Below are 139,128 nucleotides of genomic sequence, written 5' to 3'. Positions count from 1 at the left end.
AATACCGAAGAAGGCATCAACGAATATCACCATTGTCCGAAGAGCTGGAGGAGGTGCAGTGGCCTCATCGCCTCAACCCTGCAATATTGCCACAGTTCGATGGGGAGTCAGATCCCGAAGAGTTCCTCCTCAAATACGAAGCCACCATAGAAGCATCAGGAGGAGGTACTGCGTGTAAAGCGAAGGCGCTCGTCCTCGCATTGAAGGGCTTGGCGCAGCGATGGTATACAAACATTCCACCAGGAACCATTCTGTCTTGGAAGCAGCTTCGCTTTAACTATGTGCAAGTTTACACGCCGTGAGGCCCGACGAAGTCACATCATGTGATTTTCACGATCTCAGGCAAGGAAGCATGACCTTGCAGGAATATCTTCAGAGTGTCATGAAGCTTCGCGCAAGAGCACCAAATGTCGCCGACCAGAGCATCATCGATTCGGTGGTAAAGGGGATCAACCTAGGACCATGCGGAGAATACATATCCCGGCGTAAGCCGAAGAGAGTAACGAAGCTGTTCGAGATAATGCAAGAGTATTGCATATCCAACCGTGCGAAGAGAAGAAGGCTCGAGGAGAAGAACGAGCAGAAGAAGTGACGAAGCAGTGAGAGGTCCCATTCAAAATCGTGGCACGCAGATGAGTTGAAGCAGAAAAGAACAGTGAACAATGTATCTGAAGAAGAACCCCGAGAGTCCAGACACCATGGGGAAAGGCGACAGAGACCGCCACGAAGAAAGGTCCAACCGCGATGATCGTCACCATCGCGAAGAACGACACAACAAAGGCCGAAGAGACAGCGGCGGTCGAAGAGAGAAAATTACATTCTGTTTTTCCACGGCAAGGACAAATGCCATTGGACAAATGAATGCCCTTTCACCATTGAAAGAAAAGAAGAGTTTGATCGGCAGAATTCCCAGCCAGCGAAGCCAGTTAATCATACCTCGCAGTTGCCACCACAGTCTTCGACGCCGGCAAACACTTGGGCTCCTACGCCAAATTGGTCGGTCTCATACCCGGTCTTCAACTACAATCCGCTACCGTATGCATCACATCCGCAACAATCAGTACTAATGCTACCACCTCCGCAGTACAGCCAGACATGGCCGAGGAGCTCCACGCCACAGTCTTACGACCCGACAAGTTTACCCCCACCTCCGAACTCGAGCTAGGGCAGATACCAGAGCGAGCAAGCGACGCGCCCTTCGGCAGCAGGGTTAACATCGTCAATGCCATCTCCGGAGGGTCAAACGGACCAGTGTTGGAGACGAAGAGGCAACGCAAAGAATACTTCAGAACTGTCTCTCATGTGAGTGAAGGCAGATGCTTCCGAACAATTTGGTCGCATGTCTCAATATCTTTCACGCAGGCAGACCTTCGGCTGCAGCATTACCCACATAATGACCCCCTCGTCATAAGGGCAAACATCGGCATGAATTCAATGCACTTCACAGGGAACGATGTAGGGAGAATCTTGGTGGACAATGGCAGCTCTGCAGATATCCTCGTGTGGCAGTGCTTCGCCAAAATGGGTTTCACAGAAAAAGCATTGCAGAAGTCACAGTATCCGCTCATTGGCTTCGGAGGCAAGAGAATCGAAGCTCTTGAAAAGATAGAGCTCAACGTCACGTTCGGCGAAGGTGCAGCACAGAGAACCGAAGCAATAACCTTCGATGTCATCGACAATAACTACCCCTACAACGTCATCTTCGGCCGCAACACCTTGGTCAAATTCGCAGCAGTAATCCATCAGTCGTATCTATGCATGAAGCTGCCTTCGGCCGGAGGAATTGTCACAGTCTTCGGCAACCAGGAAGAAGCAAGAAGATGCGAAGACAATGCATCAACCGCAAACAAGAATGTCCATATCATTGAAACACCAGATGAGGACAATGAGGCTGCAAGCAGCGAAGAGCCAGAAAAGTCAGGGGGAGTATCCCCGGCGGAACACGCGAAGAAGGTGCCATTGTGCGAAGATGTGCCCGACCGAATGGTGATCATCGAAAAAGGGCTTGAAGAGGCCGAGGAGGCCAGGCTTATACAGTTTCTCCGCAACAATAAAGATGTGTTTGCTTGGTCCTCTTCGGATCTGTGAGGGGTCAGTCGAGAGGTCATCGAGCATGAGCTCAGGGTGAACCCGAAGGCAAAAGCAGGGCCAAAAGACAATGTCCGAAGAAAGGCAGAAAGCGGCTCAGGCCGAATTACAAAAATTGCTGGACGCGAGCGTTATCCGCGAAGTCCAGTACCCGGAGTGGCTAGTAAATGTTGTCATGGTGCTGAAGAAGAACAGGAAGTGGCGAATATGCATTGACTTCACAATCTTGAACAAGGCGTGCCCGAAGGATGAATACCCACTACCACGAATTGACACCCTGGTCGATGCAGCAGCTTGCTCGGAGATGCTCAGCATGTTGGACTGTTTCTCAGGTTATCACCAGATATTCATGAACAAGGCAGTCGAAGAAAAGACCTGTTTCACCACCCCCTTCGGGACATATTGCTATGTAAGAATGCCAGAAGGCCTCCGTAATGCCGGATGCACTTTTAACAGAATGATCAAGAAAGTACTGGGAGATCAACTGGAGAGAAACATCTCCGCATATGTCGACGATGTGGTTGTCCGAAGCAAGAAGAAGGAGGATCATATCTAAGACCTTCGCGAAACATTCGCGAACCTTTGCCATCATGGCTTGAAACTGAACATGGAGAAATGCGTCTTCGGAGTCCGAAGAGACAAATTATTGGGATGCATGATCACCGAAAGGGGAATTGAGGCAAATTCGGAGAAGATAGAAGCCATCAGGCGGATGAAGCCGCCAACTACAAGAAAGGGTGTGCAAAAGTTAACAGGCAGGTTGGCTTCGCTTAACCGATTCATATCAAAGTCTGCGGAGAAGTGCCTTCCATTTTTCAAGGCGCTGAAAGGCTCAGGCAACATGGAATGGGGCGAAGAGCAGGCGAAGGTTTTCGAAGACCTAAAGCAATATATTGAAAAATTGGCAGTCATGTCCAGTCCATCAGAGAAAGCGGAGTTGATGTTGTACATCTCCACATCAGGCGCAGCCGTAAGTGCTGCTCTCGTCGAAGAGCGCACGATCGAAGGGGCATTGACACATGTGCCTATATACTTCATTTCCGAAGTCCTAAACGGGTCAAAATTGCTGTATTCAGAAATGGAGAAGATGGCATATGCGGTGGTCATGGCAGCACGGAAGCTTCGCTACTACTTCCAGAGCCACAAGATCAAGGTCCCAACCTCCTTTTCACTGCGGGACATGTTTGAAAACAGAGAAGCCTCCGACAAAATAGGCAAATGGGCTACGCAGTTAGCCGAGTACACCATTGACTTTGTCTCCAGGTCAGCAATCAAATCGCAGGTCTTGGCAGATTTCATCGCCGACTGGACCCCAGCTACATCTTCGCAAGAACAGCCGAAGATAGAAACAATATGGCAGCTCGAGTGCGATGGGGCTTACCAGAGAGATGGAGCAGGAGCTTCGAAGATATTGACAGCATCTTCGGGCACACAGCTGAAGTACACAGTCAGACTTGACTTCAAGGGATGCACCAACAATGTCGCAGAGTACGAAGGCCTTCTCTTGGGTCTTCGTAAAGCAAGAGCGCTGGGCGCGCAAAGATTGTCGATCAGGTCAGATTCAGAGTTGATCACAGGCCAAATCAACAAGTCCAACAGAGCTCTCAAGCCAGAGTTGGTGAAGTACTTGGCAGCAGTGCGAAGCATGGAGAAATACTTCCTCGGGTTCAGTATCCGCAGTTTCTCTAGAATGAAGAACAAGCAAGCTGATCAGCTGGCGAAGGCAGCAGCACAGTTCGATCCTTTACCACCAGATGTGTTCTTCGAAATCTTAAAGCAGGCCTCCGTCAATTGTGCCGAAGAACCCGCCAAATTTATTAATGCCATAACTAGCGAAGACTGGAGGGCTGCAATCATGGCCTACCTTCACGGACACTTCGTCCCGGAGGATGAAAAGGAAGAAAAGAGAATGGCACTTCGGGCCAGGAACTACAAAATCATAGGCGAAGAGTTATACCGAGGGGGAGTCTGTGCACCACTCCTAAAGTGCATCTCACGCGAAGAGGACAAACAGCTGCTTGAAGAGATACATGCAGGGATGTGTTCTTCACACATTGCAACGAGGGCCCTGATAGGCAAAGCTTTCCGCGAAGGATTTTACTGGCCCTCGGCTGTGGCGGACGCTCACGATGTGGTTCGCACATGTCCAAATTGCCAAAAGAATGCTCCATACAACAAGTTTCCACCCGACGAGGTGCAGCTACTACCTCCAGTATGGCCTCTCGCACGATGGGGTATTGACATTGTTGGACCATTGCCTACAGCTCCAGAAAACTACAAGTACGCCGCTGTGGCGGTAGAGTACTTTTCCAAATGGGTCGAAGCCAAAGCACTCAAGGACATCACGGCCGGAGCCCTACAGAAATTCTTTTGGCAGAACATCGTCTGCCGCTTAGGGGTCCCGAAGGAGGTTACAGTGGACAATGGCAAACAGTTTGACTGTGCAACTTTCAGAGAGTTCACCACTCAACTTGGCACCAACTTATGCTTCGCATCGGTCTACCACGAGCAGTCCAACAGCGCGGTGGAAAGGGCCAACAACATTATCTTCGCAGGCATCAAGAAAAACATCACCGAGCTGCCGAAGGAGAAATGGACGAATGAACTACCGAGGGTCATATGGTCTCATAACACAACAGAGTCCAGGACCACAAAGTTCACCCCTTTCAAGCTTCTGTATGGAGAAGAAGCCGTAACACCCGAGGAAGTCAAGCTCAAATCTTGGAGAACAGCCGAAGGGGCAGACAACATCGAAGAAGATATCAAGCCTTCAATCGACACAATCGAAGCTGGCAAGATACAAGCAGCAATCAACTTAGGAAGATATCAAGAAGAAACACGAAGGTGGAAGAACAAGAAGGTGAAGCCCAGAGACATCAAAGAAGAAGACTTGGTGCTTCGAAGAATACCGAAGGCCAAGCAAAAAGGCAAGATGCATAGCAAGTGGGAAGGCCCATTTATCGTCGCATCCATGGCAAGGCCGGAGGCCTGCAGGCTCCGCACGCTAGAAGGCACCGAAGACCCTTATTCGTGGAACAAGAACATGCTACAGAAGTACTATGTGTAGGAATTGTGTAAAAGCCACTAGAGGGAAATAACCGAAGGGGCTTGTAGAGCAAATTTTTCTTTTTTGCACTTTTCTTTTTCTCATTTTTGTAAATCTGCACAATGTACCGAAGGGCCCGTACTCTTTTCCTCACGGGAGAAGCTATCGCGCGTCCACTCGGGCGCCGAAGGTGTGAGGTTTTTAACGAGACGGAACCCTATGTAACCCCTTGTGAAATATAAACAAGGCCCCCACAAAAAGAGTCTCGAAGGAATAGGCACGCTGCAAAGGTGCCGAAGCGTCTATCTCTCTTCGTCAAAGCGAAGAGGGGAGTCATCGGCGCGAAGTGCAAGCCATAACGTTTGAAAGAAGTAAGCACAAGGTGCAATCCCGATTAGGGGCTTCGCTCCTCTCAGCTTCACTTCCAAAGAAATTGACAAAAATCCCTTCGCATGAAAGCGAAGGGTGGAAAGTCCTGTCATGCGAAAGCCGAAGGCACGGCGCGAACCTCTCCGGCCAAAGAGCCGAAGGTCCCCTAACAAAGTCCTTACGTGCAAAAGCCTAAGGCGGAAAGTCCTGTCGCACGAAAGCCGAAGGCTAGGCGCGACCTCTCCGGCTAAAGAGCCGAAGGTCCCCTAACAAAATCCTTACGTGCGAAAGCCTAAGGCGGAAAGTCCTGTCGCGCGAAAGCCGAAGGCTAGGCGCGACCCCTCCGGCTAAAGAGCCGAAGGTCCCCTAACTCTTGTTGCGTGGAAGGTGAAGGATAACCGCGACCTTCTCCAGTTAAAGAGCCGAAGGGGCTAAAACAAAGTTCCGAAGGGGCTAAAACCCGCTGCGCGAGTTCATCATCCCTGCCAGTCGAGCGAAGGGGGGTGGCGCTTCGCAAAACAAATTTGCGCACGACGCCGGTGTCGATGAACGAACCAAGATACGTTTGTCCCCTCGCCCGCGCAAAGGGGGGGTGGCGCTTCGCAATAATACATCTATTCACAGCCGAAGGACAAACGGGAAGTCAGCATACATCCATTTTACAAATAAGAAACTTCAATTACATCTGTTTTTGTTACAATAAGACACCTCGCAAAAAAGCGAGAAGACCAATAAGTTACATTGTTACATCCGAGGTTTCTTCCTCGAAGACCATGCGGTCCACCTCAGATATAACTTCGCGGACCGCAACGTCTATTATTTCTTCGGCTGTCCGTCGAAGAAACGCTTCGAAGTCATAGCCTGAAATCGAGGGCAACGCAAATTAACTAGAGCTCTCGTTGAAGATGCCTTTGCGACGATACATAAATTCATGCGGTGACAGGGGCTCTTCGTCCACCGGCTCCGGTTTCGGTTCACAGAGGCCGGCGGTAGCACTATACGGCCTATCAGTATCGAGAATCCATTTTATTTCACGACGAAGCGCGCGGTCAGCAAGGATCTTCGCATGTTCCTCTGGATCACGATGAAACTCGGCAAAAAAACGCTTCGTATCGGAATTCTGAAGCTCGTAAACACGCACCCTACCCGCCCAAAATTCTTCAAATGAAACTTAAGGGTAACGAGCATGGAACTTCGCCCAAGACGCACCAGAGACATAGAAATTCCCTCGTTTCATAATGCGAGGAAGCACGCCTTCAGTCACCTGCGCAGGGGCCAACGCAGGGTCCTGCACAGACACCGAAGGTGTTAGTTTCCAAAAAATGTTAATTACGACACAAAAGTGGAGTCACATGACCACGACCCTCACACCTCGCCAACTGCAGGGTGAGAAGAGCCCCCCATGGTTTGGTACTCGGGCGCCGGGGCTTGGTCAGTGGCTCCACGACCGCTGTCAACATTTCCTCCCTCGTTGCCAGCCCCCTAGCCACCAGGTCCCTCTTCGGTAGTCGCAACTTCCTTGAGGATGGGCTCCGCAATGGCATCGGCCTTGGCCTGGAGCTGAAAGACACCAACAACCAGAAGTCGTCAGTAGGTTTCCGTAGCGAAGAAGGTTGGCAATAAAGAGGAAAGACAATCACCTGGGGGTTTCATGCGCTCGTCCTCGCACCGCACAATAGCACGGCCTTCACCTTTAAAGAAGTGATCCATGAAGTTCTTCGCGACATTTTTCGCCAAGGCGGGCAGCGTCTCCGGACGGACCACCTCTTCACTTGGCCAGCGGAAGCTTGCGTCACGGAGGGAGCGAAGCTGGGCCTTCGTCACTCCGCCCGGGGCACCGGCCTCGGCAGGAAAGAGCCCATATACTACGGCGCTCAAGGTGCGGACGGTGACAATTGCGCTGATGTCCTCGTGGAAGTGCGCCCCTGCTTCAACCATGGCGACACAGGCGTGAAGCCACTGGAAAAATGATTCCAGGCCAACAGTATCGGTGCCCTCCGGGAAGATGTCCGGAGCCACAAGCCCATACTTAGCAAGGAGGTCCGGAAGCTCCTCTTGAAGCTTCTCCGACCCGGTCTTGATCGCTTCCTTGAAAGTGCGAAGCCGAGTACGCATCACCTCACGGGAGGATTCTGCGTCCTCGGCTAGCTTCTTCGCAGCCTTCGCCTCGTCTTCGGCCTTAACCACTCGCTCGGCCGTCGCCAGGAGCTCCGAGGCGAGAGTGTCCCTCTCCGTGGCGGATTTTTCAAGGCGTTGGTGCAGGGCAGCTTCCTCCTGCTCGAGGACTGCCACCTTCGCCTCGAGGTCAGCGACAGTAGATTTCGAGCTGCTCTTGGCCTCCAGCTGCCGGGCCGCCCATCGCGCGGCCACGAAGGCCTTGAGTGACAGGTCTTGGGCGTTCTCCAGAATGTTCTTCAGGCCGGTGTCCATCAGGTCCTTCTCCATCAGCGGAAAGCAGAATGATTCCCCAGCCTCGGCCAGCAAAGTGCGCTCGTGGTCCCGGCTTTCGAAGCGGAGAGACTTCACGACGTTGCCGCCGAGACGCACGGCCGTAGGTTTCGCACCTAGCTCGGCAGCCACGGCCTCCGGATCAGCGTTACGGACGAAGTAACTGCTGCTGTCGTCGCCGTTGTTGCCTTCGTTCCGAGAACCGGAGGAAGATGTGTCGTGTTGGGATGGCGCTTTGGTATCATGACCAAGCGCATCAGCTTCGCGAGCGGTACGAGAGCGGCGCGGGGAGACGACCTCAACTTGATCTTCGTCGCCGCCCCCATCATCATCACTTTCCTAGGCGGTGCTGAACTCAAGGTCCAGGCTTGGGGGGACCACCTTCAGCGGTGGCACCTTCTCCGCAGCGAACGGAGGGGCTTCGGCGGAGGGACGGTTACTGTCTCCGCTCAGACCATCTTCGGAGTCACCCTTGCTCCGCAGTGGAGACTGTTGTAAGATGTCATCCAAAATCCGACTTTTTTCTTTGGTGCCGCCGTCGAAGACACCCGTTTCCTCTTCGATTTCTCCAAGACACTCGTGGGGGCGGCACCCTGACCTTCGGCGAGCTTCGCCTCGGCCGCCTGCTGAGGAGCGGAGAGGCTCAAAGAGTGGAACACCCGGTTCCGTCGAACTCCACTGAGGTGACTCAGCAAAGATTTGTACTCGCCCCTCGAGACCGGTCCGACCATTTCGTCGGCACGGCTTTCAATCACAACAGGGTCAACTCCTGCAAGGTCGAAGAAGCACAAGACGTAAGCAACAAAGCGGGCGTTAGCTTCTGCGTGAAAGGAAACGAGGAACAAAAACTCACGATCAGCCCGAAGGTTGAAAATGAACACAAAATCAGGTATAGGGATACCCTCTATCCATCGATCTTCGGTCAACCAGCTGGAGATCGTCCAGCCGGCCCTGACAGGGAAGCAGCCGCACACGACGAACTCCTCGATGAGATCCCAGGTGCCGAAGGTCTTCGACAGCTTCTGGAGCAGTGCGAACAGCGCCTCGTCTTCGGCTCGGGCGTGGGAAGAGACCTTTGGCACATCGCCAAGAGTGGGGATGTGGTCGATGACAAGGGGATGGGTCTTCGTCTCTGGATCCAACGCCACTTTGTGATAGAACCAGTGGGACGACCAATCATTGGCCCACTTGTTCTTGCTTGCAGTGACTAGACTTGGCAGGTTCTTGTGGAAGGCGAAGGTATAGCAACCATACTGAGGAATGGCCGATATCTCTGCACCTCCCGTTGATTGAACGAAAATTTTCTTCGGTTGGTAATGCACCCTGAAGGCATGAGCAAAGCCTTCGGCGCTTGGAGAAAGGTGGCAGGTCTTCGCCAGCCACATGTACAAGTTGAGCCGCACGATCGAAGTGGGAGTCATCTGATGCAAATATACCTTGAACAGCCGAAAGATGTCCACCACCACGGGTCGAGGGGCATCTGAAGGCCGGCGGTGAAAAGATCGCGGAAGACGACCACTTCATCGCCGCGGGGATGGGCAATAGTCTTGCCCATCGGAGGCGGACGAACGTCGTCTGCAGAGACGAAGCCACGACGAGCCAGGTCGTCGAGCAGGGATGGCATCATCTTCGACAGGCCGAGTATAGTGGTCGTCGACCCCTTTGACTGATCCTTCTTCGGAGCCATCGCCGAAGATGCAGATTGCTCCGAGGTCGCCACTCTTGAAGTGTTGCGCAAAGGAAGTTCGAAGAAGAGCGAGCTCAGAAAGAACCTTCGCGAAAGAAGAAACGAGGAGGCTAGAAAGCAGAGCGCGACGAGAGGTAATGCACAACGCACGGCGCCGCTATTTAAAGGGGGCGACTGTGAGAAACCCAACGCCGGCGGCGCCGCGGGGTGGAAAAGACACCCGCGCCCCGCATTGCACGTCTAAGATTAAGAGACCGAGGGGTAACCCTGTCCCTTCAAGTCTACAATCCGACGCAAGAACTCCCGCCAAAAGTTGAATTTGATAATTTGGGCGCGAACTACCGGTTTAAACATGAAAATTTTGCTTCCCCAACGGGAGTACAACTTTTTGCAGGTGAACACAGACTGTGCTTCGAGGGCTACCTTCGCGGCGCCCAGCCCGAAGGGTGGCGCTTCGGGACGCTGACGGCGCCCACGGAGTCGAAGCCGCGCCCCTATCAAAGATCGGACCGAGGCTCCGAGGGGCTACTGTTGGGGACACCACCTTCGGCCTGGGCGTCGAAGGTCCGCGAAGACAAGACGTCAATGAACACCGAAGCCAACGCCAGGAGCAAACGAAGAAGATGTCTGTCTTCGCTTATCCTCAGTCCGGAAGATGAGGACACGCAAAGACATGGCGACGCAAGTATCGTGGCGAGGATTAAGCAGTGGACCCCGTGGTCTTCGTCAGTCAGGACGAAGAGGACTCCCTGGGGTTGTGGGCCCACTGCTGAGCTGTAGCGCACTCATATTGTAAGAGGTAAATTACGTGTGTGTCTAGGAATATTCCGAGAATATGACCGTCGTAAGGGTGTAAAAGAGTAATTGTACAGGGAGGCATAACGCCACCTATAAATACCTCATGTAATGTTTATTGATGGGACACATTGAATAGAGAGAGAACATTTACTGCCCGAATTATGTGCTTGTCCATTATTGTTGTGGTGTTCGTCTGTTTCGGAGACACTCTCCACCAACACTCCGGGAACGGAGGCAGCTCGTATTCTGGCACTGGCAGCTGCCTCCGGCACGGGCAGGTGCGGCGGGAACTGAACTCCTCTGCGCCGCGCTGTTCATGGCGGTGCACGAGAGCAGCAGCGCGCCGAGGAGGGGCAAGGGAGGACACGCTGGATCTTGATGCCATACTTGTGAGCTGTAGCCTGGATATGTGAAAACTGAAAACACAGCAGCCAGGCACGCGTCCAACTTGGGTGCAAACAGCACACCCGTGCAAGGGTGCAAGCAGCGCCCCCTGGGCCGCCCGATGGTCATCCTACAGTACCTTGTATTTTCACACAGAAGCCCCCGACGGTCCTCTCTCCAGTGCAAAGGGAAATCACCAAAACCTCCCTTCCTTTGCATTCATTTGCGTTTGAGTACTTCCTCTGTTCGCTCGGCCTGGGACGACCTGCGCCGTCGCCGTCGGGCGTCCCTGCGCCGTCGCCGCCGGGCACGCCCAGGTCCTGCGCCGCCTCTAGAGCCACTGGGTCCACGGGCTTGCACCTGTCTCGTGGCCTCCTGGCCGTCAATGGAGGTCTGCTCCTTCCTCCGATATGCACGGCAGTGCCCTGCCCCTGGTCCGCCGCCGCGCTGCCGCCAGGCGGCCAGGGCAGCTGCGCGGCCACGCCGCCGCCAGGCGTCCAGGGCAGCCGCTCCCTCACGCCAATGCGGATCCACTTGCGCTGCCGCTCCTCCAAGCGGGCGTGCAGTACCTCCATCCGAGCTGTGTAATTGTTGCTCTCGGCTGTGAGATGATTGTAATCGATTTTCTGTTATGTGGTGTGAAAAAAAAATAGCATGTACTGACAAAATAAAGACTGATTGAAATATGAGCTTCTTGTGAGATAATTGCGATGAAGGTTGCTGCCATGTGTTGTGTGAAATTGAGAATGACTTGAAATCTAGTGCCCTCTGCAAGTGTAAAGAACTGAGGGTCAGTGTGACTTGCCTCAAATCTGTAATGAGTTCAATGTTCAGCTTGTATTTATAATCAATGCCATATGTTTCAATCTGTCACCGCTTGTAATTGAGTTTAATGTTCAGTTTATAACTCAGTTCAATGTTCAGCGTGTACAAAGTGATGTTTTATTTTCCCGTCCTTTCAAACATAAAAGAAACAGTCTGAAGCATTAACAGTCTGTATAAACTGATGTGTCAGTATTTTAATGAACTCTATATATAATATTCCACTATATAAATTCAAATAGATTTTAACCAGCACGAAACATTAATTATAGGCTGTTTGAAAGTTCTGAAACACAAAAGCAAGATGTTTGAAAACCAATAAAAATTTATAGGCTGTTTCAGCCCTCCTTAATTGGACAATTGCGGCTATCATATCCAGGCCCTTTGCATCTCGAGCATTTGCGTGACCCTGGTTCTTTCTCTCTTTTTTTTTTGTTCTTGTCTTTGTCTGCATGTCCCAATATTCTCTTGCACTTCCTTTTTGAAAGAACATCCGTAGGTGGGTGAACTTGTACATCATTTGGAATGCTGCAGCCAATAAAAAGTTCATGTTCTTCTTGTCTGGTGCGAGAGCAAGGCTAAAACAACAATGATAGAGATTCTAAATTTTGTAACAGAATATCCATGCCCCCGTCTGCTGTCTTTGCCATTTGAAACGTATCTTCAAACTTATTGTGCGCGCTTGACATCTTCCTTCTCAAAGCTAGCAGCGGATCATACTTGGCCACATATTTGGAGCAGAAATTTGCTTGCATTTGTGCAATCATTGCCCTAGTTCCTCACCTGACAAGCTGAACAATGTGAAGACAACCAACTGCAACATGCGCCGCAATAGCGTGCTGGGATGATCACAACATGAGGCTGCGCTCCATGCGCAGGCCTTGTCAGGAGCGCGGCTGCAGTTTTGGTGGCGCCGTCGTCCAGTTGATAACGACGACGCGGCAGCCAAGATCGAGGTCGCGCACTCGCGCGGCGGCAGTTCCGATGGCGCCGTCCAGTTGACGACGGCGGTGCGGTAGTCACGATCGAGGTCGTGCACTCCCTTCCTTTACAGTTCCGGTGGCGCCGTCCATTTGACGGCGGCGGCGCGGCGGCCACGATCGAGGGCGCGGCAATCACGATCGACGTGATCTTCTGGGTTTGGTCGTGGGCTAATCACATTAGCAATTGAGTAATTGAAGGGGTTATTGGCAACTTGCGCGTGAGACTGAGGGGAGAACTGGAGGGGTTTATGAGCAAAACCTGCATGCACCATTGGATGAGGATCGTGAGGACGGTTTGCATGCTAGTCGCCGCCGCCAGGCACAGATGCCAGGCGTACGCGGATCTGCATGGGCCGCTGAACTTGTTGAGCGTCCTCCTGTCTGCGCCAGTGGCGCTGCTAGCCTGGCCTGTGAAAACTTGCACGCTCGATTTGCGCGTTATGGGCCTCAACGTGCGACCGCGACGCGGATTAGCCCACTTGCGGGTAGGGGTGGTAATGGGCCATGGCCCTAATGATCTCTTCACAGCCCAATAAAGTCCTTAAAATTTTTAGTTCAAAAATACATATGTTTAAAGCCCGGCCCTTTTAGGGCCCGATCCTTAAATTTTCTAGTTCAAAATGTTGGGCTCTTTACCACCCCTACTTGCGGGCCTTTTGGGCCTTAGGCAGTAGGAGGAACTGGATGTTGCGTTGACGGGCCCAGATGGCAGTTTTTTTTTTGCCGTTTTGTCCTTGTTCTGTCCGGGCCGGAAAAGCATGGGCCCGGCGGTCGTGGCTCGACCGGGCTGCACCATACTTGTCTATGATGGAGCAGAAAGAAAGAGTGTCTCAGTGTCTGTAGTGTAGTGGTAATCCTTTTCTATCTTCTACAAGACGTGACCTGATCTGAAAAAAAAGGATAATCAGTCAGTACCGAAGGATCAAATTTGGCCCTTGCACTTGCACCCAACATATTTACTGCCTCCGGCGCTCCGGTACAACACATACACGACCTATCACCCTTCACTCCATCACCAGAGTAGGTTTTCAGCGACCTCGAACTTGCTGGTCGGCGCGTACCTTGGTCACTGCATCCGTGCGAAAGACCTACGCATGTTGCTGACTCGAAACCCCGGCCGGAGCACGCAGATAATTGAGCAGCCGATCGATGGGTTGGACGGACTCCGTCGTCTAGCTCCATGATCGACCTACCGACTACTGGACACAGTCCCAAAAGAACAGTTGTTCTGGAGTGAGGCGCATGGTCGTCCCTGCGCGCGACTATTTGAGGCATTGGCGCCGTTCCTACGCTGCTGACCGCGGAACCCGGCCGTGGCTATTAGTAGTAGGTAATGCCTTGACTTGTGGCTTCTTCCTCTTCTATCTGAGCAGCAGGGGCCTGGCCTCACTGTCGAGGACTTAGCTTGTTGGGGGGTTGACATGCAAGCACGGTCAATTCTCCGCAGAGAGAGCATCCCAGATATAGATGAACTCCGATCCGATCCAATCCGCCGGAGTCCATTTATTTGGTCGTCAGCTGGAACGGAAAGATCGATCGACGAGCGTAGGGTACAAGTCTCCACGCATGCGTCTCGAGCGACAAGTCTCCGACGCCATCGTCGTCGATCTACTATCTCTGCAGCTCTCTCGCTCTTATCCGATTGCCCATCGCCATCTTCAGACGGCAATGCATCAACGCACTGAAAAGGACCCCAGCCAAATCGTCCTTACGCGTGCCAATGCACGGGCCTGCTGCTGCCGACAACAAGTATGTCTGGCGGCCGGCCTAGCTATGGCTTCCCCGTGAGAGGAGAGCTCGCATGCGCAGGGCTCTACTTGCCGGGTGGGAAAAGTCCGCTTACACACTTGAATTGTCACAAAAATTCGATTTTCAACCTTATAAAATCAGATAATAAAGATCATCTAACTGTTGAAACCGGACAAGTTTGGCTCCTTAGATAGTTTTCTAATTTATGAGAATTAAAAATATTCAATTTTAAACTAAAAAATTGATAAGTAATTCATTTTAAATCAGAAAAATGTGAAATCGGCATCCAAAATTTTCTAAAAATTTAGCTTATCTATTCGCATGGAAAAAATTGTGTCCAATGTTTGCAGTCCTATTTTTACAAATTTCTCATTTGCATGATACTTTTTATTAGTTATTCATATCCAATTTTTTTTATTTTCATAATATTTGGTTGCTTGTAGTTATGTCTATTATTTTTGAATAACCAAGATTCAAATAGAACAATAATAGATATGTTACATTTTTAGAAAAAAAATGATACTAGTTTCAAATTTTTCTAATTTAAAATGAATTAATTTTGATTTTTAAGATCTAATTAGAATTTTACAAAAACACCTTGGAAACCACCTCAAGGGTCAAATTTGTCCGATTTCAACCGTTAGATGGCCTATGTTATCTAGTTTTGTAGTTAAAAGTTGGAAATCGGACTTCTACGATAGTGCGAAAGTGTAATTCGAACTTTTCTCCTTTTTTGGAAAAGAATCTACCTGCCGGTGTGGTGGGTAGTGACGGATCCAGAATAATTCTTTGGAGGGGCTTATTTTCATTTGTAGACAATTTTAGCCTCTTATCGCAGTGGTCCATGGCAAAAAAATTATAGGAGGAGCTCTATGAATCCAACGGCGGTAGGAGGGGCTGGAGTAGCTGGAGCCCCTCCAGACCCACCATTGACTCTGCCCCTGGTGTTGAGAGTGTGTGACGGACAGAGAGAAAACGTACATTACCAATTTTCCGTTCAACCGAAAAGGGATTTCTGATTGAATCCTGGAACAACTGAAGAAGATGATAAAGATAGATGACCACTTGTATTATCAATATCGTCCTGCCTGAGATGCTGTCGTCGACGAGGCCTTCACGAGCCGTTGTTGCCGTGTGACATTGACACATGCATTATTGCACCAGACCGGCCTGTACGAAGTCTAGATAGATTCTCTTGTGAAGTTGTGATGCGCCATGCCGCTGCGCCGAGAGCAGTGCCACAGCACAAGCTAGCAGCATGTAGTCCATACAACAATACGACATACATATATATATATATTAGATGCAAACCAACCTCTTCATGTAAATTATGAAAACTTAAATCTAAGCCATCAAATCAACATCAAGGGGAGGGGCGCAGAAAGGTGGGAGAGGGAATTTGCAAAAGTGTGATTACCCAATCCAAGGCCGGGTCCAGATTGTAAAATTACTCAATCCCTCATACTCTTAGATGTTGATCTAATGACTCAGATTGAAATTTCTATAATTTGCACGAAGAGGGTGGTTTGCACCTGATACGTTTCCAGACATATATAACGACCAGCAAGTTGTATATACTTGCAAGCAGCATTTGCGTGCATGCAACAACAACAACAATGTATTGGATTCGCTGCTGCAAGTTTTTGCAAGTGCGGCTGATAAATGATTGGTGCCGCATGCTAGCTGCATGCACACGCACGCGCCTGATGACTGGCAGTGTCACACGGGAGCAGCATCACGAGCTGACCGTGCAAGCTAGCCAAAGAAGTGGGCCGGGGCCCGGGGGCAACTAGTCAAAAGACGCCATGCGAAACGACACTCCGGGCGGCGGGCGTGCCTAATCTTTGTGAGAAGGGAGCACTAGCCAGTGGCGGCGGCAGCACGCCTGTAGTTTATTCGATCGCCCAACGTTTTGCTCCCGCAAGCACACAGGATGAAAAAAGGAGCGGCTGAGTGATGGCGGCCTGGTTACCGGACTCCCCAGCACAAACCGCCGTTCACACTAGGGAGAGTGAATGGACATTATAAAGCTAGTAAACTAATCTGAGGTGATAAACTTATTTGTTACTTGTATGCTATACTATATGCTCATGAAAACGTTGGAATGTGGGTAGGGATGTAAACGGATCGGACACAAACGGATATTACTGATATCGTATTTGTTTTCATATTTGTGTTCGAATACAGAGTCGAATACGGATCGTGTTAGTTTTTTTGCCGGATAAGATTGTAATGGATATCAATATCATAAAACTGTAACTTTTGAGCATTCGGGTACGGATCGGTTATGGATATTCGATACTCGAAATCGAATACGGACGGATAAAAACTCTTTCAGACCAGATTGAATTCAAATAAAGTTAGTAAATATCCGTACCATTTACATCCCTAAATGTGGATGTCGTTAGAGGGTCCCTTCATTTGATGGTGAAGCCAGGAAAGGTCATTGACAGCTTCAGTACTAGTGATTTTGTTGGTCTGATAGGATTTGGAGAACCTACGCGGGACGCCACCTAATAATGGATAGGATCATATGTAAGCGAGTATCTCTGTTCAACGTTGTGTGGGTGGACGAGACCAGGTCCTGCAGACCTGCAGTGTAGTAGCCTTGGTTGACCTGACCTGCAAAATGTCTCCGGCGACACAAACGCTGTGACTGTACATGTATGATCTTAATAATCATGTAAAAATCCCAAGGCCATCGAGTCTTTATTTCCTTGCGAGCTTCTGGTTTCATGACTTCATATAGAAACCCTGGAAAACCGTGCATGCCTCTTATTCTCTAGAATGACCTTGACTCTTTGCCACAAAAGATGGTGTTCTAGAACACTAGGTTGTCTCTTTGAAAAATGTCAAGGCTAGCCAATATCTTGTCAAAATTTAGTAGATGTATGGATTTTTCATGAACTTCCCCTCTTCAACAATTGTCAACGTACGTCGTTCTTCAATGTTTACTTGGTCTTCAAGATCACGCCATCCATTTTTTTTATCTGATGCTTGCAAGATTTAGATCTTCACAAAATCACCTCCATACAGAGCACTGAAGAGCTACTCTTAGTTATAAAAAGAACTGGATAAATGCTGCGGAGCCATGAATGTTTCAATCACGAGTCCACGTAGAGGCTCATTGAAAAGAGAGTTTTTTTATATACTCCCTCCGTTCGGAAATGATCTACATATTTTGACTAGAGAAAGTCAAACTTTATAAACTTTGACTAATAATTAGTTAAATTATATGTATAATTAGTTTATAAAATTTATGTCAATACATATGTATTCAAAGAGGTTTTGAGATGACATTGAGTTATTCGTAATTGACATTATATTCTAAGAGTGATTAATAAGTCAAACTTTACTTTGAATGACTTTCTCTAGTCAAAATATGTAGATCATTTCCGAACGGAGGGAGTATATAGGAATTGAAGTGGGAAGATTGGATGAGCCTCAAATAGTAGGATGCCGAACCAAAGTGGTGGGAACAGAGTTGGAAGGCGGCGCAGAGGATCCGCGGCACAGCCGCCGGTCGTCCTGACCGAGCCCCACCACCGTATGACATATAGGACTTCGCCGCCACTCCCTAGCCCCCCAAGGCCCCAACTAACCAGCCCACCCATTCCTTTCCTCCCCTTCTCCGGCTGCAGCTGCTCCCCATTTCCCGTGCCGCACCTCCGCGTCGTCGCCTCCCTCCGTTTCCCACCTCGCCGGCCGGTCTCCGATCCTGCTCATGCCGCCGCCCCATTGATTCGCCCCTGTACTTGCTGGAATCATCTCCCTGGCCGTGAGTACCTCTTGCTTCCTTGCTTGCAAGATTGACTCTTTTGTTTGCTGCTTGCCTGCTTCTATTTTGTTTTGTTTTTTTTCCTTTCGTCCTTGCTGCTTATGGATTTCAAGGACGTTTTTCGTGTGATCCAAGTTGCTAACTTGAAGCATGTAAGCTTCTTGGTGCCTCTCTAAAAGGACATGTTTGAATCATGCCTGTTCATGTTGTAACGTTGTTAAGAGGGTGTGTAAAATTAGTTGGGCAATAAGAAGTCCGCCTGTAGAGAATACCAGGGTGATGTTGCCAGGGGAAACAGATGTCCGTTTTGGTGTGATTGGTTCTAATCTGCTTGATGTGTTTTAGCTAAAATTTGAGTACTTCTCTGTTGGAGGTCTGATCAAAGTTTGAGCAGATTTTTTCTTCTTTTTTTTTTCTTTTTTTTGCTCCAAGAGAACGGCGTGCTGTTGACTCTTTTATCTAAAAGTTGACCATTTTCATAATTGTGGCGCATATGAGCTGTATTGTGTTTATCTTGGTCTTGGCATTTCTGATGTGTAGTCTTTTATATGGTGATATTTGACTCTGCTAATCAGTGCCATCCACCGTGTTTAATTTAAGTATGCTTATTATTCTCTCCTAGTTTACCATTTTTCCCTCAATACCTGGTAATCAGCTGGTCTTTTATTTTCCTTGTGTGGAACATTGTAATCAGTCAATATTGCCAATCTTTTGGAGAGGACAGCATTCAGTCAAATATCACATTTGGAGAGGACAGCATTCAGTCAAATATCACATACTAGGGCCCTGTTTAGATCTTTACAGGTTTTTGCAAAAAAGCTGTAAACGCATTAAAGTGAAACGGAATCTTGCTAATTTGAAGTACTAAATGAAGTCTATTTACAAAACTTTTTGCATGGATGGGCTGTAAATCGCGAGACGATTCTAATGAGCCTACCTAATCCATGATTTGCAACAGTGATGCTACAGTAACCATCCGCTAATTATTGATTAAACATAGATTAATTAGCATCATTAGATTCGTCTCGCGATTTACAACCCATCTATGCAAAAAGTTTTGCAAATAGACTTCATTTAGTACTTCAAATGCCCTCTTTACATCTTTACACAATTTTGCAAAATGAACTAAACACCCCCTAGGTATGCGTAGTTGCTTAATGCTTACCATGTTCTAGAAGTTGCATGTTAGTCGCCAACCTTTTACCAAAAGCTCCAGAGAATTCTAATTCCACCTTGCTTGGAATACGTATGGCTGCTTGAGTTCTTTACGTATATCAACAGTGAAATTCAAGCGGTGAAACTGGAGGTTCAGCAGAGGGATCGAGTGAGACTGAGCGTTAGCTCGGGTGGTTGGCTCCCCAGGTGCGGAAGCCAACCTGCCCGCGTTCGAGCGCCTGCTCGAACGTGCGGTGCTCACGGGGGATTTTCCCCAGAGAGGGTACCGGGTGCGTGGGTGTGTGTGGGGTGGGGTGTGTGTGTGCGCGTGTGTGCATTCCGGTAGGCGCGTCCTCGGATTTCCCGGCAGCCCATCTGCGTTGAGCGCGTGGTCAGCATAGATGTCCGACTGAGTTCTTACATGATTCCCCAGTGCTCCTGGTGCTTTCAAAAAAAAAAAGCAGAGGGATCGAGTGATATTCTAGTACTGAGAAAAAGAACTGTGTTCCAGGTGTTCAAATGTTTAATCTAGTGATGCCTACTATCAGTGCTGTGGTTTCCCTAAAGAACGTCCCATTAACTTTTTATCTATGGAGTAATCAAAAGAATAATGATGCATTGTGTTTACCGACAACTGAAAGTGTGCTGACCAGTCAAAAGTAGCTTTGCATATTTCCAACACTGTTATTGTGTTTCATGTGGTTAGCTGACACACCTTTTTCTCATTTCAGGGATCATACGGTTTTCTCAATCAGTTCAACCAGAGAAAGCTGCAAATTGATTTGGACTTACCTGAGATTTTGAGCCAGTTCAGCGTAAAAGGTCTAGAAGTGTTTGAGGAAAGTTATGTCTTTCGTTAGGCGAGCAGACCCGTCAACAGCTTACACAGATAATTTTTACATCCATAAATTTGCTGCACCAAGTTCAAACTTCGCTGTACGAAGATTTTCCTCTGATACACAGTTGTTCCGTTATGGCCCTGAACCATACAATGGTGAGTATGGGCACATGGGTTTCACTGGATCACCATCGGCTGCATTTCAAAACTCTTTTTACAGTCAACAGGCTTCACTAACACCATACCCTTTAAATGCTGATGGACGATCTCTGAGTGTTGCAGATACACAGTCCAACTCATGCTCTGATGCAGCAAAAGAATCACCAGCGGCCTCCAATGTCTCTCAGCAGAACTCCCAGTCTGTATCAGATACTCAAAGCTCTGAAATTGAAGTAGAGTTTGATGAAGACGAGATTAGATTGAAACTTCAGGAGCTAGAGCATGCTTTACTTGAGGATGGTGATGACATCTTGTTCGAGATTTCACAGGCAAGTAGCATAAATGATGAATGGGTTGATCCAATGAGGAATGTATTGCTTCCAAATTCACCAAAAGAATCAGAATCAAGCATCAGTTGTGCTGTTAGCAATAGTAGAGCCACACGGACTCCAAAGCAGTTGTTATTTGATTGTGCCACAGCATTATCCGAATACAACATAGATGAAGCACAGGCGATCATATCAGACCTCCGTCAGATGGTCTCAATTCAAGGGGACCCTTCTCAGAGGATTGCAGCTTACCTGGTGGAGGGCCTTGCTGCAAGAATAGTAGCTTCAGGGAATGGCATCTACAAGGCCTTGACTTGCAAGGATCCTCCAACTCTTTATCAGCTCTCAGCAATGCAAATCCTCTTTGAAATATGTCCATGCTTCCGTTTGGGTTTCATGGCTGCTAGTTATGCTATACTTGAAGCCTGCAAAGGTGAAGAAAGATTGCACATTATCGACTTTGATATCAATCAGGGCAGCCAATACATTACATTGATACAATTTCTGAAAAACAATGCAAACAAACCACAGCATTTGAGGATAACTGGTGTTGATGACCCTGAGACGGTGCAGAGGCCAATTGGAGGTCTGAAGGTCATTGGGAAACGCCTAGAGCAGCTTGCACAGGACTGTGGACTATCTTTTGAGTTCAGGGCAGTGGGTGCTAATCTCGGGGATGTTACACCTGCAATGCTAGATTGCCGTCCTGGGGAAGCACTTGCAGTCAATTTTGCATTCCAGCTGCACCACCTTCCTGATGAGAGTGTTTCGATTGTGAATGAGAGAGACCAGCTCCTTCGCATGGTAAAGGGTCTCCAACCAAAGTTAGTGACCCTTGTTGAACAGGATGCCAATACTAATACTGCACCCTTTCTCACAAGGTTAGTGACCTTAGAAGATATTTTCTTGCAATCAGCTCTAGATTATTATATACTCAGGGTTATGCTGTTGCCTTTAACTATTATTTTGTTTCAGTTGTTCAATCCTTACCAATAGTACTAACATTAACATCTGGCTTTCACAGGTTCCGTGAAGTCTATGATTACTACGCTGCACTTTTCGATTCACTGGATGCTACACTTCCAAGGGAAAGTCCGGATAGGATGAATGTGGAGAGGCAGTGCCTTGCACGGGAAATTGTTAACATCTTAGCTTGTGAAGGTCCTGATCGTGTGGAGAGGTACACCCTGGCGCTTCTCTCTAGTCATACATCCTGCAATTCTTACCTTTTTTTTCCTGAAAAAACATGTAAAACCTGCAATACAGTATAACTGATAGTGAAATTGTTTATGCTGCAGATACGAAGTTGCTGGGAAATGGAGAGCGAGAATGACAATGGCTGGCTTCACACCGTGCCCATTTAACAGCAATGTCATCAGTGGAATAAAATCAATACTGAAATCGTACTGCGACAGGTATAAGTTCGAAGAGGACCATGGGGGACTTCACTTCGGCTGGGGGAAGAAAACTCTCATCGTCTCCTCCGCATGGCAATAGAGCATTAGAGCTGATGAGTTGCATTAGTATTGCTGTATGTTAGGAGCTTCTGGTGCATACTGCAAAAAGATGTGAACCACTGGGCTGTTAACTGAACCTTACCTAATCTTAGATGTCTGCTTGTCGGAAATAATTGAGTTTGGCTGATTACCCCTGTGCTATGTTGTATGGTAGTACACTATCATCTTCTCACATGATTGATTTGTATTTTAGGACCGAATCATAACATGTCAAATCTGCTTCATGTACAAAATTAAGTATTGCTGGAATACCCATTGGGGAACTATTTGGAAACCTGAGTCAAAGAACTCTGAATGCTCTAGCAAAATCCTTGTCAGATTATAACAAACTTTTGACTCGGTAACAGATTTGAAACCACTCAATGCCTAGCCAAGGATGGTAGAAGAACAAATCACTCAAGTAATCCAGTAGAATTGTCATGTGATTACAACAATACTCTGTATTGTAAAACAACATCTTGGAAATTGTACAGAGCTCTCGTACAGGTATCCTCTTCAGAAATAAGCTGGGTACATACTCACGAGAATCTTAAATATTTTTGCCATATACAGGTATGAGCACAATCATGTGGTCAGGGTAAGCTGTGCCGTGAATTCAACAAACTATAATTAGTACTTGGTTGCATTTTGACCCGCTTAGAGGAATCCAAAAGTCTGACGAGTGACGGAGAGGTTGTGGAACAGGGATATTCCTTGACCTGTAAAGCCTCTTCAAACTTGGATTCAAGCGTTCGGATGATCCAATAATGCACAAGGGTTCCTTTTGACAAGTAGTTGCTTCTCCACTTCTGACTATGGAAAGGCTCGAGTCTTCAGAAGAACTTAATGATTTTGACTCTACTGCAGCTTCAAACTTTCCATACTGATCATCAAGCACTAAAATATTACTTTGAACTGTGGGCAATGACTCGGCCTGAAATGCTTCTAGTTGCCTTGAGTATGCTTCATGCTGACAAAAACCCACCTCATTTCCAGCTTCCTGGTGATCATGATGGGAGGTCGGTGCCTCCTTCATAATGCAACCTGTTGCAGAATTAGTCTCAACATCTTCACTATTACCACGAACCAAATCCGCCGGTGCACATGCCCTAGCTTCTTCAAGTTCAAAGGCATTGTACTGGTTGCATAGTTCTTCTTTCATTATGTCAATTGCCTGAGATCCGAACCTGGCTCTTCCAAACAATGTAATGTCTGGTTCCTCAGGTGGAGGGGACGGCACAAAATTCAGTTCAAGGGTCCTGACGTTTAGATATGTACATTCTTCACTGGAGGATGATGAATGATCATCCTCGTCAACAAAATCTGAGCGATATTTGTCTTTATGTGTTTCAGAAGCAAGCACTGAACAAGGGGAGGACACCGACTTTTGAAGGGGATCTCTGAATATTTTCCACAGCGGATCATCAGCTTTTAAACGGGTCTTAAAACAATGTTTCTTTACATAGCTGAGCTCAATAGCGAAGCACGGGGGAGTTGTTGAAATGACCCACTGAGGCTGCAGAAGTTGCAGCGCCTGCTCCAACTCATCACGAGAGGAGTGAATGGAGAAACAAATATGCCATACTCCAAACTCATCCTGCTCAGCTTCTGTTAGGCTGGGTTTCTAGCTTTGAGCACAGATTGCATGCCACTGTGTTGATGGACGAATAAACAAGGGTTCCCGGCTGGAGACTTGCCCTTGCTTCTTCAAGCTTCCTACTTGCTGTATCATATAATTGGTGGAATCCGACAATCTGCAGAGTTAAGAATTGCAACCAATAAGAAATAAGGTAAGGAATCACTTGATGCAATATACATCAGCAGGTGAATGATTACAAAAATTTAGGTGGTGGTGGACTCAATATCCCAAAAAAACAATTTCTGTGTTTATTGATTTCCAGATGAAAAGAACCATGATGTTACGACTGGCATCATGTTCAGAAATTGTTCTTCTTTGAAATGGAAACAGAACAGTTTTTCTTCCATGTGTATTATAAAGACATAATGACTGCTGACTGTAAATACTGTGAGAGAGTGAGATAATTATTTCTACAGATGGACGGCTTAGTAAAGCAAATTCTTGAATGTGTTCCATGAATTATCAGACCTGAAAGCGAGAAGATGGATCATCAGTGATGATTTCAGGGGCTGTGAGCGACAGCGCTTTAAAACAATCCAATTTCCGGTCAATATAAATCTTCAATCCAAATGTCCTTGACACCTCAACTAGGATATCTTCATGCCCAAGAAGGTCACAAGCAAGGTAAACGTAAGGTGCATGTGGATGCTTCCATATGCACGCTATAACCTGCAATCACTGAATCATTTCTCGATTGTAATTATCCCTGTTGTCAGAACAACCAGAACATATTAGTCTCAGAAGAAAGGGCAACCTGCTGGATTGCTGATTCCTTGCTTGGTAGCTTGAGGAAGCATTTGGAGAAGGTGCAATCCAGAAACACAAAGTCAAGTCGGCAAATGTTTTCTTCTCGTTTCTTCACTATGTATTTCATTGGCAGATTCTGTACACAATCCGATGTAAGCCGACAGTCCCCTGTGTGAAGTATGGCACCAAATTGACCCTCAAACAAGAACATGACCGCCCCTGAAATCACCAAAAAGGCCAAGCATAAGCCTTATGCTCTCCTTAACTTCTCAAATCCCAAAATGAGCATAGCGAGCTCAAATCAAACAGAAGAACGGGCATATGATCTCTACACAAAGCAATAGCATAGCATTACGTTTACATTTTATTAACTCTCATATAAAAAATCAATCGCATCTCGTTGTTGACACTGTAAACTAAAGCGCACATGTTCATTACATTTGCTCGGCAAATAATTGAGTTTTCTCGCCTAATTACCAAGTCGGCAAGTTTTATGCACCGACTGAAATGAACCGCACTGTTATGACACGGGCAAGAGTGGAATATTTTGAAACGAACTAATTACCAGGGCAGTGATTTGCGTCGTACGCGGTGACGGAGAAGGCGCCGGCGGGATCATCCACCGCCACCGTCCTCCCCAGTCCCCACCTCCATCTCCACGAACCCCCAGCTCTCCAGCTGTGCCACCACGGCCCCAAGAGCGTTTAGCAAACACGCCCCCACGCCACCCACAGAAACAATTTGCCGGGGAGGCAAAACAGAACATACAGGGAGCGAGCGAGGGGAGTTATTACCTGGGGGAAGTGGCGAAGCGCGAGGGCCAAGGTGAGGCGGGTGGCGTAGACGGTCCCGCCGGACCCATCCGCGGCGGCACCGGCGCCGACGAGGTGGTCCCGGTGCGCATGGGTGAGGAAGCGGTGGCGCCGGTGGCGGGAGGAGGGGCCCCACGTGTCGACGGCGAAGGGGAGCCCCCGCGGCATGTCTATCGGCATCCTCCCCTCCCGAAACTTCCTAAAAATTACGGATAGGTCCTCCGCCCCTCTGGATCGCGCCCGCCTGCTAGTGGGGCCAGCCGGGTCGGTGTGCTTCTTGAGGGAAATTGGGTGGAGTTCGCTGCGGCGGTTTATATATGCGCGCGGAAAGGGAGCGGTTGGCCCGGCTCCTTCCTCCGGAAGGAAGAGGTGCGGGTTAGCGGGTTTCGGAGTTTTAGTTTGTGGCCCAGCACCAGCATCCGAAACCCGGTGACTTGCCGCTTTTGCATTTGCAGCTTGGGCCCCCCTGCTGGTCCTAGTGGGCCTCCTCCAGCTACGTTGATTCCGGCGTTTTTTTCATTTTTATATTTAAAAAAAGCAAACTTCAAAAATATATGTCGAATAGTGAAATTTTCAAAAATGGGTGCCTGTCGCCCCCAAATGGGCGACAGGGTGCCTATCGCTCATCCAGTGGGCGACAGGACCTAAATGTAAAAAATATTTACATTTAGGTCCTAGCGTACAGGGCGCATTAAACAGTGAACTTGTAAAATCGATATAAAATCTTAGAAAAATCGAAAAAATACAAACTCAACTGTTCTGGATTCTATGAAATAATATCTACAACTTCTGTTACATAAAGTTTTTCATTTGATCAATGTATCTAAATCAATAAAATAGTTCTTGTACCTAGAAAAATCTAAAATAATTCATTTGGTCTAGTTGTGCTTATCTAAAATTTACCAAACTTTTTTTATAGCTCTTAGGAAATAAAATAATGGTACTATAAAAGTTATGACTTCTAATACTCAGTATAGCAGCATGGATAAATAACCCATTTAAACTAGACATATTGCAAGATCTAATTTAAAAACTTATTCTAGAAATGTTTTCTAGGCCTACCAATTTTGTACAAGTCTATTCTCACCATATGCAACACTCTGGTCAAAGATGACATGCATCCAAAGGATGGATCTTGAGATTTAAATAAAAGTGCATTAAACTGGTATTTAAAATAGAGCAAGATACATTGATCAAATTAAAAACTTTATGTAACAAAAGTTGTAGATCTTGTTTCATAGAATCCAGAACAGTTGAGTTTGTATTTTTTTATTTTTTTACGATTTTATATCGATTTTACAAGTTCACTGTTTAATGCGCCCTGGGCGCCAGGACCTAAATATAAATTTTTTTTACATTTAGGTCCTGTCGCCCATCCAGTGTGCGACAGGCACCTGGGCGACAGGCACCCATTTTTGAAAAATTCACTATTCGACATATGTTTTTGAAATTTTGTTTTTTTTATATAAAAATGAAAAAAACGCTTGATTCCGCTCGCCTGTTCTGCACGCCCTGCTCCTCCGCACGTCGCCAACGCGCTAATGGGCTGCTGCACTTTGGTGGAACTTTTCGTTGGCCCAATTTACTCGAGCCCCGAAGCATCTGCCTTCTTCTCTTCCCCCTCGTGTGCGGGTGCGGCGGCGCCACCGTACTCATCGCTTCTCCCGTACCCGCGGCTCCGCTCCATCCATCGATCCGCATCCACTCCCGTCCATGGCAACCGCTGCCGCCGCCGCCGCCGCCTTCTGTGGCTTGGAGGAGGTCCTGGTCGACGGATACGGCTGCATCGGCGACGAACGCAACCACACCACCGTCGGTGGCTGGACGAGGAACATGGACGTAATCGTGGCGTCCTTCTGGAGCGAGCGCCCGCCGCTCCTCTCCCGCCTCTACGTATATGCCCCCGATCTGGATCCCAGCGCCTTCTCGGAGCTTCCCCGCATCCTATGCGTGGTGGAAGGGCTGATCCTCTTCCGCGTCGCCATCCGCTGCCGCCAGCCCGGCTGCGTCCTCATGGAGGAGTGCGACTACTTCGTCTACCGTGTCGATAGCGCGTCGCTCGAACTGATCCGCAACCCCAGCCCCGTCGCCTTCCGTGACGAGGATGTCGGCCTCCTACCTTGGGGTAACGGCGGCTACACCGTCGCCGCGCTGGTGCCCACGCTCAACTCGGCGCCCACAACCGACCCCAATGTGTTCATGCTTCACTTGTTTCACTCAGCGACCCGGAGATGGACAAACCGATAGGTGTCTCTGGAGGCGCCTCAGACCGAATTTCCAGTGGAGATCACAAGGGATGGGGATGCTTGTCGGTTCTTGCATCATTCAACATGCACCGTGATCACACTTGGGGGTGAAAAGGGGGCCATGGGCTGGGTCGATCTCTGGAGGGGTATCCTTCTCTGCGATGTTCTCATTCCAGAGCCTGAGCTCCGAGGCGTGCCTTTGCCGTTGCCGAGGGCAATGTATCTACCCAATGGTGAGACTACGATTGATTTTCGATGTCCAAAGCTGTACCGGGGCATTGCTTTCATCAAGGAAAAGCGCTGCCTCAGGTTTGTTGATTTAGATATCATTTACGAACGCCTTCCGGATAAGGACAAGAAAAGTTGGTATCCCAGTTTCAGATTTGATGGATGGACAGTCACCGCATGGAACAACTGCAACCTAACCAATTCCTTTGAGGACTGGAAGATGGATTGCCTGCCAGTCCACGGAGACATCATCAGCTTTGATCAACAGATGCGAAGGCGACTGCTGAAGTACCAACTGCTGCGGCCGAAGTCACACCAGGACAAGGATAACAGTGTGGCTGCCGACCCAAGGCGAAACTTGGAGAACCTCTTGGTTTTTCTACCCACTCCCAGCAATTCAGATGCTGTCTTCTTGTTTGCCAAGGCTGAATTCCGACATCCTGAGACGTACGTTTTTGCTATTGACATGAGAAGTAAACATCTGCTAGATGTGACTGAGTTCGGAGTTGAAATGAAAATTTGTGATAATTTTATCTGTCACCATGGTAGTGTCTCCAAGGACAAGACGTGTCCAGCAGCTTCTTCAAGGTAATTTATTTACAGCTGTTATATCCCAATTTCATTAGCATTAAGATAGCAGGGCCTCATATAGATATTAAGCGCAGGGCCACGGATTTCAGAGGTGATGATGCTGGGAGGTCTGCCAGTGGCTTTGGTCAGACTGGTTACAACTCCCAACAGGGAATCAAAGGTACAATTTCTGTTCACGATAGACTTGGTGGTGAAAGTTTCGAAGGTAGGAGCGACGAGCAGAAAGACAGAGAAGCATGGTCTTCGAGAGCCAGGATTTTTGGCACATGTAGGTGGTGTGGTCAAGATGGTCATCATCAGGCAACCTGCACTAATGATCCCCTCTGCTTCAGTTGCAAAAAATCTGGCCATATTGCTGCTCAGTGTCCACAACTCCTGGGTTGCAAGATGAGGATGTTTGGTTTTGGCTTTCCAGGACAGGGATTTCATAGCTTACAGTTACCTGGGCCGCAAACCTCTCAAACTGATGAGAATCTGGGGAGTATTCAGATTGTCAGTGGAAAAGCATCTGCTGCTTGGGTTGAGGAGGAATTAAAACACTTGATTGATAGCTCCTGGGACTGGAAGGTTCGACAGATCTCTGATCTTGAGTATTTGGTGGTCTTCCCCAACAAAGCCATGCTGGATACTTTATCCAAATTCAATGGTGTGAAATTGGCTATCCACAACATATTTGCTATGGTATCTAAATCCAATCTTGATGCCTCTGCTTCTTCTATCCTTTAGACTGGTTGGATCCAAATTCATGGAATACCAAGTCTGGCCAGAAACGAAGACGCAGTTAGGCAGATTGCTGAACTAGCTGGTGAAGTCGAAGTAATTGATGAGCTGTCGTTAATCAGAGAAGGTCCTGTTAGGGTTAAGATCAATGCTAGGGAGGTACACAAATTGAATGGTTTTCTGGAGGTTTTCTTTGGCAAGGTTGGCAGGGAACTCAAATTTGTGTCTGAAGGTGGCAAGGGGAAAGCTACTGAACCACCACCAACTCCTCCTCCAAAAAAAACCTGATGAAGACTCTGATGAGGATGCTGATGGATCTGGCAAAGAGAATGAACTTGAGTGGGAGAGGATGAGGAGATTGTATGAAAAAGAAAAGTCTGACAAGACTCAAGAAAAAAAAACAAATCTCCGCCCCTGTCAAACAAAAGGTGCTGGGAGACCAAGTTGAGCTGCCTCAATTAAGGAGGAAATGAGGGAAAGTACAGCGCTCGCCAATTACAGAGGAAGCGGTTCAAGTCAGTCAAGACCCTTTTTGGGATACTCTCCCCTCTCAGGAGCAGGACAAAAACTCTTCTATACAGCTTGATGATATGCAAGGCGTGGAATTGGGTGCTGACAACGTCACTACTCCTCAGTTGAAGGTAGTGCAAGGGGCAGAGCTGGATGCTACTCCTGCTGCGGCCGAGGTCAGCGCAGGACAAGGATAGCAGTGTAGGGCGAAACTTGGAGAACCTCTTGGTTTTTCTACCCCCTCCCAGCATGGATAATTCAGATATTGTCTTCTTGATTGCCAAGGCTGAATTCCTGCATCCTGAGACATATGTTTTTGCTATTGACACGAGAAACAAACATCTGCAAGATCTGACTATGGAATTGAAAGGGAACTTTGTGATTTTATCTGTCACCATGGTAGTGTCTCCAAGGACAAGCCGTGTCCAGCAACTTCTTCAAGGTAATTTATTTACAGCTGTTATATCCCAATTTCATTATCATTAAGATAGCAGGGCCTCATATAGTTCGATAGATGTCAGGTGCAAGCAGATGTAAGCTAGCAGGAATCACCCATGAACTATTGGGAGCTGATTACTCTGCTGTTTCTTCATGGTGTAATGTCTGGTGTCTCAAACTGAGTTAACTTCATGCAAATAAAACACTATGTAATTCTTTTGATTGTGCAATTTGCATTGCCCTAAAGAAAAGTTCACTTGAATTATCTTGCACAAATCAGGAAGTTTACCGTTAGTTTAGTGATATTTACATTGGACACTGAAAATATTATGTGGTGGTATGTTCTGATCCGCATCCTAAGAAGAATCATGACAAAGCCAATTACAGGTAACACATGGATATCATAAAATTGAGGAAGCAATGATAGGGAGCAAATGTGGCATGGGTTTGTGTTAATAGTTCAATATAAGACAAGATCCACTTAATAGCACCTATCATTTCTTTGTTGAACAAAATAACCTTGCCTTTGTTACCTGGATATCCAAATTAACTTTTTAAACTGTGTTTATAAAGGAATCAGATGCAGTGTTGATTTCAGTTTAATAGACAGTAGCTCAAAATCCATTATTCATGGATGAAATAATAGCAATCAGTAAATTGATGCGAAAAAAACGTAAGTCCAACCCATGATCCAGTAAATAAGCATGGTTGGTTATGTTTCTGATCTACTATGCCTAGTAATGGGATGATATGTTTGCTTCTGAGTAAGAGGCAATTTTGATACCACCAAAATGTCAATACAGAAATATGAAGTTTTAAGTTCTTAACGTCTCTCTCCTCCTCGAGCATGTAAAACTCATAATTAGATTAATATAGTCTGGGGCGTGCTGGTAACAGCATGTCATTCGTAACCCAAAATAGTATGAACATTCAGAATTCAGATAGGAGATGTCAAAGATACAGAGCAAGGGCACTTCTTGGCAAGCAGATCCATTCCCATCTGATGCCAGAGATCTTCTCCAGCCCGTTATGTCCGTGACGGCAATGCAGTCTAGATTCAGCCCTTGGGCAGCTCAGTTTCTCATAAAATGATCAGTACATTTTCTTTCAGAGAAACAGTGAGAGAGAGAAAATCAGAAAACCATTGGGAAACAAAAGGAAAACTTCACACTTGCAGAGACACGACTTTGATAACCCTGTGTCATAGCTCTCCCAGAAGGTACATTTTTAGGGAGAGATCGAGATCAGAATGACAGCGCAAGGCAAAGAAAGCAACAACAATCTTCTTCATCATCAGCAAACTAATTCGTCCATTAGGCGGCCTAGCTTTTCAGGCTGCCTGACACCACCACCACCACCACCTCCTCCCAACCTGCAGGCACCAGCAAGCCTTGGGTACAGAGCCCGCAGTCTACACCTGGCTGGCGACCTTGTTGGTCGTGGCGTCGGCCAGCTCCACTGTGGCGGCCACCTTCTTCGCGTCCTCCACCTCCGCGGCGGCCTCCCCCTTGCCGGCCGGCGCGGCGGCGCCCTTGTTGTTCCGGTAGATGGCGTACAGGATCAGCTGCGCCAGGCCCAGGAAGCTCCCGCACCCGTTGGGGATCTGCACGAACGAACGCGTTCAGGATGTTAGTCTCGCCGATCAGGGCACCTAGACTACACTGATCAGTGATCACTGATGCGCTGCGGTTCGCTGTCTCGACAAGAAAGGGCGCGGCGCTGCTGCTCTGTTCGGTCGAACCCTGTCGGTGCACAGCCGAGGGCGGCGCACGGCCGGTCCCCATCGGCGGGGGAGAGCATCGCGTTGCTGCGACTTGCGCTCACTGTGCCTGTGCACGCCTGCTTGTGGGTGTGGTGTGGTGGCCACTGGCCACACTGCTGGAGGCTGGAGCCCGCGCCCGTGACCGTGCATCGCTCGGCAGCGGCAGGCATGTGCGCCTGGCTCTGGCTGGTTGTGGGGGACACCGAAAAGGGCATGGACACTGGACGGTACTGTGCCGGCCAGCGGCGTTCAGCTTCAACGGCAACAGCTAGCTAGCCGTGGCAGGGAGTGGGTTCCATCCAAGTACCCATCGGCGGCACGCAAGCACGTACGGCCGGCAGCGGATAGGATCGTCTCGTCATCTGAGTGCTAATTTGCCTGCCGGTGTGTTGAAAAGATAATGGACATCTCGATAGGTCAGTCAGAGAGAGGAGAGCGAGAAGGCGTACGATGATGAAGGGGTCGCGGCCGAGGAGGCCGTAGATGAACCAGGAGGTGCCGCAGAGGAACACGGACAGGGAGAGCAGGAACGGCATGAACTCCACGCTCTTGGTCTTGATCACCAGCCTCTGCACAAGCACACATCTCACGACTCCGCACATCGATGGAGATAAGAGACTAGCTAGCATGAGTGTACGGCGAGATCGCTCCGCCGCTTCATTACACTTACCATGATGGAGAGCGGCGAGGCGTACATGCAGATGGAGAAGACGGTGGCGGCGAGGCCGCAGAAGATCTTGCGGCCGTTGCCGTGGAGGGCCAGCAGCGAGATGAGCACCACCGCGGCGAAGATGGAGGTGACGACGCCCAGCAGGCCCAGCATCCGCAGCCGGATCCGCCGCTCCGCGAAGATGAGGAAGATCACCACGTAGATGGCCTCGATCAGCGACCCCGTCCCGTTGATCGTCGTCACCAGGATGTTGTTCGGGGACACGAACGGCAGCCCGTACCTATATGATTTCATTCAGACAAAAACTTCAGCAAAAATTCAGACGACGACGGCCGAACACACATGAACACATGCAAAACGCTTTGCTTGGCCCTGCAAGGGTTTGTGAAAATCAAACGGCGGCACCTTTTCTTTCCTACCGGAGAAAACAAGTACTACACCAAAATCATCATCATAACTAAAAGATCCGTAACCAAAAAGCATGAGAACTTTTTGGACCTACACAAACACTTGAACGTGAAGCGGCATGTGCTAGCACAAGGCCCGTGTGGCCCACATGTCATCTCCATCCTGGCAGTGCCGACAGGCTCCACGGACTGTGGCACATAAAAGCTTTCTTGTTCACAGCAGTCGTTGTCACAGTGCTGGCGGGTGGGTCCACGAGTACCGTTCTATCTACAGGACGAATTGGACAGAGGCAGTAAACGCTACGCGCCAATCCTTGCTTCATCCAGCAAATCATGCAGTATTTCCGAAGTGTAAAAACAGGCGCCTACTGCACGGCAGTTTTACTGGTTTTATTTACAGCCACCGCCATGTTGCAAGAATATTAGAGGTATACATACTAACATAGTAACATGAGCCTGCTTAAGAATATCCAGACCAGCTAATCTGCATGGGTCTATAGACTCTGAATTGTGAACTCGAATAAACATGAGTGAGAGGTAAAAAAGTGATCTGTTCTGAAGAAACACGAATGATGTGAAGTGTGCTCATGCACAGGTTGTGTTCGAGAATAGTTGGTTACCAAGCCGATAGGAGGCAGTTGAGCAGCGTCATGTTGTAGGGCACGCCGGAGAAGTCCTCCGTCGAGCGCTTCTTGATGATCCTCCAGAAGGTGACGCTGCAAGAAATTTCACCAGATTTCTAACCGGTCAGAAGAAACATGCGGCGTACGTGCCCGTCAGTCCGTCATGGCTGAGGCGGAGGAAGCAGGAAAAGGTGCGGCATGGTTGTGCAGAAAGAAGCATTCCAGATGATAAAGGTACTTGCTTTTCAGGAAATTCAGACATTCATATTTTTAATGTTCTGTTTCCCCTATTTCACTTAAAAGGACTGAACCTAGAAGATGAGAAAACCTTCTCTCTCTCTCTCTCTCTCTCTCTCTCTCTCTCTCTCTGTGTGTGTGTGTGTGTGTGTGTGTTCTAGTCTTTGTTAAATAGTACGTATCTTGCTTCTCTGTTTTTTAAGCACGATTTCAGACAGTAAGAACCAGAAGAAGCCGGGTTACATGGAATCAAAACTTACACAGGCGACAGGAAGAGGAAGAGCGCAATGACATTCCCTGAAAAAACACAGCCAAGAGAGAAGCTTAGACTCTGTTTGTTTTCGCTTAGCTTACAAGCACGGACGGAACATCAGAGAGGGAAAGAGAGGCAGCCATGGAACTCACCGGAAACTCCGAAGAAGAGCCTCGCGATGTGCTCCATCTCGGCGCAGTCCCCTTGAATTCAGCTCCCTTTGGCTATGAACTTAGCCTCTCTTTGGCCTGAAACCCAAATGGAGGCGAACAGAGGTGGAAGAGAAAGGGTGGTGTCCTTCCCGGTCCAGGGGAGCACGCCCAGGTCCCAACAGCTAGCTAGCTAGCCTGAACCACTCGGCTGCACGGGAGACAACGCAAATCTGATGTCTCTCTGTGTGTCACTCGGTGAAGCAGGAGATGAGCGGTGAGGCTGTATATAAGAGGCGTGGAAGGTGTCAAGGTGTGATCTTGGGAGGTAGGAGAAGGGGCCATGCCAACCGGCCAAGCGCTTTCTCGGCTCGGCTACGGTGGCTGTGAGCCGTGAGCGTGAGCGACACGTCTGCCTGGGCTCCAACCCACAGCTACTGGAGTTCCCTCTCTCTTTTTTCCTCCACCATTTCTGAAAGTTGACAGCTACTGGAGTTTGGAGGAAGCCCATACGATCTTATCTTGCTCAGTCCTGTCCGAACAAACAAAATCTTGGAATGTGATAGGTGCTGGTATAGTACTCCGTAGCCACACTAGAAAACAAGGCTTGCCGTCTGATCTCTCGTTCCAAAGTACGTTCAGGTTTGCGTGCTGTCGATCCAAACGAGTGAAATTGCGAAATAATGCCTGAAAACTATCGGTGACTCCGGTAAAAAAAATGTTAGACGAAACTTTTCCTTACGTTCATGTACTGGGGAGAGACTACTACAGACGGAGATCGGAGGCATTTGCGTTTTCTGCGTATGTTCGTTCTATCTTGCTGGCTTTCCACGCAACGGAAGCAGAGGCCTTGAACTATTAACAGGAGCAGGCGTGCACTGCTGCAGCACTAGCACCCCACGGCCGGAATCCTCGGAGTGGGGAGCAGCAAGCAAAGTTCGTGTGACAGCGCGCGTAATCCTGTGATCCTCCCGTGCCCGCGCCGGGTAGGTCATCTGCTCTGCTCCTGGGGCCTGTGGGACTCTGGGTGCGGCCCCAGCCATGCCATGCGCCTGCGGCCAGCAGAGCTGATGGGCGGCGCCTAGCCGGACGGGGGCGTCACGAGACAAATAGTTGCAGGGAAATGAGGTCCCCATGGCGGTAGTCACCACTGAAAAATCTGAAATGGTTGGTTCCTTTTCAAAAAAAAAACTGAAATGGTTGAAAAACTGATCATCTGGAGCGCGTACTGTGTTCACGGAGGATCCTCCCCATCACGCCGTCATATGATCTCTGGTGTTTACGTGCTAGCGTTCGGCGGCGGAGGATCCGGGCGGCGTCCCCTGCAGGTAGGCGCGGCAGCCACGGAGGCGTGGAGGCAACAGAAGAGAGCGATCCGCGCGCGCGAGGCGAGAAGCCGACGAGGAGAAGAGTCACCGCGGGCGCAATTCACGGCTGTCCCGTCTTCTTCCGAGGTCCGAGCCTTTTCCCCCCCTGCCCGCGGCGGACTCGCGGCACGTACGCGCACGCCGGGGGGGTGCGCCGAGCTGCGGGCGGCGGCGGTTGCCTCGCCTCCTCCTGATCCCCGTCACAGCAAGATCGATGTGCACCGCACGCTACCGGTATCCAGACCTGGCGTGGCCGCCCGGCCGGGGCCTCGACAGCAACGCAGCTCCCATCCTCTCCCCTCCATATCTGCCTTGGGCAAAAGTGGCCGGACATTGTGGCGCATTGCCCGTCTCCGTGCATGCCCGTTGCCCACAGAACATAGTATGCGCGAGCAAAGTGGTCCGCGGCTGCTCCGTGCCTCGTGCGCCTGCCTGCTCCTACACGCGCATGCCTCCGCCTGACCGCCCAGACCCTGAAGACAGTGTGTGTTCATTCATTCGGCCATTCATCACAAAAACAGCTCAGACCGTTAACGCGCATGCACCCTGTATGCTTGAAACGATCGCAATCGTGCTTTTCATGACACAAAAAGTATTAGTATTGTAGTAGGATGTACCATTATTAACCAGTAGCCACCCATATCAGTTTGTTGATTTGTTCTCTTTTTCCCTTTTTTTTGGCGCTATGCGCTCAGGCGGTACGAGCAGTTATCATCACGTACAGAACTCGTCATCCGGAGCTGCAACTGTAGGACCGGATTGATTCAAGCCATGCCATTCAGCATTCTTTATACATCATCATTCGTGACGATTACGGATGGTAGGCAAAAGTCGCAAGTCGTTTAAAAAACGAGCCCTGCACTGACAGATCAAATTCATCGATGATCCGGTTCCTTGCCCACGGACAGGATTATTAGCCACCACTACTAAGTGACAGGTTAGGTTTTTATGCACGACGAAATTTTTCATGGGACAATTCACTTATACTTCAGCACACTTGTCATCGCTCGGAGCGAGTCTCGGACATAATTAAAATAGTACCTGCAGCTCTCGTAGTGGGGGTGCATGAGCCAGTAAACTGACAGAGCAGGATGGGTCGATCATTTTTGGTTCCGGGAGTGCGTATGGCTGGCTCGTCAATCATCAAGGATATGTGAAGGACCGAAGCCGGCGATCAGAGGGGATGAATAAGAGCCGATCAAAAATTTCTTTCGAAATCGATCCGTCGGCCTATATCCCGAAAATCACCACAAACCCTCAAATCTAGAATATAAGAGAATAGCTATGGACTACCTATCTCTTTACAAAATGCCCTAGGAAGCTGCGCGGAAGCAAAAAGACGCAATTTGCAGAACTGAACTACAGGGACCGGTCAGACCGGTTCAGGATACCGGTCAGACCGGTAGGAGACACCGGTCAGACCGGTACGACACACCGGTCAGACCGGTCCTTTCCAGACAGCACGAAAATCAACCTCCAAACGATGAATCTTGTGCAAACGACCTTCAAATCCAACGAAACTTGGAGGATACCTTCACAACTATTCCGTGAACATACCCCCAAGAGATCTTTCCCAGAAGATTAACGGATCGTGGGAAATCAAGGAAAGATCAAAGTGGATTGGGGTTTTCTCAAGAACTCAAGAACAGCAATTCGGGTGCACTCGCGATTCCAGGGGATTTAGTACTTGGCTAGAGAGATCAGATTCGCCACAAAGAGTCCAGCAAATCACGAATCAATGAACTTGTCTACTCCAAACACTAAACACATCAAAAGAGGAGAGTTCAAGTCCAAAGCGCGAAAGAGGAGGGGGAGGACGAGAACTCAGCACACAAGAGTGAACTCATCAGATTCAAAAGCCCTGAGGGCACGAGGAGGATAGGGCCTCCTTTCCCAAACAAATCCAACACAAGATCTCAACAATCCATGGACTAAATCTACTCTAAAGAGAAGAACAGGGGGAGAGGAACACAGGGGCGGCGGCCTGGGAGATAGAACAATTCACGGACGAAATACAAAAGCCACACTCAACCTAACACAAGTGAAGGGGTATTTATACCCGCGGGACCGGTCAGACCGGTACGCTGGACCGGTCAGACCGGTTGGTTAGACCGGTCAGACCGGTGCCAGGGACCGGTCAGACCGGTTGGCCTGCAGCACCCCCTGTACACGATCTCATCCGACGGCCGAGGTTCTTTCTTCGGAACAAAGTCTTCTCCACGAAGCCGCCGTCTTGATGAAGATCCAGTCCGCGGTTTTGGAGGGTCCGCGAAACCCGGGTAGGTGGCCGGTTTTGAGAAAACCGCCAAAACCTCACGCGCGGGAAGATTCCCGCCTCCACACCGTGGCCCTAGACGCCGTTCCCACCTCGGCCTTCTGACGGCCCTAGACGCCGTCCGACGCCCGTCATCTTCTCGCCCGCAGCGAGGCCCTAGATGCCGTCGACGCCCGTCACCTCCGTCAGTCCCGAGACCGACGCCCGTGCCTCCACGACTTGGCGTCTTCAACCGCCGTCCGCCTCCTTGGTTTTGTGGCGCAAACCAAGAAACCCGCCTTCCGTCGCCGCTTGCGCCCTCGATCCAGGAGTGGACGCCACAGCTGCCACCCGGTCCGAGCTCCGGTCCCGGCTGCCCTTCACCGCCGTCCACCGCACGGTCCATCGGCCACAGCACCTCCACGGCAGCTCCCCGTCGACACTCGACGCCCGTGTACCTACAATCCAAAGACCAAGCGCACGGCGCAATCTCAACAGAGTCGCGACTACACCACGGTTAGTCCACTCCACGTGTTGACCACCCATCAACACCTAACGCTCCACACGGGCACTGAAGAGGGAAACACAAGAACATAAACAAAACGCACACACAGCGGTTAGTCTGATACAAGCACAAGCCAAAATCAAGCTAACGCGCCAAAACCTCCAAGTCATCACGACAATCACTCATCACAATATATGAGGTCAAGGTACTTGTCAACTTGACCTCTCAATCTCCCCCTTGATGAGTGCATTGTCGAAAAGATGACATGAAAGCAAGAACAACCCAAGCGAGTGCCCAAAAGCCAGATAAAGCCAGTTAAAAGCCAATAACAAGGCCACTCGACATGAGCAAGGATCTAGAAGACTCCACAGAAAAACTGCTTGGCTCCCAAAGAAAAGGATCACAGCTCAACGCTGCCAAGGAGTCAAAGGACATCTTCGAAAGACCCAAGAAACAAGACACTCAAACCAATTTCGACAAGCGTTGTTAATCACTCATCACCAAGCAAACCAAGGTATTTATTGACATGGTTTGGAACATTTCTCCCCCTTGATGAGTGACTTGACACAAATCAAGCACAAAGAAATGGTTTGAAGTGCGAAAACTCGAAAATCTCATCCAAATGATCAAAAGCCAAAGAAAAGTCAAGAAGGATCACACGGAATGAGACAAATCAAAGCCAAAAATCGGTCCCCAAAGACATGGGCAACGGCTCTACGCAACCGATCAACAAAGCATGACCCCTCAAGAAAAGAGGCAGGGCTCAACACAGTCATGCAATGGCAAAGTACCGGTTCCTCCAGAAAGAGGCAAAGGCTCAACACAACCGATGCGAGAGCAAGCAAAAGCTCAAACTCCCCCAAAATGCTTAACCTCTCACAATATGCACAACTCCCCATGAGTGCAGCACTCAAACTGTCAACTCCCCCTGGATAAATGCTCAACCTGAATGCCTACTCCCCCTCAAAGCATGCTATGCAATGAATGCTGTGCAGAGGGTGTACGTGAAACATTCAGGCATACAAAGATATGATCATCGAGTGATAGGCATGTGTGCTTCATAAACAGGAACTGAATCTAGCTCAACAGGATATAACAATCAAGTCTAGAGCTAGCAAGTTCAGTTCAGCAAAAATAAAAGCATCACCCATGATCTAGCAACAGCAAGTAGGAGAAAGAAAGCAGTGCTAGTCAAACTCATACAAGGTGATCCAAAGCAGCCAATATATTTTATCATGATTCCATTCTGCATCTCAAACTTATCAAGCAAGTGATTTTGCCAAGGGTTGAAAGCTTGTCATGCTTTACTTAGCAACGAGGCCAAGCCTATGCCAAAGGCAGTCAGAAGCTTAAGGCACTCGCTTCAGTCATGCACAGCCTTGCCCGGGTTCTCACTAGTGCTATGTGAGCCGTCCCGAAAGCTCGATCAGTGCGACAAGCAATCCCACCTGGATCTTTTCATTCCATTTCAGACATATTTTGAACAAATTTAACAATTTTAGCTCATGTCAAAGATTACAAGCCACACTAGCATGAATAAGATAGCAAAGTACATCAATACATCCTATCATGCTAGTATCCAAGACAGGGTGACTATGTTTTCAGATTTTCAAATCAAAATGCTTAACTCAGATGATATGACATATACTGTGGAGCAAGCTATACATGATCAAGTCTAAGAAACTACACTAGCAAGCACTAGAAGATCATAACAGTGTATACAAGAATGCCAGTGCAGTGAAGCAATACAAAATGTAAATATGTACAATGCATATGCACAATGCAACTAACCAAACTAAAACTAAAAGAAAGACAAAGACAAGCCAATAGCTAAGCAAATGAAGCACTCAGCAAAAACATAGGCTCAAAGACACACAGGACTAGACCAAAATGGATCCAACTGAGTACCATGAAAAGGTAACAATCAGAAAACCACAAGTCTATCCTAGGAAGAGAACGTACAAGCCAAATGCTTACATACCTCGATGAAGATCCCGCTGGACCTAGAGCATATCAAGCTCGAGGTCACCTCCCCTACGTCCTCAGCGGGTCCACCTTCTGCTCGAACAGGTTCTTGTAGAGGTGAACGATCGAAGTGGAAGTAGTGGTACTGGATCGTCCTCCTGAGCTGAGGTAGTCAAAACAGAAGGGGCCGGAGCCTGCAGCCGGCGTAGTAACTCCGGATCACGGTCATCAACTTGGGGTAGAGCTCCCCCTCAACAGACTGGGACCTAGCACAAGACAAAGCTAGACACCAACAAGAAGAAGCCAGGTACCAAGAGAAAACAAGCTCAAGCATATGGTTAGGCGTTAGTCAGGCTACACAAGCATAGAGATACCAAAAGAAAATCTAGGTAGATAGCAAGACAAAAGATACCCCTAGAACAATTCTAAGGCACTCAAAGCATGAAGCAAAGTAGCAAGACTAGACAAAGATAGAACTCAAGCAAGCAAACTTAGTAACATAGGCAAAAACTAAACAAAGCCTTCAAGGAAAATGATATCACATGAAAAACATATCAATGCACAAGCCTGAAGCCAATTGAAGAGACAAGGCAACAAAGCATGGTATGAAGTTCATGTGATTCACACACAAACAAAAACACGACTAGCCTATCACAAGTAGCAAAGACACAACTAGCAAGCAAAACTAGAAGGTCACACAAGCTAACAAAAAAAAGTGGCTAATCCACAAACAAGGCAAAACCTAGCAAGTACAACTAAACTGAAAAGGTATCAAACAGAGAAACACAAAGAACAAGGGAGTAAAAGCTCATGTATATACAAATGATACAAAGATCCATAGGGTCAACAACCGGCATGGAGAACCATCTTGTCTTGATCTACCTTGCAAAGGATCAAGAACTGTGGAGCACCTGTTCTCCATCCGCGTCCTCTCACCTACAAAAGAGAGGAAAAAGAAGCCCGAGTCTTGGATCCCGAAGGGTTAACGAGCATGTACTTGGGAACCCAAGACTTGGCCACACGATCACAAGAAGCATGGATAATAATGCGAGGATTAGCATGAAGCAAATGCGGGTTCAAAATAGTTTTTGAAACATCCTTGGAGTTATGTCTCACGGGAGAAACTCGAGGAAAACGAGAGTCGCCACTGGAAAAGAGACAATGACCATCCAAGGTCTTTTGAGACTTACCCACACACGTACCCTGGCTTACCTCACTAGAGCTAGCACACTGCTTCTCAGAAGGCTCACAAGTGTTCATGCCATGAGAAGGGCAATGAACATCCAACGGCCTAGAAGCCCGAGCACGGCGGATGCATTTGGCACGCCTATAGTAAAAGCTATCTTGATGCCCATCTTTCTCACAAAAAGTGCAATGGTACAAAGGCCTAAAGGGAGGCACACCATTCTCAGACAAGTGAGAAATCCCTTGGGACTTAGCACAAGGAGCACTAGCCTGAAACTTAGTGCCCGCACTAGGAATGCTCGTGCCATGGGAAAGGCCACGAGACTTCCTAAAAGCCTTAGCTCGAACTCTTCGCTCATGTTTGACACGGCGGAAGCAGAAATCGAATGTATGCCCATCATTCTTGCAAAAAAGTGCACTTGAATTTTGGTTTGGGAATCTGAGTCCCGAATATGGAAGTAGCACCATTGCCATGAGAATTCCCTTGGACATCACCCGACTCAACACACGGCTTAGGACTAGCTATGGAAGAGCTATCCTTAGCCACACCACAAGTGCTCTTGTCCATGGATTCACTCTCAACATGAGTATCTAACTCTGGTGGCAAGGGGGAAGAAGAGCCAGCAGCAGAGTGGAGAGAAGTGTGAGAACCAAGGAACTTAGCACAAAAACCCTTGCATGTTGTGACCAAAACCTCATTTGATATTTGAGCCGATCACAAGTACCACTTCTCAAGTTCTCCATTTCCTTTTCGATGCACTCGGCATAAGTGGTACGCAAGAGGTCATCTTCCTTCTCAAGGTTGGCACTCATATCCTTGTGCGCAACCAACTCAGCGCTCATATCATCGCGCAAGATCTCCAAAGCCATAACCTCAACTTTCAAATCAAAACACGATGTGCAAGAAATAATACCAGAAGAGGCATCAACATCATGCAAAGAATCTGAAGCACAAGAGGTCTGGCAAGCAACATCAGCAAAAGAGCAACAGCTGGGCCTACATCTCATCTCATCAATCTCAGCCCAAGCACGCTCAAGATCAGCTACACAAGTGTTGTGGACAAACTTAAGCTCATCAAACTTAGCATTCAAAGAATTGCAACAAACACATGGTAGAGAGGCAATAGAATGCACCAAAGAAACCTCATGTCTAGCAGCATCATGATTATCATGCAAGACATCAAGCAAAGCCTTAGCATGTTCAATAGTATCAAAGCTAGACAAGAAATTATTGTGCAAATGATCATGCTCAAAGTCACATGCAAGCAACATATCCAAATCATTCTTATCAAGCATGGCATGATCATCAACATCATCTGGCAAGGAAGCTACGGAATGCAACAAAGCAATCTCATCTCTAGCAACATCAAGATCAACATGTGAGGCAACAATCAAAGCCTTAGCATGTTCTAATTGGTCTAAGCTAGAGGTAAGGTTCTTCTCTAAAAGCTCATGTTCAGATCTAGCACAAGCAAGCAAGGAGCACAGTTCATCATTTTTCCTATGCAAGGCTACACAATCAAGGCATGGAGCTAAATCACGAGATTTCCAATAAACCAGCCCACATCTAAGTCTAGAGCAAGAATCCTTTAACTTCCCAACTTTTCTATGTAAAGCATCACAAAGCTCATGAGACTCGACAAGATCGTCATGCAAACATTCACAAGAGTCACATGAAGAAGATGCAATAGAATCCTCAAGTCTATCGATCTTTCTTATGAGCTCATCACTATGCTCATCATGCGCACAAAGACGAGTGAACAGGCTAAGTATACCTTGAGCAAGACGGCTTCGGCTCATCTTGAGAAGCTTGTCCTTGAGTTCTTCTGGTTCTTGTTGCTTCTCTAACAAGAGCGTCAGCAAGGCCATCTCTTGCTCCTTCGCACTCAACTCCTCCTCAGTCTTCAGCTCCATTTCAAGCTCACTTCTCATCTTTTGGTCATCTCCCGAAGCCATCACTTCACCACTCAAACCTGGAAACAAGGATGCATAAAGAGAAGAGCTTGGTGCCAACGTAAAGGCATGGTTAGGATTAGCACAACCAAGGCTCAAAACAAAAAACCCCAAAGCCAAAACTCCCACAAACGTCGCCAAGTGGTTTTCGAACCGGTTAAGGTTCTGAAAACCTCAACCAAGCTCTGATACCAATTGAAGGACCGAAGCCGGCGACCAGAGGGGGGTGAATGGGAGCCGATCAAAAATTTCTTTCGAAATCGATCCGTCGGCCTATATCCCGAAAATCACCACAAGCCCTCAAACCTAGGATATGAGAGAATAGCTATGGACTAGCTATCTCTTTACAAAATGCCCTAGGAAGCTGCGCGGAAGCAAAAAGAGGCAATTTGCAGAACTGAACTGCAGTGACCGGTCAGACCGGTTCAGGATACCGGTCAGACCGGTAGGAGCCACCGGTCAGACCGGTCCTTTCCAGACAGCTCGAAAATCAACCTCCAAACGATGAATCTTGAGCAAACGACCTTCAAATCCAACGAAACTTGGAGGATACCTTCACAACTATTCCGTGAACATACCCCCAAGAGATCTTTCCCAGAAGATTAACGGATCGTGGGAAATCAAGGAAAGATCAAATGGGATTGGGGTTTTCTCAAGAACTCAAGAACAGCAATTCGGGTGCACTCGCGATTCCAGGGGATTTAGCACTTGGCTAGAGAGATCAGAATCGCCACAAAGAGTCCAGCAAATCACGAATCAATGAACTTGTCTACTCCAAACACTAAACACACCAAAAGAGGAGAGTTCAAGTCCAAAGCGCGAAAGAGGAGGGGGAGGACGAGAACTCAGCACACAAGAGTGAACTCATCAGATTCAAAAGCCCTGAGGGCACGAGGCGGATAGGGCCTCCTTTCCCAAACAAATCCAACACAAGATCTCAACAATCCATGGACTAAATCTACTCTAAAGAGAAGAACAAGGGGAGAGGAACACAGGGGCGGCGCCTGGGAGATAGAACAATTCACGGACGAAATACAAAAGCCGCACTCAACCTAACACAAGTGAAGGGGTATTTATACCCGCGGGACCGGTCAGACCGGTACGCTGGACCGGTCAGACCGGTTGGTTAGACCGGTCAGACCGGTGCCAGGGACCGGTCAGACCGGTTGGCCTGCAGCATCCCCTGTACACGATCTCATCCGACGGCCGAGGTTCTTTCTTCGGAACAAAGTCTTCTCCACGATGCCGCCGTCTTGATGAAGATCCAGTCCGCGGTTTTGGAGGGTCCGCGAAACCCGGGTAGGTGGCCGGTTTTGAGAAAACCACCAAAACCTCACGCGCGGGAAGATTCCCGCCTCCACGCCGTGGCCCTAGACGCCGTTCCCGCCTCGGCCTTCTGACGGCCCTAGACTCCGCCCGACGGCCGTCACCTCCTCGCCCGCAGCGAGGCCCTAGACGCCGTCGACGCCCGTCACCTCCGTCAGTCCCGAGACCGACGCCCGTGCCTCCACGACTTGGCGTCTTCAACCGCCGTCCGCCTCCTTGGTTTTGTGGCGCAAACCAAGAAACCCGCCTTCCGTCGCCGCTTGCGCCCTCGATCCAGGAGTGGACGCCACAGCTGCCACCCGGTCCGAGCTCCGGTCCTGCCTGCCCTTCACCGCCGTCCACCGCACGGTCCATCGGCCACAGCACCTCCACGGCAGCTCCCCGTCGACACTCGACGCCCGTGTACCTGCAATCCAAAGACCAAGCGCACGGCGCAATCTCAACAGAGTCGCGACTACACCACGGTTAGTCCACTCCACGTGTTGACCACCCGTCAACACCTAACGCTCCACACGGGCACTGAAGAGGGAAACACAAGAACATAAACAAAACGCACACACAGCGGTTAGCCTGATACAAGCACAAGCCAAAATCAAGCTAACGCGTCAAAACCTCCAAGTCATCACGACAATCACTCATCACAATATATGCGGTCAAAGTTGACCTCTCAATATGATCAAACTTACGATCGGGTTTCCAGAAAAAAAAAAGAGACGAAGCTGACGTGCGCCGTGCACACTGCATCGCGTTGCGTGTGGTCCTCGCCAAGAGGACTGACGGGGTCCATCGTATCTGATCCTGATGACCTGATGGCGCTCCATGCGTTGGCTATACATGCAGCGAAACCAGGGACGGCGCGCACACGGCTGGATCTGGATGGCTGCCATGGGCGGATATATATCTCCGAATATATATCACGCATGTCAGTATGTATTTATCTACTTTTCAATAAAGATCGGTATGTATTTATGCCATGTTGCCAGCCCGATGATTCGACGTCTTATCCTCCACATGCGATGCCCAGATAACCTTTCGGTTTGGCTTGGCTGCCCGCTGCCTCGATTCCTCTCTCCCGTGGATGGATGCGCTCTCTTTTCTCTGGAAAGAGGGAGAAAAAGGTCGCGTCGAGCTGGGCATTTCTTTCACAACTTTATGCCCTTGGTTGGTCGATGAGGCGCCATCTCGCGTCGGAAATTGGCTTTTGTTTCGAGCGGATATATATATATATTTCTCTCGCGCGCGGGGGATAATAACGGCCGGCATTTCTCTGTCTCTGGTCCTCGCCGTACCTGCTTGCTTGGTTAACAATATATATAATACTTTGATACTGCTATGGCCTTGTTTGGATGCGCCCTAGAATCCTAGCGCTAGAAGAGAATCTTTCCCGCATGAAGCACTTAATGAAGTCTATTTGCAAAAAAAATTTAGGGATGAGTATAACTTTTCGACGAATCTAATGACGATAATTAATCGATGATTTGCTACAGTTATGCTATAGTAACCATCCTCTAATCGCGCGGTCAAAGGCCTCATTAGATTCTTCAGGGTCACTAGCGCGGGGGTTCTGGAGTTGGTTTTGTAAACTGACTTTATTTGACACCGTAATAAGCGGTCAAAGTGTCACTATTCACTAGCGCTCTCCAAAACCAAACAAGGCCTATGTGCGATGGTGATCGGAATGGACATGGACTAGACTAGCTAGGGCATAGTGCAGCCATGGTGCTTGTCGTAGCAATCGCAAATTGGCTGCTCCAAGTTACTCTGCTCCGTCTCCTTGCTATGGTAGCTACATCACGTACATTGTCCCACTCCCACGTCATTGACTGGAATTTGATCAGGACTCAGGAGACCCTGCTGGTATTTCTAGAGCACGCGCGTACACAACGCATACGTATACTACGTCGAAATGAAAAGGATAGCGCTTGTGCGGAGATGATGGGCTCGCGCGCGCGCGCGCGCCTAGGAACTTGTGAGCTAGACCGCGCGGCTACTGAGCTACGTACTACGACGACGGGTGGTGTGTGCGCGCGTGCAGTGCTATACGAGCAGAGGAAATGGCGTCGTCGTCTGACTGAGATCCACGTCTGAAAAAACAACGGCCGCCGGCCGGTTCGGAAGCAGGTGAAAGGATGCGGTCAAACGAGTCGGCCGGTACGGTGCCCATGGATGGATGGATACATCGATCGGTCTCGGTCGGTTCACACATTGCCGTTGCGCGCGGTGGGATCGGCTGCCTTGGCGTTTTCTTCCTCTCCTCGCCATCCGCCAGCGCCGGCCGCCGTGATTCGGGACGGGTGAACCACGACGCGGGCATGATGCGGAGGGTAGAGTAGGAACGAAGAAGATAGCACGCCGGCTGGCCGGGCACCGGCTGCGCGGTACGGTACTTGTATGCTACGCATTTATACGTACGGCTACGCCTAGGAGATACTTCAAGTATTGATGACGTTCGTGAAACGTGTGGATCAGCTAGAGTAGACTCTTAATGCATGACGCCGTACTATACTAGTATATATACATACTCGTCCTCTAAAATACTCCTAGGTGCCCACGATGTATATATACTGTAAGGCTCTACTATATCGTACAGCACATAGGCACACCAAGACGACTAGTACATCCTAGCTAAGCTACCTGCTGCATCCTGCATGGTCTGTGCCTCTGTGGCCCATGTGTGGCAATGCTATCCGGCAGATTAAAGTAGTTGAGTCCACTATGCTATGTATAGCTTAATTACAGCTATATACAGTTGAAGGCGTATCGCACTTCCAACTTCCAAGCGTCAGTGCGTGCGTATACATTTTTGCCAAACGAGAATGGCTCCATCCACTGTCCGGTGCCCCGTGCCCCTCGCCGCCGACGGCGAGCACGGATCATGCCCCGCGGGGACCGCCCGGCTCCGTCGTCGTCGATCGGACGCGCGCGGCGCGTCCCTCTCCGTCCGTCCCTCGCATCGCGTCAATCAGAGAGGCATCCCATCACCGTCCGAAAATATTTTCAGGATGGATAGTTCGCGGTGTCATGGACACGGGCCGTCCAGTGCTCTGGGGTCCTGTCAGTACGCATATATATATATATATATATATATATATATATCCGCACGATCCGATCCTCTCTAGCTAGCTAGGACCAGCAGCGTCGCACCCACCGTCCGCGCAACGACGTAAGGTTCTTCCCTTTTTGGGAAACGGATAGGCTACCCTAACATCACTACCGTATATACTCAAGATACTTGCGAATAGAAGATCATAGATCGTTACCACTAGCCGCGCAGCGCAGCGGAAGAAGTCGCGCGTCGATGTAGAGGAAGTAGTCGATCACGTCCCACGAACCGAGCTCCTCGTACTTGATCCCAGCAGCCGATCAGCGCAGCAGTCGCAGCAGCGCCTCCACGGAGTCCACACGTACGGGGATGAAACGCTAGGCGTCGGTGTGCTAGCACCGCACGCACGGCAAGGGCGGCGGCCGAGAGAGAGGGAGGGGCGGCGGCTAGGAGGTGGCGCGGCTCACAGGGTATCGCCCCCCTAGCCCCTCCCTCGTATATATAGGGCGTACTAATGGGCTTCTATCTCATAGGTTCATTAGTAACCCTAATCCCTCTTGAATCAATATCCTTTTAGGCCTTTAAACCGTATTGTGATGATGGGCTCTTGGGCATATCACCAACAATCCCCCCTTACACTAGAGACAATCATACATGCAAGCTTTCCAACATTCCAAACTCCTTAAGTGTGTGACCCGTAAACTCCTTAAGTGTGTGACCCGTTAGGTTCATGTGTAGGTGGTCGTGATCGGAAATCATTTTCGAATCACAAGTCAATAGCGGCACCTAGCAGGGCATAGTGACTCACAAATACACATAAAGATCATATCGGCCGAACCTTAGATATACTCATACACCGATCCCTTTGCCACATGATACCAGTCAAGCTCAAAGCGAGATGCGTGCCACCTTTGTGATAGCTCGACCATTCTCTCGATCTAATAGTGGATTCTATTCATAACTAACCTTTAGTCATCATGATTAACTCTTTAATCACTTTGGCATGGCCATGCACTTTCAAATCCAACTATCTCGAGGGGCCCAGAGATATCTCACCCGTTATCTAGGAGGGGCAAATTCCATCTTGATCCGCTCACATCCCATTCCATGTTTCATGACACACCTGTAAGCTACTTTTGTAACTACCCAGTCACGGAGTAGCGTTTAGTAGCCCCAGGATGCACCACTACACACAGTGAGAAACAATGGCGATCTCAGGTCTAAGGATCCATTAGGTATAACACTCAAGAACAACTGATGGCACATACAAAATAACAATCCCAACATTGTCTTGGAGTGGGTCAATCCAACACCATGTTCACCAACATGTGTCCACATCATTAATCCGATATCTCCATATCCATAATCCGTGAAACATGATCATCAATTAATACATGTGCTAGTCTCAACGTCGTTGTTGTCCCACACAACGACATAAACTAGGGATAATTTAGAATCATATCATTGTCAACAAAGAGTTTCACGAACAAGTCACATACTTGATAATCAATGTAAAAATAATCATCCATGGAACAAATAATAATTATTTATCATTACATAAACATACTCATGACACAAAAATCTCCCACGCACACTAGAATCACTTATGTAAGTATCTAATACCCATAGATCTCATGTGCGCCTCATACTTTGGTTGTGGGAGAGGCTTCGTCAACGGATCAGCAACGTTTGAATCCGTGTGCACCTTGCAAACCTTCACATCACCTCTCTCAACAAAGTTACGGATGAGGTGATACTTCCGCAGTATATGTTTGGACTTCTTAGTTGTTCTAGGCTTCTTTGCTAGTGCAACGGCACCACTATTATCACAATAGAGGTCCACTGGACTGGACGCACTAGAAACAACACCCAAGTCAGAAACAAACTTTCTGATCCAAACAGCTTCTTTTGCAGCTTCGGAAGCTGCAATATACTCGGCCTCTGTCGTCGAATCAGCCACCGTATCTTGCTTGGAACTCTTCCAGCTCACTGCCCCACCATTGAGGCAGAAAACAAAACCGGATTGCGATTTGGAGTCATCTTTGTCTGTTTGAAAACTAGCATCGGTGTAACCCTTTACAAGGAGCTCATCTTCATCTCCAAATATTAGGAACATATCCTTAGTTCTTCTCAAGTATTTAAGGATACTCTTTTACAATTGTCCAGTGAGTTTCACCGAAATCTGACTGATACCTACTCGTAACACTTAGAGCAAAGGAAACATCTGGGCGCGTGCAAAGCATAGCATACATGATCGACCCTATGGCTGAAGCATAAGGAATCGTACTCATCCTCTTTTACTCATCAGGTGTCGTAGCACACTGACTCTTGCTTAGAGTAATGCCATGTGACATTGGCAAGAAACCTTTCTTGGAATCTTGCATATTGAACCGATTCAATATCTTGTCAATGTACGTGTCTTGGCTTAATCCAATTAGCCTTTTTGATCTATCTCTATAGATCCTAATACCCAGAATATAAGCCGTCTCTCCTAAATCCTTCATCGAAAAACTCTTTTTCAATGAGGTTTTAACGGCTTCAAGCATTGGAATATCATTTCCGATCAGTAATATGTCATCCACATATAGGACCAGAAACACAAGTGCGCTCCCACTAGTCTTTTTGTAAACACAAGGCTCATCTTCATTCTTGATGAAGCCAAACCCTTTAACTACTTCATCAAAACGAATATTCCAACTCCGAGATGCTTGCTTCAATCCATAGATGGACCTCTGAAGCTTACATATTTTCCCAGCATTTTTAGGATCGACAAAACCTTCAGGCTGTGTCATATACACATCCTCACTTAGATGTCCATTAAGGAAAGCGGTTTTGATATCCATTTGCCATATTTCATAGTCATAATATGCGGCAATTGCTAGTAGAATCCGAACAGACTTTAGCATTGCGACGGGCGAAAAGGTTTCCTCATAGTCAACACCTTGAATTTGTCGGAAACCTTTCGCCACCAATCGTGCCTTATAGATGTGAACATTTCCATCCATGTCTAATTTTTTCTTAAAAATCCACTTACAGTCGACAGGTCTGACACTGTCAATTTGATCGACCAAGTTCCAAACTTGATTATCATGCATGGATTTTAACTCGGATTCCATGGCTTCAAGCCATTTGTCGGAGTCGGGTCCCATCATTGCTTCTTTGTAGGTCAAGGGCTCATCATTTTCCATCAATAATACGTGGCGCTCCTCCGTAATAAGGAGGTTGAGCTTGTCAGTAGCGCGACGTACCCTTATAGACCTTCGTGGGGCTGGTGCCTCAACTACGGGTTGTGCAACATCTTGCACATCCCGTGGATGTTCAGTGGTTGCTGAAACAGTTTCGGGTGTTTCCTGAATTTTTTCAAGTTGCACCTTGCTCCCACTAAATCCTTTTGAGAGAAACTCCTTTTCTAAGAAAACACCATTACGAGCGACAAACACTTGGCCTTCTGCCTTATTGTAAAAATAATATCCTTTGGTTTCCCTAGGATACCCCACAAAGAAGCATTTGTCTGACTTTGGAGTTAGCTGCGGAATAATTCCACATTGCTTCAAATGATCACCAAATTCAAGGCTCAAATATTCTCCTCCACGATCAGATCGCAGAAATTTAATTGTCTTGCCTAATTGATTTTGTACTTCATTCTGAAATTCTTTGAACTTTTCAAACGATTCAGACTTGTGCCTCATTAAGTAGATATAGCCATATCTACTAAAGTCATCAGTGAAAGTAATGAAGTACTGAAAACCACCTCTGGCTATTGAGCTCATTGGTCCACATACATCGGTATGTACAAGTCCCAACAAGTCACTCGCCCTCTCACTCTGACCAGCGAAAAGGCGCTTTGGTCATCTTTCCAAGCAAACAAGACTCACATGTGTCAAATGATTCAAAATCAAATGAGCTTAACAATCCATCTTTATGGAGTTGTTCAATGCGCTTCTCATTTATATGACCTAAGCGACAATGCCAAATAAAAGTGGGATTCAAATCATTTGGTCTAAGCCTCTTAGTATTAATGTTATAGACAGATTTATCCTCAAGATCAAGAACATATAATCCATTCACCAATGGACAATGAGCATAAAAAATACCATTGCAAAAAATAGAACAACGTTTGTTCTCTATTACAATCTTAAAATCACCAACTTCTTCCAAACATGAAGAAGAAATAATGTTCTTACTCAAAGCAGGAATGCAATAACAATTATTTAATTCCAAAACTAATCCGGAGGGTAGAGACAAGTGGTAGGTGCCGACTGCCAACACCGCAACCTTTGCACCGTTGCCGACACGAACGTCCAACTCGCCTCTTGCAAATCTTCTAGTCTCACTTAGACCCTGCAACGATTTGCAAGTGTGAATCATCGATCCAGTATCAAATACCCATGATTCACTAGAAGATAATGCAATATTTATTTCTATAACATTTATACCTGAAGTGGAAGTCTCACTTCCCTTCTTCTTCTTCTTTTCTTCCAAGTACTTCTTGCAGTTCCTAGACCAATGTCACTTTTCATGACAGTGGAAGCATTCATCCTCAGAAGTAGGGCCAGATTTGGCCTTAGGTGCTGGCTTTAGCTTAGAGCCCGAGGACTCACCACCGGAACTCTTTTCCTTGCCTTTACCTTTGGGATTAGGAGGCGTCCAACGCTTCCTCTTTTTGTTCCCCTTCTGAATCATCATCACATGATTGGGATTCTTCTTAATGCTCTCCTCTGCTGTCTTTAGCATCCCATGCAACTCACTCAATGTTTTATCCAAGCCATTCATCTGAAAGTTCATGATAAAATGCTCATAGCTCGCCGGGAGCGACTAGAGAATAACATCAGTAGCCAAGTCTTGGTGAAGTTCAGAACCAAGTCTGTCCAAAGTCTCAATGTAACCAATCATTTTGATCACATGAGGACTGACCGGGCTACCTTCTGCCAGCTTGCACGCAAAACAAGGACTTTGAGATATTGAACCTCTCAGTCCTGGCTTGGTTCTGAAACATCCCACGCAGCCCCTCGATCATGGTATGAGCATCCGCATGCTCATACTGCTTCTGCAGATCAGGGGACATGGTGGCGAGCATCAGACAGCTGACATCGAGTCATTGCAGTGCTTCTCATAAGCTCTACGATCAGCAGCAGTTGCATTGTCAGAGAGATCATCAGGATATGGCTGCTCAAGAACATACTCATTTTTCTCTTGCCTGAGAACAATTCTCAGGTTGCGGTACCAATCAATAAAGTTTGTTCCATTCAACTTTTCTTTCTCAAGAACAGAATGCAAATTGAAAGCGGAATTGTTACTGGCAGACATGATCTACAACATTAAAGTAAAGTAAGATTTCAGCACTAAGTTTATGTAAAAGACTTTCATTAACTGATTTAACAAAAGACAACCTACTATATCAAAATCATCTTCCCTCTAATGACATATAGTGGTTCAAGATCCATAATCACTAAAATCCTAGTGAGCTTTAGCATCACGGCTAGAAAAATAATGATACAGGTAAGCAACAAATTACTAATCACATCTCTATGTGACTCTTGTTTGTTGGGTGGCATCCAATGCCCCGGCCCCAACCCTATGCCTTAAAGCCCAAAACTGTTTTGATAGCTTTGCTGAGTAAACCAATACTATGCTTGTGAATGTCCGACATCCACCCTATACAAAAGTGATAGCTGAGGGTACTCTACTTTGGTAAACCTACAACACAACGATCAAAATTTATAGGTGCAGCTATTGGTAAAAGGTATCAAAAACTCAACCTTTTCTGAGAGAAGCTATTCTATCATGATTAAAGCATCCACCATATGTAAAAGCATGAAAGAATAGTATGACAGGAAAATAAACATCACAAGCATATAATCATATTATATTGTGAATAGTATGGCCTCTTGCATCACAATGGGCTCCATCGCCATGGCTCCAAGGTGACCTCCATTGCCATCCGTCCTGTCTTGTGGTGATCATCATCGCCATCATGATTGAAGCCTCCATGAAAAGATACTAAGCTACTACATCTAATAGCTAGTGAAATAATTACATGAGGATTCAAACATTACAAGTCGACACGCAGGTCGTTATACAATAATGGTGCAACCTCAACCCGGTTGTGTTAACTTGCAACACGCAGGCCGCACAAATCATCACATACATCATCACATGACATTGAGGCCATACCATTCACATCACACCCTGCAAAAACAAGTTAGGCGTACGACGTGTTCTACCAAAGTAGCGCTTGGGAAGCCGCTACAGCGAGAAAGCAACGGCGGTCCCTATGAAATCCCTATGAAAATCTCATCAAAGTGATCGCATCACCTCAAATCCGAGCCATTCATAATGCCTCAGTTTTCACTAGGTCAATCACATTGACCGTGCAAACTTTGCATTTGAGAAGACTGCATCTACACATGACCTCGATCTGTTGGTTCAATCTGCTGACTATGCACACAGTTAGTCTCGATGGTGATTCCAGCCGGTAGGGACATGTCGTATGCATAACAGAGAAAGAACACAAACTAATTTTTTGTCACATGCCACGCAATCAACTCGCTCCAGTTTTAACCCCTTATGACCAATTGATCTAATCAAACCGTGCAAAAGTAATAGATCCAATCTACTACAACAACATATCACCTATATGCAATTGATCCAGACCAAAAACTACGCAAGATGGCTTTGATACCACTGTTGGGAAACGGGTAGGCTACGCTAGCATCACTACCGCATATATCCAAGATACTTGCGAGTAGAAGATCATAGATCGTTACCACTAGACGCGCAGCGCAGCGGAAGAAGTCGCGCGTCGATGTAGAGGAAGTAGTCGATCACGTCCCACGAACCGAGCTCCTCGTACTTGATCCCAGCAGCCGATCAGCGCAGCAGTCGCAGCAGCGCCTCCACGGAGTCCACACGTACGGGGATGAAACGCCGGGCGTCGGTGTGCATCACTGTAGCAAATTATGAATTAATTAGGCTCATTAGATTCGTCTCGCGAAAAAGCACTCAGCTGTCAAAAAACATTTATAAACAGATTTTATTTAATACTATAAAATAGTAAGATTTCTGTTGATGTAATAGAGACTTCTGGAAAAAATCCTGGAGCCAAGGCCTAAGATGTACGAGAATGGGTACGGGCCGAACGAAATGCTGAAGTTTCTCGTACAAAAACTGCACCAGCAGGCAAACGGCAAACCCAATCCGTACGTGATCGCACCTAACTTGGACCGGACCGGACCACAAAGTCCGCGCAGGGAGGACCCCACAGGTCAATGCATGGTCACCCTCGATCAGAACTTGTATAATGGGCTCAAAATATCTTCGCTCCTGCATCAGATGCCAAGCTTAACACAACAAGCAACCGCTCCGCGCCTACGCACAGCACAGAGCATTGCGATTGCGGCCTTCTGATGGAGACGATCTTGATCCTGTGAGCAGGACTGCAGGATAAATTTCTTCATGTAGAATCTGAATTGTTTGCAGACTGAATAGCTATCTTCTTCCCGTGTGACTTTGCAGATTGAATGCTGAAGGTCCTGATTTTTTTTAAAAAAAAATAGAATTTCCTGAATCGCATGGCTGGAAACAGGTTGGAGTCTCCAGAGAGCTGCTGCCGATGCCTTTGGCGGCTTTGCCTAAACATCCTGCATTATTGTTAGGGACAACGGAGAATCCCATGGAGGCCTTTGCCTTTGGACTGACAAGCAGGAGGGGTCTGTGTGGGTGTGGCTGCTGGGGCCGTGGCCCGTGGGGCGTGTGGGGGGGGGGGGGGGGGGGGGGGGGGTGGAGCGAGCGAGGCTGGAAAGGTTCACCCGAGAGTTGCCGCATACGCATACGCATACGCAGTGGCACGGCCCCGTGGCCCGCGGATGTGACGGGTTACCCGACGGACGAGCCAGGGATAAAGCCTGCTTCTGGGCAGGAATTCTTTTTTGGATCTCTCGGAGTCGGGAGCCCTTTTTGCGTTTGCTTTACAGGCTTTCAGCCTCCGCGACTTGGGCCGTGTTTGGTTGCAGGTTGTAAAAATTTTGAAAAAACATTTTTTTATATTTGAAGTATTAAATATAAACTAATCACAAAAATAATTACAGAACTCGTCTGTAAATCACGAGACGAATCTAATGAGTTTAATTAATCTGTCATTAGAGGTTATTTACTGTAGCATTACTGTAGCAATTTAGCATCTAATTACAACATAACTAGATTCATTAGATTCGTCTCGCCATTTACAGACAGCAGTCGCAATGCGTTTTTTATTTCGTCTAGATTTAAGTCTCCATGCAGGTGCCGGAAAAAAATTTTGGAATTTGGAATTTGGGAACCAAACACAGCCTTGTTCTGCCCATATAGTTTTTCTCGACCAAACCAGCAACGGGCACCACCCAACTAGCAATATTTTTTTCTCATAATAAATCAGCATCAGCCACCACCAGCCATAGCACAGCGAACAGAGTAATAAGTGGGGCAAGCAAACAGTGGCGGGCCCAGGATTCGAAGGTTGTGTATTCAAAAATTCAAAACGCAAAAGCAAAATGGCTATTTTATATCTATTATTCACATATATACATTTGATTATACCTTTAAATACTATGGATTAGCAAAAATAATTGGTATTCAATAAATACACATGCATACCAAGTGGGCCCGCCCCTGCAAGCAACTCACGGGTTCCCAACTTCCCATGGTAACTTCATCAGATGGACCTGATCGACTTGTTTTTGGGAACCTCACGGCTCCCTCATGTGACACGCTGCATGCGTTCGCTTGTCGCCCCATCCTGTGTTGATGCGGCTCGGCTCGACCACGAACTTTCGGGCTCACGGCGTGTGCCGGTGCTGCTCTGCCCGGCAACAAGGCGTCTTGCGCTTGACCAGCCGCTTAGTCACTTGGACGCATCTTTTGTTGGTGAGAATCGAGATGGAGGCGGCGGCACCTTTTGGGCTCACGGTTTTGACGCCTGGATCGCCGGGTTGGCACGGTCTGTGCTGATGCCTGCCTCTGCGGAAATCCAATTCCGCGTGCGAGCGCTAGCATGTGTTCTGGCGCTCAATTCGCGACCAGCCTTCACGTGGGTGGGCTCCACCAACGATTTTTCATTCTGCAGGGGAGGGCGTATCCACAGAGGCGCGACACTGGCCGTCAGGTCACGTGGTGAGGCCTACTTTTTTTTCTACTTTTATCCATTTTCTTTTTTTCTCTTTTTGATATTATATTAATCTGAAAAATTTATTGTCCTAAAAAAGTTATAAATATAACTTAGATAACTTTGTCTATTAGAAAAACTTTTCTAACCTTTTTTTTTGCTCAAGTTTTACATCTTTTTTTGCATAAGTTATATCTACAATTTTTTAGTGTTGCATTTGCACAACTTTTTCTCCAATTTTATTTGTTATTCTCAACAAAGTTTATTATACATTTTGTTTCTATAAAAGTTATGTATATAAGCTTGCTATACAAATATGTTCAGTATTATTATTTTTTACATAACTTTGTTGTATAAATAATTTTTATTAAAATATTTGTGTATATTTTTATTTATAAATTTATTATGTATCTAAATTATGTATATGATTTGGATAGGCACGGTGGGTTGGTCACGGTCGAACCACGCTGGGTGCGGAAAGAAAATGCACATGTCGTGGTCAGTGTGCGGAAAGCCAGAAAAGGAATAAAGGAAATGACTCATACTCCACTTACGTCGTATATGTTCAGTTGACTAAAAAAAGAAATATATGTCTTGGGACAACACTAATGCGCGACGGGTCGCGCGGCTGACGCAGCACGCGACACCATTTCCGTCTGCTTTTACCATGCGCAGCGCTATCCTGTGAAATCCGTGTCCAGATTTTCTCGTGATCTATAAAGATATACTACATTAAGCTTTTTTGTATAACACAACTTTCTAAAAAATGTTTTATCTCTTTCATGCAAGCTCCGTTTTGAATAACGATTGCACTGCTGTATTCCACGGGATGAGACAGTTAAAATAGAATCCCACTTGCATATATTTTGAAGATATTTTATACGTGTCGGTACTCCAGGACTGGGGTACCCCCTCTTGCTGTGTCTAGGCAAGGATCTTATAGTTATCCTTAACTACATCCAAACAACCGGACCCCTGCGGTCCGGAATCCTGTTCTCCCAGCAGCGGCCTGGGCAGTTCCTCAGTTGGGAAAGGTCCGGAGACACCACGTGTCCCGGAAAAGACAGGAACTCGTGCGCAAGCAGTCGGGACTCCGGACCTCCCCGAGGAGACCGGACCCCCGCAGGGTCCCGGACCCCACATGGGGTCCCGGACCCCCTGTATAATAACCGGACCCCTCGCTAAGGGAAGAGATCGACGCCCCGCGTCGGGGTGGTCCGGGGCCGCCACGTGTCTGCAAGACATGGCCGTTTGGGTTTCCATACCAACGTTCACCCACCATTGCATTTATTGCAGTAGGTGAACGTCTGCATTGATATGACAGAAGCTGAGGCGTTTCATTGACCAGGGGATACTATTGATCGCGTATTACCAAGACAGTGGAGCCGCTGGCGCCGCCCATACTGCGTCTGCCAGATGGATACGACGGCTCAGCTTCGCCCATTATGACGCTACATAATAGCCTCAGCAGGCCACGCCGCAAGCTACGCTACTCCAACGAGCGCCTAGTTGACGGGACAAGAAAAGACCCCCCTGAGTCAGGAGAGCAGCAGTAAAGATTCGCTACCGCTGCAGCCACAGTCACGTTGGGCCCACCTGTCGGGGCATCCACGCCCTATGTATCCGCTCCCCCTTGATCTATAAAAGGGGGAGGACGCCGCTAGAAAACCTCAGGCTGAGCAAGAACCAAGGCCAGCAGAGGATAGGTTCATACACAACCAAGAACAATACAACTCACAGTGGACGTAGGGTATTACGCTCCGGCGGCCCGAACCACTCTAAATCGTGTGTTCTTGAGTCCCCTTTCTCAGCGTAGATCTAGCCCCATTGCCTAGTACTTCCCCGAGTACTCCCTCACTGGGAATAGGCGGGTGCGTTCCGCCACCCGGCTGTGGGTACCCCTAAAATCCCCACGACATTTTGGCGCCGTCCGCGGGGAGGGACAGGCGTTGGCTGGATTTTCGGGCTTCTGGGCTGTGTTCATCCTCTGCAACGACGAGCGAGAAGATCAAGGAAGGCAGCGCCACACTCACTTCACATGCCATGGCACCGGCACTCCAACGCCCTCGGTGCGGCGGCGCACGGCAGCGACGCCTGCTGTGCGTCGCCACTGCGACACCTCAGAGCCGGCGTGGCAGCGCACAGCGGAGGCGCCGCTGCGCGCTACCGCCCCTACGTCGACTCAAGGTTTTCTCTCAAGCAACGGCCACGCCTCCTCTGCGGTGGCATGGCGTCGGCTCAAGGCTTTCTCTCAACATGGAGCCTGGAGCCGACGGGCATCCCGGAGGAAGTTGACCGTGTCGTCCTGCTGTCTCCAGCGCCGGAGATCCACCTCAGCGTTGCTCGGCGCTGCTGCAGACAGGACCCCGCCTCCTCGTGCGGGGGCCCCTGGCGCTAGCACCAAGGACAAGCCGGCGAACGACCGCACTTCTCCACGCGTCGCACCGGCCCATCTGCTGCGCAAGCGCTCTGGTTTCCATCGGCAACGGCGACGGCAGGGGGAGGGGGCCTCTCCCATTCAAAGCCAAAGAATTTGTCTCATGCCATGTAAGCATGTGACAGCTCTTAGGCAAGAAGGGGTCCCCCGAGCTCCCGAAGTGATGCTGGATGATGCGGTTCAGGCATGTCCAGGGCGCCTTCACCTCCGAAGAACACGCTGTATAGCATGCAGCCGTAGGTTACTCCTAAGAAAAAACTAAGAGAATTCCTCCTTTGTAATAGCGTGGCGTCTACGTGTGTGCCCAGAGCGGTCAAGGTCCGACCTTGTAAACCCGACCTCTGGCCCTATCACACAAACAGGCAAAAGCGGTCTGGAGCGGTGGAGGTCCGACCTCGTAATCCCGACCTCCGATGTATACCGTGACAACCACAATAATAAAGGAGACTTTCTTTTTCAGTTTTACCTAGGCTCCACCCTGATTACATCTATTCGCCTTGGTTTAACTATTCTTTTCTCTTGACCGGAGTTTCCCTTATTGCTAACAATCCAAGTTAAGTTGCTGGCTTGTGGTCAGGTGAAGACACCCCTTCTAGCTGGAAGGCGGTCCGGACCCCTAGGGACCTGCTCTGGGGAAGAGGTATTTGTATCCTGGGGTAGAGAAGCTCCGCGTGGCTTAGCCTGGTAATGTACCCTAAAGTTTACATACTTCACTACCCTGTTACAAGTACTCTAGTATCCAAGACTGCTGTTTTTAGAGGTCCCGGGCTCTCTTCTAGTATAAGGCTTGGTTTCTTTGCACCTTACTATGAGGTCCGGTAACAAGCTTCATCGGATTGTCAGCCACGGTCGCTCCAAGTCCACTCCGGTGGCCCGCTCCGGCGGAGACCGCTCGCCACGGTCGCTCCAAGTCCACTCCGGTGGCCCGCTCCGGCGGAGACCGCTCGCCACGGTCGCTCCAAGTCCACTCCGGTGGCCCGCTCCGGCGGAGACCGCTCGCCACGGTCGCTCCAAGTCCACTCCGGTGGCCCGCTCCGGCGGAGACCGCTCGCCACGGTCGACAAAAGCCAGGTCCGGGAAGCGGTGCTTGCTCCCTGGGCGATCCGAAGTCTGTGTAGCCGCTTAGCTTGGTTCCGTACCCTAAGCCTACACCTTCGTCGCCCCATGGAGAGCACTCTAGTACCTAAACCTAGCAACAGGCATACCGGCCTCAGGGGTCCGGGATGCCCGCTCTCTCCGTGGGCACACCAACGCAATCAACTTGCGTAGGAACTCATCACGATGGTGGCCCCACCTGCGGGTTCGTACCTCACCCGAGGCGGGCCCGGGGGCCACTGTCGGTACCCCAGGACTGGGGTACCCCCTCTTGCTGTGTCTAGGCAAGGATCTTATAGTTATCCTTAACTACATCCAAACAACCGGACCCCTGCGGTCCGGAATCCTGTTCTCCCAGCAGCGGCCTGGGCAGTTCCTCAGTTGGGAAAGGTCCGGAGACACCACGTGTCCCGGAAAAGACAGGAACTCGTGCGCAAGCAGTCGGGACTCCGGACCTCCCCGAGGAGACCGGACCCCCGCAGGGTCCCGGACCCCACATGGGGTCCCGGACCCCCTGTATAATAACCGGACCCCTCGCTAAGGGAAGAGATCGACGCCCCGCGTCGGGGTGGTCCGGGGCCGCCACGTGTCTGCAAGACATGGCCGTTTGGGTTTCCATACCAACGTTCACCCACCATTGCATTTATTGCAGTAGGTGAACGTCTGCATTGATATGACAGAAGCTGAGGCGTTTCATTGACCAGGGGATACTATTGATCGCGTATTACCAAGACAGTGGAGCCGCTGGCGCCGCCCATACTGCGTCTGCCAGATGGATACGACGGCTCAGCTTCGCCCATTATGACGCTACATAATAGCCTCAGCAGGCCACGCCGCAAGCTACGCTACTCCAACGAGCGCCTAGTTGACGGGACAAGAAAAGACCCCCCTGAGTCAGGAGAGCAGCAGTAAAGATTCGCTACCGCTGCAGCCACAGTCACGTTGGGCCCACCTGTCGGGGCATCCACGCCCTATGTATCCGCTCCCCCTTGATCTATAAAAGGGGGAGGACGCCGCTAGAAAACCTCAGGCTGAGCAAGAACCAAGGCCAGCAGAGGATAGGTTCATACACAACCAAGAACAATACAACTCACAGTGGACGTAGGGTATTACGCTCCGGCGGCCCGAACCACTCTAAATCGTGTGTTCTTGAGTCCCCTTTCTCAGCGTAGATCTAGCCCCATTGCCTAGTACTTCCCCGAGTACTCCCTCACTGGGAATAGGCGGGTGCGTTCCGCCACCCGGCTGTGGGTACCCCTAAAATCCCCACGACATTTTGGCGCCGTCCGCGGGGAGGGACAGGCGTTGGCTGGATTTTCGGGCTTCTGGGCTGTGTTCATCCTCTGCAACGACGAGCGAGAAGATCAAGGAAGGCAGCGCCACACTCACTTCACATAAGTTGCTATTAATATAAAACATCGTTAAAACATATGAAAGTGCGGTCTAGTTTTGTTTATCTTGTTTTGTAGAACACATTAATGCAATCGGTTCTCAAAACGAAAGTAATATGAAATAGATAAAATATTTTTTTAAATAGTTTCAAAGAATCATTTTCCTCTCGTCCTTGCTGCGGCATGCAAATACGACAACGCGTAGGCATGCGTGGAGTTGCTGAACCAAAATGCAAGTAATTTTAGATTTTCTCATTTTTAAAGTGTGATCAAAACAAAAAGGTACGTGGGCCATAGCGGCCCAACATCCTCTGGCAGGCCACCAAGGTCGCGACGTTGTGTGCGGGCGCGACCGTACGCGCCTTAGAGTTTTCCTATGCCTTGTCGGAAATCGTTTGCTATTTGGCTCCTGGCGCGGGCGCGCGTATTAGGAGGCCCCCTGCCTCTGCCTGGATCGTCGGCTTACCAAGTCCCGGAGGCCGGAGGAGCGTCAAGCGTGGCATCAATAATTTCCGTGTGCTTTGTTTTTTTAGGGCTATTCCGTGTGATTTGATAGAATTTTTAAAATTTTTATATTATTTTTTCCCGATTTATCAAAAATATATGCCGATTTTTTTTTTGCAAAAATGTCATTCTGCTGCCAGTTCATCCGGCGGAAGGCAGGCACCGCCGGATGAACCGGCGGTGTGGTTACTGTAGCGACTTCCAGCGACACTGTAGCACATTTCAAAAAAATATAACAGATTCATATGGATTCGGATGGAGATAAAATTTATATGAAAATTATAGACCTCGACGAGATCTACAACTTTGCAATTCAAACTTTTTTCATTTAGAATCATTCTGGTGTTTAAATAATCGACACAACATTTAGATCTAAACAAGTCGTGCTGCTCATCGGGAGTGCACCGGAAATTTTTCATCTAAACAACGCTAGACTTGTTGTAATTACAAAGTTGTTTAGATCGGCGATTTCCGGTGCACTCCTGATGACCAGCACGACATGTTTAGATCTGATTTTTTAAATCTAAATGTTGTGTCGATTATTTAAACACTAGAATGATTCTAAATGAAAAAAATTTGAATTACAAAGCTGTAGATCTCGTCGAGATCTATAACTTTCGTATAAATTTTATCTCCATCCGAATCCATATGAATTTATTATAATTTTTTGAAAATGTGCTACAGTAACCGCCGGTTGAATTGACGATAAGTCGCTACAGTCCGCTGGAAGTCGCTACAGTAACCATACCGCCGGTTCATCCGGCGGTAACTACCTTCCGCCGGATGAACCGGCGGAAGGATGACATTTTTGAAGAAAAAAAATTTCGGCATATATTTTTGATAAATCGGGAAAAAAATAATATAAAAATTTAAAAAACTCGATTTGATAGCCGCGCAGCGTTCAACTTGGGTTTCGGTGGGCTTTGAATGATTGGGCTATTGGTGTGCTCCTGTGTGGGCCGGATTGGTGCGAATCGGGCCGGACGGATAGCTGGTAGTGGGCTGCCTTGTCAAATTGTTTTATGCGTCCACCTCCCTTCTCGTCTTTCCTTAAAAAAAGAAAAGAAAAGAAAAACTTCCTTCTCGTCCTCTTTTCAGTCTCTTCTCCGTGCAATTTGTTCGTAGTTGGTACCGTCTTTCAAAAAGATTGTTGTGTAATGGACTGCACTGGCACTCTCCTCCTTTCCTCCTTGCCTGCACTAGCTACGTCACACCTACACATACCAACGCTCAACCCGTGTTGTCGTTGCTCTCTACAAATCAAGTCAGAGTTGCTGCAACTGGGATGAATGCAGCGTGAGGGCGTGGAGTTAGCAGGGGTTCTCGCCGGAACAAAATTCTCGAGAGCACGGAATGAAGAACAGGAGCGCAACCAGCCCGATGAGGCGATGGGATGAAGCCGACTAAATCTAGGATGCCTAATCCTCCTTTTGCCGTTGGCTTCCTCGCCCCCTTAAGCTTAACGTTTCTCCGGATTGCCAACTTTTGCAGAGCAACCACGGTGAGGTGTCCGGCATGCCGGTTGCCGCAATGTTCCAGGCAAACAACACAACTGAATCATTTCACATTCGGATCCTAAGATTGAGCAGTGCAGCTATTCAGCTTGGCTCCACTTGCTAATGATTCCAGTTGTACGGGATTACTCTGCCAAGTTCAGATTTGGACAAAGAGAACATATCAGGTGCAAACTGACTTCTCTGTGCAAATTATAGAAATTTCAATCTGAGCCATCAGATCAACATGCAAGGAGAGGGGGCGCAGAGAGGTGGAAGGGGGGATTTGCAAAAGTGTGATTACCCAATCCAAGAGCGGGTCCAGATTGTAAAATTATCCAATCCCCCATATCCCTTGGATATTAATCTAATGACTCAGATTGAAATTTCCATACTTTGCACGGAGATGTTGGTTTGCACCTGATATCCAAGGGAATATATCAGGTGCAAACCAACCTCTCCATACAAACTATAGAAACTTCAATCTGGGACATCATATCAACATCTAAAGGGAGGGGCGTAGAGAGGTGGGAGGGGAGATTTGCAAAAGTATGATTACCCAATTCAAGGGCGGATCCAAATTGTAAAATTACCCAATCCCCCACATCCCTTGGATATTAATACAATGACTCAGATTGAAATTTCTATAGTTTGCACAGAGATGTTGGTTTGCACATGATACGTTGCCTTGGATGGAACGAATTTTTACAGTCAAGTTGCGCCGCTCTCGAATTTTTACATTATTTCATGGTTTCAGTTCTACAGGAAATGGTTTCTGAATATTACATGGGCTATTGAGCTTAAAGTTACAGAGATCATTGAACCATTTCTATGAGACCCAGAATGCAGACAATTCCATATTTCCATGGCAATCAACATCTGACTTTCAGTCTTGCGACGCGTGCACATACAAAACATATTGCACGCTCCAGCGGATTCTCTGCTGTCAGTTATCAAGCCGGCAGTCTGGCGGCAGCTTCCACAAGGGCTACCGGTACCGGTAGCAAGTCGTTTAGGCTCAGTTTGGGAACAAGCCATACATGTCATCCTACAGCATAAGGGCCAGGGCAATGTCCCTATGAGGATCCACAGTGTATAGCATCTAACCTAGTGCTAAGATCTGACGCATTAGCTTTTCTTCAAACTATCTCATTCGGCTCCGGTGTGAAGAAATTGTGTGAACATGCTAAGGTGGGTCCTACCGTACTAAAATATATGCACGTTCCTTCCCCAGCTAAAGTGTGAATAAATATTATTTATTGTTGAGTCACTGTTGAAAAATAATAATTTATAGTTGGAACCGGGTGCAAAAACAAACACCCCTGCTAAGCTTTAGACTCTGGCACCCTCCCTCTCCGGTGTATAGTCAGGGTGCTAGTCTAAAAAGATTCTCTAGGCAACCTAAAAACATGCACACCGGAGCTGCCAAGGCATGGTCCCTAAGGCGGGGGTCACAACATGTGTGAATGGTTTGAAAGAAACCTCAAAACGTGCGAATAACTGGATAGTTCATAAGGTGGGTTCCGCAAATTAAAAAATACCGCTTGTGCTCAATTTCCTCATTTTCAACTACCGCCAACTGTTTCACTTTAATATTCATTTGTACACAATAAAATCAAAAGATAATATATTTTAGGGAAAATTCGATTCATGCCACCACAACTCCGTGAAATTGGGTTTCACGTTGAAAATCATGCCACTCAATGGCATCGATTTCAACATGAAATCAAAAATCGTGAAATTGTAGTGGCATGGATCCAACTGACCCTATATTTTATTCTCTTATGGCCAGTTCATATGGCTACGGACTACTTTAGTAATCATTGCTATAAAGACCACCTTAATGTACTGCAGCCGATTCTCTCAAACACCAAGAAATCACGAGAATAAGAAAAGAAGCATATACCAATGTACTGGAGACGAGCAAAGTACTGGAGTACTGTACTGGACCCAAGTTTGAGACTTGAGAGTGTGACGAGTGTTGGTCGTCGGCCTGCAAGGTAAAAATCTAAACTTGAGATGAGAACTCGCGCCGCCGTGAGCCCAAATCAAGCCCTACCTCCCAGCCAGGCTAATCAACCAACACTCCGCGTTAAGCCGTCAACAAAAACCCGCCGCGAAGCACCGTTTCCTCGGTTAGCTAAAGCTTTAGGTTCCAACAGCACAACCACAAACCCTCCCGAACGGGCGAAACCCTCCCTGCCGCTCAGGCGACGACGCGCCCACCCGCCCTGCAACCGCCAGCCTCCGTCGCGCGCCTTCATATCTCCTCCGTTTCCTTCTCCCCCCATCCCCGACTCCACTGCAAACACCCTCCTCCATTCTTGCCCACTCGACCCCGGACATCTGCACCGAAGGCCCGAACGTCATCAGCTCAAGGAACCAGCTGCAGCGTGTGCATGGCGCCGAGCAAGCTCCGGCAGGCGCTGGGCGCGGCCAAGGACCAGACGACCATCGCGCTCGCCAGGGTGGGCGGCGCGGACGACGAGGTGGCCGCGGACGTCGAGGTGGCCATCGTCCGATCCACCGCGCACGGCGAGGCCCTCCCCGCCGACGACCGTCACGTCGCGGAGATCCTCGCGCTGACGCGCTACTCCCGCGCGCGCGTCGCCGCGTGCGTGGCCTCCTTGTCGCGCCGGCTCGGGCGGACCCGGACGTGGCCCGTCGCGGTCAAGGTGCTGGCGCTCGTGCACCGCCTGCTCGCGGAGGGGGACCCGGCGTTCGAGCAGGAGGTGTTCCTCGCCACGCGCCGCGGCAGGCGCATGCTCGACATGTCCCGGTTCCGCGACCGCGGCCGCGCGCGCTCCCGCGACTGGGACTTCGCCGCGTTCGTGCACGCCTACGCCGTGTACCTCGACGACCGGCTCAAGTGCCGGATGCAGGGCCGCCAGGGAGCCGTGGCCGGCCCGAGAAATCGGAGCGTCCACGGCAGCAGCTTCCACGACACCGCCGACGGGGCAGGCGAGGTGCACGAAGCTTGGCCGGCGACCGAGACGGGCACGGAGGATCTGGTCGCGAGGCCGCAGCAGCTGAAGCACCTCCTCACCCGGTTCATCGAGTGCCGGCCGACGGGGAAGGCGAGGACGAACCGGGTGGTCACGACGGCGTTGTACCGGCTGGTGAAGGAGAGCGCGGCGATGTACTGCGAGCTCACGGAGGTGATGGTCGTGCTCATGGACCGCTTCGCCGAGCTGGACACCCCCGCCTGCGTGCGCGTCCACTCGATCTTCACCAGCCTCGCGAAGCTGGTCGACGAGCTCGACGACTTCTACGCGTGGTGCAAGGCCACCGCCGTGTGCCGCCCGTCCGACGTCCCCGAGATACAACGCGTCAGGCAGAAGAACCTGGACCTCATGGGCGAGTTCATCCGCGAAAGGCTAGCGTCGGCCACGCAGCGATGCCGCTCGCCGCTCAGCTCGCCTGCTTCTACCCCCGTCAGCAAGTACAACGCCGAACCAAATGATGAGCCGGTGCCCAAAGAGCAGCAGGTTACCACTCGAGAGGAGAACAATACCGGCAAGGCTGCGGCGGCGGCTGAGCTTGCAGACTCGTTCGTCGCGGTGGATGACAAGATGGCCAACTTCTTCAACTTGGACGAAGACACCTCGCCGCCGTCCGGCGAGGAGCATGGCCGGGATCTGACATTGGGACTATTGGTCGGTTGCTCGGCGGAAGCGGCGGCGTCGGAATGGGTGGCGTTTGACGATCCATCGGAAGATTGGGAGACAGCTCTGGTGCAGTCGACGAGCAGTCCCGCTGCGCGGCGCGCGGAGCTCGGTGGCGGCTTCAGCACGACGGTGCTGGACGCCATGTACAGCCACGCGGCGGCCAACGCGACCCCGACAAACGCGCGGGCGTTCGCCGGAAGCGCGAGCAGCGTGGCGACGCAGCCGCTTGGTGCGACGGCGCTTGCACTGCCGCCAACGACTGGTGCAAACGCCGCCGGCACAAGGACTGATCCATTCGCCGCGTCGCTGGCGGTGCCTCCGCCGACGTATGTCCAGATGACAGACTTGCGGGCAAGGCTGCGGCTCCTTGTGCAGGAGCAGAACGCATGACAGCAGTACGAAAGGCAAAGGGCACCCTTTAGTTACAATCTGTTGTAAGATCGTGCGTCGTGCTGTTTGGGTGTTGAACTGTAACAAAATTTCAATTTGGAACACGGTACACGTTTAAACATTTCGACTACTCACTAGTAGTTAAGTTGATTTGCGCCGTAATGGAATGTTGCAAGCTTGCAGTTGTAGCGGGGCGATAGAGAAGACAGTAGCAGGTACAGTCCACCCAAAACTAATAAGGCTGACAAGATCATCTTGATATGTACACTTAAAACAATATATATGTGCTACAAGCTTGCTCTGCGAGATGCAGTTCCAGCACAATAAACAGAAACAATAAGGAGTTGCAAACATGTCAAGCACTTCCAGTACTTGCCGACTGCCGAGGGATGGTTGTGGACTGAATACCACAAAAGCAGACAGAGCATCTTCGCAACTGCAAGACCTTGTAAGATAAACACCAGAATTGGGATTGTTTCTGAGTAGGAAGATATCTTCATAGCTTGCTGATGGAAGTATGAATTTTATGAACCAATGAAGTCCAGGAGCAGACTTCATTGACAAAACTTGGAAGATTTGACCTGATTCACCTACTACAAACGGCAGAAGGGTTAATTGCATTTTTATAGAGAATTTTGGGTTGTCCAGGAGAGCGGCAGTGTTGTAATGATAGCAGAAATTATAAGTCCAATGCAAAGTACCAACTCGACAGCAAACTATCCATGGATAATCAACAAAACACAATATACAAGCTTAACACTTGACAACAACTCATACCTCTGAGGTAGTTGTGTAGTGTTCATGAGAAGGGGTACTACACTGTTGAGTTTGAGCAATCACTCCACATAAGGTTTGTGCTGCAAGTATTATAATCAACTGAAATATCATGCACAGAACAGGAATTAGGTGGAAGGAAGTGGCATGCTTCTGAAGAAGCTGCAAGAGCACCCTCTGTCTCATTGTCATATTGGGGACGATTCAACTCATTGTGTGGACACTGCTCCAAAGGATACTGGTGAAACTGACTTTCTGGTGCTGGCAGCTTGAAGGAGGCAGTCTCCCCAGGAGGGAAGAGATCATTAATCTCTAGATAGTCATCGACAACACCAATCCCAAATATCATGGGTGGATTCAAACATTCAGTATTCACATAGCTAGGGGATAGGCTGTTAGCAGTAGATACACCTGATTTCACAAGCCTCGCCAATTCGTTGCAGCAATAATCAGAGTTCATTTCAAGAGCTTGAGCCTCAGCTTCAGATATATCAGGGAGGCCAGGAAGCTGCGCAAGGAGGAAGTGTCTGTAAGCTCTCTTAGACATTCATGAAGTAACAGTTCTTAAAGAAGATCACAAAACGAGGTATAAAGTTTGAGAAAGCAAGTAACAGGTACGTACCGTTTCACTAGCACCTCCATTATTCGCAGTCATTCCAAGTAGCCCATTTATCAATCTCCTCCAATGAGATTACACCAAATTCAGTGGGATCACAGGCATCTAAAGCATCAGAAGCATGGTTTGCAGTAACCATTTCACTTCCATTATGTCTGAGCGTGTGAGCATGTACTTCATCAATAGCAGTAATGGAACTAGTACTAAACTCAAATGGTAATCCATCAGCAGAAGCAACAGTGAGCTGACAAGGTGGTTTGTTAGTAGCACCTACTACTTCTGAAGATAGACAAGGCATCAGAGGGAACACAGCTTCAGTATTTACATTGTCCCATTCTCCTTCGTTAAATGATGCTCCATAGTGCTCCCCTATTTTTGGTCCAAGGCCACTCTTCTTGAAGATTTTGCACAATACATATGCATCCTGCGTACACATGTTTCATATAGTAATTAAAGTGATGGACCAACTACAAGTCTACAATATATCACCAAGACAGCAATTCCTGTCAGGATATGTGCCACTAGCATACAAAGATCACATGTAAAGCATCACACACAGGCAATGCAGCACGGATACGGATACGCGTATCGGTATCGGAAAGATACGGATACGCGGATACGGCAATTTTCTAAAAAACCCGATACGCTGATACGTTTTACTATTTTTTAAATAAATAAATAATGGCACATATTAAATTTGTAAAAGCAGTAAATTACCTACTATCCTAGCGCTAGCGGCCCACTAGCCCATCTAAAGACCCAATGCTGATTTTTATCTTACCGGTCAAAGTCTCTCCGTGTTCCCAGACCCAGCACATGGTGGGTCCTACCAACCTTATCGCCTCCGCAGCAGTCATCTCCTCCCTCTGTTCATTTTTCTTCCACCATTCTATCGCCTTCTCTTTCTCATTTCCTCTCCTCTCTCGATCTAGATTCCGAGTCTGCGCAAGAGACATGACGGGGAGGCACGAAGCAACGGCGGAGCTCCCTCTCCGTGCGCGGAGGGTGCAAGGCGACAGCGAGGGCTTGCGAGCTCCCCCTCTCCTCTGCCTACCCTCCTCCTCTCCGCTCGGCGCGGACGGCCGCGGGCGGAGGCGGGAGGAGCGGCACGGGTGGCACGCGGCCATGGGAGGAGCGGAGCAGCACGCGGCCGTGGGCGAGCGGAGCAGCGCGGGTGGACTGAGCGGCGCGCGCGGCCGGCTCGTCGCCGTTGGATACGTATCCGTTCGTGCGTTTCCAGCGTCACTGTTGCAGGGATACGCGGACACGCCGTGGATACGTATCCCAGCCGTATCCCAGGCGTATCCGTGTCGGATACGTATCCGACACGGGATACGCACCCTCCCTGCCGTATCCGTGTTTCTGAGTCCAGCACACTTCAGATTGGTACTTCGATAATACAACAACAACAACAACAAATTGAGAATTCAGTCACTAAAAAAAGGGAGTCATCATTACCTTTGAGAAGCCAGCAACATCCAGTTCACTGTCTTCCATTCGATATTCATACATCACCCAATCAGTTCGATCACCTCTTGGTGCCTTGCCTTCATGAAAAATCAATGATTTCTTCATCCCCACAATGCGAGTATTAAGCACAATTGTTCTATCTTTCCCAGTAGATTTCCAGAATCCAAATGGTGTTGAACGATTTGTCCTAGAACAATTTGCATATTTCTTGTCACGAGGACAAAAGAAGTACCATTCCATATCTCTGCTTTGGAGACAAGATTTATCTACATGTAAACAACAACATCGGTATCAAGGAGTGATGGTTTCATTTAACATGAAAGAAAAGCATGCATTTGCGACTGTAAGCCAACATTTCGCATTGTCAATTTCAACAGATGAGAAAACAAACAGTTTTACACTGCAAATACCTGGAAGATCCCAGAAAGCGTATTTGTACAGCTCAACCTCTGATATAGCTTCGACTAGACCTGGGCATGGGTCACCCGACCCGAACAACCCGACCCAACCCGCCCGAAAAAAACCCGACCCGACCCGACCCGAGCTACGTGGCGGGTGGGCGCGGGCCGTATTTTTTGACCCGCAACAATCAACAGGCCGGGCACGGGCCGTGATTTTTGACCCAAAACCCGACCCAACCCGAAAAAACCCGACCCAAAGGCCAAAAAACCCGACCCAACCCGAAAAAAACCCGACCCGACATGCCCGCGCAGGGTGCACGGGCCAACCCGACCCGACCCGGTGATAGGTACGGGTTGGGCGCGGGCCGTCCTATGCGACCGGTGACCCGGCCTTGACCCGACCCGAACCCGACCCGACCCGACGTTTGCCCAGGTCTAGCTTCGACAAGCAGTTTCTTTCCCATGATTTTTCTTTTTAAGTAGTACGAACAAAGCTCAAGATCAGTTGGATGGAAGCGAAATCCAGGTGGAAGGGAAGTTTGTGCCATTATTGCAAGATCTCAACAAGGAGATCAGCAGGTATAGTTCAGTAAATGAAAGGAGTAGCCTTGACAGTAACTCAAGGTGAATTCAAGGTTCAATCAAAAAGAAAATTGGCTCAGTTTTCAAAAGGAAATTTGGAAGGAACAAAAGACAGAAAGGAGAGGGAAACCAGATCAGATTGACTGTTCGAGTTTGGAGTTGAGAGGAGAAGAGTTTGTCTCACAAGAGGAGATCTTTGTCCGAGTGGAAAGGAAGATGTTTCAGCACTCAGATAAAAGTATTGGGAGAAGGGGATCTTAGTCCAAGCACAGAAAGAGGTGTATCAGCACTTAGACAGCAGTATTCAAAAGGACGAATACCTTAGTAGGAAATATGTGCACTATGAAACAAACCACAGAATGAAAGCTCCTGTACCAGAACAATGAGAAAGAGTCATTGAGAAGACCCAAGCAAAGAGCAGTCTGAGCTGAGACACCCACCAAATTGCCGAAGAGCTTGGGTGGGTGAGTTTTTGACAGGGAGGACAACAGAACTTGAGTCTTGGCGATTATGTGGGAATAAACCCATCGCCGTTGACACGATCATGGCGACGGAGTGTGCGTGTGTTCAAGCCTGGTGGCGTGTGTGCGCGCCAGGGCGTTGTGTGTGTGCGCCGAGCGCGAGGTTTGTGCGCGCGGGCGTTGTGTGTGTGTCCAGTGCGTGTGTGCGCGCTGCGTGTGCGTGCGTCGTGCACGGATGGCTGTGCACGAGCCAGTCTGTGGCGCGCGTGTGATCGCGGGTGAGCGTGTGTGTGCGCGTGAACCGTGGTGGAGCTGATCGTCTGGCGATCGGGCGGCGGCGTGATCGGGAGCCGATCACGTGGATCGTTGAAGACCGGGTCGTGCGGGCGATCAGAACGGAGGAAGATGGCGGCCGTTGGAGCAGGCGCATTGGGCGGGAGCATCTCCAGCACGCGGCGAGTGCGCGTCAGAGCGCGTCATCTGCGTCGTGGCGAGACTGGCGGTCCGTGCCGGCGTTCTAGGCTAGGTGGTGGATCGTGGGTGCGTCCTTTGGGCTATATATGCCCATTGTACTCCGGTGATGAAGCTAGTGAGTCGAATTGGAGAGCGGTGTGCGGCACCGTGCGTTTGAGCGCGAATTCCTCTCGTGTCTACTGTTCATCTTCTTCCTCCCGCCATCCAAATTCCGCTGCGTCTGTGCGCTAATCCGAGAGGCTAGTTGGCTGGGGAGCTAAAGGGTGGTGAGGTGTACCTGGTGCGTGCCGAGTTCACGGGTGAAAAGCAGCCGGAGGGGTGACTTCACCATTGACCCCCCACGGCGGAGCTCTGTTCGAGCAGAGCGGCGGCGATCGAAGCTCAGGAGGATCTCCAACAAGTGGTATCAGAGCCGGTTAGTTCCAAGGGGCAATGTCGTCCTCGCCACGGCGCTCGGCGACTCCACCACGTCAGCGATCGCGCGGTCCTTCTCTATCGAGGAAGCTGCGGACGCGCGAGGTCATCGTCAAGCGGGTGGTCGAGCGGGTGGCGACGTCCGGCTCCGTGAGCTATCCGGTGCTAACGCCGGCAGGCTACACGGCGTGGGCGATCAAGATGGAGGCCATCCTCGACGCGCAGGGCCTCTGGGAGGTCGTGTCTACGTCGAGCGGCGCCGAGGTGGACGCACGGAAGAGCAAGACGGCGCGGGCACATCTTCTTCAAGCGCTACCGGAGGACATCTTGATGCAGGTGTCGACCAAGCCCACGGCGCAGGGGGTGTGTGAGGCGCTGAAGACGCGATTCGTGGGCGCGGATCGTGTGCGGACGGCGCGCCTTGCCACGCTGAGAGGGGAATTCGACTCCCTGATCATGGCGGACGGCGACGCGCTGGACGTCTACGCCGGCAAGATCAGCGGAATGAAGGCGAGCTTCGCGAGTCTCGGATCGACGCTCGATGACGCAGCGCTGGTCAAGAAGCTGCTCGACACCGTGCCCGACCGGTTGTATCCGGCGGTGGCCGGCATCGAGCAGTTTTGCGACGTGGCGTCCATGCCGTTCGAGGAAGCGCTCGGGCGGCTCAAGGCGTTCGACGAGCGATCAAGGCGGCGGGCTCAGCTAACGGGTGCACAGGCAACGTCCGGTGGTCAAGGCGGCGAACGGCTTCTGCTCACGGAGGAGGAATGGCGGGCGCGGCGCAAGGCGAAGTCCAGCATTGGCAAATGCTTCAATTGCGGCGTCCGTGGCCACTTCGCGCGCGACTGCCGCAAGCCGAAGAAGGAGGTCGTCATGGCGGCCACGGCGGATGTCGGCGACGAGTCGACCGAAGCAGCTCTCCTCTGAAGAGTCCGGCGTCGGTGGCGCTGGGATCCGGCGTAGGGCGCTGGGTTTAGGGGGTGAATGTGGGAATAAACCCATCGCCGTTGACACGATCATGGCGACGGAGTGTGCGTGTGTTCAAGCCTGGTGGCGTGTGTGCGCGCCAGGGCGTTGTGTGTGCGCGCCGAGCGCGAGGTTTGTGCGCGCGGGCGTTGTGTGTGTGTCCAGTGCGTGTGTGCGCGCTGCGTGTGCGTGCGTCGTGCACGGATGGCTGTGCACGAGCCAGTCCGTGGCGCGCGTGTGATCGCGGCTGAGCGTGTGTGTGCGCGTGAACCGTGGTGGAGCTGATCGTCTGGCGATCGGGCTGCGGCGTGATCGGGAGCCGATCACGTGGATCGTTGAAGACCGGGTCGTGCGGGCGATCAGGACGGAGGAAGATGGCGGCCGTTGGAGCAGGCGCATTGGGCGGGAGCATCTCCAGCACGCGGCGAGTGCGCGTCAGAACGCGTCATCTGCGTCGTGGTGAGGCTGGCGGTCCGTGCCGGCGTTCTAGGCTAGGTGGTGGATCGTGGGTGCGTCCTTTGGGCTATATATGCCCATTGTACTCCGGTGATGAAGCTAGTGAGTCGAATTGGAGAGCGGTGTGCGGCACCGTGCGTTTGAGCGCGAATTCCTCTCGTGTCTACTGTTCATCTTCTTCCTCCCGCCATCCAAATTCCGCTGCGTCTGTGCGCTAATCCGAGAGGCTAGTTGGCCGGGGAGCTAAAGGGTGGTGAGGTGTACCTGGTGCGTGCCGAGTTCACGGGTGAAAAGCAGACGGAGGGGTGACTTCACCGTTGACCCCCCACGGTGGAGCTCTGTTCGAGCAGAACGGCGGCGATCGGAGCTCAGGAGGATCTCCAACATATTAGACCAACCACAACTCCTTCACATTCAACTTCAAGGCACTATGAGCACCAGAAATCCAGTGAGTTAACTTGTATCAAGTGAAATACCGTAACTTTACACTGAATATGAACCAGAAGTAGCAAGAAAGAAAGCAGAGGTACTCTTCGCGAACTCCAGCAGACATGACAAGAGTCAGGATCCTGAACGAACAGTGCAATAACGGCATCAACATGTTTGGATATGGAAGAGGAGGAACCTCAAAATAAGACATTTCTAAATTTGCTAGCTGAAATCATTGCACGGTCCTAATTAAAACGTCAAAGCCAACAGACAAGCCAAATCAAAGTATCTGACTTGTACTCTTGAACTCAAATTATTAGAACTATCATCGTTAGAACACGAGTCACACAGACGCATTCTAAGACAGTGCCATTGAAAGCTTAATTGATTATAGATAGAAACCGTTGAATCAAAAAACCTGCCATAAACAATGGAAGCAAAACGGTACCCTAAAAGCACACGGCTACATCGACTGATTCCACGCCTATAGTCAAAAGTACCGGATGAAGATTGGTTTCACACCCAGATCAACTCAAAACTAAAGAACCAAAACTTGCATCACACACACATACCCCTAAAATGACCGTGTGATTACTAAACCATGTCCACTTAGAATTAAACCTATCAGACACAACATCTCAACCGTTCTACCCATACCTAGGTGTGCAGGTCGCCTACACTCAAGCTTAGATCCCCATCTCCACGCAAGCCACGCTACGGACTCAATAACCCACCCAAATCACCGGAAAATCGGACAAAAAAACACCCTGGAACCATAGCGCGAGACAAGTCGATCAGAACCTAGGGCTCAATCGGTGAAGCTGAACAGATACAGCGAGGTTTTTGGGATCAAAGATCTTTACGAAATGGAGGATGGGGAGCCAGGGAGGAGAGGACGCAGGGAAGAGAGGAAGGGAGTGCTCACTGCTCGGCGCCGCCGTTTCGTCAAATGGAGGGGGTGCGGGGCAGGAACCAAGGCGCGGCCGGGCACAAGGGTGTTTTGGCCGTGTTTGGAACTTTGGATCGGTCCAGTAGAATTCTAATTCTACGAACAGTGCGCGTATGTTTTTCGATAGCAGAATTTCGTATGCATGGAGTACTAAATAAAGTTTATTTGTGAAATTTTTTTAGAGATAGGTGTAACTTTTCGCGACGAACCTAATGATGATAATTAATCGACGATTGGCTACAGTGATGGTACAGTAATTATCTAATCACGCGGTCAAATATCTCATTAGATTCTTCAGCGTTCCTAACGCAAAAGTTCTGGAGTTAATTTTGTAAACCGACTTTATTTTACACCGTAATTAGCGGTCAAAATTGATAAAATTTCATTGTTGTCTTCATTATTTTTTTAGAACCTGTTGTCTTTATTATTTCAAAAATCTATTATCTTATTATTTGATCAATAAAAAGATCTTCACGTTCGCTCTCCAGATTTTCTTACTCCAAACCAAATGGGGCCTTTATAACGCGGAGTGAGCCTGACATTCTGAAAGTGGGGCCTGGTAGGACTTTTGAGGACTTGTGGGGGCCACCGCGGGTCACAAGGAGGCTTCCCCTGCAAGGATGCAATTGAGGGGTTGTTTAGAAACAGGGACTTTAAAAAAGTCCCAGGGACTTTTTAGTATTTAGAAGTATTAAATAAATATTAATTATAAAACTAACTGCAGAACCCTGGGGCTAAACTGAGAGACGAATCTAATGATGTATCTTAATCTATGATTAGCGAATGGTTACTGTAGCATCACTGTAGCAAATTATGAATTAATTAGGCTCATTAGATTCGTCTCGCGAAAAAGCACTCAGCTGTCAAAAAACATTTATAAACAGATTTTATTTAATAATATAAAATAGTAAGATTCCTTTTGATGTGATAGGGACTTTTGGAAAAAGTACTGGAGCCAAACAGGCCCTGACTTCCTTGCTCCGGTCCTCCAGTCCTCCTCCACGGGCAGGAATTGGGAAGAGGATTCTGTTTTTTTTCTCGTTTACGCCGAAGTTGGGTGTCATTTGGTTCGTTGGTTCGAAAAAAAATTATTTGAGAGTTTTTTTTTTTATGTCAGCGGTGAATGAGCCACAGAGACTTTTATGTCGAATGGATGGATGGCAATTTGGCATCAAAGACGTGTTCATGATGCTGTATAATATTTTGTAGTGACTGTCGAGAGACTGATCTAGGTCGGCTCTAGAAAAACATAATGCGTACGCACGCACCGAAAAAAAACCCTGGTTTTTTTGGTATGAGGCAGAATGGGAATGGTGGTTATATTTTATATGGCAAGTGTTGGAAGTGTCGTTTATTTTCAATGGTCAAGTGTGTGAGCAATATCTGTTCGGTTGGTTGTGGCTGGTGACTGGTGCTTATTTATTATGAGATAAAAGTACTGCTGGCTGGCTGGTGCTGATTTGGTGTGAGAGAAAAATAATATTAGTTGGTTGCAGCGAAAAAGAGTTAGATTTGTGTAGTGCGTACGTGTGTTTGTGTGAGTGTGCATGTGTTGTGAGTGCCTGCGTTGTTTGTATTGTACTGTGTAATCTAAAAAAAATGGTGTGAGCAATTATATTTTCTCTTCACCGAAGTGCTATATTATGAAAAAATAGTGATGGATAGATTTGATCTAGGAGTTTAGACTCGTACCTGGTAGAGATAGTTTGAGCAGACTTATTGTATTTTTTTCCATACTAGGAGTCTCGAACATTAACTAGCATTTTTTTAATATTTGGAATAAGAAGCTAGATGTTGTCTTCTTCCTCTCCTTTTCCATTTGAGATGGATCGATTTCGCTTTAAAGCGTAATACTCCGTGCACGTGTGTTACCTACAAAAGTCCACATAATACTTGCACTCGGCGATGGATTCCTCCGAGAAATCCAACTCACGGATCACAAGTTCAACACGTCTACTCATGCGGAACAATAAAGCGACTGTGGTGACATATTCCAAATATGTTATAGCTAGTGATCACCACTGTTTGCCATGTTGTTTTCCTAAAACGTATGGAAAGCGTATAGCGTCATGCCATCATGAAACTAAATGCTGACACATACTATATATAGTTTTTAGCTATTCAAGATTAGTACTTTTTAAGTGTAAGGTTGAAATTGTTACCTTTGCACAATCTCAAAGTTACACTTTTGTGATTGGATATTATATTTAAAATTTAGATGGAATAAATGCAATAGATGATGATGATTGAAATTTGAGTATTCTTTGCATTTATTCGGGTCCATTTTACCATCCTTTGAGCTTTGACGTTATACCATCCTTTTTATTACCATACATGTCAAAAATGGCTTCGGCTTCTTTGGTGGAGCGGGTCCGTCATAAGTGAAACAATTCGGGTCTGTTTGGGAGGGCTTCGGCTCCTTAAAAATGACTCCGGCTTTTTTGGTGGAGCGACTTTTCTAGTAGAACTAAAGCCGTTTTGAAAAATATTTGGCAAAACAGCCCCTCCTAATTGTTTAATATACACAAAAAATATTAAATGACTATGCTACCCTTGTCTTTTTTCTATATTCCTTTTTTCTTTCCTTCTTAGGGCCTATTTGGAACAAAGAATTAGAAAATAGAGGAATGAATTACAATATTATTTTTTAACATGCTGCACGGGAGCTCACTTCCTGTCAAGGCTTCTTTTTTTTTACAGAGCACTGTATCTTTATCTCTTCGGTTGTTCTCATCCATCCAGGCATTCTCATCTCCTACGCCTTTCTCTCTCTCCCATCGCTCCCTTGTCTCTCCCCTCTCGCCATTGTAAAGGAGCACAGCAGGAGTAGCTAGCCAGGGGAGGTCGCGGTGGGGGCTAAGGAAGCCCCAGTGACCCATTGCTCCGGGGAAGACGGCGCACGCTGGTGGGCAGGCCACGGCAGCGGGGCTGCTTGAGAGAGTCGGTCGGTCGTGCGGGGGCCATGTCTAGCGACGCCGCCCGCCATGGCCGCCCCTCCGGGAAGTACGCCTCCGGGAAGCTCGAGCAGCGCTGACCACAAAAGATCTACCGAGGCTGTGTTTTGATGGAGGGAAGGGTGGATGCGAAAAGGCACATAGGATACTGTAGCACTTTTTGTTTGTTTGTGATAAATATTGTCCTACTATGATCTAACTAGACTCAAAAGATTCGTCTCGCAACGTACATCGAAATTATGCAATTAGTTTTTTTATTTACCTACATTTAGTACTCCATGCATGAGTCATTTGTTATATTTAATGTTTCGGTGTGATGGAGATGTGATGAAAAATTTGGATTTTAGGTGGTTTTTGGGCATCTAAACACACCCCGAGTGGAAAAACACTCGTCCGCATTTCAAAGGGAAAATTCGATTCATGCCACCACAACTCTGTGAAATTGGGTGTTATATTGAAAATCACGCCACTCAATAGCGTGATTTTCAACATGAAATTCAATTTCAAGAAATTGGAGTGGTATGGATCCAACTGACCGCATTTCAAACGGACGGTCAGCAGAAAGCCTCGCCGCACGATCTCCGTACACGCATCCCCGCGCGCCCCCAAAGCCTCCCAACCTCTTCGCCTTCCCGCCCACGCGCCACTCCCGTGGACGAGCCCCACGAGAAACCACAGCAAGGTCCGCCGTTCGGGGCCCACACGTCAGATTCCCACAAGCATACGCCGCGTCCATCTGCCAGTGCTGGCCTCGTGGACCTCCCGCCATTCTCTCCGCCGCAACCGTGAGCCCGCTATAAACCCACCCCCACGTCTGTCCCCCCCACAAATCGACACCCACCGGCCTTCCTCGTTCGCGAAGAACCCTACTCCACTACGCGCTTCCCGATGGCGCCCGCGCGGTCATCGGCGAAAGGCGGGAGGCGCGGCCGGGGGCGAGGAGGACGAGGACGAGGTGCCGCCGCCGGCGGCGGCGGCGCGGGGACGCGGCGCAAGCGCGACGTGGACTCCGAGGTGGTCGACCTCGGCGACGGTGAGTAGTCCGATCGTTTTCTTTGCCATGGATTGTTACTTTTCTGGCCATTTTTGGGGCATTTGGTTTGGAGCGCTGGATTGCTGGGACACTGAGGTAGGAGGTCGTTAGGTCGGAACATTTTAGGATTTTGGAGGGTTTTTTACTTTTGGGGATTGGATCGGAAGTAAACTGCACTTTCGTGCAGGAGCAGTAATAGGTTTTGCGCAAGATCGGAAACGAACCCCCGCCATTTTAACCGTTCTCTTCGGGTGGGGTGGGGTTTTTGTTGGGGTGCTCGTTGGACGAATGTTTTGTTGACTACGGTCTCAGATATTCAATGCCGTTTCCTCATTTTCGTTAAGGATCAGAAAACTGATGTGTTCGTACCCATATTTATTTTTTCAGATCGAGATGAGTGTTCTCCACCGATGAAGAGGCAAACTAAAGAAATCACAAGCGCGGAGCACACCGTGGAAGCTGGCTTGGATGCACTCTCACGCGAGGACACCGAGGAAGGTGAGATTGGAACCTGAAGCCCATGATGTTGCTGTGGGTTCTAGATTTTTTACTGACTGCGACTTTCAGATTGTGCATATGGTGGGGAGCCAACCCCTACAAGGAATCTGAGGCGTCTTAGAAAGCAAACAGTGGAGAGCAACGCTGCAGACGCCAAGGAACATGTTGCTGCGGACGTCAAGGATAGTGACACTGAAGGTTGTTATCTGATAAAAAATTGGATCACTCTATTTCGTGGATGCCATCCAATGCTCCGAGCTGTCTGGTTTGGTGTTCATTAAAAGGTTTCCTTTTTTTTTTTGAGGTCCAGACAACTTAGCTCCCTGCGGGAGTTTGAAGGTCTGCCAGACATTAAAGGATATTTCTAATGGTGTGGTAGAGAGTGGGGCTAAGGTGGTGAAGGAGATCGACCAGAGTTCTGCTAGGGATGGTTAGTGCTAAATTTTAGTTCCACATGCATAAAGTTAGGATGATCATTTATAAGTGTGTTTTGTTTTCATTTTGGCTCACATTATCAGTTTACTCTTTTTAATGTCAGATGGCCAAGAACTTGGTCAGAATAGAAGATCTAAGTGCCTACAGGCTAAACTAATTGGGATTCAAGACTTGGATGGTGGGGATACTGACAGTGACATATTTGAGGACAGCCATAGTAGCTCAGAGGATGGTAAGTTTGGACAATCAAGCTGCCTTTCATCTGATTTTATATAAAGATTGATGGCTTAGTATGAAAATGTCTGTTTTCAGAGAAGAGGAGGTTAGTTCCAAAAAGGACAAAGCGCCTCCAAAGGAAATATACATCTGAATCTGCCAGTGGTGAGGTGAGTGAAGATGAGGATACAGGGAGGAGCAGCTCTGATGATGGTAAGATGAAAGTTATCCCTTGGTTACCTAGAGACCACCAGTATGCATGTGCACACAATTCTAAGTCTATGCTATGCAGATAAAGACAATTTTGCACCCCGTCGAAGATCAAAGCGCTACAAATTGGAAACTCGATCTAGGCCAAATGATGATGGAGATGACAGTGATACCGTAAATTGTAAGTGGATATGGTTTGGTTTAAGGTTCTTTCATTTTTGAGATCAGGGAAGCAATTTAATAAGAGATGTTTGCTTCTTTTTGATGCACTGTGCAGCTTGTCCTCTTGACACTATTTTTTGGGAATTGGCATTGTTAATCTGCTTTACTAGATTTTGTGTCAGTTTGTTCACTTGATTTTGTGGCAGTTGCTTTACTTATGTCACATTTGATTGAAATACAAATGAGCTAACATAATCCAGCTGCATTTTACATTAACTTTATGAGATCCTCTCACAGATTATGGGAAGGCAATTCAATGCAGAAGAATGTCAAAGCGACTACAGGAGAAACAGAAAGTGGATCACATTTCTGATGTATGTAAACATATTAAATAACTAGTCTATACCTTCCTGATAAAGTGATAAATAGTCTTTCTTCAGAAACACTGAAGAATTTTTCCTCTTCTTTTGTAGGAGAGCTGCAGCAAAGCTTCTTCGTCAATGCTATCAACATCTTCATCTTCATCTTCAGGTAATAACCATCCAACTCTCTAACAGTCAAAAGTTTGTTACCTGCCCTTGTGAAGTGTGAGTTTATGAAGTACAGAAAACCAAAACACAATCATATCATATCTTTTTTGCTTATGCTTGTATTGTATGTGCTTTATACCAATCTTTGGAGTAACATCCAAACATTAAACTGAAAGGATGCTACTATTAACTTTCTTCATTTTTTTTGAAGATTTCAGTTTTGCTCGTGTGCAGGCTGGCAATCATGAATATCCCAGTACATCTTATTCTGATTAATAACTTGCCTGAAACACCAGATGCTTGTGGCCTGCTGATCATTAAAATGCCTTTTATGTTTACTAATAGCTTGCTTATTTCAGATAATGAATTACTACGCAATTCTGTAAAGTCTAGCAAAAGATCTTCTCATGGACCAATTTGCTCGATTTGTAAGGTATGCCAACCTTGTCCTTTTTTTATGCCTCATTACCATATCCTTATATGTAACACCTAGTTTTGGATATTTTGCTCTCCTCCCAGAGTGGAACTGCCAGCTCTCATATCATTCAGTGCCAGAATTCTAATTGTTCTGGCAGCTTCCACACATTCTGCCAAGATCCTCTGTTGCAAGATGGTGTAAGAACATCTGAATGTTCTTTGTGTAAAATCAATCAAAATTCATCGGCAAGGGCAGCAGAAGAGAATTTGATCAAAAAGATACAAAGATATGTAGGACACAGAATGCTGGCCATTCAGGAATCTGGTTTCCAATATCAATTCCTTGTAAAATGGCATTCACTTTCTCATCATCATGACTGTTGGGTATGCTTTACCGTTTCTCTTAATGTAAATACGATTTTTAAGCAGCTGCATTGGCATCCCAGTTAGTGATTTAATTTCAATATTTTTTTACTAAAATAAAAGGAAGCTGGTTGGCAGGAAAGCTTTATCCAGATAGTTGCTAATTAGTAGAAGGCAGTGTGCACCTCATAGTGCAGAGTCCAGGATATGAATATTTCATGGTTTAGGAAATGTGAATTGACATTAGCAGCCGGACACTACTTGTCATACAAGTGCATATTGGTGCTGTTAAATTAAACCTTGTTTCATTTGTATTCTTGTAAAAAAATGTTGCTAGTATGGATGCACCTTTAACTTTTGCCCACACAAGAGTTGGAATTGTTTAAGTTGTGTATTATTTATGGGTATCTAAATGCTCATAAAATAGAATGTCATGCCATGATTCTTTAGAGCATTATCAAGGGGAATCGCCATGAACATTCTGATAATCATACGTTGAGAAAAAATTACTTCCACTTGCTTCAGGTTCCACTTGAATGGCTTCAAGTTTTTGATCGCATACGAGTGCAGAGCTATCTGAAAAAGAGCATGTAAGTGTTGGGCACTTAAGTCATCCACAATTTTATAATTGCTCTTGTTATTTTAGTGCAACCATATATGCCATGAACTTTTATTCACTGATTCACTAGAAATCATGTACACCATTGGCAAACAGTCAATAGAAAATAGGTGAGGCTTATTATATGTAGGTACCGTTTAAATCTTTTATTCGGATTATAATATTGACTTATTGTATGTTTTGAGTTAAAACATTTTTTTTAATATAGCTGAACACATTCTTGAATTATTTGTGGTTGCAAAATTCTGAATGATAATACTGGCGGATTCTTGTTGTATTTTAAAAACCACCTTTTTCCTTATAATGTGTCATGAACAAACACTATTTCCCTTTTTTTTAATTTCTGTTTCTAATAATTCTGTCTGTGACAGCTTGCTTAAAGAGGTTTATGTAGAGGATCAACGGAAACCTGAGTGGTTCGAAGTAGATCGTGCCATCGCTTGTCGGAGGAAGTCTGGTTGTGATACTACATGTGACATCTTGACTACCATTCAGGATAACAAAGACTTCCAGGATTATGAGTTTCTTGTGAAGTGGAAAGGCCTTGATTATTCTGAGGCTACATGGGAGTCCTGTTGCACGGAAGGTTTGCAGGCTGCCATTTCCAAGCTTGTTGAAAGGCATCACAGTGCTTTAAAAAGAATTGATTGTGTCAGCCCAGTATGCCTAAAAGGGGTGATTACGGAAGAGGTCCACAATGGTGCTTTATACGGCTACCAGCAGCAAGGTTTGCAATGGATATTTGATAACTTCAAAGCTAGGAGGAACGTTATTCTTGCTGGTACGTTCATGAACCCTAAGGCTGTTATGCATGGTTCCCTTCGTACTTAAGTTTCATTATAACTATCATAGTTCGTGAGCTGTAAGACTGTAATGCATCTCATGCTTTGTACTTGTATGTTCTTTTTTAATCACTATTAAACTTCAAGAAACACAAGTTTCTAGTGGCCTGCTGTCTGGTTCCAGATGAAAATGAGAATTATGATAAAAGCCAGAAGGTTAAAAGAAACAGACAAACTATATTTACAGCAAACTGTTCTATTTTTTTAACTCTCTAAGCACATAATGGTCATCAAGTTAATATATTAAAGGGTGCTGCAAACCTGTCGCACTCACACCCAATAGCTTGAGGGAGGGAGGACCGCCTGGAGCCTATGTCCACGGCCCAGCTAGGGTGAATGCTTAATCTTGGTTCAATAGAATGTGCCAGCTCATCTTTTATTGAACCAGTCCTAAGAAATACCTCTAAACTTTATTGCTTAGCTAACAAGCAAACTATTAGACCGACTAACTTGCATGTGGCTGTGGCTTCTGCAGTAACATTCCAAGTGCTGTGGTTGCTTGCTAATACCCAGCCCAGATCACTAAAGCATCATTTTCTTCTTGATATGTCATTGTTTTTGAGCCCAAAGTGGAGCTGGATTGCATAATTTCACCATGGAGGCAGGCACCTAATATGTTGCCCACTTTACAAGTCTTGATAATCAATTATTGCTGAACATACCCGATCACAAAACTGATAACTATATTCTTTCTTATTTTACTAAACACTGGAATCATGGTAAATATCTTTGTAATGGCAGATGAAATGGGTCTTGGCAAAACTGTGCAAGTTGTTTGCTTTCTCAATCACATTATTAAGGAAAGGCTCACGGCATTTCCTGCACTAGTTCTTGCTCCAAAGAGCATTCTATTGCAATGGGAAAAGGTATGTAGATCCTTATGTAATCTTGTCATGTTATCCTTAGTGTTTTGTCAGGAAAGGTGCAGGAATTTATTCGCTTTGCAATATGGTAAATTTTTTGTTTCTTGAAATACCATTGCATCAATCCTAGTTGATAATTATTATTGACGGGCAAAATATATCCATCTTATGTGTTATATTTATACCGTATTTACAGTCTGACGGATGTATTTTCTTAAAGAAATTTATGACTGGCCTTGAATAGGAATTTGGGCGCTGGGGAGTTGATCTGAATGTTATTGTTTATCAAGGAGACAAGGACTCCAGAAAGTGCATTCAAGCTTATGAAATGTACTCTTCTGAAGAGAGGGTTTTATTTGATGCTATAGTGACAAGCTATGAATTTGTCCAAATTGATAAATCAGTTTTGCAGAAGTTCCAGTGGTCTGCAATTGTCAGTAAGTTTTTCTGATATAGCTGTGTTTGGGTCATCTAGTGCTTAAACGTCTCCTATTGATGTATAATGCTTGTGCGATTCCTTGTTTTCATTTCAGTTGACGAAGCTCACAGAATGAAAAAGCTTGATTGCAACCTCGCAACTTGCCTAAAACGTTACAGTTCTGAATTTCGCTTGCTACTTACAGTAAGTCTTGTTCATTCTATGCAGGTTTCTTGAGCTTTAGAAAGTGAGTTCTGTGGCATGTTGCCAATTTTGTTGTTTCACAGCTAATTTTTAAATATCATTGGTAGACCTACCTAGAACTGAGCTTGTTACTGCCCAAGAAAGCTTGATAGTAGTTAAGGTAACTGTAAGTTTTAGGCAATCTTAATTGTGTTTGGGATTATGAAAAATCTACTTTTACGAATTATTTTCAATAATATCAATCAATTCTTCATAGGCTTTTTAATCAAGTCTTCAAAGTTTTTATCTGAATTATGGACTATGGAACTTCACTGAGATGTGGAATCATTGATGAATTGTTCTGAAAAGGAATGCAACTTCTCATGTTGTCCGTCTTTTTGTTCCTGGATGGGAGGCTTCTGGTTTCATTTTCAAAGGTGAACATAAAATTCACGTAATGTACCTCATGTCACAGGGAACACCATTGCAGAACAATATGCTGGAGCTATTTTCATTACTTCATTATATCGATCCAGATGAGTTTTCTGATCCCAATGCTGATGGCCTGTTCACAAATATTGAATCTGGAAACAAGTTGAGTATGGAAGAGAAAATTGCTCGGATTCATGATATTTTAAAGCCTAGGTATTTTTCATCTTTATTAGGAAATGCTGTCCAGTTCATTGGTTGGATGTTGGTTCTTAGTTCATACGTGTTTGTTTTGCTAGGATGTTGAGGAGAATGAAGTCTGATGTTCTAACAGATTCCATGCCAACAAAGAAGTGGGTAGAAGTTCCATGTGCGCTGACAGATTCCCAGAGAGAACTTTACATTGATATTTTAGAGAAGAACTATTCAAAGTTGAATGGGGCTATTAGAAATGGTCAGTGCAATACTTGCTCTTGCATTTTCCCCTTTGGTTTATTGTAATCTATTCAACTTTCACATGGTATTACTGGTTTATCTAAGTACTTGATTCTCCAACTTGTTGTACAATGTTTTGTAACTGTTGGTGTATATTGAGCCCATGTATAGAGGACATGTATAGGAACGATATATCCCACCCTTCTAGGGTTTGGAGGAATACAAGCCATTATTCTCTCCTATTCACCCTCTCTTACATGGTATCAGCCTAGCTCATGGCCGCCGCCGCCGCCTCCTCCATGGCCAGCCGGCCGCCGGCGCCGCCGGACCTTTCCTTCCCTTCCCTTTCCTCCTCCCTCCCCTGCTGCAAGATCTGGCGGGACTCCGGCCGCCCAGCCCTGGCCGCCGGGCTGCCTCCAGGCCGCCGCCGTGCCGGCCCGCTGCGCGGCCCCCCTAGGCGCGGCCGCCGGGGGCGCGGGTCCTCCCGCCCCTGCCCTCTCCTCCCTCCCTCCGCCCTCCCCTGCTGCAAGATCTGGCGGGGCCTCTGGCGCAGCAGGCGCAGGCCACTTGGGCTCTGTTCCGGCCGCCCAGCCCTGGCCGCCGGGCTGCCTCCCGCCCTTGCCCCGGCCTGGTGCGGCTCTGCTCCCGGCGTGGTGCAGCCGTGGCCTGTCGTCATTCCTGCGCTCGGCATGGCATGACCGTGGCCTCAGGGGGCCGCCGCCGCACTCGGGCCGGCCGCCGACCCTAACTTGCTCGATTCGCCCGCCGCCGCCGCCGCTACCGCTAGCTGGCTGGCTGTGCTACCCTACGCCGACGCGGGGCCCGGCGCGCGCGGGCCTCCACCTCCTCCCGGCCCGCTGCCGACCGCTGCTGCTGCAGGGGGTGCGGGCGCAGGGGGCACGAGCGGCGCCGCTGCCGCCTCCCTCGCCGCGCGTGGCCTGCGTTCGGGATGCCCCCCGCGGATGGGCCGTTCGCCGCTGCCGCCGCCTTTAGCGGGTAGCCGATCGCCGCCGGCGCTGCTACGGCCGAAGCTGCTCTCGCCGCGACCCTCCTCGCTGCCAGGACCCACCAAGCTCCGTCCTCTGGATCTGGATCCCGGACCGACCCCCTCCTTGGTGCTCCTCTTCCCGGCCAGACCGGGAGTGGAGGAGGCCGCGGGTGTCGTCGTCGGGGCGGACGTGGTGGTGGTGCTGGCGGTGCTACCTCTGGTGGTACTGGTGGAGGCCGTCGGGGCACTCCGACCCCGACTCCGGCTCGCTCCTGGCCCTGGAGGTACGCCCTGGCCATCCTTCAGCAACCTATGACCAGGGCGCATCCCGATGTGGCCGTTTCAGGGGGGCTCGTCCTCAGCCCCAGCCGGTGGCCATGCTCGTTGCTGCTGCTCCCTTGTTCGCGCAGTCCTTCAGTGCCATGGGACAGACGCCGCCGGTCAGCACCGTGTGGATCGCCGACTCGGGTGCCTCCTTCCACACCACCCCACATGCCGGTATCCTCTCTTTTTTCCGACCCTCACACCCCTTTTGTCATTCTTCCATCATGATTGGTGACGGATCTTGCCTTCCTGTCACCGCCGTGGGTTCTTCTCCTGGCTCCTTTTGTCTTCCCAATGTCCTTGTTGCTCCTCAGATGGTTCATAACCTTCTTTCTATTCGTCAGTTTACAGCTGACAATTCTTGTTCCATCGAGTTTGATTCTTCTGGACTCACTGTAAATGATTCGGCCTCTCGGCGTCCGCTACTCCGGTGTGACAGTACGGGACCACTCTCGCCTTCTTCCGCTGCACCACTCTCGCCTTCTTCTCCGCCCTAGCCGTCTTGGTCTGCCGCTTTTGCCGCGACACCGTCTTCCACCATCTGGCACCGCCGTCTTGGTCACCTTGGCCGCGACGTTCTGGCTCAGTTCAGCCGTAGTACCGATGTTCCTGATACTAGGGCTTCTGCTGAGCCCCTCTGCCATGCGTGCCAGCTCGGTCGTCATGTTTGGCTCCCCTTTTCTTCTTCTTTGCATGCGACGCATGCATTTGATCTTGTTCACTGTGACCCGTGGACCTCTCCTGTTCTTAGCCTTTCTGGTCATAAATACTATCTGGTGGTGGTCGATGATTTCTCGCACTATTCTTGGACGTTTCCTTTGCGCGCCAAGTCAGAGACCTTCCCCACCCTCCTCTACTTCTTTGCCTGGGTGTCCACTCAGTTCGGCCTCACTGTTAAGGCCGTCCAGTGTGACAACGGGCGGGAGTTCGACAACTCCACCTCCCGTTCTTTCTTCATCTCTCGGGGTGTTCAGCTGCGTATGTTTTGTCCGTATACCTCTCCTCGGAACGGCAAGGCAGAGCGGATGATTCGCACGACGAACGACGTTGTGCGCACCCTTCTGATCCAGGCCTCTCTGCCCCTGCGCTTCTGGGCTGAGAGCCTCCACACCGCCATCTACTTGCTCAACCGTCTTCCGTCCATTGCTTCTCCTGCTCCCACTCCCCACCATGCTCTTTTCGGTACCCCTCCCCGCTACGACCACCTTCGGGTCTTCGGGTGTGCGTGTTACCCTAACACCTCCGCCACTGCTCCTCACAAGTTGGCGCTCCGCTCGACTCGTTGTGTGTTCCTCGGTTACTCCCCTGACCACAAGGGGTACCAATGCTTTGACCTCACCTCTCGCCGCGTCCTGATCTCCCGACACGTCGTCTTTGACGAGTCGGATTTCCCCTACTCCACCTCCTCCACTCCTGATCCCGAGCTGGAGTCTCTGTTTCCGACTGATCCGATGGTTCAGCCACCATTACCTGTTTGTCCTTTCCCTGCAGTTTTTTCCGGCACACCGGCACCGCTTCCGGTGATCCCTGCTGCGCCGAGCGCGGCCCCAGTGCCCGCGGTCGCGCCACGCACGGCCCCCGGACCTCCGGTCGTGCCGCGAGCGGACCCGGTGTCTCCTGCTGCGCCATGCGCGGCCCCGGTGCCTTCCCCTGCACCTGCGCGGTACGCTCAGCCGATGTAGGTGTACCGGCGTCGTTCGACGCCGACACTGGCGCCGCAGTAGTACGCTCAGCTAGTACAGGTGTACCGGCGTCGTTCGGCGCCGACATCGGCGCCGCCTCTTGCTCCGGAGGCTCCTGCGACGCCTACATCGGAGCTGTCGCTGCCGCCTCCTCCGGCTCCCTCTCGAGCCAAGCCGGAGGTGTACCACCCGCCAGTCATCCATCGGGATCCTCGGCATATCCATCCCATGGTGACTCGGAGGATGGCGTCTCAGGCCGCGACTCTCTCCGCCACCGAGGGAGAGCCATGGGTCTCTCCGGCACCCTCCTTTCTTCGCGACGCCTTGGCGGATCCTCACTGGCGTCGCGCGATGGAAGAGGAGTACGCGGCTCTTTTTGTCAACCAGACGTGGGACCTCGTGCCGCGTTCGTCTAATTGCAATGTGGTGACTGGCAAGTGGATCTGGATGCATAAGCATTGCGCTGATGGTACACTGGAGCGCTACAAGGCTCGCTGTGGACCTCGGCCTGGTGCTTCACCGCTCGTCCTCTGCTGAGCTGGTTATCTACACCGACGCTGACTGGGCTGGTTGTCCGGACACTCGTTGCTCCACTTCCGGCTACGCCGTCTTCCTGGGCGGCAACCTGGTCTCCTGGTCGTCCAAGCGGCAGCCGGTTGTCTCCCGCTCCAGTGCCGAGGCGGAGTACCGTGCTGTCGCTAACGGCGTGGCGGAGGCGTCCTGGCAACGACAGCTCTTGGCGGAGCTCCACAGCCCGCTCGCCAAGAGCACGCTCGTCTACTGTGACAACGTCAGTGCCGTATATCTCTCCACCAACCCCGTCCAGCATTAGCGGACAAAGTACATGGAGATTGACTTGCACTTCGTGCGCGACAGGGTCGCAATCAGCGATGTTTGGGTACTCCATGTCCCGACCACCTCTCAGTTTGCTGGCATCTTCACCAAGTTACTACCCTCCTCGACTTTCTCGGAGTTTCGCTCCAGCCTCAACGTAGCAGGTGGCTAGTTGTGGCTGCGGGGGGTATTTGACCTTTGTACTTTCTTCTTGTCCAGTCTTGAACACCGCTGCGTCGGTAGTTCAGACTGCCGGGGGGGTTAGCTTTCTTGTTGTCCAGTCTTGAACACCGCTGCGCCGGTAGTTCAGACTGCGGGGGGTGTTGGTGTATATTGAGCCCATGTATAGAGGTCCATATATAGGAACGATCTCACCCTTCTAGGGTTTGGAGGAATACAAGCCATTATTCTCTCCTATTCTCCCTCTCTTACAGTAACTGCTATTATATGAGCAAAACCACATGTATTAGCTAAGGGAGAATACTCTTTATGTGCTATTATACCAGCTCTGTTTTTTTCTCATTCGATGGCTCCAACTCAGGCAGCCGCTTGCCCACTTCTGAATTTTCGGAATGTGCAAATAGTATGCAAGGAGAGCCCCGATTTTCATTATTCATTAAACAAAAGGATCAGTCATTTTCTTTGCAAACTTTGGTTATTCTTGTCATTGTCTCATTGAAACTCTGCAAGCTCAATATTGACTTGCTGAGAGCTCCTTCACCTTGTTGTTATTATTTACCTTCTGTATAAAATGACACCTTATTTAGCTTTCTTATATTATTTTTTTACCTTTTTGTACAAAATGCCATCTCATTTAGCTTTCTAATATTAGAGCTCACAGACATTTTTGTGTGAAATTTATAGATCTCTTTGCTATTAGGCTTTAGATGTTACAACGTCTTTGACAACTCACGTTTTACATCTAGACTAACTGTGTATAGTTCTGCAGGCAAGAAGCTTGCTCTGAACAACATACTTATGCAACTGAGAAAATGCTGCAATCATCCAGTAGGTTTTCTTTCAATTCTAGTTGATATTTTAATGATAATTATTCTCACTTGAATATAGTCTTGTCCTTTGTTTTGAGTGGGTACCCATTGGCGTTTTTTGGGTTTGCCATTTTAGTTCATTTTCTTTTCCAATTACGTAGCATGCCATTCTAGTTCATTTTATCAAGTTTTGGGTTGACCCAAAAAAGATGGGACTTCCATCCCTAGTTATGATTGTTTCCCCTACGAAAAGTTTCTCAACTGTGACATCCTATTTTGATAATTATTTGTGAGTAGAATATAAATGTTGCAAGTGCTCCCTTAAAGAGCCTTTGCAGTGGAGTATAAGCATGAATCACTGATTACTATGATGATTTGTGCATTACATATAACTGTTCTTTTGGTATAGATGTGATGTTTGCTTCGTATGTTGTCATGAATAAACTAATTACGGGACTATATTTTTCAGTTTCTATTTCAAGGACAGGAAACTAAACAACAAGGTGAAGATGTTTTCCTTTCTTTCGTAGCTGCATCAGGGAAGTTTCAGCTGCTTCATAAGGTTCCCCATCTCGAACCCCATCTGAGCTTGTGCTAAACTTTCAACTTTGTGGGGAATAATGATTTGTAAAAATTGTTGATGTGCAGTTGCTTCCAAAACTGAAAGAAAGAGGAAACCGTGTGCTGATCTTCTCGCAAATGACCATGATGCTTGATATCCTTGAGGATTTCCTTTGTGACCTTGGGTACAAATATGCACGGTATGGTTCTTGGATCTTTCAATGTTCAATGCATTTGGGTCTGTGATAATATGGAGGTCTAAATTTCGTTTGGTCCACTCCATGTCCATTGGTATTTGGCAGCATTGATGGACAGACCTCACTGTCAGCAAGACAGGAAAGCATAAAAGAATACAACAGAGCTGAAAGTGAGACATTCATTTTCTTGATGTCAACTCGCGCTGGTGGTCTTGGCGTTGACCTTGTATGTGTTCTAATACTGTCCATTTTAGTTTCTTTAACTTGCGTATAGTCTTGTCAGGTAATTTTTGTACCAGCAATTACCGAAGCTCATTTGTGCCATTGATCTAACAATGTTTACTCTGCTTTGGCAGCCTGGTGCTGATAGAGTGATTATATATGGTGAGTAACTTCTGCTACGTTTTCTTATATGGAGATTTATCACCTACAGTTCTGTGCAGTAATTACTGATTCCCTGTTTTCAGATCCTGACTTCAACCCATTTATGGACTTGCAAGCACAGTCCAGAGCACACAGAATCGGACAGACCCGACCAGTAGTTGTTTACCAGCTCATTACGAAGTGTTCAGTCGAAGAGAAGATACTGCAAAAGTCCAAGCAAAAGTTGGCTATAGAGAATATGTTAATGAACTCTTCCAAGAAGCCAAATGCAGATGAGTTACAGTCTATACTGCTCCATGGAGCCAAGACAATTATTGACAGGAAAAAGGTCAGTGCCATGTCAATCCAGTATGACGACGAGGCGATCGAGAATCTCCTGAAGCTAGACCCTAGTTCTGAGGATAAGTGCTCCAAAGAAGACAACGGCTATCTTGGGAGCATTGTGAGCTTTGCTCATGGTGTTGAGGATGAAGAGCCGGGTTCCCCCAAGGTTGAGGACCTCAGAGTTCTTAAGCCAGTTACCCCCAAGGTGGATTTGGGCCGTGGTAAGAGGCAAAGGAGAGTTGTTAACTACAATGATGAGGTAGAGAACTCGGATAGTGATGACATGTATGCTCCAGAGGGTTCCTCAACCTCAAGTAGCAGCTCTTCTGACGACGACAACTACGAGGCAGACACTTTAACTTCTGCACTTGTAGTTCCTGCACTTGAAGCCCAAGCTCCCAACGTTACTTTTGCAACTGAAGCTCCAGGTGCAATTCCTGCACTTCCAGCCTTGAAGGGTTCATCAAGGAGCAGCTCCTCATCTTCATCTGATGAATGACAAAGGTGACGCCAAGCCCTTTGTTGCTGACATCTGACGCGGATGCACAGCCTCTCCATGGGCCCATTTTGTCTTTTGGTACTCGTCGTCCTTGGTATAGGTCGTAGTCTTATGAACCGGAATGGTCACACTAAGCTATGTAAGTATGTAACTGGCTGATGTGCGGTGAAACCATCTGACATCCTACTGCCGCTTATCTGACGTTACCATGATAGATAACGGTAAGCTGTACAGTTTGAAATTCCTTCTTGAGAAGAACATGCTATTAACGTATAACCAGCAACAGTATCTGACGTGTGGACTGTGGAACGTGTCAGTTAATACGATCCCTTTTGCAAATCGCACTGTTTCTGGCACACTAGTTCTTAATTGTTGGTTTGTACAAAGTGATCCGTAGCAATCCCGGAAACAGAGAATTTGATGTCCACAGGAGGATTCACATCTTCTCGCCTTAAGTTGTTTCTCCCAGCCCCCAGGTCCCGCCTCACCTAGTCACCTTGGCGTCAGCCATATAACCCCCAGAGCGGGCGCAGCATCAGTATTCAGGCCGCTGGCATGGCCAACCGAGCGAGGCAGCTCCACGCCATCTACCTTACCGGCGGCTCCCACGACCCTGACAAGTGGGCCCATCTAGTCAGAGAGTACGCCTCCCATTCCTCCCTCCGGGAAGCCGCCCTCGTCTACGCCCGGGACCTGCCGCGGCGAACGCACCACCAGCCCCTCCTCCCCGTCCTCCTCAAGGCCGCCGCCGCCGCCTCACGGGCGGAGCATGGACTCGGCAGGTCGCTCCACGCGGAGGCCCTCAAGTCCGCCTTCGCGGCCGACCTGCTCGTCGGCACCACGCTGGTGTCCATGTACTGCAAGTGCGGCGCCCTCGCGGACGCGCGTAGGGCGTTCGACGAAACGCCGGACCGCAACGTCGTCACCCACAACGCGCTGCTAGCCGGATACGCCGGGGCGGGGGACATGGACAGCGCCCTGGCGCTGTTCGGTGGCATGCGGTCCTGGACGCCCGTCACGTGGGCCACGCTGATCCGCGGGTTCGCGGAGAAGGGCGACATGGCGGAGGCGCGGAGGTGGTTCGACGCCACGCCGCCGGGCATGCTGACCGTCGTCACCTGGACCGTGGTCGTGCACGGCTACGTGTCCGCGGGGGACATGGAGGCTGCGAGGGAGGTGTTCGACAGGATGCCCGCGAGGAACGCTTTCGTGTGGTCGTCCATGGTCACAGGGTACTTCAAGGCTGGCGACGCCGAAGCTGCGCAGGATATGTTCGACAGAATCCCGAGCCGGAACCTGGTGAACTGGAACACGCTGATCGCTGGGTATGCGCAGATCGGGTGCAGTGAGAAGGCACTGCAGGCTTTCCGTTTGATGCTGGAGGAGAGGATCAAGCCAGACGAGTTCACTATGGCGAGCGTGCTATCTGCCTGTGCACAGCTTGGGTCGCTAGAGCAGGGGAAGAAGGTTCATGAATTCATCAACCGGAAGCATATCCGGAAGAACCACTTTGTGAATAACGGTCTAATCGACATGTATGCCAAGTGCGGCGACCTCGCGTACGCACGAGACATATTTGACAGCATGAGATGGAAGAACACTGAATGCTGGAACACCATGATCTCCGCACTTGCTAGCCATGGTCGGAGCGAAGAAGCACTTCAGCTGTTCTCCATGATGGAGTGTTCAGAGCAGAAGCCCAATGTGATCACACTTCTTGCCGTGCTTGGAGCTTGCACCCACGGAGGGTTTGTGGACGAAGGCTTAAGAATCTTCAACAAGTTCGAAGTGTATGGAGTTGAGGCTGGAGTGGAGCATTATGGCTGCCTGGTTGATCTCTTAGGCCGTGCTGGAAAATTGAAGGAAGCCTACGATATTGTCAAAAGCATGCCTGAGGAACCTAATGAGGTGATCTGGGGATCGTTGCTTGGAGCTTGCAATGTGCATGGTGATGCGGATATGTCCAGATTGGTATCGGATGAGATCCATCGATTACACTCTGCGCGCACGTCATCTAATGATGCAGAGTACATCATGCTGTCAAATATTATGGCTGCTTCGGAGAGGTGGGAGCAGGCAGAGCAGCTGCGGAGGAAAATGGCGCACCATGGGATAGGGAAGACTCCTGGCTGCAGTTCGCTTGAGCTAGGCATTCCTGAATGCAAAGTGTATGCAGGCAGCAGACAGTAGAATTTTTTTTTTTTGAGCAACACAGACAGTAGAGTTCTGTGCCGACTACACTACATTGCTGTAAGTCTGTTTAACAATTTTGTCTCAGTTTTTTTCAGAAATCTGATTTCAGTAACTAACCCACGAAGAAAAGACCTTGATATGCTGCATAGGACAAAGGAAAAAAAAAAGAAATCCAGATAGCGATCAGTAATACTTTACTGTGCTAAAACTTGTGGATTGGAATCAGTGAACTTCCAGGTGTTTATTTTAAAAACTAAATAATCACAGAGGATAGACCCATGTAAGAAAAATGGTGCTGTAGCCAATTTTAGAAACTAAATAAGTACAGAGCATAACTATTGTGCTGTAGCCAATATTAGGATTCTTTTTGCGCCAAAGTGGACGTAGGCATATTTTGTTTGTCCATTCGACGCTCCTGTCAGTTCAGTGGCACGACTAAATTATGTTACCGTGACCAATCCATTGGCTCGAAATCGTACCAACGCTTTTCAAGATTCTAGGACATACATTCCGCCGAATTTATAGTACCAGAAAAGCACTATTACTGCATTTCAAATACATAAAACACATTGTGACAAAGACACTGACAGATAGCGACATGACCTGATCATGTCAAACTCAGAAGTCAGCAACCAAGGCAACGTGCCTAGACAACCACTTCCCTATCAAAGATCCAGCTGAACTTGACCTTCCTGGGCTCATCCTTCTTGGCCCTGTCCTCGGCGCGCTCCGCTGCCCGCCGCATCCTCGGCGCGAGCCCGCAGACGAAGTCCCTGGCCCTGCGGCCCTCGCCTGAGAGCCCGCTCTCCAGCGTCTCCAGCTTCCACCGCTTGACGAGGAACTCGACGATGTCCGCGTAGTCCCAGGCGGTGTACACGCCGAGGCGCTGCGCGACGGCGGCGAAGTGCTCGAACAGGTCCATGTCGCGGCCGTCGTGCATGAGGTGCGCGGGCATGGTGATCCGCTTGCGCATCATGTCCGCGATGGCTAGCATGGCGCCGTCCGTGTCGAGCTGCAGCAGCTGCTCCACGATGCGCCCGTAGGCCGTCTCGTGCCGCTTCTCGTCGGCGGCGATGGTCCCGCAGGTGCGCGCCAGGACGTCGTCGCCGTGCGCCTTGGCGAGCCGCGCAGTGTTGCCGTGCGAGACGGCCGTCGCGCGCTCCTGGAAGCTCGTGTACACGAAGCCCAGGTACGGGTTGTTCTCCGTCCCCGGGTCCTGAAATCCAAAACGAATGTCGCGATGATGGGCATTGCGAGATCCAGACAAGGCAACCAAAGATGGCGGCGGCGGTCGCGTACCATGCCGGAGCCGATGAGGTACTGGACGGTCTTCTGGACCATGCGCATGTCGACGCGGCCGGAGAGGTACATGTACTTGGCGAGGATGTCGCCGTGGCGGTTCTCCTCGGCGGTCCAGGCGCGCGTCCAGACCGCCCAGGGGCAGGCGCTGGCGCCGGTCTCGTCGCGCACGCCGTCGAGCGTGTTGATCATGGTCTGGTACGTGGGCAGCGCCTCCTCCGTGACCATGTCGCCCACCAGCACGACGAAGTACTCGTCGGGCAGCCCCGCGGCGCGCGCGCGGAGCTCGCGGACCTCGTGCTCGAACATCTCCGACGACGAGTCCGGCAGGAAGTCCGCCGGCTGCCAGCAGTCGTCCACGGGCTTGAGCAGCGGCAGCAGCGACCGCGCCGCCCAGCCCTCCAGGGACCGGAACACCTCCGCCTTCTCCGGCGGCATCGAGTGCGTCACGCGGGCGCGCGCGGCGGGCGCCGCCACGGCCACCGCCGCCGCGGACACGCGGCCCCGCCCGCGGCGCGCGCGGGCCGGCGCCACCGCAGCCGCACCGGCAGCCGGGGCGCGTGCGCGGACGGCCATGCCGTGGGCCTGCATCGTTGGGAGGAGGAGGTTCGCGGTGACTGTGACTGTGGAGTGGTGCGAATGGGTTGCTGTTCTGGACGGCGAACGAACGCCGGCGTGCGCGTATATAATCCGGACGCGACAAGCTGGATCGCGGCTGGTGGGCGGAAAACCGGTGGGTGCAGTGGTTTTGCGGGGGTTTCAGCGGGGAAGTTGGGGGCTTGCGAATCCTGTGGGTGTTGTCTGGGAGACCTGGGTTTGCCATTTTGCCTGCTTGGCCGGTGAGCGGCGAGGAGGGGACAGTTGGACGGCGGCCAGTGATCTCGGCCGTCCGCCTAGCTCGCGTTGGTAAAGGGACCTAATTGGGGGCAAGATTTTTTTTTTGAATTTTTCGATAGCTTGGTTGATTTCCTGATGGAAGAATATCGCTGCTGCCTGCTGGTGCGGTGGTGCCTTGTTGCTGGTGACTGATGAACAAGGCGTGAAACCTTTTTATTTGGCGTTAACCGAGCGGCCCGGGCTGATTAGCGAAGGCGGATTAAGGAGAAACACCGTCGTCCTCGGGCTCCGCCCCTGGATTTGACAGGTGGAGCCTCCTGCGGGGGGTGGTGGCACGTGCGGCGGGTCGGGTGCGTGCCGCAAGTGCCGAGCTGGCTGGCGATGTCCCACGCTTTTCGCAGCAGAAAACCGTCTGGTTGGTGGAGCCTGCCACGCCACCAGCCCACCGGCTTACTTGTCCACACTCCACAGCCCACCCACGTCGGTTGTGTCACGGGGAAAACCATACCGATGATCTTTCAAACCTAAACCGAGAGGTTTTCGTGGGGGGTTTTTGCACCGCAGCGCGGCCGGCGCAAATCCTCGACCACGTACCTAGTGCGTTCCGCTGCCAAACCTTCTCCAATCTTCTGGTCTGGTTAGGAAAAGCTGAGAAGATCTTTCACGCTTCGTCCGTCCCCCAGATCGGAGGCCCGGTCACAAATGTGACGAAGACGCCTAGTTAGATTCTTGCTTTTGACTGGCTGGAGGCTGGAGGGGGCTAGTTCTTCCACAGTTCCACTTCGATTTGCTGGAGTGACGGGTCCGGGTTACTGGCGTGGTGGTGCCGTGGTGGAGCAAAGTTGCTGCTGCACACTGGTTGTGAGCCGACTTAGCCCAAGCCTATTTTGGGGCGAGGTAAACGACCAGCCCGGCAGCCCTTTAATTGCGGCCGGCGCTGCGACCCACACACACAGACAGACCCACACACAAATGTGACCCACACGGGGCGACTAGCCCCAAAACCGGCCCAACACTAGCAGGGCCGAAAGGCAGGAGGCGCAACCGGCCTTCACGGAGGAGAGAGGACGCGGCAGGGCCAGGATCACATTCACAGATGCACTGGATGCCAAATGGCGAGCGAAACAGCGACCGTGATGGGTGCGCGGATCGCTTCCTGCCGTTTGCCTGCTAATACCCGCCGGAGTTGGTAACGAAGAGACCGTGGCCCCGAACGCCCGAGCCCGATGGCCGTCGTTCAGGCGAGTTTCCGGCCGTGTTTGGTTTGCCCTCAAAAAGTTTTTATGAAAATTTTTCGGTGCTTTGACCACTAATTAGAAGTATTAAATAAAATCTAATTATAAAAACATCTCCACAATTATGGTACTGTAGTTAATGAGGTCTTTGACCGTATTATTAGGGGATGATTATGCGTGATTACTGTAGCATCAATGTAGCCAATTATGATAGAACTTAGCTAATTAAATTCGTCTCGAAAAATTACACCCATGTGTGAAAAAATTTTACAAATAAACTTCGTTTAGTACTTCATGCATATATTTATTTTTTTGAAAAAAATTTCATGTTGTAAACCAAACATGGCCGTGATGGGCGCGCGGATCGCTTCCTGCCGTTTTGCCTGCTAATACCCGCCGGAGTTGGTAACGAAGAGACCGTGGCCCGAACGCCCGAGCCCGATGGCCGTCGTTCAGGCGAGTTTCCCTCTCCTCTCGTCCTCCCTCCCCCCTGGCCCCTGTCGTCGTCCACATGTCGCCGCGCAGGCGCGCACCCCAGTCCACACCTCCCCCACGACCTCTCTCGCCAAAAAGTCAAAAGCGGAAGCGGGCGTCAGACCGTGCACAGTGGAGCAGGAAATGAAGAAGCAAATATATTGTTTAGCACTGTTGATGTACTGTTTGACACTGTAGATAGAAAGGGCGTGGAAAACGAGAAAGGAGCAAATTTGCTCTTGCTCCCTCCGCTGTGATCAGCCTCACGCGCCTCCCCGCGCGCCCCCGCCGCCGCCGCCATGCGGGTCCCACGCTCACCCGTTCCCCACATGCCTAAAGATTCTGTTTAGTTCCCCCATCTTAAACACAAAAACGCAAAAACACAAAATTTTACGAAAAAATCTTGTTAATTTAAAGTACAAAATGAAGTCTATTTACAAAACGTTTTCATAAATGGGTTGTAAATCGCGATACGAATCTAATGAGCCTACTTAATTCATGATTTTGCAACAGTGATGCTACAGTAACCTTTCGCTAATTATTGATTAATTAGAATTATTAGATTCGTCTCGCGATTTACAACACATCTGTATAAAAAAAATTATAAATAAACTTTATTTAGTACTTTAAATTAGCAAGATTCTGTCCCAAAATTTTTTTGCGTCTACACACCAGATAACTAAACCCGGCCATAAAAACACCCTTTGTATCACCACAAGTATTTAAATCGCCCACTGCACAACCACCGCGAGCGCCGCCTCAGCCAGTCAGCCCCTCAGCTCTCCTCGGACCCGGCCTCGCCGCGCGGGAGCGAGCTCACCTCGCCACGGCACCAACACCATCCGCGGAGTCGCGACCCGTCCGGTTCTGTTGCTAGATCGGGAGCTCTTGCTGCTTTTGGGTCTTGTCGCGGCAGCACCGCACAGCACCGGCGATCGCGGTCGACGGAGTCCGGTGAGTCCCTGATCTGCCCTGGCGCCCTGCATCGGCTGTCGTCGTCTTTGCCTCCCGACGACCGGCTCGGAGCTCCCTGATCTCGGCAGCTGCGCGCGGGCTTTGGACTGGGGCAGCGCTACTCGATCCAGTCGGTTCGCCGGGCGAATTTGAATCGCGGAGGCGGAAGGTCAAACACCGAAGATATTCATCGCCGGTGCTGCTGGATTGGGAGGAAGCCGCCGCGCCTTCGAGATTCCAAGTGATTTTGGTTCGGTAGAGCTGCGCGCCTTGAATTGGTCGGAGAGGCCGATTCGGCAGCTGGGGAGAGCTGTCGAATGGGAGATCGCGCGGCGGCGGCCGCGGAGGGGAGATGGTGAGCGGGAGCTTCAGCCGGAGCACATCGGCGCGGCTCGCAGCGAGGGGCGGCGTCGGGAGCCCGCGGGTCTCCACGCCGGGGGCCGCGCACCGGAACTGGTGGGCGGCGGCGCCGTCGGGGACGTCATTCGAGCGCGTCGCATTCGCCTTCTTCCTGGCCTCCCTCGCGCTCGTGCTCTCCTGCGCGCTGTACCTGTACGTCTTCCGGCACCCGGGCCGGGACCGTGTGGTCGCCGAGTTCGCCGGCGGCGAGAATCTCGAGTCCTGCGACGTGTTTGACGGCATCTGGGTGCCCGATGAGAGGTACCCCCTGTACAACAGCTCCCGGTGCCCGTTTGCGGAGAGGGGGTTCAATTGCCTGGCCAATGGGAGGAAGGACACCGAGTATCTCAAGTGGAGGTGGAAGCCTCGGGGATGCGATTTGCCGCGGTTCAGTGCCCGGTCTGTGCTGGAGTGGCTGAGAGGGAAGAGGGTCGTGTTTGTGGGGGATTCCATGAGCAGAACGCAGTGGGAGTCCTTCATTTGCATGCTCATGACTGGGGTGGATGATCCAGATACGGTTTATGAGGTTAATGGCAACCAAATCTCAAAGACAATCCGGTTTTTAGGAGTGAGATTTGAGTCGTTCAACCTTAGTGTGGAGTTCTTCCGGTCTGTGTTCCTTGTGCAGCAGATTCCTGCGCTTCGCCATGGGCGTAGAAGGGTCCGTGCCATCCTCAAGCTCGATAAGTTGGATGATTTAAGTAGGAAATGGGCAGATTCAGATGTGCTTATTTTCAACTCAGGACATTGGTGGACTGCCAGCAAATTATTTGACATGTAAGTTCTCTTACTTCAATTCACAAACCTTTTCTTCCATGCTAATTCATAAGTTAACTAGCAAATTTTCATTAACATAATCTGTTCACACATCACATCCATCTACATTGATGTTTTATCCATGGCAAGTTATATAGGCAGCACAGTGTTCCTGTGAAAGATGTCACCACCTTTTAGATCTGTAACCTCTAAGCAACTCTGTAGGACCAAAAGTGGCTTTGCACTTTGCAATGTTATTTCTCACAATAATTCAAGCAAATTATACTTATTCCTATGAATCAACGCTGAGGTGCATTCTTAGTAGTAGTGACTAGTGAGTGACTGAGGATAAAAGGGCCGTGTTTGGTTGCAGGCTGTAAAAATTTTGAAAAGTCATCTTTCTATATTTGAAGTACTAAACATAGACTAATCACAAAAATAATTACAGAACTCGTCTGTAAATCGCGAGACGAATCTAATGAACCTAATTAATCTGTTATTAGAGGTTATTTACTATAGCATTACTGTAGCAATTTAGCATCTAATTACAGGCTAATTAGGTTCATTAGCTTCGTCTCGCCATTTACAGACAGCAGTCGCAATGCGTTTTTTATTTCGTCTAGATTTAAGTCTCCATGCAGGTGCCGGAAAAAAAATTTGGAATTTGGAATTTGGGAACCAAACACGGCCCTTAGGTTTAGAAACCAGGTTACATGATTGATGTGATTGCCTTGATTGTTGGTGTTGTACTGTATCAGTTCTAGTTGTTCCTTGAAGTCATAGCAACATAAAAGTGGGTTAGGTTCTGATGTCATCTCATTTATTATGGTTGATGTTGATACATCAGTCTTTATCTGCATACTTGTTAAGTTCCATTCAGAAAAGTGACTACGTATGATCGAAGCAGGCCTTACGATTTTGATGATGCCAAGTGAAGTTTAGTGCTTCTTCATTTGGCATTATATTGTTTTTTGTTGTGTTGCTTGTTGATGTGTTTGGTGTTATATAAGAGCACTGGCTCCATTGTGTTCATGCTTCAAAGATCACTATATAGTGAACAGTTAGTATGGCTTTTTTTTTGGTAATATTGAGACTTCGATGGGCTACCCCAACTTGCTTGGGAAAAAAGGCTATGTTGTTGTTGAGACTTCGATGGATACTTCTGAATATAATTGCCATTATATGTTTCCTGGTTTCCTTGGCTCATAATCTAACCCATCTGTAGTTGTTGATTTGCATTGATATCAACTTCAAATATCTTGGATATCAACTTCAAATATCTTGGATATTCAAGTTTGATCTTTGCATGCAGGGGTTGCTATTTTGAGGCTGGAGGTGTGCTTAAACTGGGAACATCCATTAATGCTGCTTTCAAAATGGCACTGGAAACTTGGGCCTCATGGGTGAAACAGAGAGTTGATTTACGACGAACGCGTGTGTTCTTCCGTACATATGAACCATCTCACTGGAGGTGTGTTTTTCTAACATACAAATGAGCTTTTCCTTGTTGAATTCTTAATTTTCTTCTTTATTGTACTCTAGAAGTAACTACAATTTGAATTTAAGATTTAAGGTCACCACATCCTATAAGTGTCACTATGATTGTGGTGCTATTAGAAAGCAAATTTGGACTGTGTACGAGTTATTTTGCTAAATTTATACACTCATCGAGAATTTTTCATGGTTACAGTGGCTTAAATCAAAAGGTTTGTGAAGTAACAGAACAACCTACAACTGAGGCCAAAGGAGATGACCGGAGAGAATTTGGGGATATACTTGCTGATGTCGTGGCGAATACAAGTGTCCCTGTCACTGTACTAAATGTGACTTTGATGGGGGCCTTCAGAAGTGATGCTCATATTGGCCTTTGGAGTCATCCTAATACCATACTTGATTGCAGCCACTGGTGCCTTCCTGGAGTTCCAGATGCTTGGAATGAACTTGTATTTTCCCATCTGTTGACAAATGGTGAGTTCCTTATTAGATAACATTCTTTTATGATACTTTCTTGGAGAATGTGCCTAAATAAAAAAAATTAGAATACTGTGTTAGAATTGTGATGCTGATTCCTAGACCTACTTTTCAATATTTGAGAACCTATATGTATGTGCAATTGTGCATGACTCCTGAAAAATACAGAAGATATATATGAGGAATACGGAGCTCTTCCATGGTTATCATTGTTGAGTCCAGGAGTTTAGATAGAGTTTTGTATTATTTTTACTTGATGAATTACTCCTGATGGAGTTGAATGGTGATGTGATGCATTTTATCGTCTGATTCCACAGGTTGGCGAGGGCTGGTTAGCTGACTGTTGACATGATATACTCATTTTCTTTCAGTTTCATCATTTACGTCATCTTCAGGCAAGCTGTATTCACCTTTCATTGCCCCCTCAATAGCTCACGCAGGAATGCACATCTCCTGAGACCTGGACATAGAGTTTTGTATCATTTCCTCCTTTGGCTGTTTAGGCATAGACACAGATCACAGGCAACCTGTATGTAACAATAGTTCGTTAACAAAATTTTGGAAATAATTTCTTATGCATGTGACGTCTTTACTGCATTTTCTTTCATGAGGACAACATCAAATGAAATAGTTATCAATACGCAATTTTGTGTCAAATTACTTCTTTTGCAGCTAGGAAAGGAGGGTTTTGTCGCTTGCGCGATTGCATCGGCGCCTCAGCGCCAGCCAACTGCCCAGGTCAGCCCGCCGGTGCACCGACCATTACGCTGTGAACCTGTGATCCCGTGACCTGGTCGGCAGCGGGCGGCCTCGCAACTCGCAACATGAGAAAAGGCACCCTGTCACCATTCCGCGACTGTGCCATTATCCCGTGAGTAGAAAGCTTCCGGAACACTGATGACAGAAACCTCCAATGTCACATGACGGATCAAACAACCTGCTGTGTGTGGCAGCACGCCACGGTGCGAAGGGCACTACTGGACGTGTGTGATCGCCTGTCGCGGTAATCTCTTCGGCCTCTTGCGAACCGGCAGCTATCGTGCCAAATTAGCCAATCGATGCACCCGACTGTGGAGGCAATCAGGCAGTGCAAGAGGGGCAAGCATGCTTTGTGCCGTGCACGGTTGTGCAATTTCAGTTCAAGTGCCTCTGCCCCCTGCCGTGCGGGCCGTGCCGATGAACAACACTTAGCTCAAACTTACAGAGCTCAAACTTTTGACTGGACGATTTGAATTGGTGATTCAGAGTGTGAAACTCATAACTTAGAGATCTTGCTTTGCTTCATGGTGATGTACAGACCCAGGAATGTAAACCAACAATCCTTTTTTTTCTTTTTTCTTTTTTTTTTTTGAACGGAACGATGACAATGGTTACATGTATAGATTGTCGCCTCAAAAAAAATGCATAGATTGGATCAGGATCACGATCGTTCAGGAATGGCGTTGACAACCTGGGGGAAGGTAATGTCGAATGAGGCAGAAGGTAAATGAATAAACAATTTTTGTCTAAATCATACATCATCTAAACATCTTTTTTGTCTTAACACCGAAATTTGGTACAATGCCACGATGACAAATAATGGGCTGCAATATGGAGTATTTAGAGCATCTCCAACGGTTTTGCATCTGCACTTGGCATCCTAAAATTTTGCCAAATTCCCTGAAATCTACTCTCCAATGGTTTGGCATCTGGGTTGGCAAAATTTGCCAAGTTGCCCATCTGGGTCCAACTCGCGCAAATATGCGCGCGAGTCCCGTCCGCGCATCGCCCCCCGTCCGCACGATCAGGTATCCTCCCGCGCGTGGGAAACTTCCGCCAGGCCTTTCCTTTCCTCCTTGGCGCGACTTCTTTCTGTTCCCGCGACAGAACAGCGTGCGCCGCCGTCGTGACGAGTTGGCGATCATCTTCCTCCTCCTAGGGTTGCAGATGGAAGATCATCCATGCTGTCATGTTCAGGTACGCCTCCATGGACCCCTTCTGCCCCCTAGGGTTCATCTCCATGGACCCCTTCAGCCCCCCTAGGATTCATGTCCGCAGCCATTGAATTCGCGGTTTCGGCCGATCGCCGCAGTTCCGGCCGATCGCCGGAGAAGAGCTAGAAAACGAGCGCTGCGGTCGGCCGGTCGCCGTCGCCGGAAAGCGCTCCGCACGCGCCCTTTCTGAGATGGCACGATCCCTCCGTACTGACCTTGTTTTTCATAAGGACAGTTCTTCCACGCCCAATGCATACAATCAATGGACCCTAACATTCCAGGAAAGCCTCTTTGTTCACCGCGTGCCAGTAATTTTGTTGTGTCTGCCTCATTGGGATATCTCAGGTATTCATCTTCAAATATATCAACAACTGCTGTAACAAACCTACGTAGGCTCTCAAGTACAGTACTCTCGCCAATGCGAACGTACTCATCTGTAGCATCAGCTGGTACCCCATAAGTGAGCATACGAAATGCAGCTGTGACTTTTTGGAAGCAACTCAATCCAAGAACATTGGCCGCATCCCTTTTCTGCACAAAGTAATCATCGTGCGCTTCAACAGCATTCATTATTCGTAGAAAAAGTTGCCTAGACATCCTATACCTGAAGCAAATAAAATAAAATTTAAACATTCATATAACAAGTATGCACATAGTACGAACTCATCCGAAGTGAACGAATATCAACCTGCGACGGAAAATTTCGGGGCTGTACGTTGGATTAACAGCCAAATAATCTTGATACATCCTATTGTGGCCGCCTTGTCTATCACGATTAATAATTCTATGTCCAAAGACAGACCCACCATGACTTCTTTTGACATTCGATAACGAATGCAGAATTTGAGTAGCTGAGGATATCACGTAGTCGTCGTCATCGGATGATGAATCATCCAATTGTCTCCGTACTAAACGGGATCTCTTGAATGGCATGACGTCTCTTGAACTACAGTGATCAAGGATATAGGCAATGAACGAGAGTATGAACTAGGGCTCCAATACGAACTATCGAATTGAAACAGGGATGAGAGGGACACACCTTGGTAACCGGCGACAGCGGCGCGCGAGAAGGCTGGCAGCGGCAGCAGCAAGGGCACCAAGAAGGACGGCGCGTGAGAAGCCTGGCGGCGGCGGCAGCAGGGGCGCCAAGAAGGACGCCGCGATCTGACCAGGTCGAGAGAAAAAAAAACACCGGTAGTTGAGGTGGGTCCACAATTTTAGGATTTGCCAAGGCCGTGTTTGGTTGCAAGCTGTAAATTTTTTGAAAATGTATCTTTCTACATTTAAAGTACTAAATATAGACTAATTATAAAAATAATTACAGAACTCGTCTGTAAATCGTGAGACGAATCTAATGAGCCTAATTAATCCGTCATTAGAGGTTGTTTACTGTAGCATCACTGTAGCAATTTAGCATCTAATTACAACCTAATTAGGTTCATTAGATTCGTCTCGCCATTTACAGACAGCAGTCGCAATGTGTTTTTTATTTCGTCTAGATTTAAGTCTCCATGCAGGTGCCGGAAAAATATTTTGGAATTTGGAATTATGCATCTAAACACGGCCCAAGTTCAATTTGCCAAACCGTTGGAGATGGGCTTTAATTTGACTTGGCAAATATTTTTGGGACTTGGCAAATTGCAAATATTGCCAAGTTCAATTTTCCAAACCATTGGAGATGCTCTTACAGTTGTCAGCGTCTACTACATATTGAGCTATAGCCTACGGTGCCATAGGTAACTATTGCTATTAGTGGTCGTGTTACCATCAGGGGCACTGAAGCATGTAATCAAGGCTGTGTTTAGATCTGTAAAATAGTGGTAAAAACATCTAAACATCTTTTTTGTCTTAACACCGAAATTTGGTACAATGCCACGATGACAAATAATGGGCTGCGATATGGAGTATTTACAGTTGTCAGCGTCTACTACATATTGAGCTATAGCCTAAGGTGCCATAGGTAACTATTGCTATTAGTGGTCGTGTTACCATTAGGGGCTGAAGCATGTAATCAAGGCTGTGTTTAGATCTATAAAATAGCGGTAAAAAATGTCACATCAGACACTATAACACATTATAGTATTTTTTATTTGTTTGTGGTAATTATTGTCATACCATGATCTAACTAGGCTCAAAAAATTCGTCTCGTCGTGTACATCAAAACTATGCAATTGGTTTTTTTATTTACCTATATTTAATGCTCCATATATGAGATAAAAAAAATTTGATGTGATAAGTGAATAATAAAGTTTGGAGGGAGAAATTTTGGAACTAAACACAGCCAAAATCGAAAAAAATGGAAGCAAAATCAACTGGAGGATTCACCCCCGGGCATGAATGCTTTCTTCCTACTTTCCGTTACATTTGCACCTGCCGATATCCCCATTCGTCCCCTTCCCCAAGCGAGCCGCCGCCGGCCTGCCCGCCCGCCTCCGCCCCTCCGCAATATAACCACCCCGACCACCGCGCCCGCTCACTCCAGTGGTGACTCCGCTCCTCCGTCCCAGTCCCCAACCATCAACAATGCCGCCGCGTCCGGCTCCTCGCCTCCTCCCCCTTCTCGTCCTCATCCTCTTCCATCTCCCCTCCTCCCTCTCCGCCCGCCACCACCACCGCAGTACCCCGTCCCCGTCGCCTGCCGCGGCACCGGCGTCCTCCGGCTCGGCGCCGCTCGCCGTCCTCCTGGCCTGCAACGCCACCCGCTTCCAGCCGGCATGCGTCTCCACGCTCTCCGGCGCCGCGCCCGACGCCTCCGCCTCCGACCTCCTCGGCGCCACGCTCACCGCGCTCCGCGCCCGCATCCCGCCCGCCGTCTCCACGGCCAAGTCCGTCCTCGCCGCCTCCTCCAACGTGAACCTCACCAACGCCGCCACCAACTGCCTCACCTTCCTGTCCCTCTCCTCCCGCCGCCTCGCACCGTCCCCTTCGCCGCCGCTGCTCTCCGCCTCCACCGCGCTGCTCCACCTCTACGACTGCTGGTCCGCGTACAAGTACGTCAACTTCTCCCGGGCCATCTCCGACGCCATGGCGTACCTCAACGACACCATCGCTGTCAACAGCAACTACATCTCCATGCTCGCCGCGCGGCAGCGGTACGGCGACGAGACCTCCCTCTGGCGCCCGCCGCAGACGGAGCGCGACGGGTACTGGCCGCCCGCCGCGGCCGCGTCGAAGGAGGCGGAGCGCGATGTCGACGCGCTCGGCGTGCCGCGAGGGCTGCCCGCGAACGCGACGGTGTGCGCCGCGGGGTGCGACTGCAGGACGGTGCGCGAGGCGGTGGCGGCCGCGCCGGACTACGGCGAGGGGCCGTTCGTGGTGCGCGTGAAGGAGGGGGTGTACAGGGAGACGGTGAGCGTGCCGTGGGAGAAGACGAACGTGGTGCTCGTGGGCGACGGCATGGGGAGGACGGTGATCACCGGCGACCTCAACGCCGACACGCCCGGCGTGTCCACCTTCAACACGGCCACCGTAGGTGCGTACGAACCCGCGCGTTCCCCTCGTCCCCTTGTACGTATTCTGTCCCCGTGTACGGCGTAGGCGTATTGCACTGGTGACCGAAAACGCTTGTACGTGCATGGAATCAATGCGATCCCGTGACCGGAGCATTTTAAGGCAGCCGTTCGGCCGCACCGGAAACGCTTTCCGTGGTGTGACGCGGGCTTTTCACTCTTGGCTTTTGTACATCGCCTCCGGCACGGCACATGACCATGTGTATAGAATGCTGCTTACTGCGCATAGGTTGGAGCCATCAGGGGTGAAGTTTTGAGATAGTTTTTTTTTTGAGCCTTCGTTTTCCGAAGGGAAATTTGAAATGTCAAATCTGGGATTGATGAGCAAAAAGTTTTCCGGAAACCAGGTTTATAATTTGCAAGACGAATTTTTTGAGCCTAATTAACTCATGACAAAATAATAATTATTAAATACAAACGAAAGTGATATAATATTTTACCCCTAAAATTTTACACATCTAAACAGGGCTTTAAAGTCATAGCGCACTGTGCACTGCATGCGTAGTGATCTTTTGACTAGGTAGGACTTTAGGAGTTAGCCTGCTACTAGTATCGTTTGAAGTGAAGTGCTAACGTTTTGTGTCAAGCAACTAGTACTAGTATGATTTGGTTACATGTTAACTTTCAAAAAGAAATGATTTGGTTACATGTTTCAATCGGAAAATATTAGTACTAGGTGAGTGGTGACCGGCAAATGCATGTGGTCATGCCCATGCCGGCGGGTCACTTTCCGTCTTTCCCGTGCCTCGGCCAAGGTTAACTTAACCGGTGGGAACCGGTCCGATCCGGTTTGACCGGTTACCAGTCAAATCGGTCCGGTCCGGTTTCGGTTCCGGCCGGTACCCAACCGGCCAAAATTCAAATTTTAAATTTGAATTCAAAAAATAAAAAATTCTCAAAAAATTCCTAAAAATACTTCAAGGTGTGATGAATCTAATGGTGTCAAATTTTCTCAAAAATTCATTCATTTAGTATAGTTTGTGGGAATTTAAAGTTAAATCAAAAAAGAAAAAGAAAAAATGGGCCGGCCCATGAAGGCCCACCGATCAAACCGGTCAAACCGGCCGGTAAACCGGTTGCACGGGAGCTTTTGAATTTCAAACCGGTCAAACCGACCGGTAAACCGGTCAAACCGGCCGGTAAACCGGTCGGAACCGGTTGCACGGGAAAATTTGAATTTATTTGAATTTGAATTCAACCGGTTTCCACCGGTTACCGGCCTAACCGGTCCGGTAAACCGGTACCGGAGGGCGGCGGTAACCGGTTTCCGGTTGGGAAATAAAACCCTGACCTCGGCCGGGCCCACAAACCTCACCGCATGCTGATTTTTTTTCCCCAATCTTTCTCTGCTGGGTTCTGTTGTGTGGGGCGCAGGCGTGCTGGCGGACGGGTTCATGGCGCGCGACCTGACGATCTCCAACACGGCGGGGCCCGACGCGCACCAGGCGGTGGCGTTCCGCTCCACGGGCGACCGCACGGTGCTGGACGGCGTGGAGCTGCTGGGCCACCAGGACACGCTGTACGCGCACGCCATGCGCCACTTCTACACCCGCTGCCGCGTCGCCGGCACCGTCGACTTCGTCTTTGGCAACTCCGCGGCGGTGCTCCACGCCACCGCCCTCATCGTCCTGCCCCGCCAGCTGCGCCCGGACAAGGGCGAGAACGACGCCGTCACGGCGCAGGGCCGCACCGACCCGGCCCAGCCCACGGGGATCGTGCTCAGCGTCTGCTCCGTCAACGGCAGCGACGAGTACATGGCGCTCTACCGCCGGAAGCCCGACGCGCACCGCGTCTACCTGGGCCGGCCGTGGAAGGAGTATTCCCGAACAGTGTACCTCCGGTGCACGCTCGCGGAGATCGTGCAGCCGCAGGGGTGGATGCCCTGGAGCGGGGACTTCGCGCTCGACACGCTCTACTACGGCGAGTTCGGCAGCGCCGGGCCCGGCGCCGCCGCCGGTAGGAGGGTGGCGTGGAGCAGCCAGGTGCCCGAGGACCACGTCGACGCGTACAGCGTCGCCAACTTCATCCAGGGCCACGAGTGGATACCCAAAGCATAGAACACTAGTTGCCTGTAGAGAATGTATGATGAACAGTCGTGTCGAACAATTGGCATGCTGCCCGTGACCTTGAGCGATTTTTTTAAACCTATTTTAAGTTTTATTTTAAAAATAACTCACCCAAACAAATATTTTCAGATCTAACTCATTTGGTCGCGTCAATCCGTGTGGCGTGACAAGGTGTCTCACGTTGATATGCTCTGGAGCGCTCGGAAGGGGTCTGCCAGTGCATATTCCACATATCAAATTTTTCACGCCACTCCCACCGGCGTGACAGTATAGTTTTGTCACGCCACCCCCGCCGGCGCGACAAGGTCTGATTTTAGAAAAATCATATCTTTTTCATACGAACTCGGATGAAGATGATTTTTATATGAAAATTGTAGCTCTCAACGAGATCTACAACTTTGTAGTTTTGAGTTTTTTCATTTGAAGTCATTAAGATACTTAAATAATTTATTTAAATTTTTAATAGCATATTAAGCACTTGTATCTCTATCGGATCGTCTCCAACTTGGCGTGTTTATCATGATTCCACCAATTAAGTTCTATATAACATTTGATATATGAAATAGTATGAATTAAATTATAATAATTTAATAAGAAATCAAATTATATAATTATTGAATATAGAATATACTGTAACACTTTAGATATTAATGGTAGCTATAAGCTAGATCAAGTAACTTGTTGAAAGATTAAGACCTTAAAATATCTATCTATTGAATTGATAGACATGGCTTCACTCTTCCATAGTGATATGTTTTACTACTGTGATTTCAAATTACCAAGACTATACATATGATGTAATCAGGAGATCAAGTAGCTAAATTGATATTGCATAAACATAGATTGTTGAGCAAAATTATATTGATTCTTTATGACTAGAGAGAAAATAGATTGGGCGGGACCTTAGTAATTATTTAGTTTGTCTTTTGTGATATATGAGCATTCCAACGCTTAGGTTATTCCAACGCTTAGGTTATAAGTATTTCAGATTCATCTAGGAATTGACAATCTTATCATATGTTTTATCTATTTGATACCAACAACTCAAATATTTCAAATTTTTATTAAAACTTTCTTCCACGTTGTAGCACAAAATTCATATTACAACATTTATATTGGCTACAACTTCACTGTTCAACTACATTTCAAATTGGAAACTCTATAAACTGACTAATATGTCACATTGCTCTTCTTTAAATACTTGTTCAAATTTAAATATCTTTTGAATGATACTTAAACTTATTTCATTTATTTGGTCTAGTCTTAATCTTGTCCATCTATTTATACTATTTTGATTATTTTAATCCAACTGTCAACATTGGATTAATTCCATCATAAATTCGTGTGGATGTGACACTTAGGTCAATCAACCCAAAAAGTTCATAAACTTTTTAGTCGTAAGTCCATACCTATCCACATATGCACGTAATGCCGACATGGCCTTCTAACTGTACATTCCCTTTCTCTTTAACTGTCAACTTAGTTTATAATGAACGTTATGTACCTTTACTTATTTTGGAAACTGATAGCCAGGAGTTTGTGAAGCTTTGGAAGGAGGGAGCCAATCAGCGCTCAAGAATTGCATCCATCATCAGAGAAACACAGGAACTTAGCTCTGGTCTTGTTGATTTTTTTGTAACTTTCACGAGTCGTGCTTGTAACCGAGTAGCTCATATTCTAGCTAATCAAGTTTCAGGTGATGATATGCTGGGTGAATGGCAGTTAGCCCCAACCTGTGTAGTTCACATGTTAGCTTCATATTGTAATCCCGATTGATCAATGAATGAAATCGCTAAGTCACAAAAAAACATCTCCATCCTCTGGTCAGCAGGACGCTCGTCGATCACACCACTTGTTTGTCTAGCCAAGACCATCGCTCTAGGTGCCTCCCATCTATCCCACCACTTTAGATATTAGCTATCATTAATATCTAGAGTGTTACATTATATTCTATATTCAACAATTATATAGTTTGATTTCTCATTGTATTTCTTATTAAACTATTATAATTTAATTCATACTATTTCATATATTAAATGTTACATAGAACTTAATTGGTGGAATCATGATAAACACGCCAAGTTAGTGACGATCCAATAGAGGGACAAGTGCTTAATATGCTGTTAAAAGCTTAAATAAATTATTTAAGTATCTTAATGATTTCAAATGGAAAAACTCAAAACCACAAAGTTGTAGATCTCGTTGAGAGCTATAATTTTTATATAAAAATCATCTTCATCCGAGTTCGTATGAAAAAGATATGATTTTTCTTAGGTCAGACCTTGTCGCGCTGGCGGTGATGGCGTGACAAGACTATACTGTCACGCCTGTGGGAGTGGCGTGACAAGCTTGACAAGTGGAATATGCGCTGGTAGACCCCTTCCGAGCGCTCCAGAGCGTGCCAACGTGACACACCTTGTCACGCCAATGCATGTGGCGCGACAGAATATTTTTGTCACGCCACGCGGATTGGCGCGACCAAATAGGTTAGATCTGCAAATATTTGTTTGGGTGGGTTATTTTGAAAATAAAACTTAAAAATAGGTTAAAAATAAAAAAATCACCTTGAGCACTGCAGTGCAGTTATGGAGAGCAAGTGAAACAACAAGAATAAAAACTCTGCTAATTTCTTTGGCCACAAAAGGAAGACAGTGGCCTGGAAGAAACGGCAGAGTGAAGTGGCGCCGTGGCGGAGCACGAAATTGACAGGCAGATGAGCTGCTCGGCGCCACGGCGTGCGGCACGAAATTGGCAGTGCAGGTCCGTGGTGGTCCGTCACTAGCAGTGATTCACTGCAGCACCGCTTGGCTGCATTTGCAGCAGCTGCGTCTTTTTGCAGTGCGTCGGTGCCCTTCTTCATCGCCGCATGTGCGCCGCCGCCCAACGATCCAACCGAAAGATGAGGGTTGGGGAGCTCGCGGGAGTCACACCGCCGCCCAACGATCCAACCGAAAGATGAGGGTTGGGGAGCTCGCGGGAGTCACGGTCGTGGATCGGCGCCCACCCACTTCCGGACGCCACGCCATGATTCCAAGTCACTCACAAAAAGGGAGGTCGGGAACCGAAATGATTGAAGTCATGGATCACTTGCTAAACCCTACGTCAACAGAAAATTGAAAGTGTGACACTGCCGATAAGAAAACGGAGGCCTGATTTCAGGCGTTCAGCATGCTGACGAAGATATTATAGACGTTTCCTTGTCGATGTGCAATATCGCTTTACTTTTGACAGACATTTTCCAAAATGAAAAATGGACGTCGAGCTTTGTTGCCTCTAGAGAACAGCCAACCGGCCTCTTATCAAAAGAAAAGACACCGGCCCGGTTCAAAAGGAAAAGGAAAAGAAAAAAAGTCATATTTACCTCCTTGAACTATGGATCAAGTTTACGTTTCCATCTTAAACTTAAAAACAGGGTATTTTGCATTCTCGGACTCGCAAAACTGGTTATATGATCTCTTTGGGTGTTTTTTCTTAGGGATTTTTTCTTTTTTTCTTTTATGTTTATTTTGGATGAATCTTTGAAAAAATATAGTAAAACACAAAAAAATATAAATTAGAAAATTAAATTTTCTTGTACTGCACAAGAGTAGATATATGCATTGAATATTTTAAATTTTAAATACATATTTTTTTATAATTAATTCATATCTACATCTTCCTTGGTCTAACTATGGTGAAATTTTTATTGTGAGCTAATAATTATATTCTTAAGTTGCAGTAAAAATTTTATGGTTATTGGATCATTTATTTTTGATAAATTGAAGAGTCTCCTATAGCTTAAAATTAAACTCCTGAATCTATAACTTAGGCATACATGATCCAATCAGCATAAAATTTTCACTACAACTCAATCATTTAATTATTAGACCATCATAAAAAATTCACCATAATTGGACCACGAAAAATGTAGATATGAATTAATTATAGAAAAAGGCTAAAAGTATAAATTTACTAAATTATATCATATTATATGTTTACTGCATAGACCTACTCACGTGGAGTCCAACAAAAATTGATTTTATATTTTATGATTTTTTGGGTGATGTACTACAATTTTTCAAAGATTTATCCAAAATAAACATAAAAGTGAAAAGAGGGAAACCACTAAGAAAAAACCACCAAGGAGGTCATATGTCCATTTTCGCGAGTTCGAGGAAGCAAAATACCCGATTTTCGAGTTTAAAGTGAAAACATAAACTCGAGGTAAATATAACATTTTTCAAAGGAAAACCGCATAAACTGGTCTGGGCCGGACAAACATGTGAAATCGACAAACGGGCAATGCAGCCCAGAGGCTGGCAATGCCCCGAATGGAGCTGATGTCCTTTGCAGCCCTATTATAGTCGGCCTCGCAGCCCAGGGGCATCAAACGACTTAGCTTGGGCTGCATCCCGGACCGCTCTGCTAGTTTGCTTTACTTGGGCCTACATTTTCTTAGCGTTTACTATTAGCTGGTTCTTTTTTTTTTTGAAAGGAATAGGGAACAATAAAAAAAATAGGCAGCATATTCCAATCTGGGCTAAATCTCACTAACTCAGCCCAGTGTTTTAATTTACCTGGGCTACTATAAAATCTATATCTATTCTATACAATATACAACTAAAAAGTGTGAAGTTTTTCTATATCTATTATATACAATATACAATTCACGCTTCGTCCGTCGTTCGTCCGTCGTCGTGCCGCGTGCGATCGTCGTCCTGCCGAAATTTACCGGCTGCCGTCCGATCCATTCCACGCCTGCATCCCGCTCCGGCCTCGCCTCGCATTACCCTCACCTCGCAGCGCCGCCAGAACGGAATCTCGTGCCCTCGCTCCATCCCGGCCTCCAGTCCGATCGGCGCCGCCATCCATCCCCCTTCTCCTTGCTGCGTAAGATCGAGCTGGCCGCCGGGCGCTGGCCCCATTAGAACCAGAGATGCACGGAGAGGAGCCCGGAGAGGAGAGGGCTGGGCCGTCGTCCACTCGCGCTGGCCCCTACGTCGCGTCGTCATCACATCGCTCACCCGTGGGCAGCAGGTCCCTGCTTCCTCCGCCGGCGATTTGCGTCACGCTAATCTTCCGCTGCTAATTGTCTTCCGGTCTCCAACTACCATCCCCACGATCTCCATTTGCTCGTGTGCCTCCGCCCCCGAGCTGGACGGGCGGCCGCCGCCACTGCTCCCCATCCTGTCCTTCCTCCATCACTGCCCGCACAATCCAGGATCCAGACCTCCTCTGCGCCGTCTCCTTGCCGGGCCCATGGAAGAGGGCGGCGCGGCCCCGTTGGATGGCGCATAGGATCGGCCCGGAGGAGGGTGCACTGGGCGGCGGTGCCCCGCTCGGCTGCGTTCTCACCCAAGTGGAGACAGTGCCATGACATCCCGGAGGAGACCTCCTGCGAGGAGGTGCCATGGGAAATTGGTTCTCCTCTGAATGAGGTTTGCTGGAGACTATTGCCAATCCGTCGGTAAGATGTAAATAAGCTGCAGCTCGCTCTCCTCAGTTCATTCCAACCATGCGTTCTGCTCCCCGCATGCTCACCATGTGCTTGATGAAAAGCCGGTAAGGATTGTCATCCATATTGTCATGATAATATTTACTGTTTTTGAGCATATGCAATATTTTATTATCAATAGAGTGGATTAGGGGGGCCGATCTTCCACTTTTGCCAACTGCGGGAGAAGTCAAGCATGGGTTGGTTGATGGCATCTATTTAATGCAGCCATGGAGCTTTCATGTTGCAGGCAGTCAAGTGAGTTGAATGCTTATTATGATCCGCAAATTATTAGTCCAGTGCTTGGTGTGTAAATCGTTATGGTTTAGGCCACACATGGCATTATATAGTCACAGCCAAAGGTTGCTACTCAGATCCAAGTGCAGACCTTTAATTTTCTGCCAGCCTTCCAAGATAGGTTGCAACGTTGCTTCTGTGTTGGCACTAAGCCCTTCATGTCTGAACTCTGAACTTCTATGTCGGTGCCACACTTGGTCTGCTATAGACATAATTACAAATGCAAGTTCGCAGCAGTCAATTCAACACGAGCTGTACATTTGTTTCTTTGCTAGGAGAGTGTATAGTTGCTTTGATGGGGTACGCTTGCTTGAATCAAATTTAGAGATGCAGATGTTTGTTAGGTTACTGTAGTTAGGATCGGAGGCAATTAGTCTAGGAATGGGTGCTGTGCACATGCCACCTAGCTTTCATTAGTACATATACAACATTAGCCTCTTTAGATTTAGTATTTTCTTACAATTAAAAGTATTGGCAATGCTCATGAAAGTATTGGCAAGAATCAGGATGACTCAATGAGATTGGCTTTTGATTTTGTTTCCTTCGTGAAACTGAAATGCTTCCACTTCTTGAGAACATATGTGGTGCCACATTAAAGCTTTGTGAGGTTATACATGGTGAGATGCGGAACACTCTGAAGTTTAAGAGCTCCGCCCTACATGAAGGAATGGGGAACAATAAATCATATTCGAAGAAACAGCTCCGAACCATGCAATTTCTATAGAATCAGTTTATTACTATATGCATAATTTAAGAGCTGCCGTGAAATTTATCACCATCTTGTTCTCTGCTAGAGTTCTCTTAAGACAAATAATAGTCTAATGTATGTTTTTGCAGTGCTATTCGTCAGCTCATGTGCTTAATTCTTCATTAGGGAAATCCTTCTTGCTTGATCCATTATCTGCCATGGATGATGGCTGAAGAAATGCTGTGTTTTCAGAACTAAAATTTGTGATTCTGGAACATGAATTTCATTCTTCAACACCATTGATCATTATTATTCTTTTTTCCATTGTGAACCATGAAAATGGATGCCATAGCTAAACAGTATGTTTTTTAAACCTGAAACTCTAGGAACCTGATTGGAGGAAGTTTTTGTTTGAAACAAGTCACCCCTGCAACTAATGCATTGTCTGATGAAGGCGTCAAGGCTCTCACGGTCTCACCATAGGACGCAGGATGGTGGGTCATCTGCATTGGTCTAGAGCATATTTTCTGAATGAATATGCTTGCTTGATTTTGTATAAGTAGTTTTCTCCCGAGTATTCATGTGTTAAGTGAAATAATTATTTTCATTTTCTCTACAATATTATCAGACATGAGATACAATGGTATTGGGAGATTACTATGGTGAAGCTTTGGTTCTACTCAACCAACAAAGCATAGTCGCATTTAGCAGATCAAATGGTTATCCAACCTACTCCTAACTTGACCCAACCTCTTCCTGACTTGATCCAACATGAGTCCATCTCTATGGGTCTGCCAAAGCTAACAGTGAATATGTACAACTATAGGATGCATGTAGCTGCACATACAGTCAAAGTAGGTTATATACATGTTAACACAACACACATTGAGTTCAAAATATTTGGAGCTCATTTGCTAAATAAAACTGAGCGAAGAAGGATGGTAGGTGAAATAATTCTTCCCGGTACTTGGAAACTGCCAAGTGATGTACACTATTGAAGGCTGTTGACCAACATAAACTGGATGAACAGAGGGCTCAAGTCAAGATGTGGGTGTAGGCTTTTGTGGACCAAACTAGAAAAACTAGAAGGGAGGGCCTTCTGTAACTGGCGCTGCCCCTTGCTTGCTGTAGTCTTTTCTTGCATGTGTGTTGCAATTAGTCGCTAGAGTTCCCAGGATTACATGCTGCATTGTACGAACGTGAACTTTAATGTACTTTTTAAAATGGATTATTCACCATCTATATCATTTGGCAGTATGCATGTATTCAAAATGGAATAGCTGATGGCAACCTTGAAGATGCAATTATTTTTCGCGATTGTGCCTGAGCATGTTTTTCAGTAAGAGGAAGAGAAACAAAGTACAACGTACTAGTTGGTTTCGGAGAATGGAAACCAAGTACACAGAGTTAGACTATTACACGGCAGTCGATGTGCGGCCTGGTAATCTACCCACTGATGTACACGGGTGTCACCACTCCGGTTGCCAGAGTGTCCAACCCAGCCGGCAACAAAGCATCGAAGGCCTCACATGGGTGTCACCACCCCGGCTGCCAGAGTGCCCATCCCCGCCAGCAACAAAGCATCCAAGGCCTCACAGTGCGAAATAGTAAGGGAGGAAGAGAAACTTCCTCAAATTGCTGGAAGGATGAGGCATCCGGCGGGTGAGTGTCTGAAGTGAGGCCCAGCTTCCTCATCATCACATTTTGCGCCTGAACCGCTGGATTTGTAGCACGATGGCGCGACTTCTTCGCCAACCTTTCGCTGCGGCGGATGGTGAAGTCTTATGGTTGCTGTCGTGAGCGCCGTCGTGGCGGCGAGGCGACCAACACGGGTGGGGGAGCCTCTGAACAAACATCATGTACAAAATTAGCAACCACTTCTTTTACCGGCGAGCTGGCATCAGGGAACAACTGTAACGGAAGAACCTCGCGTGTTCCCCGCACCACCGTGACATTGCGGCGAGAGTACACCTGTAGCGGAGGAACAACCGTAGCGGCGGTCTGGTGGGCATCCGCCGGCGGCGTACCAGGAGGAACATCGTCCAACGTGGGTTTGGCCGGACAGAAGCCTGGTGGCCTGTCCTCATCATGCTCCGAGGCTGCGCCGGCCTGTGTGTACTCCTGCTGAGATGGCACCGGAGGCGAGTCCACAACCCGCAGAGTGGGGCGCGGTGGTGGTGTCTGCAACACTAAGTCGGCGTGCTGGGGCGGCACCTGCTGCCTTCCAGGAAGGCTGCAGGTGTAGGACATCTCCGCCGGTCGCACATCCTCGAGCCAAGCGATTGCCGGAGCAGCACCCAGGCTCAGAGATGAAGCAGCGAAATCCTCCAACATCGGGTCATCCGTGGTGTTGCGACCGGTAGGTGTGTCACGAGGCCACAGGGTGAGTACCAGTGGGTCGGGCACGAGCAGCCGTGGCCCCAAGACCAGTTCACCGTGAGCGGCCCGAGCAGGGCCCGAGCAGCTGCAGCATCACCGGAGGAGCCAGTCGGAGCATCCGAGATGTTGTCCCTCGCCCGCCTCCGGTGTCTCGAACGACGTCGCCGTCGCTCGCCTCCGTCATGTGCAGCGACAGCCGGCGACGGGCCGTGCAGTAGTCCTGCCCCTTCGGCAGGTGAACTCGTCGTCCGCCTATGTTGCGCGAACGAAGTCTTCTGGCGTCGAGGAGCAGCCACTTGCTGAGAGAAGCGTCCGTCCACCACCAAATCCGGTGAGGCCGGCGGAGGGCGCTTGCAACTCTTGGCATGGTGCCAGAAGCCGCGGCACCGTAGGCATCTTGTCGGCAACCAGCAGGTGGCCACCTTGTGCAAGTAGGAAAGGCAACTGAAGCATCGGCCTTCCATATCAGCCAAGAATCGCCGCCGGTTGGAGTCCTGAAGGGGCGGCAGGTGTGGTTGTCGGGCAGGTATGGTCGGCGGACCTACCCGGACCGCACGCCGGTTGGAGGCCAGCACCTTCTGCCACCCATCAGCGTCGGGCGGCGCAGCCCGGGAGTAGATGCGCGGGCCCACCCTCTCGTGGACGGGGAGGCGTCATCCCTTCTCATCTGGCGGCGTGATGCGCGGCCCCGGACGGAGATGAGACGACGTTCGACGGGGGCGAGCGCCGAGGCGGACATGGCGCCGGTCATCCCGCCCACGATAAGGGGGGCCGATGACCAGTCGGGTCTGGGGCCGACACCGCTTGCCTTGACGCCCCTGGACCTCTGGTCGGCGACAGTCGGCGGCAGTAGATCTGGCCCCGTCCTGCCCCGCAAAGGCTCTGTGAGGGTTGCGAGAGGCGCCGCGGTAGGGTGAACCAGGGTTGGCGATGGGGGCCGGGGGGCTCCGTCTAATGATGTCGCGGAAGCTCGCCGGACGCGGCTCCAACGAGACGTCCGCGTCGGAGCAGTCCGCGTCACTCAACTCGGCCCAGCGCCTCGACTTCGTGCGGCCAGAGGTGAGGCCACTGGGGTAGAAGGGGCTCGCCGAGGGGGAGAGGGAGGAGAGAGAGGGAGAGGAGGTCGCCGGTGCCGGAGTGACGGCCGGGGAGCCGGCGGGAGGGCTGGGGAGCGCTGGTTCTTGCCGGGGGGATGGAGGAGGAGTCTCTCCGACTCCAAGGAGGGAGACGGAGACGGGGCTGGCCGCCGACGCAGGCGCCGTGGTGGCCGGTGGCCTGGTAGGGGCGAAGGAGCCCACCTCTGGATCTCCCATTCTATGAAGTGGGAGGAGGAGAGACTAGGATGTATGGGGAGGTGGCGTGGAGGTGGACATGGATCTGCAAACATAGAGGGAAGGTCGGGCGGCGGAGATCCGCCCGGCGGCGGGGCGCCGGCCACGGGGTAGTCGTTAGGAGAGCACGGGGTGGAACGCTCCCACGGGGCGAGCTTGAAGATGCAATTATATTGGGGAATAGCAGAATTGTTATTGCTCCAAATGAACTATGAATATGGTTTTCCGAATACTTGTTATATATCATGTTTTTCATGCTCTTTTTTATCACGTTGAGAATATTTTAATACCCGTAGCAACGCACGGGCATAGATCTAGTAAAACAGAAAAGTCTTCTTCACTGGGCATTGACCGTAAACCCTGACGTTGACGCATGCCCTCTGACTCAGCCAGCCGGACCGGAGACCGGTCGTTGTTGCCGCACCGGCAACGCGGCGCGCCACCGCTGCCGCGTGACGGCGAGAGGCCAACCAACCGCGGGATTCCTCCCTGTCCCGTGCTGGAGCACGACGTCTCCACCACGTGGATGTCCGCGTTGCCAACGCAGGGCCAGCACAGGTGACGAGCGCGAACTGTGCCCATCCAGCTGCGCCCGTCGTGCTCGTACGGGCAGTGCCCCACGACCAGTTCCCTCCTTTGTGTTGTTTCTCCCCCGCTTTGCCCGGTCAAAAGCCCAAAGGCTGGCATCACCCTGCCCCTCCGCTCCTCGTCCAACGCGGCCGCGCGACAGGTGCCCGACGCGGCGCGGCGCGTGTCACCGCGCCGGCCCTAGCGCGGTGGTCTCCGGCCTGGCGCCCCCCCTAGGGGCTACCGGGCTAGGGCACCGAGTCGAGTGTGGAGTACTGGAGTGGTGGTGTCCATGCCATGCCCATGCTGCCGTGCATGCATCTGACTGACCAGCGCCAGGGAGGTGGCGTTCGATTGCCGCGTCCCCCTAGCCCGTACGTGCCCGCACCGAGGCGGAGAGACGCCGGGGCTCCCACCGCCCCTGCCGCCGCGTGTACTACCTCGAACCCGTCCCCTCCCAAGACAATACTTGTAGTAGCCGCGGTACGGACAACGACGCGGCGCTCTGTACCGTGGCGCGCCACCGGCAGGGCGGCATAGAATAGCGAGCTCTCAGCTCGCAACGCGACGCCGACGCGCGTGGGACGAGACGAACAGGAGAGTAGTGGTTGGAGGAGGCAGCAACAAGGGCCTTTCCCGTGTACTGGCGCGGCTAGTGAAACCGGGCGTCAGATCTGGACGCATCCCTGGGATTTCTCCTAGTGGGCGCCCGCGAGGAAGAGACCTAATCCCAGTGACCCCCCCCCCCCCCCCCCCGGGTCACTTGCAGCGCAAACATCCAATCAACCACCCCAATCGTGAGCGACAAGGGATTTGTTTGAGACGGGATGCTCACTCAATCACGGAGGGGAGCATGTACAGTGTCTCGGAAGGGAGAACGAGCGACTGCCACCGCCGGGAGAGCCTCGTACAGCCTAGTCCCCGTGCTTTTTATGTGAGCTGCTGTTGGAAAAGCGAGCTGAGCTGCAAAAGACCGCGTCGCCAAGGAACTGAACATGACTGAGATCATGGGATCCGGCCAATGATGATGCATCTCGTCTCGTGTTCTTTTGACAGAGCAGCAAGCCAGCAACGCACACAACAGCGCGTATCAGGGGGTGTTTTTGGAATAGGGAATTAAAAAAAGTCCCAAGGACTTTTTAGTATTTAAAAATATTAAATAAATATTAATTATAAAACTAACTGCAGAACCTGAGGCTAAACTGCGAGACGAATCTAATGAGATATCTTAATTCATAATTAACGAATGATTACTATAGTATCACTGTAGCAAATTATGAATTAATTAGGCTCATTAGATTCGCCTCGCGAAAAAACACTCAGCTGTCAAAAAAATATTTATAAACAAATTTTATTTAATACTATAAAATAGTAAAATTCCTTTTAATGTGATAAAGACTTCTGGAAAAAATTGGGATCCAAACAGGCCTCAGTAGATGCAAATGATGGTGCTTTCTCCGCATCAGTTGCCAGTAGGGAAGCACGGCATTTGAATGCTGGCATGGTTTGGTGGCACAGGCCAAAGGACACACAGAAGTGCAGCAAGCGTGCAAGGAGCTCAAAGGCAGTGGTCGTCAAACAGCACTCCAACATAACACAGTATCATTTTTGGTCCCCCATCAGCTAGCAGTTCAGCTAATCCAACTTCCACAGCGGCATAAAAAGTGACATCCATCATATTCATGGCAAAATCATGCAGTGTTTGCTGGTCAGCAATCTGATGTTGCATCACTCCAGATTGATCACTGAAACTGTTCAACCACCATACATCAACAAACCAGGCGTACTGCAGCACAGCAATAGCCGATGGAACATGAAGCAACAAGACCCCGGACAGGACTCTAAGCCAGAAAGGAAAACAGCCTATACTGACGAATTATTAGCAGAAGAAACCAAAAAAATTTGCCAGCCATCAAAAAGCAGCGGGAGGGCGCTGGAGTGATTGGCCAACAGAGGTATAGAGTCATTCGGGAAGAGCCGAAGAGGCCTACATAGCTACCTTCACAAAGTTGTTGCTATGTATGTATGGAGCTTCAGAAGTTTTGTATCTGGGTATACTACTCTCTCAACAAAGCTATCTACAGATCTCATGAGCTCGACAGGCTCGCAGTAGGCGGAGCAGGCGCCGGGTTGTTCTTTGTCGAGTTGGTCTTGTTCTCACCCCAATGCCACAGCATGCTCTCCCAGAAGCAGAACTTCTCAAAGCAGGTTTTCAGCCTTGGATCAGTTATGTTCCTTTTCCAGTGCCCGTCAGTGAAGTTTGCTTTCTCAGCCTGCCGCCGCTCCCACTCCAACCCGGCCTTCAGCCTTGACCTCAGAAGGCAATAGCTCTGAAGCTTCTTCGGCATCTTGTTGTGCACCTTCCACCAGCGAGCATGTGCAACATCACTCGCAAACTCCCGCAGAATTTCTACATTCCAGTTGCAGTCGTAGTCCCGGAAGCACAGCCATGGCTTCCGGCCCAAGTAGTGAAGGACATAGAGGATTGGCGGGTTAGCCCCAAACAACCTAGTCTTCTTCGCCTTCACTGCCTCTTCATCGCCCTCCCAGAAATGCTTCAAGAAGTTCATGTGTTTTGGAATGCGATGCCACCATGTGAATATCTCATTCAGATAGCCCTGGTCGCCACCATTGTACGATGTTATCTCATTGATGTGCTCCATCAGTAACTGGAACGTGCAGTTCGAGGGCTCAATGACCATCACTCCAGAGTTGAAGAGTGTTGCATTGTTGCCAGTTGCAGTGATTTCCGGCATTGCAAACAAGAAATCTATATTCCTCAGGATAAGGAGATCAGCATCAATGAATATAACCTTGTCATAATCTGTAAGCTGCCATAGCCGGAATTTGCTGTAGTTCCATTCATTGTAGGCATCTCGTTCAGCCTTAGGGTTCCGGATCCTCTCTATTATTCTGACCTTCCACCCCGCAGATTCCAGCCCCTTGCGGTGGTGATCACTTATGGTCTCATCAACAAGAATAACAAGGTCTCTTGTAGATCCTGCTTGGCGAATGCTTTGAGCTGCTGTGATTGCACCACAAACATATTCACTTGCTGAATGCAGTATTGTACCATATGCTTCTCTGCGTCTGTCCACTGTGTAAAGTCGTGCTGCAATGGAAAGGAAATTTCCATCATTCCAGGGAAAAAAACTTAGAAGGAAAATAGATATATTTTGACTTTTCCTGACAAGTTTACTATGCATGCCTACATAAAGCAAGATAATGTCTGACCAACTTGTTACAGGAAATGATACAGTTATTCTAATACTGAGCTGTGACGATTTCAGCATTGTTTATCACTGTATAAGTGCGCACATGCTAATGCATGCAATCATAGCTTATAGAGTTAATGGGTTTTCTGGATATGTGGCTATTACCAAATTGAGACATTAATCAATTTACCTTTTGCGTTCAGTGGAACAGCAAGCTCACAGGAACCAACAGGTAGCCTGAGTTTCTCCTGTAGAGCCTTCACATCAGGTTTGTACAGCCAAGCATTGCCTTCACGTTTCACCAGGTTCTTGCAAGAGAAGAGATTTGGAACCGGGAAGCAATCAGTCACAAAGAGCACATGGACTCCACCATTGCCTCTTGCCGTGGTCGCTGCTATTTTTGCTGCTGATAACTGCAAATGCAGCCGTGCAACATCTCTTGACCAACCCGCCACACGAGTACAGGGAAGCTTAACAGCAACAACATCAAAGTGTGTCGATCTTGGAAAATTTGGATCTGGAAGCGAAGGGCAAGATGGTATCTCTGTTTCTTCCTCCTCATCTATCCATTCAGGATAGAGAGTCTGCCAGGTAATGGTTTCATTGGCATGCTCTAGTCTTACGACTGAAAAATCACTTTCTGGGAGCATATCTGTCCAAGTGCCAAACTCAGTTCTGTTAAAATTCAGGAGTGCAACTTTGAGCTTTTGTTCACCACCATTCAGATTTTGAATACTTTTATATACATCTTCCCATTGAATGTTGGCAGTAGAGACATATCGAGGATCAGAACTTCTCTTATCCCATATCCACCCATTGACAAGTCTGCAAACCATCACACCAGTGTAAGCACCATGGCAATGTACTTAGTGTTGTTATACAAACAACTACTAACCTCAACCATAGGAAAGACACGGTGTTTTCTTTTTGGGGGGGGGGGGGGGGGGGAGGGGGGGCACATTACTGGATAATTGTATAATTGTGTGCATGTGTACTTACCTAGAGCTTGACTGTAGCTGATGTTCATACACAGACGGCGTGTATAGGAGTGTTAGAAATGCCGCAGACATGATAGCAAAGAGCAAAAGTTGCAAGGATCTGAATTTGCATCCCGAGCTTTTCTCCAGAACAAAAACATCAAATTTTTCAACCTCTTTGAAACTTTTGCTTTTCTGAGTCCTTCTCTTAGCCGTGTCCTCACTGCAAGAAGTATAAACAAAACAGTATCAAGGAAAGCAAACTCTTCCATGCAACTATTTGCACAGCAATTAGTAATCATAGTCATAAAAAAATGATTTGTATTCCGTCTATTTGTGGGCACAAGGCAGTCATCAAAAATTGGATGGTCAATGTAGGATTAGACCATTTGTGGTGATAGAATGGAGAATTGCACCTGTGAAAAATTACCGGTAGTAAATTGCTGAAGGAATAATGCAATTTCCAGCTTATGAGATCATTGTTTTTACACAAATTACAAAAGCAATAGACTCTTCAGCAGGTCCATGCCAAACTAACTATATTATCAGGATAACATTACCTGGTCCAAATTTTTTACTATATCTTACTCCCTCCTTCCCCGTTTATAAGGCATGGTGGAACATGACACGGTCTTCTAAACAACACTTTGACCATTTATTTATCATATATTATATCACTTTTGATTATAAACTTATAATCATTGTAAAATATATTTGATTATGAATCCAATCATATGAAATTTGCATTATAAAAATAAAAATTTAATAGTCAAATTATTGGTCAAAGATGACAAGGTTTGAATCTTGATATACGTGTATGCCTTATAAACAGGGAAGGAGGGAGTAGTTCTACTAGAAAGGTAGTAATAAAATATTACTGGTGCTGGTGTTTTAAGTTTCCTAGAAGTTTACACTGGTCTTATATTTTTTTACTTGGGAAGAGGTGGATCCACTGACACGTGGGGGCATCTGTGGACAGAACTGCCTTGTAATACAAAAACTAAAGCACTGAAAGCACATCTTTTTTAGTGGAAAAACTTGCAGTATCACATATGTATAAAGGGAAAGTGCTCAATCAAACTAAAGTAGTTTGGCTATGGAAGAAAAAAGGCTAAAGGAAAAATCCACTCCCAGCACTGAGAATTAAAAAGGAGCCAAAAGAAAATTAGTGGCCTCTGTTATTCCCCACAGCTGAACTTTATTAGTCACATCTTTTGGGAAAGCAGAGCATCATTAAGCACGAAGACGCCAGGTACCTAACCCCCATGTTCTTCGTCGCAAATCAAATCGCAAGAGCACGCTTAGCGCCGGGCCACCAGCAGTTTGAATACCATAAAACACGCAACTAAAAAGCTGCACATATGATTAATCCCAGATGCAGAGAAGCTGTTCCTTTTGCGGTACTACCATAGACGCCCTGACGAAAATTAGGCCCAGAAATATGGACCCGACCAAGATAGCCGAAATCACTTCACACAGCAAAACCCAGCATTTCCCACACGCCAAGCATGGCAATTCAACGGTCCTGAGCCAGAGGCCGCTCGAAGCAGCAGCAGTAGCTGACCTGCTCAACGTGGCAGCCGTATTGCCCCCGTAGCAGCCCCTGCACATGAAACTATTACGTGCAGTGCAGGGGTTTAATGGCCTTGCTGCCGCAACGAGCTGTCTTTGGGGTCAAAAACGGCAGCAAGAGCACTTGGATGGCCACCGACGCCTGGCTGCGCACTTCATGCAGCAAAAAATAAATGTTCCGCTCAAACCGAAACGTTGTTGCTCGTTAGTAGCATCTAAATATGTAATCACAAAAGTGAGTAACTTTCGGCCAGGAGAAACCGGGAGAACCGATGAGTGAGGACGGGCAGATTTACACGTTTGAAACGCATCGACAGACGACAGCGAACCATCAACGACAGGAGCGCATATAACGGCATCACTACATCAGTAGGTCACAGCTGGATGGGGAAAAGAGCAAGTTTCTTTGCAAAATGGGAGGAAGAACGGATGGACGGGCGGAGGATGTCATAAAGGCACAACAACCACTACCTGCACCACCTACAAAATCAGAGGAAGTTATGGAGGAGGAGGCCAGTAGGGGGGCAGAGCATGGTGAACGGGAACGGCGGCCAGCAGGAAACGAACGGCATCTTGTACAGGGTACACGGCAGTGGTACCGCAGCACTACTGCGAGATTACACGATAAGGATGGAGGAGGATAGTCTCCACCAGAGACATCGGCATCAGTAGCAGGTTAGATGCAAGTAAATCCAGCAATCCAGCATGCAGCACATGAGCGCACATGGCTCAGGCAAAGCGGGCATCTGAGCCTGAACCTGGATTAGCATGCCATCCACCCCAAGCAGAACCAGCTCAAAAGCGTGACCAGCAGGAGGGGTGGCGTGAGGGAGGGAGGGATGGGAGGAAAGGTTTGCTTGCTTTAGATCGGGAGGAAGGGGGGAGATCTTACGCTGCCCCGGCCGGCCGGTACCGGGCCTCCAAGGAACCCATGCGCTTGATCTCCAGGATCCTTGTCGGCGCGTTCACGGACTCCGACGAAGCCTCACGCCGACCACGCTTCCGCCGCCCCGGTTGCGCCGCTTCTCATCTGCAATGGAGACACAGGACGCGGCAGGATACGTGAGCGCTGGCAGTTCGCTGAAGCAAGGAAAAAAAAACAAGAAGATGCCCGAATGCCACACAGGGGCACACCGCACACACAATAGAAGTGGAAACCTTCCCGAGATGAAGAGCGGGAAAGGGAACGGCCAAACAGAAGGGCCGGGTAGAAACAAGTAACAACAACGCGAGCGAGGTAAAGCTGCGAGCCCGAATCTACGAGCCACCGGAAAAGGAGGGCAGCAAATCAAGCAAAAACTACAAGCGAGGTAAAAAGGGGCAAATCCGCCGCGGAACAAACCCAAATCGAGCAAATGGTGGTGCCAAACAACCCCCCCGCGGAAAAGCACCCAAACCGCCGCGACCAGATCAAGCGGCGCCCGGCGAGAAGGCGCCAGAACCGGATCGAAACAGCGCACGAAAAGCGGGGCAGCATCCGGCGGCGGCGCGGTCAGGCAGCGCTTGCTTACCCGGAAGGCAGCCGGCAGGCGGGCGGAGGAGGAGAGGCGCTGCGGCCCTGCGGCGGCGGCGAGCGCTGCAGCTGAAATGGCGAGAGCAGCGGGCGGCGGCGAGCAGGAGCGGCGTGGGGAGGGGATTCACGCAGTCGGTGGCGGCTGAGTGGCTCCGGTTCGCCCCCTCGCCGCTTCTTCTACAGAGCTCTGGGTGGGCTTGGGAGGGTGGAGGGGTGGATTTATATATAAGCTACACGAAAAACTACACTGCCCCGCAAAGCGAAGGGGGCGAGCGGGGGTTATGCAAGCGAGGCAGATGGAAAAAATTGGGAGTAATCTTTCCCTGGGGCCCACGGAGTGTACGGCCGCGGCCAAATCTTTCATCCCGGGGGGTCCTCCGGGTGATTAGCGGAGTCGGTGAGGATGGTTAGGCGAGGAGGCTTTACGGACCGGTGGTGGGTAAAATTGTAAAATCGAGAGGAAGCAGCGGGGGAAGCTGAGGCGGCTCGGGCTCGTGTTCAATTACGGGTTTAACAAACAGGCGAATATTAATTAGTACTAGATAAGGACACGGTGTGTGTTTTTTAAGTACTGAATCCATGAACGAACGGTCACATGCCAAGAATGGTAAAAGTTAGTAAACTCCAATATACTAGCAGTAAACTCGTAATAAGAGTTCATTCCTTTCTCTAAGTATATATACACACAATTTTCAGGTGCTATTTTCAAGTCGTAAGCATCAGCAAATGAGGTCAATCTGTCAGCCTCAAACTCGCTCTCAGCGTGTTTAACCTAGCAGAGAAAAGACCAGAAATGTGAGAATACATGAGCGCTGCGACGTGAAAAAACTGGGCTTGCTAACAGGCCGTAAGCGTTTCCCTAAAAAAAAAAGACAGGCCGTAATCGTTTACATGATGATTACATCATCTCCCGTTCATGTGGCCAGAGGTCAGGAAGAACATGCAACGCACGTAACTTAAATGGTAGTCCAACTTAAATTACGACAAGTAGCTTCATCTCATCATCTGACCGACTTTGACGGATTGACTGCTGCGTTGGATCAAGTTGACGCGTTTCAGGGATTTCGGTGTGAAGCCACGCTGGAGAAAACATGCAAAGTGCAACCACCCGTCACCAAGCTTAATACAACTAGCAGTAGCTTTGAATGCCTTTGCTTAGTGGTGATCGCTTGTTAGGAATCTTCCGTACTGCGTCCAAGACATCCAAACATGGCACCAGTACCATTTCCCGCATGACCTTTTGTTGTTCACTTCCACACGGTCTAGACACTCTAGTCACAGTTCAACGAATGCATTCCGGGGGATCTTATTTCTTTTAAAAAATCTTTACTCAGCTTTTGTTTTATGATATTAGTCCATTTACATGCCAGCTAAGAGAGGACAGTTATTCAGACTATCGCATTTTCGTTTCATTCTATTTACTTATTACCTCGTTCCATAACTTTTTTTTGCGGGTGTTCCATAATTATTTTCTTACGAGAAGAAAATATTTTTTTACTCAGCACTCATGCTTCAATAAAAATATCACTCACTATTTGGCTGACTTATCAGCCAACCAGTCAGCAGTATTTTTCTCTCGCATATCAGCATCAGCCACCAACTAACCAGCAATATTTTTCTTTCACAACAAATCAGCACCAGCCACAGCCGAACGGAGTGACTAAGAACAGACACAGTGGAATGAAAGTGTAATTATTTAAAGTTTAATATGCCTGAATTTATACGGTCACCGGCACATGCTTGATTCACCTACCAGCGTCATCACATCTCCATTGCAATTGCAAGCCGGAGCTCCCGTTGTTAAGCTTAAGCACCTCCACCGACGTTCCATGATCGCATCCATCCCTGGCAGGATGGCATCGCCATCATGGCCGCGAGACAAAAAAATGCCAGAGCGGAGAGAGAGCGAACCGGGGGGGGGGGGGGGGGGGGGGGGGGGGGGGTACGCGAACGCCAATTCCAGGTGGGCCTCGCGTCCCCCTCCTGCAATATCTGTGGACGTAATCAATGAGGAGGAACGCCATGAATACGGTGAGGGCAGCATCGTCTCGGCTCGGCTCGGTGTCGGAGCCGCCTTGGCATGGCCTCGCCAGCGCCCAATGCCGCTCGGTTTCTTTTCTTTTTAAAAAAAAAACGGTTTCTTTCTTTCTCCACCGCCTTCTGATCGAGGTCGTGTTTGGATGGCACGAATTTTTTTTGGTTTGACCACTAATTAAGACTATTAAATAAAGTCTAATTACGAAACTATCTCCATAACTATGGTATTATAGTAGTTACTGTAACTAACGAGATCTTTAACCATATGATCGGGGGATAATTAAGTACAGTTAATGTAGCATCACTGTAGCCAATTATAACGGAGCTTGGCTTATTAGATTCGTATCGAAAAGTTATACTCATCCGTAAAAATATTTCACAAATAAACTTTATTTAGTACACCATGTATGTATTCATCTTTTTGTGAAAAAATTTCACGCTCTCATCCAAACACGACCCGAGTGAAGAAAAAGAGGAGAAAGTGTGGCGCCAGTCCGGGCTTCAGTTGGACGGGCGAATCCGGTCTGGTCCGGATCGGCATCGGCGCTCCGGGCGCGGCCACCTGTGTTGGGGCATTCAATTCAAATCCACGCCCCTGGCGACGAAATCCACGCCTGGAAAGACCGCAGCAGCGGCCACTGCTGGTTAAGGGCCGTGTTTGGATGGCTTTTGAAAAAAATTTCATGAAAATTTTTCGGTGCTTTGACTATTAATTAGAGTATTAAATAAAATTTAATTATGAAATCACCTCTACAACTATGATACTGTAGTAGTACTGTAGCTAATAAGCCATTTGATCATATATTTAGGGGATGATTAGGTACGATTACTGTAGTATCACTGTAGCCAATCATAACGGAACTTGGCTCATTAGATTCGTCTCAAAAAGTTACCCTCATCCGTGAAAAAATTTCGCAAATAAACTTCGTTTAATATTCCATACATATATTCGTCTTTGTTTGAAAAATTTTCCAAGGTCTCATCCAAACACGGCCAAGGTTAACTGCGCGGCGCTCTGTCCCGGCAAAGCCATCGATCTCGCTCGTCGTGAGTGGAGGCCCGGTCGGGTTCGGGCTTGCAGGTCGCAGCGCCCCGCCGCCGCCCCACCCGCTGTGCCGCGCGTACGTTACGCCGCGCCCGCGGCGAGAAGGAGGCGCCGGTCGGTTCCCATTCGGCCATTCCGCGTGGAGAGAGCACGCGCCCGAGGCCGATAGCCGTTGCGACTCGCGAGAACCGCGCCAGGAGCACGTCGAGCGCGGCGCGGGTGGCTCTGCGGGGCGGGCGCGCCGCGTTCACGGGGCCTCGGCGTACGCGTCGCGGTTTCGCCCTGCAAAGTCTGCCGTTGTTTAGCTTTTCAGAAAAATAAAATCTACCGTTGTTGATGGGTGAAAACGAAACGGCTGCCTTTTTTCCTGCCGTATCGGACTACCTGATAGCTTGGCAGCGACTACTAGAGAGAGAGGGGGGGAGAGGAAATTTGGGCCGTGTTTGGATAGCTTTCGGAAAAAAATTCATAAAAACTTTTCAGTTGTTTGACCACTAATTAGAGGTCTTAAATAAAGTCTAATTATGAAACTACCTCAACAATTATATTACTGTAGCAGTCATTGTAGCTAACGAGGCATTTGATCGTACGTTTAGGGAATAATTATACGCAGTTACTGTAGCATCACTGTAGCCAATTATAATGAAACTTGACTCATTGGATTCGTCTCGAAAAATTATACTCATCCGTGAAAAGGTTTCGCAAATAAATTCTGTTTAGTACTTCATACATGCATTCGTCTTCTTATGAAAAAAGTTTCATAGTTTAAACCAAACACGGCATGCGATTTTCAGGTTTGATCGCGTATAAAGGGTGACCGACCTCCGGACTCCAGTCACTCTGTTTGCTTCATCTTCGCTGCATTTAGCTAACAGTATTTCTCTCTCACACAAAACCAGTACTAACCACCAACACTAACCAACCAATAGTATTTTTCTATCATAAAAAATCAGCACCAGCCATCAACACTAACCAACCGAACACAGTCAGTAACGCGTGTTTCCCCCACACCCTTTTCTCCTGGTGCTCACGAGACAATTCCTCGTGACGCCCGCCGCGCCGATTCGAAACAGACCCGCCGGGAAACAAACGGCTGCTTTGCCAGGCCAGAATTGACGCTTGACGGGAGCCAACGGCCGGCCGCTTTCACATGGCGACGATGATGGATGATGCCATGGCCGCAAGGAGGTAGGAGCGCCATGCCAACACATCGACCGCGTGCTCGATCCTACTCCACCTCCCCCAAAATTCGCCATGGCAACAGTGAGAAGCCGGAAGGTGGCGGCGTGCGCCACTCCGGCTGTCGCCATGGATGGGGCAGCACAGTACTACCACGGCGGACATCGGCCGGTCCAGCTGATATACTTTGTTCCAAGATCGATCGATCCTAATTCGATGGCGACACGAGGCATCTGTCCCCAGCGTTATCTGAACCGTATCCTCTGCCGTGCCCATGGAATTGGACACTTCTTTGTCTCCTCTGCAAAATTCGTTCCACACAAAGCAACCACCAGCAAACCGCCGTTTACCTTTTGCGTGCATGCTGCTTATCCTAGTGTGGTTTTCTCCAAGTATTGTACGGTTACATCACAGACCCATCAGAGCACGAGGGTGCTTAGCACCAGGTCAGGCCAGTGCTGAGCGCTACTGCTAGCTACTACAATGATGGGTGGTAGTATTGGACATTGACGAAAGAAAGCCTGCGTGCATCATTGCAGCAAATGCACGAGCCTTTCGCTAGTACGCTTGAACCGCAAATACGCTTGGTAGTGTATATATTCTAGTCATGGTGCGCCACATTGTGGGTAGTGGTTGGCGCAGCGCTTTTGCTAACGCCCTGGATATGGAGAGGAGACGGGTGGTTGCGGGCAAAGGCAGAGGAGCTGGAGGAAAGCGAGCACGGCATGGCATCATGGATGCTAGCTGCTATGGAGTAGCTGCTAGTAGCTTCTTCTTATCAAAGCCATTCTATAAACCGCCGGGCCAACCGCAACTCAAAGGAACGATGGCGTGTTGGCATGATAGATTAAAAAAGAGCTTCTGCCGGTTACCAGCACCAAAGCTTTCGGTTAGGACTCAAAAAGTTACTGCGAGCCAAGGGACAGGCCAGTGGCAAGGCTCCAGCTCCATCCGGGGGCCTGAGCATCACTTGACGCGCCGTATGCGTGGAGCTGATGCGTCGCGAGATCTTCTTGCCTGGCTGGCGATGCCGGGATGATCCAGGACTAGTTTACTCGTGCCAATCTGGTTCACACGCGTCCCCATTGGCCCATGAATCCTTCTAGATTTGTTCTCGTGCCCACCAACCAACGTGCCTCCTGCACTACGCTACACCCATGTCCATGTACTGGGGTAGCAATGCTGCACTGATTCATCCACGGCAATTTTTCTTCGCTTTTCTCCCTGACCCTGCCCCACATGGGGAGCCAAGGAAGAACCCCGTTTCTTCTCCCACTAGCAGCTGGCTACCATCCCCTGAGGGCTGAGGTCCTCTCATATTCTTTGGCATCTCACAGGTTGCTGCCTGCCTTAATGGCGTGGGCACGAGCCGAGAGTCGTCCCTGACTCGCCGCAAGTGCAACGACTGATCAACTCGCTGGCCCCCGCCGCGCGGTTGCGAGACCTCCTCATTTACGTCGGTGTGCCGGTGTCGCCGGTGGTGGTTGGCTGTCCGCCCACGCCGGGTTTCAATGATCGAGCTCGCCGTGACCCCGCCGCCGCCACGCCAGCGCGCCTCTCGCCGCCAAGCAAACGCTCGACGGCCGGGTGCAGGCGGCCGGCGCGTCCAGATCATCCTCGGCTTCGGCTCGCTGTACCATACCACCACGCGGGCAGGAGATCGGAGGAGGGGAGGATGCGAAATGGAAGCGAAATTTGGGGGCCGCCTGCGTGAGAAACAAAGGGCACGAGAAGCGCGTGACGGCGCCCCGGCGCGCTAGGAACAAGCGCGCGGCAGCGGTGGGGGTCGGGCGTGCGTGGCGTGGCGTCACAAAGGCGGCCGATCGGATGCGGTCGGGGCAGGGGGACCAACCGCGTCCGGCCATCTGGCCTGATGAGACGAAACCTCGCAGGGGTAGCTGTAGCTTGGCCTGGGAAAAAGAAAAGGAAAAAGGAGAGACCGACCGAGAGTCCGAGAGGAGAGAGGAGGACTGGAGGAAGGGGCCAGGAGGACGAGAGCCACAGCCACTGACACTGAGCCAGTCGCACAGCTCACGGATCAGGCCGACACATGGAAGCGTGTGGGTGTGGCCGGCCATCGCGGCAGTGAAAACAAATGGTGGGATGCTGTCCTTGTCGAGTCCTTCGGTTCTACCGAGATTTCTTCCGGGGTCTTGCCTACTGGTAGTATTTTTTTACTTCTACACACAGAGGGGTGGTGAGAAGAAAAAAAAACCCTTCATGTGATGCGCATGTTACCCTCCTCTTTCTTGGCGTCTCATTATGTGCTCAATCGTCAGATGTACCATGCCTTTACAGGCTAGTGCTACAGGTGCAGGGTCAAAGGCCACGCCAACAAGTTCTCAGGGTGTGGATTTTTTTTGGAGGAGTGTTCCTCCCTTCCTCTACAAGCATAGGGTGTGGCGAGTCTACTATACCTGAACCTCTTATCAAGGCATTGAGCCATTAACAAATGGAGACCACATGTGGCCGGCTTTGCTTATCTATCGCCGTTGTCCATGCATGTGGCCCCATTGCCATCAGCGCGTTGGCGTTTGCCATTTGACATGGGCACATTGCCTCCTGCGTCAAGACTGCTCCTTCCATGCCAAAATGTTGAAAACAACATCGGAATAACCCATCTCATCTTTTCGGGTGGCAAATAATTAGTCATGGAGCGTGCGGAAATTGAGCATGAAGGTTTCCGATTCTTAACAATCAAAGCAACCTACATTGCATAATAAAATACCTTTGAGTACCAATGTTTCTCAATTTACAGACATATTCCACTCAATACGAATTTTCTATGCAAGTAATGATTCTCCTCACTCCTGGTTGGGGTTCAAGGATCTCTTTTATTTTATTTTTTATGCAGCACTACATAGTTTTTGGGAGCCCTGCTACACTGTGGTGGTAGAAATAATGTGTGGTCTAATCTAATTACAGTTGCTACACGCGCGCGCCCACACACACGAGACCTGTACATTGTCAGGTTTTAAGGTTATCCTGTACTTGAACCTCTCATCATCAAGGCATTGATAAAAGAAGACCACATGTGCTCAGCTTTGCTTATCCCCGTTTTTCATGCAGCTATCAACGCGTTGGCGTCTGCGACATGGAAATGAATTGCTTCCTGCATCAAGAGATTGCTTCGATCTAGAATGTTGACAATAGCATAAAAATATGTCATAATTTCTTTTGAGGGAACAAAGTAATCCATCATTGAGTGGGACAAAGCCTATGCATAATAAAATGTCCCCCTCCGTTCTAAAACGGCAGAGGTTAACATGTATCTCCATTACAAAATTTCCACTTAATATCACCTTTCCTATTGAGAAATAAACTGATTCTCTTCGGTCTTGGTTGTGCTCCAAGGAAGTTTTTTAATTACCCCTTTTTTCAAGCATCTCAGCACTATCATGAAAGTGATTATTAAAGACGGCACACACAAAATGTTCCATTAATTATTGATGCTCTTTGTTGTTGGCAGAAGCTGTACGGGTTCAACAATGGAATGATCGAATAAATAGCAAAGTTCCTTTCAAAACCCCCACAGCACTGTACTAGTACAAATCTGATACTCCACTAACAGCTCCAACTCCAAGCCTCTCCTACGCACTTGTGTGTTCTCATCTAAGAATACTTTGCATTTTGCAATATTGATCGGTTCCCATCTCTAGAAAATATTCTAGACCAAGGGATGATTTTATTACTCCGGTCCCTGCATGAATTGTGGACCCACTTGTAGAAAATATTGTCCTGATAATATGTTTATATTTATAGAGGAATATCACCCTGGAAAGAAAATATGGGAGAAAAGGTGGGCTAGTATTATTCCAGTCGAGGAACAAGGTCACGATTTTCACGTCAAACTGATGCTGACTGATATCTAGCCATCTACCGGCTTCTAATAATCATGTGAAGAAAAAATGCTGGCTTTAATGATTATATTAATTCTCCAACGGCCATCAAACTGTAATAAATTCAGCTACAGTTTAATTTACAACCCAGCTGTCGGTCATAACTTGGTTCTCGACGTGTATGATGATGTAGAATTGCAGATGGTTCGTTCAAGTGTCGACCATCTGAAAGCAAGAGATGGACCGCCGGCTTAGCTGAGCTTCTTCCACAGGCCAAAATCTTCGCAAATTTATCTCCGTCCAAATGTCAAATCAGACAGGCGCCCATTTTGTTTCCTGAAGAGTTTCTGCCAAACTGATGAAATTATGAAAAACTGTCGCCTCCAACGCTAGCTGCTGGCTTCCCCCGTGACCGACGGTGCCGTTTGGTGCCGACCGATCTGTACGAAATGGGAAGATGCAACTCGCTCTTGGCTTGGCGTCGCGGACCTGATCTCACCCATGGCTAGCAGCCAAGCTTTCCTCCGGCAGGCGAAAATCCTATCCGGATTAGCGTAGTAGCTCGTAGCGGTCGGTCTGTGGCTACCGATCGAGATCCGGACTTGGAATGTAGTGTAGCGCATGGTGAATTGGTAAGGAAGGGGGCCCTGCGAGACAACTCCGACAGGGCCGTGCCGAACTGAAAGCAAAGCCGCAACGACTTGATGATCGATTCCTCTCTCCGACCAAAATCGTTGCGCAACGACATTGACGACACGGAAGCTTCTGTACTACTATACTCACTCAGTTCGCCAGCCAGCTCCAACTCCAGCCTAATAATATTTTCCTCTCACACCACTCCAGCCACCAGCTCCAGCTCCAGCCAGCCAACAATATTTTTTCTTTCACACCACTCCACTCACTAGCTCCAGCTCCAGCCGAGCGAAAGGGGCAAAGTGTTCCCTTGCACCATCCGGCACGCTGTTTTCTTAGTGTATTTTCTCTCTCATCATTTTTCCTCTTTCTTGTTTTTTTTGAGCGCATTTTTTTTCTTCCTTGTTGATGATGACTTGATGAGGGGTGGTGGTGGTTCGTGCGTATGGTGATTTCAGCGCCGATGTGGAGGATAGGCGATCTGCCGAGACGTACTGCGGCGGCGACGGCGACGGCGACAGCTGCGAGTCGATCGGAGGGCAAGATCCAACCTTCTTGTTTGGTTCTCTTAGCGCATATAAGCTGAAAAAAGGAGTCTCGCATGCATGGAGTGCTAAATGAAATTTATTTGCAAAATCTTTTTAAAGATGGATGTACCTTTTCGCGACGAATCTAATGACGGTAATTAATTAATTATTGGTTACAGTGATACTACAATAATCATCCTCTAATCACACAGTCAAAGACCTCATTAGATTCTTCAGAATTCCTAGCACATGAGTTCTAAAGTTGGTTTTATAAACTGATTTTATTTAACACCGTAATTAATAGTTAAAGTTTCTTAACACTCACTAGCACAGAGAAAACAGAGCATGTATATCTGCGTCGGGCGGCAGCTTCGCGCCTTTGTCAACTCGCGTCGTCGTTCACCAACCCTGACAAGTGACGACATGCTGAAAGTAAAAGGTCACTCGAATGTCATGTTTCGCATTTTTTTTCCTAGCTACTACTAGTACAATATTAGAGGATGTCGTCAGTACTGGCACAGTAGATGGAAGTCCGTCCACGTCACGTTCGGGTAGTTTGGAGCTCTGATTGGCTGCTAATCGCCTAACGTTTGGCCGTCCTTGGAGGTACGACACGAAGGCCTGACCTGGAATTTGGTCCGGAGCGGAGACTTGTTTACTTAAGAAACGGTGTCGTCTTTGATTTCAATAAATCCGCCGCTGATGTCATGCATGCCGCCGTTGCGAGGGTACAGGATCGGAGAGGCTATAGCTAGGGACGAGCACGTTTTGGCGGCCACAGGATAATGGCATCAGTTCGGTTAGGCTGCTAAACAAATGAAGGAGCGCGCGTGCTGGCCTGTGTCGGTCTGAAACTTGCTACTGTACGAACGAGGCAGGGGTCTCCCAATCTGAAACAGTAGATGCGTTGACTCGGACAGTAGAAACGTTTGG

General features: G+C 48.8%; 11 protein-coding genes, 1 long non-coding RNA gene and 2 pseudogenes across 20 annotated transcripts; 9 read left to right on the top strand and 5 right to left on the bottom strand.

The window, feature by feature from the left end:
* The first annotated feature begins 17,958 nt into the window (after nt 1–17,958).
* Nucleotides 17,959–22,424, top strand: LOC120708878 (scarecrow-like protein 1). 4 transcript variants are annotated; one of them, XM_039994301.1, is made up of 6 exons: nt 17,959–18,152; nt 18,847–18,934; nt 20,039–20,301; nt 20,428–21,514; nt 21,658–21,813; nt 21,932–22,424. In XM_039994301.1, exons 3-6 carry the CDS (start codon nt 20,154–20,156, stop codon nt 22,128–22,130), a joined length of 1,590 nt encoding a protein of 529 aa, XP_039850235.1. In that variant the 5' UTR covers nt 17,959–18,152; nt 18,847–18,934; nt 20,039–20,153; the 3' UTR covers nt 22,131–22,424. The 4 variants fall into 4 exon arrangements, with proteins under 4 accessions (XP_039850235.1, XP_039850236.1, XP_039850233.1 ...); XM_039994302.1 differs by lacking the exon at nt 18,847–18,934; XM_039994299.1 differs by having other exon boundaries at nt 20,039–21,514.
* Nucleotides 22,425–22,530: 106 nt separating this feature from the next.
* Nucleotides 22,531–25,617, bottom strand: LOC120708877 (annotated as a pseudogene).
* Nucleotides 25,618–26,913: 1,296 nt separating this feature from the next.
* On the top strand, nt 26,914–30,322 carry LOC120708875. 3 transcript variants are annotated; one of them, XM_039994297.1, is made up of 3 exons: nt 26,914–28,389; nt 28,467–30,064; nt 30,144–30,322. In XM_039994297.1, the coding sequence occupies exons 1-2, from the start codon at nt 27,695–27,697 to the stop codon at nt 29,116–29,118; spliced, it is 1,347 nt and encodes a 448-aa protein (XP_039850231.1). In that variant the 5' UTR covers nt 26,914–27,694; the 3' UTR covers nt 29,119–30,064; nt 30,144–30,322. The 3 variants fall into 2 exon arrangements, with proteins under 3 accessions (XP_039850231.1, XP_039850230.1, XP_039850232.1); XM_039994296.1 differs by having other exon boundaries at nt 28,467–30,322.
* Nucleotides 30,323–31,112: 790 nt separating this feature from the next.
* On the bottom strand, nt 31,113–34,622 carry LOC120708874 (bidirectional sugar transporter SWEET1a). Its single transcript, XM_039994295.1, has 6 exons — nt 34,165–34,622; nt 34,020–34,056; nt 33,520–33,615; nt 32,493–32,772; nt 32,272–32,391; nt 31,113–31,663 (listed from the first exon to the last, which is right to left on the bottom strand). The coding sequence occupies exons 1-6, from the start codon at nt 34,199–34,201 to the stop codon at nt 31,472–31,474; spliced, it is 762 nt and encodes a 253-aa protein (XP_039850229.1). The 5' UTR covers nt 34,202–34,622; the 3' UTR covers nt 31,113–31,471.
* A 31,595-nt stretch (nt 34,623–66,217) lies between these two features.
* On the top strand, nt 66,218–67,876 carry LOC120710799 (putative clathrin assembly protein At1g03050). The gene is made up of 3 exons (XM_039996375.1): nt 66,218–67,252; nt 67,307–67,585; nt 67,709–67,876. Exons 1-3 carry the CDS (start codon nt 66,218–66,220, stop codon nt 67,874–67,876), a joined length of 1,482 nt encoding a protein of 493 aa, XP_039852309.1.
* Nucleotides 67,877–68,589: 713 nt separating this feature from the next.
* LOC120708872 lies at nt 68,590–73,504 on the bottom strand (annotated as a pseudogene).
* LOC120708873 lies at nt 73,493–74,100 on the top strand. Its single transcript, XM_039994294.1, has one exon. The coding sequence runs from the start codon at nt 73,525–73,527 to the stop codon at nt 73,993–73,995; it is 471 nt and encodes a 156-aa protein (XP_039850228.1). The 5' UTR covers nt 73,493–73,524; the 3' UTR covers nt 73,996–74,100.
* Nucleotides 74,101–79,695: 5,595 nt separating this feature from the next.
* On the top strand, nt 79,696–93,550 carry LOC120708871 (CHD3-type chromatin-remodeling factor PICKLE-like). 2 transcript variants are annotated; one of them, XM_039994293.1, is made up of 24 exons: nt 79,696–79,855; nt 80,243–80,353; nt 80,423–80,551; nt 80,664–80,783; nt 80,892–81,020; nt 81,101–81,217; nt 81,297–81,395; nt 81,674–81,750; nt 81,850–81,907; nt 82,266–82,339; nt 82,426–82,707; nt 83,212–83,276; nt 83,677–84,086; nt 84,889–85,013; nt 85,255–85,447; nt 85,544–85,632; nt 86,087–86,256; nt 86,340–86,494; nt 91,253–91,311; nt 91,762–91,854; nt 91,941–92,053; nt 92,156–92,276; nt 92,407–92,434; nt 92,518–93,550. In XM_039994293.1, the coding sequence occupies exons 1-24, from the start codon at nt 79,711–79,713 to the stop codon at nt 93,255–93,257; spliced, it is 3,702 nt and encodes a 1,233-aa protein (XP_039850227.1). In that variant the 5' UTR covers nt 79,696–79,710; the 3' UTR covers nt 93,258–93,550. The 2 variants fall into 2 exon arrangements, with proteins under 2 accessions (XP_039850227.1, XP_039850226.1); XM_039994292.1 differs by having other exon boundaries at nt 80,658–80,783.
* Nucleotides 93,551–93,770: 220 nt separating this feature from the next.
* On the top strand, nt 93,771–95,562 carry LOC120708869 (pentatricopeptide repeat-containing protein At3g21470-like). The gene has a single exon (XM_039994290.1). It carries the CDS (start codon nt 93,813–93,815, stop codon nt 95,445–95,447), a length of 1,635 nt encoding a protein of 544 aa, XP_039850224.1. The 5' UTR covers nt 93,771–93,812; the 3' UTR covers nt 95,448–95,562.
* A 396-nt stretch (nt 95,563–95,958) lies between these two features.
* Nucleotides 95,959–97,417, bottom strand: LOC120708870 (stearoyl-[acyl-carrier-protein] 9-desaturase 1, chloroplastic-like). Its single transcript, XM_039994291.1, has 2 exons — nt 96,750–97,417; nt 95,959–96,666 (listed from the first exon to the last, which is right to left on the bottom strand). Exons 1-2 carry the CDS (start codon nt 97,338–97,340, stop codon nt 96,097–96,099), a joined length of 1,161 nt encoding a protein of 386 aa, XP_039850225.1. The 5' UTR covers nt 97,341–97,417; the 3' UTR covers nt 95,959–96,096.
* Nucleotides 97,418–100,035: 2,618 nt separating this feature from the next.
* LOC120708868 (protein trichome berefringence-like 7) lies at nt 100,036–104,792 on the top strand. 2 transcript variants are annotated; one of them, XR_005689506.1, is made up of 5 exons: nt 100,036–101,425; nt 102,717–102,875; nt 103,095–103,372; nt 103,693–103,770; nt 104,048–104,792. XR_005689506.1 is itself a non-coding variant. In XM_039994289.1 (4 exons), exons 1-4 carry the CDS (start codon nt 100,602–100,604, stop codon nt 103,713–103,715), a joined length of 1,284 nt encoding a protein of 427 aa, XP_039850223.1. In that variant the 5' UTR covers nt 100,036–100,601; the 3' UTR covers nt 103,716–103,972. The 2 variants fall into 2 exon arrangements, 1 of the variants encoding a protein (XP_039850223.1); XM_039994289.1 differs by lacking the exon at nt 104,048–104,792 and having other exon boundaries at nt 103,693–103,972.
* Nucleotides 104,793–107,693: 2,901 nt separating this feature from the next.
* Nucleotides 107,694–111,058, top strand: LOC120708867 (probable pectinesterase/pectinesterase inhibitor 51). The gene is made up of 2 exons (XM_039994288.1): nt 107,694–108,820; nt 110,232–111,058. The coding sequence occupies exons 1-2, from the start codon at nt 107,872–107,874 to the stop codon at nt 110,912–110,914; spliced, it is 1,632 nt and encodes a 543-aa protein (XP_039850222.1). The 5' UTR covers nt 107,694–107,871; the 3' UTR covers nt 110,915–111,058.
* Nucleotides 111,059–115,581: 4,523 nt separating this feature from the next.
* LOC120708866 lies at nt 115,582–118,065 on the top strand. The gene is made up of 2 exons (XR_005689505.1): nt 115,582–116,654; nt 117,768–118,065. It is a non-coding gene; the product is annotated as an uncharacterized LOC120708866 (long non-coding RNA).
* A 5,251-nt stretch (nt 118,066–123,316) lies between these two features.
* On the bottom strand, nt 123,317–129,186 carry LOC120708865 (UDP-glucuronate:xylan alpha-glucuronosyltransferase 1-like). Of its 2 annotated transcripts, XM_039994286.1 has the most exons (5): nt 128,934–129,186; nt 128,315–128,452; nt 125,873–126,073; nt 125,064–125,698; nt 123,317–124,770 (listed from the first exon to the last, which is right to left on the bottom strand). In XM_039994286.1, exons 2-5 carry the CDS (start codon nt 128,353–128,355, stop codon nt 123,746–123,748), a joined length of 1,902 nt encoding a protein of 633 aa, XP_039850220.1. In that variant the 5' UTR covers nt 128,356–128,452; nt 128,934–129,186; the 3' UTR covers nt 123,317–123,745. The 2 variants fall into 2 exon arrangements, with proteins under 2 accessions (XP_039850220.1, XP_039850219.1); XM_039994285.1 differs by lacking the exons at nt 128,315–128,452; nt 128,934–129,186 and adding an exon at nt 127,415–128,272.
* Between the last annotated feature and the right edge of the window lie 9,942 nt (nt 129,187–139,128).

The sequence above is a fragment of the Panicum virgatum genome, chromosome 5K, assembly GCF_016808335.1.
Source record: "Panicum virgatum strain AP13 chromosome 5K, P.virgatum_v5, whole genome shotgun sequence".
Lineage (NCBI taxonomy): Eukaryota > Viridiplantae > Streptophyta > Magnoliopsida > Poales > Poaceae > Panicum > Panicum virgatum.
Note: the sequence above shows the minus strand (reverse complement) of the source record. Positions and strands in the feature narration are given on the sequence as shown.

Bases quoted from the DNA above. Each gene is read 5' to 3' on its own strand.
- LOC120708865 (XM_039994285.1), bottom strand. From the start codon at position 127,461: ATGTGCAGGGGCTGCTACGGGGGCAATACGGCTGCCACGTTGAGCAG. The intron at 125,699-125,872 runs GTAAGTACACAT...GATGGTTTGCAG, and splicing joins CAGCTACAGTCAAGCTCTAG to ACTTGTCAATGGGTGGATAT. The intron at 124,771-125,063 runs GTAAATTGATTA...TTTCCATTGCAG, and splicing joins TGTTCCACTGAACGCAAAAG to CACGACTTTACACAGTGGAC.
- LOC120708873 (XM_039994294.1), top strand. From the start codon at position 73,525: ATGGCGGACGGCGACGCGCTGGACGTCTACGCCGGCAAGATCAGCGGA.
- LOC120708867 (XM_039994288.1), top strand. From the start codon at position 107,872: ATGCCGCCGCGTCCGGCTCCTCGCCTCCTCCCCCTTCTCGTCCTCATC. The intron at 108,821-110,231 runs GTGCGTACGAAC...TGTGGGGCGCAG, and splicing joins CTTCAACACGGCCACCGTAG to GCGTGCTGGCGGACGGGTTC.
- LOC120708875 (XM_039994297.1), top strand. From the start codon at position 27,695: ATGGGCTGGGTCGATCTCTGGAGGGGTATCCTTCTCTGCGATGTTCTC. The intron at 28,390-28,466 runs GTAATTTATTTA...TATTAAGCGCAG, and splicing joins TGTCCAGCAGCTTCTTCAAG to GGCCACGGATTTCAGAGGTG.
- LOC120708869 (XM_039994290.1), top strand. From the start codon at position 93,813: ATGGCCAACCGAGCGAGGCAGCTCCACGCCATCTACCTTACCGGCGGC.
- LOC120710799 (XM_039996375.1), top strand. From the start codon at position 66,218: ATGGCGCCGAGCAAGCTCCGGCAGGCGCTGGGCGCGGCCAAGGACCAG. The intron at 67,253-67,306 runs GTCAGCAAGTAC...AAAGAGCAGCAG, and splicing joins GCTCGCCTGCTTCTACCCCC to GTTACCACTCGAGAGGAGAA. The intron at 67,586-67,708 runs GCGGAGCTCGGT...GTGGCGACGCAG, and splicing joins GCAGTCCCGCTGCGCGGCGC to CCGCTTGGTGCGACGGCGCT.
- LOC120708871 (XM_039994292.1), top strand. From the start codon at position 79,711: ATGGCGCCCGCGCGGTCATCGGCGAAAGGCGGGAGGCGCGGCCGGGGG. The intron at 92,054-92,155 runs GTATGGTTCTTG...GGTATTTGGCAG, and splicing joins CTTGGGTACAAATATGCACG to CATTGATGGACAGACCTCAC. The intron at 92,435-92,517 runs GTGAGTAACTTC...CCCTGTTTTCAG, and splicing joins TGATAGAGTGATTATATATG to ATCCTGACTTCAACCCATTT.
- LOC120708878 (XM_039994300.1), top strand. From the start codon at position 20,154: ATGTCTTTCGTTAGGCGAGCAGACCCGTCAACAGCTTACACAGATAAT. The intron at 21,515-21,657 runs GTTAGTGACCTT...TGGCTTTCACAG, and splicing joins ACTGCACCCTTTCTCACAAG to GTTCCGTGAAGTCTATGATT. The intron at 21,814-21,931 runs GTACACCCTGGC...TTTATGCTGCAG, and splicing joins GGTCCTGATCGTGTGGAGAG to ATACGAAGTTGCTGGGAAAT.
- LOC120708870 (XM_039994291.1), bottom strand. From the start codon at position 97,340: ATGCAGGCCCACGGCATGGCCGTCCGCGCACGCGCCCCGGCTGCCGGT. The intron at 96,667-96,749 runs GTACGCGACCGC...TTTGGATTTCAG, and splicing joins ACCTCATCGGCTCCGGCATG to GACCCGGGGACGGAGAACAA.
- LOC120708868 (XM_039994289.1), top strand. From the start codon at position 100,602: ATGGTGAGCGGGAGCTTCAGCCGGAGCACATCGGCGCGGCTCGCAGCG. The intron at 101,426-102,716 runs GTAAGTTCTCTT...CTTTGCATGCAG, and splicing joins GCCAGCAAATTATTTGACAT to GGGTTGCTATTTTGAGGCTG. The intron at 103,373-103,692 runs GTGAGTTCCTTA...CTGATTCCACAG, and splicing joins TTCCCATCTGTTGACAAATG to GTTGGCGAGGGCTGGTTAGC.
- LOC120708874 (XM_039994295.1), bottom strand. From the start codon at position 34,201: ATGGAGCACATCGCGAGGCTCTTCTTCGGAGTTTCCG. The intron at 32,392-32,492 runs GTAAGTGTAATG...GTGCTTGTGCAG, and splicing joins CCTCGCCGCTCTCCATCATG to AGGCTGGTGATCAAGACCAA. The intron at 31,664-32,271 runs GTACGCCTTCTC...TCGTTCGTGCAG, and splicing joins GCCGCGACCCCTTCATCATC to ATCCCCAACGGGTGCGGGAG.